Source organism: Pleurodeles waltl, chromosome 4_1 (genome assembly GCF_031143425.1).
Source record: "Pleurodeles waltl isolate 20211129_DDA chromosome 4_1, aPleWal1.hap1.20221129, whole genome shotgun sequence".
Lineage (NCBI taxonomy): Eukaryota > Metazoa > Chordata > Amphibia > Caudata > Salamandridae > Pleurodeles > Pleurodeles waltl.
The window spans coordinates 789,860,914-790,005,092 of record NC_090442.1 but is presented as its reverse complement, the minus strand read 5'-3'; the positions used below and the strand labels follow the sequence as shown (position 1 = coordinate 790,005,092).

General features: G+C 44.9%; 1 protein-coding gene across 1 annotated transcript; it reads right to left on the bottom strand.

The window, feature by feature from the left end:
- Positions 1–46,730: 46,730 nt before the first annotated feature.
- LOC138288586 (natterin-3-like) lies at positions 46,731–136,834 on the bottom strand. Its single transcript, XM_069230087.1, has 4 exons — positions 136,649–136,834; positions 75,101–75,378; positions 58,617–58,660; positions 46,731–48,498 (listed from the first exon to the last, which is right to left on the bottom strand). Exons 2-4 carry the CDS (start codon positions 75,354–75,356, stop codon positions 47,425–47,427), a joined length of 1,374 nt encoding a protein of 457 aa, XP_069086188.1. The 5' UTR covers positions 75,357–75,378; positions 136,649–136,834; the 3' UTR covers positions 46,731–47,424.
- Positions 136,835–144,179: the final 7,345 nt, after the last annotated feature.

The following is a 144,179-nucleotide window of genomic DNA, read 5'->3' as shown; positions in this document are numbered from 1 at the left end:
TGTGGTACAGGGAGACATATATGGCTAAGGTACAGATTGTGTGTGTGTGACTTACCTCTCTTCCTTAGCCACAGCCATTGTGCGATGTCTATTGGGCCCTGCGATGGCCTCCCTCTGTCAGCAATCCAGCGCCAGTGCATTGCCTGCAGGACTGTAACATATAAATATGGTCGGCAGTAACCCACCAGCCTGTCTGTTCGTAAGAGCACTCCGTTGTGGTGGTCAGCAGCTCAGCCACAATACATCTGAATGTGGCGGTCGGAAAACACTGTCTACTTGACAGCAAACTCGGGTCTTCTGCTACGGCAGATTGGCATTACTTCCATCAAGATCTAAATCAGGCACAAAGTCAGGATATAAAACCCAACACAGTGATTGTGATTGTCTGTACTGATAAGACTATTACCTTGCAAAGGAATTCTTCGTTGCAATCGTAGAATAACAAAAAATTGGAAAAAAAACAAAGGATCAAATCCCATGACTTGCGGTTTGCATGCAGCTCCTTGATGCTGGCACATCGAGCACTGTGCTATATTAGATGGCTTGCAGCTGGATGTAACAAAATGATTTTGGTGTCAAAGCAGTAGACAGACCACTTACCTATCTAAATAAAAAATCAATCTGTGATCTGCATGTAACTTGATACGCTTTGTAGTAGTTACATTACCTGTCAATGTTACTTTGAATCAAAACTGACTAGACAAAATACAGAACTCTTCTAAAAATGTGTTAACCACTACATTTATCGTACTGCTATTATAATCCCCTCATAATTGCTCGGCACACCGTGATTTCTGTAGCAGGTGTTGTGGACCTGTCGGATATTTTAAAATGCAGCCTCTTTGCAACCAATGAAATAATCTAAAACAGATTTACTTTCACATATGTCCTTGTTGCCAATTTCTATGCAGCAGATAAAAAAAAAATATATATATTGACTGTCAGACTGCTTTTCAATCCCCGCCCCTTGTGACTCCACACCCTTCCTCTGCTTCACCTTGACCCCAATTTATGGGTTCCCTGGGAAATATGTTTCCAATGGCAGCACTGTCACAAGTATGGCCAGTCCTTGGGGCCAACTAATGAGGGATGCTGCTCTAACGAACGAAACTCAGAGCACAATGGCAGGTGTCCCTGTACTTGACATTCTCCTTCACACCTAGACGTACACAAAAAGACCATCCCCTGAGCACAGACGCATGCTGGAAAAAGTCATGATAGAGCTTGGCTCCCTCTATACTTCCCAGGTGGAATACATGCTCCATAAATTGAAAGCCCCCCACTATGAACAAAGGTAGAAAATGGGAAGGCTCCTGACTACCCAGCTCAGACAACGAGAGGCCAGGTTAGCCATCCCATCCATCAGAGATGAAACGGGGAGTATGACCAACTCCCCACTGAATACTGCTGATGCCTTTGGAGACCTACTATGCGAAACCCTACAGCTTTGAGTCTGACGATAGCGATGGCAGAGTGAATTACTTGTTGATAATCTGACTCTACCACACTTTAATGCTGAAGGCTGAGCGCTCCTGGAGGGAGATATTTCTAAGGAGGAAATTGTGCAGGCCATCACACAACTCCTATACAACAAGACACCAGGCGAGGACTAAGAGAGGAAGTTTTCTGAGAGAATTTGACCAGTGGCTTAAGGAAGAGACCGTGGACTAGCTTCTTGTGTCTTTCCAGGAAGCAGATGGCATCTATAACACACATGTCTGATAAAGCTGTGATCACTGTCCTCCCGAAGCCGGGTACGGGCCCTCTGCTGTATAGTAATTGCCATTAAATCTTTCTCCTCAATTCTGACGCCATCATACTTGCCAGTATCTCAGCGGCCCCCTTCACCTGAGTTATCCCCACCCTGATTCACCATTCCCAGGTAGGGTTTGTTCTGGGACGGTCGTCCCCTGACCACCTTCGGTCTCTTGCCCAACTTTTATGATTTCCAAAGAACTCAGAAGGCCTCCCGGGCACTTTCTCTGGATGCCATAAAGATGTTTGACCACATTCAATGTAGCTATATGTTTTTCACCTTGCACGGTTTGGACTAGGAGAGGACTCCATTGAAAAAATGTGATGGCTTTAATGTGAACCTACGGCACAGCTAAACTGTTGGAGCTTCTTATCGGCTCCATCCCCTATCCACAGAGGCACTCATCAGTTTCCCCCCTCTGGCTGTTACTGTTCCTTCTAGCGATGCTGCCTCGGGTGGCGGGCATTCAAAGCTCCGCAAATTATGGGTATTTGCACCCCAGTGGGATCATCCAAACTTTTTCTATAGGAGGGCAATATCTTCCTTACACTCGCCAATTTTGTTAGCTCCCTTGTGGCCCTCATGTCACTTAATACAGACTCCTCAGACTAGGAAAACAATTGAAATAAGAGCATGGCCTTACCCATGTTGTGTGTCACGACCGGAACGGCTATACCCATTCCGATCGCTAAAATATCTGGGCATCCTCGTAGTCAGGGTCGGGAATAAGATGCCTTCTGTAACCTTTACCCACTCATAGCTGAAAACATCATGGACTGTGCAAAGTGGAACCATCTTAATATATCAAAGTGGGGACACTTGTAATCGGTGAAAATTGTAGTCTCTCCCCATTTCATCTATGTTCTAGGCATGTTACTCTTCCCAGTTTGTACCTCTGTCCTTCTCTCCTTTGAAAAAGGCATATGATCCTTTGTGTGGGACCCCCAGCAATCTCGCCAGCGACCCTCCAAACTGATCGCCAACCAGTGGTACGGGGTCTGTATATAACACTACTATATGGCCCTATGCCTTGCCCAGCTGTTCTCCATGTGGCCTAGGAGAACTGAGCTCCCCATTCTGGGTGAAATCGGAATGCAACACTGCCTACTGCGACCCCAGCCTGGACCTCCATTGCCAATAAAGTACCCTCTGAACATCGACCTCCAACTCCATCATTCAAACATAGTGAAGAACTGGAATCAAGCCCACAAACGCCTGCAGTGTTACACATGGCTCTACCCCCAAGGCCCCCTCTGGAACAACTCTGCTATCCAGGTGAATGGCAGACTGTCTTCTTGGGAACGTGGCAAACTGTTGGTATCACGATCCTGGCCAATTTTTTTCCTCTGGTGAGATGAAAACGTTTGAGCACTTCCAGGATGAATTTCAGCAACCCAGCGCCAAAGATGGAGCTACATGCAGCTATGCCATTGCTGTCATCGCGTTTGGGGCCCTGTCGTGGAATCTCCTTGCCTCCCCAATCACAAGCTCTGGGGATCCTACAAGAGGGTCATGTCTGGCTTTCACAAACGTATTTTCTGCATTTGAAGACACTCCTGAATTTACTACGTATTAAATGGCAGAGAAGACTCCAAGTGGAGTGCAAAGATCAAGGTTGGCCGACGTTGATAGAGGAAGTTGACTGGGGGACCAGCAAAACCATGATGATATTTGTTGCTTTAAAATGATCCAGGACTGACACTGGACTCTACAGAAATTGGCGGCCTCAGGCCTTCTCCACCAGACTCAGTGTTGGTGCTGTGCTAACCGTGATTGCGACTCTACACACATCCTTTTAGTTTAACTGGACATACTCCGTCTGTGGTCCCAAATCAGCTCCACACTCAGTCGTTTCCCATAATTGCCCCGCACACTCCCCTAAACACTGATCATGTTACAGAATACAGGCTGGACTCACGAGTCACACACATAGATTACTGACCACTGCATTAACTACAGCCAAGCTCTGCATTTTTCGATACTGGAGATCGACCACGGTTGGCCACTTGCGACGAGTGGCTGACTGACATGTTCAAGGTGGTGTCATATGAACAGATCATATGTCAACTGCAAGATCGCATGGTCCTTTTCACTGCCATATGTGCTTCTTTCCTGGGAGCGGATGGCACCGCTCCTTAATGATCCTTAGACCCAGTGTCATGTGCAACCAACCCTCTCCCACTCTGCCCTCCTCTCACAGTCACCAAGGGACTGCAACCACTCTCCTTCGCTGCATACCCCCCTGTTCTGGGAAGCCTTCTTCCCTCTCCACCCATCCTCCACAAACGCATACACTTTTGGTCCATCTCCCTTTTAGCCCTGGTCACCCTTCCAATATTCATTCCACCCTTTGCTATCAGCAGAATGGTTGGGTTTTGTTCTATTAGCTGTGCACACAGGTGGGACTGACGATTTATGACTCCTGACTCATAATTTTCGATTTATGATTTTGATTTATGTCTCATGTATAGTACACATTTTGCAACCGTCTTTCTTTGCGGAAAAGTTAATTATGTTCTGTGTTCTACATGTCACAGCCTCTTTGCCTTGTTCTGATCCTATCATTCATTTAGTGTTGTTTATTACCAAGTGGCTGTAGTGTTGCACGGATGTACTGCCGTTTAATAACAATAAAATCTTCACAAAGAAAGGAAAACGCTAAGCAGAGGTGATTATAAAAAGTTAGCCTTGTAGTTGAAAAAGCTTGACTTCTGGAGTTTACTTTTACATTTTATTTGCTTTGTTTTCACCTGAAGCCAAGTGGAATCTGTATAAATGGTGTTATGATTTTGATCACCAAAATATGGATAAAAAGAACGGACCACCCTGTATCAAATCATGTAATATAATCCGATGGTTACAGCCCCAGGAAGGTTACACTGCTAAATGCTAATATCACTGAGATGAAACTCACAAAAGTAAAATACCCAAAAAAGTCCTTCTTAATCAAGCCAGTTCAGTAAAAAGAAACAGACGACATCAGATTCAAGCAATATTTTCAATTGGCTCACAAAGTTGAGCAGCTATTATTGGCATAGTCTCATTAGATTATTTGGATACTATTTGGCAGAGATCATATCTAAACCCGAAACTACACATTTGCTGACAACATAATATACCAAAACAAAGAAAGGAAGCTACATAAATATATGTGGAACTTTTAAGTGTGTATTTGTGGAGAAAATACATTTCAGGAATCGGATCGGTATTTAGTCAGTCGCATGTTTTCATTCAGACCATCATTGGCACTTCCAACTTACACAAGCAGCTCGATCAGTACGTGAGTCTCACCACCTCTCAGGTTGTGTTAGTTCTTTCCACCATTTCAGAGCGTCAACACCATGGTTCAGCTCCATAAAGTGTTGGACTAGGAGCGCATTCACTTTCTTGGCCCTAATGACAGACTTGTGTTAAGCATAATGCACATCAATTAGTTTCCCAAACATATGCTAGAGCACATGAATAGGGAAAGAGATGCATCATTTTGGTGGGTAGACAGTTGGGATAAGCGGGAGACTTATGCACTACGTCTTTGTCCAGTGACTCTTTTCCTCGACTTGTCAGAACATAGATAATGCAGTTGCCTGAGTTACAGTTGTCAGTAATTGGCCAAAGCCCTAAAGAGAGGTGATTTTCAAAGGTCTGTAAAGTCTTTGATAAATATGTTCACCTCATAGAGGGAAAATAAAATTTCACTCTTGCCCTCCTTTGTCAGTTCCACACTGCCTCTCTCACCTTTAGCCGAGGCCTTTGAACTAAAACAGAATTAGACAATAGCTCTAATTTCCTGTCCTAGACGACTCCTAATTCTATCCCTCTCAATGTCAACCCTGCAATGATTGAGTCTTGGATACTGCAGTTTAACTCTGCCTGGGAGAGCAGAGTCTTTGCCTGCTTTGTTCATCCGGGAACTCTGCTCCTGTGCCACACAGGTATATTGTAGGAAAAATTGGACTACGCCTTACTGCTTTATGAGTAGTTGCTATTTCCTGGACTAGCTCACTGGTCCTTGATCACTTGGCCAAATTCTGCTGACCCTTCGAATTGTGAGGATACAACCCACAATCTGCCTTTATTAGCATTAGAAGATGCAAATACACTGAGCCCTGTCAGCCAGGAAAACTCAAGCTACCCCTTACCACATTGAGGCTATCTAAATATCATTTTACTCCTAACTTTTAGCAGTAATAGTAATTCAATTTCTTAATTATGCTTTAGGCTGGGACATTTTTATTAAAAACGTCATGCTCTGTTGTACCTAGTAAATACATATAATAATTTACTGACCAAACCAAAGAATCCTTCATGAGCAGAACCCAAGGGGTCAGGCTGCCACCTACCAAGAAATTGATAAGTGAAGTCCCATAGGGATCGTCCCTCAGCCTCACCCTTTTTAACATATACATGACATGCTGGTCAACGTCATCCCATCAGAAGACATCACCATCATCTCCTACAGTAAAGACATCTAACTCATCCTCTTCCTGACGGACAAAACAACCATCACCAGGATCAACTTCACCAACTGCATGATCGTGGTAGCAGACTGGATGCGAACCAACTGCCTGCAGCTCAACTCTGACAAAAAAGATGTGCTGGTTATCAGCAAACAAAATCTCCCCATCGGACTCCACCTGGTGGCCGTTGGAGCTAGGACCAACACCCATGGACCAAGCAAGACATCTAGGGATCCTTCTAGACAACAAGTTCAATATGATGGTTCAAGTGAACGCAGTGTATGGCTCCTGCTTCCACATACTACGCATGCTATGAAAGATCTTCAGATAGTTGCCTCAGAACAACAAATGGACTGTCACACAAGCACTCATCATCAGCAGGCTGGACTACGGCAACCCTCTCTATGCTGGAATTTCCAAACAAGTCCTATACAGACTTTAGACCATCCAGAACACCAGTGCAAGACTCATACTCAACCTCCCTTGCAGCCCCCTCAACACACTCCACCTCAAAAAACTTCATTGGCTCCCCATCCATGAGTCTGTTGTGAACCCCCAGCCCCGGGGCCCTCCCTGGGACAAATTCAGATGTTTGAGGGGGGTGCACAGCTCTCCTCGAGGAGTCAATATTGGCACTGGGTACCACCACCACCCCCCCCAGGGTCAGCTCCTGCTATATCCCGGGGTGCCCACCCCCGGGACATAGCTGTTTGCTCTGACTACTCCCCCCCAAAAATTGAATATGGCCAGGCTCCAGGGATGGGGTCCCTGTGGCTGATATCGGCCCGGCAAAGCAGGGCTGCGTGGCCCCCTTCCTCCATTTCTTGAAAGCCGGGCCCTGGGGCGTGGGGCCCCCGGGGCTGAGATCGGCCATGGGAGGAGAGCAGTGCAGCCCCCCAGTGAATTGTAGTGGGCCCCAGGAGATGCGGTCCTTGGGGCCGAAATCTGTTGGGGGAAAGGGGCTGCGCGAGCCTAACTCCCCCACACTGGCCATTCACCCAATGAGGTAGCACTTACTAACCAGTAGAAAATGCTTCCTCGTACACCCACTCTCACACCCACATAGACCCTCTCACACCTACTCTCACACCCAGAGATACAGGCACTACGGCCAGTTCCCCCCCCCAGCACAGCCAAATGCTCTTTGCAGCGTGTGTTGGGTGGCTAGGAGTGGTTGGCCACAGGGACTGGGCAGAGGCCAGGCCCTTCAGCCAACCCCAGCTGGGCACGGCCAAAGGCTGTGTACGGCACGGGGTTGGTTGGTTATAGGGAGTTAGCTGAAGGGCCTCACCGTAGGCCTTTGGCCATGAGTGGTGGTAGTTGGATTAACATATAGTAATGAAAATTATTTTACATTAAAAAAAACAAAGAAGTTCACTGAAAAACCAAAGGTAACAGGGATGTTATAGATAGGAAGGAGAATTAATAAATGCTCCTCCTTAGGGGGCCCCCAGTTCCCAAGGACCGAAGGCTAGTTTTGGCCGGCACACACAGCAGTACATTACTGCTCCCACTAGGGGAGTAACAGCAGAGCTGGTGCCATTGAGAAGGAGCAAAGAACATGGATGATGGCACCCGCATATCTGAAGGATGGTGGGGTCATAGGGTTGGTGGGGTCATAGGGTCCTTGGAGCTCCCACCATGGCCCTTCACACATATGGAGGCATCTGGGTGTTCAGATTGGGCTTGGAGCACCCCTAGAAAAAAAACACATTTGGAGCCAGGCTGTATTTCAAAAGTATATTGCAAATAATTTTGATCCTCGAGGAGAAAGTAGCCCTTACAGGCCTCAAAAATCATGAAATTGTTACTAGACCTTCAGGTCAAGTAACTTGAATAATCTACTCGACCTAACTATAATGTACTTGAACCGTAAACGAGTCTCAAATTGTGTGATGGTCGGCAAATATTTTATTTTTCAGAGTCGCCTTTTCCTTCATTCTCACATATGAGTGCACCTTCAAATATGTGAGTTCAGCATTTCTGCTATACAAAAAAACTCTTTTGTTTGGTTAAATAGACTAAGGCCCAGATTTAAAAGCGGCCTGCGCCACCGATGTGTCACTTTTTTGGACGCATTGACGGCTCAGGTTGCTGACTTATATCTACAAGGCCACGTAAAGCCACTTTGCCTGGCTTTACATGGTCTTGTAGATATGGAGTAAGGCAATGCAGCACAAGTGCTGCATTGCCTTTTGTTTTAATTTGGGAGGCGTTTTGCAACTTCCATGGATTTTGATGCATTACGTCAAAACCCTACGCCACTCCAGGGGTGGCGTAGAAGTGAAGCAACAAGGAGATACATCTTTATTTCTCCCCGTTTTTTCCTCTTTCTGTGTGCTGCATTTTGCAGCACACATAGAAAGAGGAAAACTCCTCCTGGGATTGTTTTTGTGCTAGAAGGTGCCCCCTCCTGCACAAAAACAATCATCTCCGCGCCCTTGCACCATGCACCCTGGCACCATGCCCTGGCGCACAGCAGCCATTTGTGCACCAGTGCACTTAAATCTTTCTGTCCATTACAATCCATGTCTGGCTGGGTTTAGTTGACAGCTCCCTTGTGCATTCACTCAGACACACCCCAGACGCAGGATTCACAACCTCACTTGCATACATCTGCATTTTAAATGGGTCTTCCTGGGAGGGTGGAGGGCCTGAGACTTGCATTTCAAAGGACAGTAGCCTGCCCTCACACAAAGGACTGCCACACCCCCTACAGGGACCCTGGCAAACAGTATTGAACTGAAAGGGGACCTGGTGCACTTCTAAGCCACTCTTTGAAGTCTCCCCCACTTCAAAGGCACATTTGGTTATTTAAACAGGGCCTCTGCCCCTACCAACTCAGACACTTCCTGGAGAACTAACTGGAACCAGAACCTACATCCTGCCAAGAAGAGCTGCCTGGATGTCCAAATGACTCACCTGACTGCTTTTTGTGAAGGACTGCTGCCTTGCTGTTGCCCTGCTGCCTTGCTGCTCTCTGGCTGTGGTGAAGAAGTGCTCTCCAAGGGGTTGGATAGAGCTTGCCTCCTGTTCCCTGAAGCCTCAGGACCAAAAAGACTTCATCTCTACAAGAAGGACTCCTTGTGCGGCGAAATTCGACGCACAGCCTGCCAGAAAAAATGCACAGCCTGCACCGTGGTAAAAATTTCACTGCACACTGAACCGGAACGAAGCAGCCTGACTTCACATTGAGAAGATCGATGCAGCGGCAGCATAGCGACCGGAAATTCGATGCACAGCCCACCGGATCGACGCACAGCCGAGCCGGAATGACGCAGTCCGACTTCCAGAGAGGAATCGACGCAGTGCCTGACGTGCAGTAGAAAATTTGACACAACACTGGCCGAATCGACGCAGCTCCTGTGACTTCATCCTGCCAGCACAGGAAATCCACGCATCGTCCCCGGGGCATCCGAAAACCCTGCAACTCGAAGAGGACCCTCGAGCGAGCGCCGGAAATTGATGCATAGCTGTCCCTGCGTGAAAACTAAACGACGCATCGACGTGTGCGGCTCGAGAAATCAACGCACACCCCCTTTGTTTCCACGCATCTCCTCCTCTGTGATTCTTTGCATAGATTTTGCACGCGAACCAGGTACTTTGTGCTTGAAAGAGACTTTGTTTGCTTTTCATAAAGACTTAAGACACTTTATATCACTTTCACAGTGATATATCAAAAGATGGCTTGCAGCACTGCCCTGCGCCAAAACATTGTAAATCTGGCCCTAAAAGTTTGCTCCAGGTATAATAAGAATCTAGCCGACATCTTGGATACACATGATCCATGACTTACCTTATGTGCTAATAGCATTGCCTTCAGGGCAGAAGTATTTCCCAGTTTATGTTGAAACACTCACTTTCAATAAATATTTTACTAAAGCAAGATGTGGTAGCACCCTGTCACTTACAGACAGTAAATTTCCAAGAAATGTCCACAAACCTTCCAACCAACTTGCAGCATTACTGATAAAAGTATGTGTATTAATAATCTGTGAAAACTGGGTTTCATGAAAAATATTTATCATGTGCACATCACCAGGTAAAGTGTTCCTGTAGGAAGTTGGCTCTGTATATACTATCTCAAAGTAAGAGATAGTGTGCACAGAGTCTAAGTGTTCCTCTTAAAGGTAAGATAGTGGCAACATTTTATAATTCTAAAGCTCTATGTTGTGGTAGTGTGGTCGAGCAGTAGGCTTATCAGAGGGTAGTGTTAAGCATTTGTTGTACACACACACAGGCAATAAATTAGGAGCACACAAAGACAACTCCAGGCCAATAGTTTTTATATAGAAAAATATATTTTCTTAATTTATTTTTAGAACCATAAGTTCAAGATTTGAAGTAAATGCATAAAATGCAAGGTACTCCACACAGGTAAGTTAGGAATTTTGAATTAGAGCAGTAACATACACAGTTTTAGTAAAAATGGCAATAAGCTACTTTAAAAGTGGACACAGCGCAAAAATCAACAGTTCCTGGGGGAGGTGAGTAATGGTTAGTTTGTCAAGTAAGTAAGACACTTACAAGTCTAAGTTCCTGGGCATAGGCAGCCCACCATTGGGGGTTCAAGGTAACCCCAAAGTTACCACACCAGCAGCACAGGGCCGGTCGTGTGCAGAGGTCAAAGAGGAGCCCAAAACACATAGGCACCTATAAAGAACAGGGGTGCTCCATTTCCGGTCTGCCAGCAGGTAAGTACCCGTGTCCTCAGAGGGCAGACCAGGGAGTTTTGTAGAGCACTGTGGGGACACAAGTATGCACACAAAACACACCCTCAGCGGCACAGGGGCGGCCAGGTGCAGTGTGCAAAGCAGGCAGCAGGTTTTGTATAAGAATCAATGGAGGGACCCAGAGGTCACTCTAGCGGTGCAGGCATGGCACAGGGGGGCTTCTCGGGCCAGCCACCATCTGTGCTAGGCAGAGGGTCGCCTGAGGCTCACTCCTGCACTGAGGTTAGGTTCCTTCTGGTCCTTGGGGCTGCGGGTGCAGTGCTGGGTCCAGGCGTCGGGTTCCTTGTTACAGGCAGTCGCGGTCAGGGGGAGCCTCTGTATTCTCTCTGCTTGCATCCCTGAGGGGTCCAGGGGGTCGCCTTGGCCTACTGACGAGGTCGCAGTCGCCTGGGAGTCCTCCCTGTGGTGTTGGTTCTCTGGAGCTCGAGCCAGGGGCATCGGGTGAAGTCTCACGCTTTCGGTGGGAAGAGTGAGGTCTTTAAAAGTTGCAAGACAGTTGCAAAATTGTTGCTGGATTTGAACAGAGTCGCTGTTCACAGGAGTTTCTTGGTCCTTTGGTTCAGGGCAGTCCTCTGAGGCTTCAGAGGTCGCTGGTCCCTATCGGATGCGTCGCTGTTGCAGTTTTCTTCGAGTCAGGAGGCAGGTCGGTAGGGCTGGGGCCAAAGCAGTTGTCGTCTCCGTCATCTCTGCAGGGCTTTCAGGTCAGAAGTCCTTCTTCTTGTTGTAGGTTGCAGGAATCTGATTTCCTGGGTTCTGGGGTGCCCCTAAATACTAAATTTAGGGGTGTGTTTAGGTCTGGGGGAAGTAGCCAATGACTACTGTCCTGGAGGGTGGCTACACCCTATTTGTGCGCCCTTCCTGAGGGGAGGGGGGCATATTCCTAATCCTATTGGGGGAATCCTCCAATATCAAGATGGAGGATTTCTAAAGGCAGGGGTCACCTCAGCTCAGGGCACTTAGGGGCTGTCCTGACTGGTGGGTGACTCCTCCTTGTTTTTCTCATTATCTCCTCCAGCCTTGCCGCCAAAAGTGGGGGCAGTGGCCCGAGGGGCGGGCATCTCCACTAGCTGGGATGCCCTGGGGCGTTGTAACAAAAGCGGTGAGCCTTTGAGGCTCACCGCCAGGTGTTACGGTTCCTGCAGGGGGAGGTGAGAAGCACCTCCACCAAGTACAGGCTTTGTTCCAGGCCACAGAGTGACAAAGGCACTCTCCCCATGTGGCCAGCAACTCGTCTGGTTGTGGCAGGCTGGCAGAAACAGGTCAGCCTAACACTAGGAGTCGGACTGGTATTCAGGGGGCATCTCTAAGATGCTATCTGAGTGCATTTTACAATAAATCCCACACTGGCATCAGTGTGCTTTTATTGTGCTGAGAGGTTTGATACCAAATCATCCAATAGCCTATTAAAAAGTCAAGCAGGTTCACCACCATGCAAAAGGCCAGTGACTGTCACATTGGTACTTGTTAGAGATGTAACTGCAATGGAAAAAGGGAGGTATGGGGTGGTTAAGCATGTTTGCTGTGTTTTGGAGGGCTCTGTGCAGAGAACTAGCAATTCACTTTATGCACTGTAAGGACTCAAGGACTTGTCTTCTTTACTTCCACTATTTTCTTGCCTTCTTTACTTCCACTACTTTTGATGTAGTGATTTTGGGTTGTGCAGTTGTGCAGTTTCCATGTTATGAGGAGGAGAATTTGCTGTATGCAGAATGTTTAGGATATGATTGTTTATTGGTGCAGGACAGTAGCTTGTTTATGTCATGAGAATAAGAGGCATATGTTGGGCTATTGAGTGGGCAGAAGATAATGTTACTTATTTGTATGTTTGGTTTATGGGAAATAGAAAGAAATAAAGTGTGGGAGCAATCTAGGCACTTTCCTGGCAAATGGTGAAAGGATGTACAGAGGTGCATAGTCCGTAGCCTGGGTCTGTGTGTAGAACGCAATCTGCTTAAAAAAATAGTTGTAACAAAGATTTTATTTTTATGATATAACACATAATTTGCATTGCCTTCAAATTATTTATCTTCCATTGAGAAGCTATTTAAAATCATTCTGTTGCTAGGAAGGTGTTTTAACCATCTTTTTATTAGGATCTTGAATCTGCATAATGTCACCTGTGCCACAAATAATTCTTTGGTCCCTTCTTTAAACATAATCATACTATGGACATACATGTTCCAGTTATTTGACTTATGACTACTTCATTGGGCTTACTGCAACCATATCAGATGTTTTAACAACTGCTGTTCTCACTTTCTCATGCTGTAAAGATTTTTAAACAATGTACTTGCCACTGTTGGGGGCAGACTGTTTATCTACAACTCTAACCTTATCTAGGCCTGTGTCATATATCTTGCAACACAGAAACTAGAGCAGACGTATCGTCTTCAACACATACAGAATGTTCTTACCAAGGAATGATAACTTACTGCAGCATTTTATTGGGCATACTGGCTGGAGAGTAAGTGAGTTACAAAGTGGAGCTACTGATTACCTGACTACTGCAGTCAGTATTGAAAACAATACAACATTAAAAATGTGATTATATTGTATTGCAGTGTCAAACATATCTAAGAAAAACAGTGCATTTATTAATTAAAGTGTCTCATTTTATTTAACAGAGTCAAGACCCAGTCTTGAAGGAAGTCAGACAGATTATGAAGACCAGGTTAAAAGGTTGGTACTACAGGAAAAAGTGGAAGGAGAATCCAAAGAGAACAGTTTTGAGAGTTTAACACCAAAAACCTCCTTTGAAAACTGTCAGAGGCAAGAAAGCCCTTTGGGAGTACGCCCATGTCAACCCACTAAAGTGTAAAGTGATGTTGGTAATGCAGGTAAAATCACTGAACAAAATGAAGAACATGTGGACAACAAGACAGAAATACATAATGAATGTGTTCCAAAATTGAGTGAGAACTCAAATCAAATGACCCATCCAGAAACACAGAGGGAAGAAGAATTGCTTATAAGCAGAGAATGTAGAGAGAGCTTTAACCAGTCTATTTCTCTAATTGATCATCAGCAGATACATGCAGGACAGCAGAACATACACACATACTCATTGTAGGAGCACTTTCAATTGGATAGCAAGGCTGTTAAGCCATCAATGATTACACTCTAGAGAAAAGGCATATACATGTAGAGAGTGTTGTAAAAGCTCCAGTGGGTCTTCATCATGTTTAACAAGACATATGAGAATATATACAGGAGAGAAGCCCTATAAGTGCAGTCACTGTTACAGGAGCTTTAGTGACTCCTCCACTTTAATAAAGCACCAGAGAATACATACTGGAGAAAAACCTGTTGTGACTGTGGCAAAAGCATTTGCCGATAATCAAATTTGATTACCCACCAGCGAATAAACACAGGTGGAAAAACCATATACATGTGATGTGTGTGGAAAAAGTTTTAATCTCTCCGCAAACCTAGTTGTACATAGAAAAAATTCATACTGGAGAGCGGCCATATACATGTAATGAGTGTGGAAAATGTTTCAGCGGTTCACCATACATGGTCACTCACCTACGAATGCACATGGTAAATAAATTATACAAATGTTGTGAATATGGAATGAGTTTCAACTATTTAAGCCACTTGATAGCATATCAGAAAACACATAGGGGGTCATTACAACCCTGGCGGACGTGATTAGCTCAGCGGTGTTCTGTTGGCGTGGCGGTGGAGGTGGAGCAACCTCCACTTCCCCGCCGCCCACAAGTATGGTTGTTGGCAGGTCTCCGTCGGAAAAACGACGGAGAGCAGCCAACGGTCATAATACGCCGAGCGGCAAACCGCCACTACTGCCGGTCTTCCGCACGGCGGTCCCTCGGCGGTCTTCTTAAAAGACCGCTGAGGTTGTAATGACAACCATAGTGTGGATAAGCCCTACACATGTCATGAATGTGAGAAAAGCTTTAGTGAACTAGCAAATCTGATTGCTCATCAATGAATACATGTTGTAGGAAAGTTCTATAGTTGTTGTCAGTGTGCAAGGAGTTTCAGTGACTCATCAGCTCTGGCTGCTCATCAGTTATTATACATAGAAAAGAAAGAGAAACCACATAAATGTAATGAATGTGGGATGAGTTTCAGCCGGTCATCAAATTTGATCACACTCAAAAGAAAAATACATAAAGTTGTCAAACCTTTTACCTGTTCTATTTGTGGACAAAGTTTAAGTCAGTCTGCAACTCTTATTACCCATCAATGAATACACACTGGTGAGAAGCCATATATGTGTACTGAATGCAGTCGGAGTTTTCAACAGTCTACCAACCTCACCAAGCATCAACGGACACATACTGGAGAAAAACCTTATTTGTGTTCTGAATGTGGGAAGACTTTTAGTGATTCCTCTACTCTCATCCCACACAAGTGAACACACACAGGAAAGAAGTCTTATGCTTGTAGTTCTTGTTGGAAGTGTTTTAGCCGGTCATTCAACTTTTTCTCACAATAGCGAATACATACAGGGGATAGACCATGATTGATGTGACGTGTGATGATTGTAGGAAAAACTTTGGATACTCATCAGCCCTGAGAAAACACCAGCGAATACACACAGAATGTAAAATGTAATCCTTGAGGCCTGATGATCCAAGTTGATCTCCATATTTGCTGCATATAAAGTGGGTGTAAGTTAACACACATCTGTTATGGGACAATGGCTTGTAAGTATCAAATCCTTCATGGTGTAAGGCAATGTACATAACTTTGTTTCCTTATGATAGGATTTAATTCATGTGGCTGTTTCCTGGTCTTTGGAACAGTTAAATAATTGTTATACCTTTGAAAATGTATCTTTTCACACTTTACCAAACTATGAATATCCCACTTAAATACCAACACCCGTCCATTTGTATAGTTTCAAATCAGTAGCAATAAAGAATTCAGCAATCACGTTGTAGTGTTGCAAGATTTCACTTATTGATTAACAGACATTCCTGAAAGAACATGTCTGATTTATCTTGGGTAAGTAATCTAATTGCTATCTTTATGTCCTGCCTCTAATGTTATTATCTTTTAGCCATGCTCAGTTTAAAAAGCTCTCGCGCTATCCACAGATGGATGAATGCACTAAAAGATGGAATGAAATTGTATAATAGTGAAAACATGATCTCAAATAGTTTCAGTTGTCCTGGCCAAAGTCAGTCAACAATAAGCCACACCTGTTGTGGTTGAATGATAAAGGTATAGCTAGAAATTCCTACATTCAGCTAAAAAATCTGAGATGTAACTGGAAATAATATTCATCCCTGACATGTAATAGAGAAAACTGTTTTATGAGAAGGACTAACAGAAATAAACACTATAAACAGGCCAGTTAGAGTTTAAGGTAGTCATTACGTCCTCGGTGGTCCTTTTCAAAGACTGCTGAGGAATCGCCGTACTGAAGACCGCCAGTGCAGTCGGTTTTCCGCTCGGCAAATCATGACTGCTGGCAGCCCTCTGTCCTTTTTCGGATGGAAAGCCGCCAGCAGCCATACTGGCGGTCGGCGGGGAAGTGGAGGTTGCTCCACCTCCACCGCCCCGTCATCAGAACACCACCCACCGAATCACATTCCGTGATTCGGCGTGGCGGTGTTCTGGTGATGGGGTGCTGGCGGCGGAGCAGCCCCCATGGATCCCGTCCCCTTCCGGAGGATCAACGGACAAGGTAAATTGATTGTCCATTAGGGGAGGGGGGTGACGGGGTGTTGTGTGTTGTGTGCGTGCATGGGGGTGTGAGTATGTAGAGGGTGTGTGTGAGTGCGTGTATGCATGTGGGGGGTGTTGTGTGTTTGCAAATGTGAGCGTGTCTGTCTGTTTGTATGTCTGTGAGTATGTGTGCGTGTATGTCTGTATGTATGTGTGCGTGTATGACTCTGTGTGTGTATGTTGGTATGCATGTTGGTATGTGTGCAGGTATGTGTATTGGTGGTGTCTGCATGCGTGTAGGGTGGGGGTGTGTTGCAATGTTGGGGGCAGGGGTGGGGAGGGCGGTCCTGCCACCTTTGGGGGGTGGTAGGGTGGTGGGGGGAGAACTCGGTGGTGGGGGAGACCCCTATCATTGCCAGGGAATTCCTTCCCTGGCACTGATAGTGCTTTCCGCCATGGATTTCATGGCGGTTCCCAACCCCGCGAAATCCATTGCAGTCAACAGGGTCGTGATACTGCCGGCGGTCTTGGGACGGCCGCCGGGCTGGAGACTGAAGTCTCCAACCCAGCGGTCATCTCCGCCCTGGCGGTCAGAATGGAGAAGTGCCGGATGACCATGGGAGTAACCGCCATGGTCATAATTCCATTTTTTTTCCACTAGCCTGTTGGTGGAAATACCGCCACTTCTCCACCAACTGCCAGGGTGATAATGAGGGCCTAAATGTGTGTCAAAAAATACAGATCACTGGAACTATCCAATGACCATAATTATTACATGGCACTGTTTTTTTAAGCTAGAGGTAAATTAAGAGAGAATAATAATGCAATTGGTACAGTTCAAGGCATTGACCATGGTAGAAGGAAATTGTTTCTGAATAAAGTACAGAATTACAGAAGTGTGTGGTCACAAAGAATTGTTTTTAAAGGCAAGTAAGCAAAGACATCAAGTTCCCATTACTTATGCATCAATTACTGTTACAAAACTTATTCTAAATAAACTGTTACAAAACTTATTCTTAATAAAACCATGTTTTTACAGGAGCAGAATTAAAGTAGGTTATACAGGAAAAAGAATTAAAGGAATAGCATGAGAATCCATTAGACACCATCAGAATCTGAGGGGCCGAAGAACCCACCCAGCAAGAAGTACATGGCACCCAGAAATAAAATGAGTCGAATTATTGCACTAAGAAGAAAAAAATGTGTGACAATGGTCAAATATAAAAAGCAGTATGCTAGGATGACAGGAAGCCTGAATAATAATCATCCTTTCCTTAGAAAAATACTGAATAATTTGTCATTTAAAACGGTGGAGCTCAAGTTGTGCAATTTTAGTGGAAAAATGTTCCAAGAGCTAATAATGTGATGAGTTACCTGAATACAAAGCCTACCTGGTTGCACAAGGATAGTTGTTTGACATGTTTCTGCTCAGGTTAAAAATAGCATTGGAGGTGGCTCAGTCAATTTAGCATGGAACTCACAGGTCATGCCTTAAGAAGTGGCTTTTGTTTACACTTCTGTGTCACATGAAGAAACAATGACTTTGCCAAGAAATTTTAGTCAGAATGTAGCATCATCTCTCCTTCCAGTTAAAAAATATCATCAGTTAGAATGCTAATGGTGTTTACTGAAAACAGTTTCATACGCTAAAACTGCTGAATCAGCTTTAACACTAGATCAAAGAACCATAGGAGACATGGCTGTGTGGAGCAATAATTTGATGCCAAGACAATATTTTCATTAACCACTTCAGTGTGGGCATTGGCCACGACACCCGCACTAACACCCTGGTGCGGGTCACGACCAGCGGCCGACACCATGGAGGGGGGTTAAAAAAGGATTTTTTTTATTTAGACAGAACGTGGGAGACAGGAATGATCGTCCATGTCTCCCCCTGGCCCCTCATCCGCCCCTTTGTGATGGCAGCATGCTGCAAGGCGCGCAAACGTCACTATCTGTTTCCCCACAGGAGCAGTAAACTGACGTTCAGGAAGGCCTTGTTTGAAAGGGGAGGTTCTCCCCTTTCAAACAAGGCCTGCCTTAAGCGGTTTCCTGGCCCTTGAGGGCCAAGAAACCCCACTAGACACCAGGGATTTCAGTTGGGGAGGTTGGCCCCCTCGGAAAATGGGCTGGCCCCCCCCGACGGGGCATGGGTTTAAAAAATATTTTTTTTACATCAATTTAAAAAAAAATGAAATTGATAGGGGGTTCCCCATGAGCAGGGCGACCCCCTGTGGGGGCATACATTTTTTTAATAGTCGTATGGTTTCCCTGGGGGCCACTATGGCCCCCAAGGAAACCATAAAGCTATTAAAAAAATATATAGATCTATATCTATATATATATATATATATCTGTGTGTATATATATATAGATCTCTATATATAGATACATATATAGATACATACATAGATAGATACATATATATATATATATATATATATATATATATAGAGAGAGAGAGAGATAGAGATAGATATAGATATGGAGATCACTTTTGTCAACGCGTGTGTGGTTTCCATGGAGGCTGTGATCGTCCCCCAGGAAAACCATACACCCACATATAAAAGTGATCTCTCTCTCTCTGTATAAAGGTGTGTGTGTGTATGTATATATATATATATATATATATATATATATAGATATATATTCGCCACCAGCAATGCACATACTTCAACTGACGCATTTCAACTGTAGCTTTTAGGCAGCAATAAAAAAGTCAAATAAGTCTTGTGATTATGTTTCTGCTACAAAAGGATCTGACTTTTGTCTAGTGGCAGTTTTGATGCCATACAGTAGCGTAGACGGTTTATATGCCTATTGCAAAGATCAAATCTGTACTTTACGTAAATAGCTGAGTAGATTAGTAAAGTCAGCCATTGGGGGTGTGGCTAGGCCTGCCAGCAAGATGGCCGCCACAATGTGAGGCTCTGCTGGGCACCGGGCTTAATTTGGCTATTTATCCTATTTGGAGCAGCGCCTGTAGCTGTAAATTGCGCCCTGGAGGATTGGAGGGCCCCCGGAGACGTTGATTGCTGTGCTTCTCCACGGCTGGCTGCTGCTAGATGCCCCGGGTCTTTGGGGGCATGCCTCTGTGTCGACGCGGCCTGTTGCGGCCGCTCTGCGCAGGGTCTCTTCCTGCTTGCCGGCAGGTCCGGTGGGGCGGAGCTGCTGTCATCGAGGCGAGCGGAGACGGGGGAGTGCGTTCCTTCCCCACTCAAGACCGATCGGCGGGCATATTGGACAGTGGATTCTCCCGTGGGGCTGGTGCCCGTGGGCTCCCGCTGCTTGGGCCTGCTGTGCTGTGGGACTAGAGTGCTCGTGCTTGTGGCTGGAGGACGGTGGAGCCGGCGCCCCTCTAGATCGGTGCTGACCCAGCGTGAGGGGCGTGTATTGCCAGCTGGGCGCCCGTGGGGTCCCTGGGGACTGTGGGGAGCGGTGGGTGAGTTGCCCCCCCGGCCCCGGGGGCCCAGAGAACTCCTGGCTGTGTGGTGGCCGGCCTGGCCCTGTTCACTGAGTCAGGTGCTGCCGGCTGGTACGGGCCTGGGAGGCCGCCTGCTGCGTTGAAGAGTGGCTGGGGCGGACTCCTATCTACTCACCCTGCATTGTTGGCCCCCTGGGGAGATAGTGGGCGCAGAATGCGGTGTCGGACAGGCTACTCCTGCGTCTTGGAGGCTGCCGCATTTCTGGACTTGCATGCGCTGACAGCAGCTGTGTGCTGCCGTGAGGACTGGGCGCTGCAAGTATGGGGGCCCTGCGGGATTGCAGTGGACCTGGAGACTTGGTGAGCTGAACATCCTTATCCTGAAGGCACCCAGACTTGGATTTGTTGTGCTGATCTCCTGCTTGCTGCCATCGGATCGGTGGATGGGAGTTTACGTCTCACTCCCGCTTTGCTGTGGTTTGAGCATGGGTAAGACGGAGCAGAAACAGGCTAAACTTACCTTCGAAGCTGGGAAAAAGAGGGGTGGTGCTTCTGTCCCCCTGCTCAGAGAGGAGCCTGGTGAGGATGGTACATCGGACACCTCGGTCAGGGCCATGTTTCTTGACCTTAAAAGCAGCCTTGCAGGTATCGATGCTAAGCTCGATCACCTGACTGTGCAGCTGGACCGAATTAAGGCCAGGGTGGATGATCACGACTCTCGGTTCAATCATCTGGAAACGCGCACCTCGGAGCTGGAAGTCCAGTGAAACTAAGAATGGGAGCAGTTGCTCCGTATGGAACGCGTGCTGGAGATCATACGCAATAAGAATGAAGATTTGGAGGCAAGGTCGCGCCGCAATAACATCCGCATACTAGGCCTTCCGGAGTCCACAGATATGGGCAGAATGGAAGACTTTGTTGAGGGTATGCTTGCAGAGCTCTTTCCTGCAGAACTTTGCTCGATGATGGCGGTGGAGCGGGCTCATAGGTCATTTGGGCCCAGACCCCCTCCTGGAACTCCCCCACATCCCATCATTGCCCATTTGCTAAACTACCAGGATAGAGATGCTGTTTTACAGCTGGCCAGGGAGACTGTGATCTACAAGAATGCTGAATTTAACTTTTTTCCAGACCACACTCCTAGTGTGCAGGCTGTACGCTGATTGTTTTTACCAGTTAAGCGCACCATGAGCCAGACTGAAGCCAAATTTTCACTTATTTACCCTGCAAAGATGAGGGTGAAGCACTGGGGTAAATTGCTTTTCTTCACAGATCCAAAGCTTGCCGCTAGGTTCGCCAAAACGGTGCCTAGGAAAGTGGCCGAGGTGGCTCCGGACGGCCCTGGAACTGAGAGTGCAGCTTTAAGCGACAATGACTAAATGAGTAAGGGTGCTACTGACTGCAATTTCTTCTTGCTGAGTGGTGGGTGTCCCAGTTTTACGTGGTCCCACCCCTTGCGCCGCTCCACTGCTTAGTGTCTTGTTGACCCTCGCCCTACTCCCCCTGTTCTGTTTGGGATAGCAGGACGGATGGCTTAGCCCTCGCCCCTTGGATGAGTCCTGGATGCACGGGGGGTGGGTTATCTGCTTTGACCCAGTTGGGGGGTCTGCATGAGTGGGGGGGGTGTACGTTCTTGTTTTAGGTCCATTTTCATCTTCTGTCTTTCTCCCTTTTCCTTTCCTCTTCCCATGATGCTGGATGGCAGGACAGGGTGCTGTGGATGCGCTACGGTTTCATAGGCCTGTGGGAATGGCGCCGGGAGGTGTGACCTTGATCAGTTGTCTCACTTGGAATGTACGAGGCTTGAATGATGGGCGTAAGGTGCGGCTTATGTCAGCGTATGTTAAGCATCAGGAAATAGATGTATGCATGTTGCAGGAAACTCATTTGGTGGCAGATATGCTGCATCGGCTAAAGGCTGGGTGGATCGGCGAGTGCCATTGTGCGGTGTTCTCGCGCTATGCTCGGGTGGTGGCGAATTTTCTCCGTAAGAGACTGCAGTGGCGCACTCAGAAAGTTATTGCAGATCCTAACGGCCGCTATGTCCTAATACGCTGCACACTGCTGGATAGAGCTTGTAGACTAGTGTTGGTATACGGCCTGAACACGGACGACCCTGACTTCTTTCGTGAGGTGTGGCGTTTGGTTGAGTCGTTTGGCAGCGGTGCAGTGATCTGGGTGGGGATTTCAACATGGTTTTAGATTCAGCTGCAGACGGTGAAAGCCTGGCCAGGGTGCAGCACGTTTCTGCTGCTAGGGCTCTGTCGTCAGTTATGGCCGAAGGTGCATTGGTGGATATATGGAGGGCTAGACACGCGGCTGCTAGTGAGGGTATGTGAGTTAACTACGCCCACAACAGTTGGTCCTGCATAGATCGATGGTGGGGTTCAAGAGATGTGGAGCTCTGGACGCAGTCGGTGGAACACTTCGCCCGAACCTTGTCGAATCACTCGCTGGTTAAGTTAGTACTGGCGTTGCCTGGAGGGCCTGGGCTGACGAGGCTGTGGCGCTTACCGCATGGGGCACTGAGGGACACTACATTCCGGGAGGAGGTCCGTGAGGCCATTCCTCATTATTTTGAAGAGAACCTTGGGTCCGTGAGTTCGGCGGGCACTCTGTGGGAGGCCTTTAAGGTAGTGATCTGTGGTGTGTGTCTCATGAAACAGCATGGTGTGTTAAAGGTGCTGCGGCGGGACCTGGCAGACTTGGAAGAGCAGATTTCAGCTTTGGAGCGGCGCCTGGTGGTGGACTGGTCTGGTGCCACGTTGGCGTCTCTTAGGGACGCTGTATCGTGGTATGAGGAGGCCTCGCTTCGGGAGATTTGTTTCTTGGGGAAATGTGCTAGTGCGTGGCAATACAGTGAGTGTGAGAGGGCCAGGCGCCCTTTTGGCTTACATGTTGCGCAGGCCCTGGGCTAACAATTACATTACTGAGATAGACAGTGCTGAGTGTGAGCAGGTGGTGGGGACGGAAGGCGTTATGCAGGTTTTTACTAAATTTTTTGAGGACCTCTATGCCGAGCCCATTGGTCTGGAGGTGAGAGCGGCTCAGGATTACTTTTCTGAGATCTCCTTGCTTTGGTTTGATGAAGCGCACAGGTCTTATTTTGATGCCCTGTTTTCTGTTGAGGAGGTGCATGCGTCGATTCCCGGTGTGCCCGGAGATAAGTCCCCTAGCCTGGATGGATTGACTCCAGCGTTTTATAAAGAGTACGCTGATATATTGCCTCCTCACCTTTTGGAGGTCTATGCGTAGGCTATGGAGACTGGTGTTCTCCCTTCCTATCTTCGTGAGGCTTTGATAGTTACGATTCTAAAGCCGAGCAAGGATCCGCATTGCTGTGACTCGTACTGCCCGCTCTCTATGATTAACATTGACAATAAAATCCTGGCTAAGATGATCGCCGCGCGGTTACAGCCATTGCTTCCGAAGTTAATCTTACTGGATCAGTCAGGTTATGTGCTTGGAAGGTCTACGTCTCACAATCTGCGTACGTTCCTTGCGGCCACTAGCATGATTGACACCAAGGATGATGCGGCGGTGGTGTTCTTGGACGCTACTAAGGCCTTCGATTCGCTGGCGTGGGAGTATATGTTCGCGCTGCTTGCAAGAATGGGCATGAGTGCGCGCTTCGTGCAACTGATCCAGCTGTTGTACTCTGTACCCACTGCAAGACTATGGTTGAATGGCAGTGTTTCTGGCCCATTTCAGGTGGCTCGAGGGACTCGTCAGGGGTGCCCTCTTTCCCCGCTGCTATTTGCAGTTGCGATGGGGCCCCTTGCGGCATATTTGGGACAACATCACAACATGAGGGGCCTACCGTTCCGACAGCGGCCCATCTTGGTTTCCTTGTATGCAGACGATATTGCATTTTATGTTTGTGAGCCGCGGAACAATCTAGACGTGCTCCTGGATGAGATAGTTCAGTTTGATTCCTTTTCCGGTATCTCGATTAACTGGTCTAAGTTAGTGGTGATGCCCCTCACTGGGAAGAAGGTGGTATTCTCCTCCCAGTATCCTATCGGATGGGCGGATGGCCCGGTGCGCTATCTGGGTATCTGGCTTAGTTGCGAAGTGGAAACGCTTTGGCGAGCCAACTATGGCAAGGCTATTGCGTGGTTGGAGGATAAAGTTGAGACATGGCGTTCACTGACTCTTTCAATTATTGGGCGAATTGGGGTCGCTAAAATGGTGGTGTTGCCTAAGTTTCTGTATCTGTTTATTAATCTCCCTCTAATTCTAACTGCGAGTTTCCTGCGGCGCCTTCAGTTTGCCATGATAGGACTGGTTTGGGCTGGTGGGTAGGCCAGGATTTCCTGGGAGAAGCTAACGCTGCCCTTTGAGCTGGGCAGCCTTGCTGCCCCAGGTTTGGATTTATATTATTATTCTGCTCAGTCCCATCTTGCATATTACTGGCTCCACCCTATCTGGTATTTACCGCATCTTGCTTCCGAAAGTGATGCAGTATGGCCTGACGGCTTGTCTAGAGTCCTTGGGGATCCTCCTCGGCACAGGGTGTGCGGTATGGATACAGTGCAGTGCACGATTAGGGCTTGGACCGCTTTGTTGCGCTGGTCGGGCGCGGACGTGCTCTTTGCTCCCTCAATGTCGGTGCTGGATGTTGCAGACGAAAGAATGTTTCGGGATGTGAAGCTGTGCAATTTTCTTCGTGATTCTGGCCTCTCCGAGCTGGGAGACTGGTTTGAGGACGGGCGGTTGATATCCCCGGAGGCTGCGCTAGAGAATGGGCTTGACACTGCGCTGCATAGGCTACATGTATTGCACGGTTGTGCGATGTTGCATGCGCGCTTCCCCGGCCTTCCGGCTGGTGTTTCAGGCTCTAGAGGTGCTCTGTCTGGCGCAGTCTCCGCAAAAGCTCATTACTAAATTATGTACCTGTTTGCAGGATCAGCAGAGCGGAGCTGCACTGGCTGTGAGAGCTCGCTGGGATGTTGATGTGGGTGAGCCTATATTGGAGGAGGTATGGCGGAAGTGTTGCGTGCATATGAGAGCTCTGTCGCCCAATTATAGACTACGGCTTATACACTTTAAGTTTCTGCATCGCTTGTATTATACCCTGAAAGGCTTACATGCCATAGGCTTGCACGTGGATGTGAGTTGTGAGAGGTGTTGAGCTCCGGATGCTGATTTCCTGCACCTTGCGTGGCGTTGTGGGGGTGTTCACTCTTACTGGGTGGAGGTGATACGAATGATTGAGGAGGTGACTGGCTTGAAGCTTCCCTTCTCCCCCAAACTTGCGCTGCTGGGTTGTGTCGAAGTGGTACCGCCGGCTCACAGGAGGTTGGTTGGCCTGCTGTTGTTGCTGGCGAAGCACAGGGTTGCGATCTGCTGGGGTTGGGCCGGGCTCCCCGCAGCTCGGATTGGCTGCGTGATGCTTTATTCTGTCATGAACAATTGCTGATGTTCTGGGAGCTGGTCCCTGGGGGTTCCCGGCCAAGGGATATATGGGGTCCGCTGCATTCTTTTTTGGAATCTCTGCAGTGAGACTTGGGTAGGCATTGGCTGGCTGCATCTCTGGCGTTTTTGATCACTGTCGCCCTGTTTTCGGCGTTACGGCTGCTCAGTGTGGTCTATTGCTGTCCTGCCTCCTTTCCCTTTTCCCAGTGTGATCTTTTTCCTTTTCTATCAGTTGATTATGGATGTGTTTAGTCCTACGAACGCCTGCTTGCTTGTCCCTGGACTTTGACTTTACCACATTTAACGAGCATGGGGCCAAGGTATCGCGGGGGCGTGTCGAAGTGACATGAAACAGAACCCTATTGTGCTTATCGCAGAAATTTCTGAATGTGGCCGAGGCCTTTTGGCAACTGATCTGGGACTGTATAATGTGTTAATTACGCTTTTCCTGTTCGATGGGCTGCTTTGTTATTTGCCATCTCTGTTCTGATGAATATCAATAAACTTATAAATAAATAAAAAGGTCAGCCATTACCTGCTCTACAATACCAATCAAATGTATGTGCGGGGGGCTATGGAGAGATGAAGGGCACTTTTGCTGGGTGGTAGTGGGGGAATCCGAGGATGAGTTCATGGGAGTGGGAGCACCAGTAATGATTGTTGGACTGGGCGCTAGAGGGGCTAAATACTTTGATGATTGGCATGCGGCAAGGTGAAGTAATAGTGAGACTTTTTTGACTGTCTTGAAAGAGCGTGCTGATTGAGGGAAGAAGCAAAGGTAAGGTGACCTCTACTGTTGCACGTATCACACACACACACACACACCAGCAATTTTGTGACTGTCTACGTAGACTAGTGTTTTAGAGCAACTGTTTAGCCAGTAGATGAGATAGCATCTCATTGGATGACTGCTGCTCAAGCCCTCACTCGGGTTATAGAGAACAGCTCTGTCATAGGATCAGAGACTGAGACAGCACATACTGAGACAGCATGTGAGGGATAGGAAAATGGCACAGACTCTAGGAGTGATTTTTTTGTCGAAGGAGTCCCATTCGATAACTACTCTTCCATTGATTATGAGGGGTGTGATGAGGACAGTCCTGCTGTACCTTCGTAAGCACAGTCTGTGCAGCGGGACAATAGCGGGTTAGCCCACCCCAGAGAGCAGGTGCATGCGGCGGCAAGCACAGAGAGAGTGCTCTAGTCCAGCCCCAAATTCCACCACCCAAATTGTATTGTGGATACATCAAAATTATCTATCACAAAAAAAAATGTTTTTGTAAGGCAGGCACTTGCGTTTTTGGTCCTGGGCTCGGCGGCCATATAGGGAAACTCACCAAACCCAGACATTCCTGGAAACTAGACATCCAGGGGAGTCCACAGAGGTGTGACTTGTGTTGATTCCTCAAAGCTGTCTTACCCAGAATACCCTGCAAAAGTGTAATGTTGAATAAAAACTCATTTTTCTTGCATTTCTGTAACATAAACTACAGGAATATACTGGGATCCACAAAATTCCTACCACCCAGTGTTTCCCCACCTGTCCTGATAAAAACGCTACCCCACTTGAGTAACTGTACCTAGTGTCTGCGTCAGGAATCGATCACCCCAGGGTCAACACTTGCCCTCATGTAAGGACCAAAATTGACTGTTGTGTGATCTATTACTGTCGCGGGCACTAGGCCTACCCACACAAGTGAGGTACCATTGTTATTGGGAGACTTAGGGGAATGCTGGGTGGAAGGAAATTTGAGGCTTCTCTCAGATTACAAAACTTTCTATCACCGAAATGTGAGGGAAAAGTGTTTTTTTGCCAAATATTGAGGTTTGCAAAGGATTCTGGGTAATGGAACCTGTTGACAGCACCACAATTTACCCCATCCTGGGTTCCCCTAGGTGTCTAGTTTAAAAAAATGCACAGGTTTGGTAGGTTTTCCTAGGTACTGGCTGAGCTAGAGACCAAAATTCACAGCTAGGCACTTTCCTAAAACCACATCAGTTTTCAATGTAAAAATTTTATGTGTCCATGTAGCATTTTGGGGCATTTCCAGTCGCGGGCACTAGGCCTACCCACAAAGGTAGGGTACCATTTTTATCAGGAGACTTGGGAGAATGCTGGATGGAAGGAAATTTGTGGCGCCTCTCTAATTCCAGAACTTTGTGGCACCAAAATCTGAGGGAAAAGTGTATTTTTGCCAAATTCTGATGATTGCAAAGGATTCTGGGTAACAGAACATGATGTGAGCCCCCCATTTTGAATTGCCCTAGATGTCTAGTTTCCAAAAATATATAGGTTTGCTAGGTTTGCCTAGGTGCCGGCTGAGCTAGAGACCAAAATTCACAGTTAGGAATTTTGCAAAAACACATCGGTTTTCATTGGAAAAATGTGATGTGTCCACATTGTATTTTGGGGCATTTCCTGTCACAGACACTAGGCTTACCCACACAAGTGAGGAACCATTTTTATTGGGAGACTTGGGGCAATGCTGGGTGGAAGGAAGTTTGCGGTTCCTCTCAGATTCCAGAACTTTGCATCACTGAAATCTGAGGTAAAAGTGGTTTCAAAGGATTCTGGGTAACAGAACCTGGTGAGAGCCCCACAAGTCACCCCATCCTGGATTCCCCTAGGTGTCTAGTTTTCAAACATGCACAGGTTTGGTAGGTTTCCCTAGGCACCAGCTGAGCTAGAGGCCAAAATCCACAGCTAGGCACTTTAAAAAAAACACGTCAGATTTCAATGTAAAAATGTGTTGTGTCCTTTTGTGTTTCCTGTTGCGGGCATTAGGCCTACCCAAGCAAGTGAGGTACCATTCTTATCGGGAGACTTGGGTGAACACAGAATAGCAGAACAAGTGTTAGTGCTCCTTGTCTTTCTCTATATTTATTCCTTCCAAATGTAAGGCACTGTATAAAAAAGACGTCTATTTGAGAAATGCCCTGTAATTCACATGTTAGTATGGGCACCCCGGAATTCATAGATATGCAAATAACCACTGCTTCTCAACACCTTATCTTGTGCCCGTTTTGGAAATACAAAGGTTTCCTTGATACATAGTTTTCACTCGTTATATTTCACCAAATTAATTGCTGTGTACCGGGATACAATGAGTACCCATTTCAAGGTGCAGCCCCTTTATTGGCTCTGGGTACCTAGGATTCTTGATGAACCTACAAGCCATATATATCTTTGCAACCAGAAGATTCTAGCAGATGTAACAGTATATTGCTTTCAAAAATCTGCCATAGCTGAAAAGAGTTATAGAAGAAAACGTGGACAGAAATGGCTCTTTTTTTACCTCCATTACAATATTTTTTTTATTTTAGCTGTTAATTTCTGTAGGAAATAACCCCTTGCTGAATTTGGAATTTTGTCTACTTTTCAGAAATGTTTAGCTGTTCGGGATCCATCATTGGTTTCATATCCATTTCTGTTGCTAACTGGAAGGAGGCTAAAAGCACAAAAAATAGTACAAATTGGGTATGCCCCAGTAAAATGCCAAAATTGTGTTGAAAAATGTGTTTTTCTGATTCAAGTCTGCCTTTTCCTGAAAGCTGGGAAGATGGTGATTTCAGCACCGCAAACCCTTTGTTGATGCCTTTTTCAGGGAAAAAAAACACATGCTTTCTTCTGCAGCCCTTTTTACCAATTTTTCTGAAAGAAACAACATTTTTGCTGTATTTTGGCTAATTTCTTAGTCTCTTCCAGGGGAACCCACAGACTCTGGATACTTTTAGAATCCCTAGGATGTTGGAAAAAAAGGACACAAATTTGGCATGGATAGCTTATGTGGACAAAACGTTATGGAAGCCTAAGCGCGAATGACCCCAAATAGCCAAAAAAAGGGCTCAGCACGAGGTTGGGGGGAAGGCCCAGCAGCTAAGGGGTTAAATGCATCCTATACCATATATCAGATCCTGTATCATCCTGTTGAGAATTGTGCATCACAACTGATATACCTGAAGTAATGCACTAGTCTTTTCTTTAAAAAAAAAAATCAAACCAGCAAAAGGCCTTTTATTTGTAGGCTGCAATAGTTTACCCACCTAGTCATCAGAGACAACAATATTGTTTCTGAAGTTAAGGGTTCTTTGTGATGTGGCACATGCTGTGTCTCTGGCAAGATCCATCTTTGAGACCCAAGTCTCAGAATGTGTAATTCTAGAAAGAAAGTTCTAAAAACCTGTTTTTTATCATTTTATTGCATTTATTTGTATATGAAAAACATATATAATAAATAAAGGTCTACCAAGAAGCCCTGAAGAAGCGAACAACTAAATATTGTTTGGATCCCCTTGTACAAAGTAAGCATAATGACTAATGGTTACATTAACCAGTAGTATAATTGAAATAACCCACTAACAGCATAGTAAATACTTTTACACTGAATGGTGAAAAGAAAGGAGGAAAACAAGCAGATAAGTTGCAAGTGCTATTGTGTTTTACAGTGATTTACTGAGTAGACATCCAATAGATTTAAAAAAAAGCATTTGATTGGCAGTCTTTAACTAGGAATTACCCCTGATTTCACTGAAAATTGAAAATGTGCCCTCTTTAAGATTGAATTTCTACATTTTTTCAAAGCTGACAAGCTTTATGCTGATGAGCATGTGTTGAATCCAGTCTTCGTGTTTGAAGATAAGTCGACAACATCAGTCATGCAAGGGAATTTAATTGTCATTCCCCTTGACAACAGATTGGCATCTGTGTCTATGAATGACGTAATTCTTAGGCAATCTGTTATCTAAAACCTGGGAGGGATACAAAATCTGGCCCACAATCATAGCCAAAGTCACAATGTTGTCTTGCAACATCTCAATGTAGGGCATTCTAGCAAAATGTCCAGACAGTATATTTTATGATGTGCACCTTAAACATTTAGCCGACTCCAGCAAGCCTGCATAAGTCATTGAAAAGGGTGTATAGTAGCAGTACTTTACAGGTTTTTGCTTTAAGGACCCTTACTTTAAAATTGAACTCATCATAATTACCATAGGTAACACAGTTCCTTAAGCTATTGTTTGATTTAGCTATACAAAATGCCTAGTGTGCAGGAAAGCATGACATTTGAAAGATATGTCCTTATAACTATTCCAGGATCTCTTCAGATTTATGAATTCAAATTAATTTGTTCAAGGACTAAATCTGTTCTTTTTAAGCTTCAAAATCTTTTGTAACATGAGTGAGTCCTTGATGAAACTGTTTGCACAGCTAAATCAAAGATATCAACTCTCCTCTACATTCAGTTGGAGAAAACCAGCTGGTTATTGCAGGAGTATAATAATCTTATCCAGAGGATCCCCAAATTTGTACTTGTTGCATTGCTTACTACCATTAGTTACTAGCACTCTTTTTAGTATCTCATTCCAAAAAACATATGTAGGGATTCATCAATAGCATTCACCAAATGTATATTTTTGAACCAAGGCTTCATTAGGTGTTTTTGGCTTCTTTCTGCCATATTTTTCCCAAAGTCATGTCATTCAACAAGCAACGAAGTGTTCCATAGTAGATATAAACATTTAGGAAGCACACACCTCTCTTACTGGACTTCTGAAGTGTTTGAAACAATCAAGTGTGCTTATCCTTTCCACTCAGAGAACATCTTGAAAATACTTTACCTTCTTCAATAACAGAAGTCTGAAATTTTAGGGCAATGACATAAAGCAGTCTTGGTGACATCATGATCTTCATTGCATAGTCCTTGTAATTGTATATATTCTTCCCTGAGATCATTTTTGTTTTCTGTTTCCACCTAATTGTTTCAGAATTTGTTGCCTTGAATATAAACTGATTGATGGTACAGGAAACATATTTAGGGTTCTGAAGAAATCTGCATCCCCTCACAGTTTACATACCATCTATCTACATTAAAAAATGGAACTTAGTGGTGATCAATCGTCTTCAGTACTGTTCATTGTAAACAATGAACGTATACCTCAATTGACGTCCATTACACAGATGAGAACTGAACTCCAACTACTGACTTGTATATGTGCATTCTCATTTGAGTCATTTAGCTGTACTTACAAATCCTATGTAACTTCATAATATGTGGTTCTGCCTCACGTGAAGATTGATCATCATTTGACGGTAATTGAAACACTGGGTTACTTCTGCCTAGATGGCAGCAGCAACCTGCACCTACTTTTAAAAATGCATGTCGGACTTCAGTCTTTCTAGACAGGTTTTGTCCTTTTGGATCTGGCAAATGATTCTGTTCTGTTAAAAGAACCCATGCATTCAGATAAAAAAAGGTAGGAGACATATTCTTTTTTAACAAAATCATAAGCATTCAATCAAATTGCAAGACGCATAGGAGCATTTAAGTAAATAGTTGATTGTTCAAGAATATTGTGGGATTTGTTCAGATCAAGATACCCTCTATATTATGTACTGTTCAGCAGATACATGTTCATTGGTGCTACATAATTAAGTATGTTGATTAGGATGTGGCAATGACTGCAACTTAATCGCCTAGCTATTTTGAAATCCTAAAAAAAAGGAGCAAACAACATATTTTATATTGAATATAATTATGGATATTTAAGAAGGAATTATTGAATTACATTCAGAAATCTGTTCAAAGGCCTAGCTTGATTCTCAACCAACCCTCTGTGTGCCAAGTAAAAAGACATTGATTTCTCTGGACAGATGTCAGATTCTGACAGCATTTTCCTTGTTCAGGCTCCATAGGTCAGGTGGAATTGTGTTTTTTAATAATGACCATTACTAGAAGCAATGTCAACTCTAAGCAATAAATGCTTTTGCATTTGGACATGGTCCTCATTTGAATTTAGCACCTTCTAGAATGTTTGCATTATTTTAATCTACCTTGGTTAGTTATCTATTGCTCCTCTAATGCTCCAAGTATGGCTGTTCTGTTCACTACATTTGATTGCCATTCTGCACCACTTGTGTGGTTTCCTAGATATTTCTATGTAGTATTTCTACACACGTCTGTAATTTGTTAAGGCACATTATACTGCTCTACATTTTGTCTTTCAGCCTTTTGAAGTGCATGATCTTGTCTAGTAGGAAATGCACTTCTGGAAATTCAGGAGCATACTTAGAACCTAACTAAATACTTTTGCTTTGTCATAGGAAATTCATAGAAATATTTTGTACAGAATTGGAGACAATGTTATCACTCAAATGAAAAAGGCTAATGATGAAGCGGAGAGATCTAAATTTGAAGGTAGGTATTACCTGAGTATCATCTAACCTACAAAAATGCAAACACAACTCTCTGGCCAATATATAGTTATGTGCTGGAAAATGGACACAGTATATATGAGGGTGATTTTCATATCCCTGCACGAAAAGTGCTTGGTGTTTACATTATATTTTATCAAAAAACAAGCATGCTAGTTTGTGCTGAAAAAGTGGTTGCTTTACAAATGAAATTGAACAATATTGAATAGAGGACTATTTAAAATGCTGATGTCAGAATGGTGTTGTCATTAGCTATGTAACAGAAGGCATGTTGTGGACTGAGGTTATTTCTTTCAATATTTATTTATACAATTTGTAAGTGCCCACAAAGCTGTGAAACAATATCAGTATTCTAAAGTAGGAAGGGTCCGCAGCATAGAACTGTTATGCTGCAGGACAGCATAGATAACTGAACCTGTAGACAGAGCTGAACAGATGTGTTTTCAATTCTCTTCTGAAACTCATGTTGTCTGTTCCATTCAGAGCAGAGGTTGGATACAAATTAAGGATAAAGTCTTGGGTGCAGAGGGACTGCCTGTTAAACCACATTTTGCAGTAAACACTTTCAAAGAAATAGCCAAAGTCTAGAAAGAGAGAGAGCCCTGCAGGTTGGTAGTTTATTCAAATCAATCATTGGTTGGGATCCAGCAGAGAGACATATTTTGCCTTTGTAATGTGATTTGAGTGTTTAAAACCAAAGAACAATCACACTGTAAAGAGTTAGGCCTTTTGGAGTTACGAGAACGTTTGTGTGGAAATTCAAATGTACATCCTTAAAGAATCGTCCTGATGCAGCATATCACCATCTGCACATGGGTTGACAGTTGGTGCAAGTGGACTAAAGAGAAAGTGAGCTAAAGATGCATTGCATGAATAAGGTGATTTTCATGACGACATTGAGTAGAAGTTCCAAAGACAGGTCAAAGAGCACTCCCAGAGGTCACAAAGCCTAGTGATGGCAGCCATCTCAATAAGGTGGATCTTTGGCCCTAGGCTGAGGTGCATCCAGTTGGACAGCTTCCATGTTTGGAAATACACGAAGTTGTCTCCGATTTCATGGTGATATCCAGACAATTTGAAGTGAATTTATGTATCTTCCACTTATGATAGGTGGACTAGACTATATGATTTTAGGGAAAGATGGGAGTTAGATTGCAATGTAAAATAGTTTCATTTGTTTTTGTTTTCTTTACAAAGTGCACGAGATATGTATATTGACTGATATGTCCTCTTCTGTGCTTCACTCTTGGGTCTGGGGTGTTGGGCTGTGATCTGGAATTGAATTGTTGGCTGAACTGCAATACAATTAAGAAAATTTGTATTTTTCTTTCTCTTTAGTGCTTTCATGGAGCAACCTTGTAATTAGGTTCAAAGTGACCAAACCCCAGAAAGAGTAGAGCTGTTATGCCTAAAAGAATATCCTTAGTCTTTTTAGGTCTGTCATTTTACCATTGATAGGCTAGTGGACAAGATGACTTAGAATAGTTTCATTAAATTGTTATTCACAATATCATTAGCTCTAAATTAATTGGTGTACAGGGGCTCAGTTCTGTTACGGCTTTCTTTTCAGCCTATGATTTGTCAGCACCTCATACTTATCGAGTTCAGGAACATTATTTGCTGGACTCAGACAGACCACATCTTGTAATGTGATCCAAATAGAGAGCATCTTTTATCCTACATATCCCAAATGATAGTTTCTCATTTTTCATTACCGAGAGGTTGGGACCCTGAGAATATTGGTAAGTATGTGTATGAGCTGATGGAGCATTTCAGGTATGCTCTAAATGAGGTCAACAAATCTTTTCACCCTAAGCAGGAGGTAGGAGCGTTTAATATCACAATCAGTCAACATCTAATTTACAGTACTACCAACGTTGGCCACACAATGAAAACCCAAATCGGAAGTAAAGATAAAGGGTTTTATTTCAGATTAATACTCAGGGTAATGTAAACATTTCCCAAAAACAAATTATAAAGATACAGTATCACCATAAGGTGACCAAACATTGGAAGACTCTAAGGTGGTCATTATGAACATGGCGGTCTGGACCGCCACACCGAGGGTGGCAGTCATTATCGCCAACGGCATGGCAGTCCGGACCACCATATTCTGAACACAGAGCAGCCAGTTCACTAGCACCCACCGCCAGGCCAGAATCGACTGCCGGGCTGACTGTAGGCACATTCGACCCGGCGGTGGAGACCGGACCGGTGGTGGGATTATGATTCCATTTCCACCAGAGATTTCCTGGTGGGATACCCCGCCAGGGAATCAGGTAATCCCTGGCGGAAAGCATACGGGTGACAGGAATACTTATTCCTGTCACCTGTATGTGACACGCCAGGTCACCCACCCTTGCCACTACACCCACCCAACGCCCCAATCCCCTAAATCCACCTCACCCACGAACCCTGAAAACCGACCCCCCAACCCTCCACCCCCAAAACCCCATTTAGGCACCCCAGATCGACCCTCACTATCCCCTACCCCTTCATACAGGTCCCCCCAAACCCCAACGCCCCACATCCTCATGCACCCATTCACCTACATGCACACATGCATACATACACTCAGACACACATCCCCCCACACATACACTCAGGCACACCCCCATGCACTCGCACACTCACACACACACACACCCCTCCCTCCTTCCCTCTCGGACAGCACTTACCTCTTCTGTTGCACTGCTCCGGGAGGGAACAGGCTCCCTGGATGCTGCTCCACCGCCATTGCCGCCTCTCCATACACCACCACACCTATGAATGCATCATCCTAGGTGTGGCGCTGTCTGCACTGACGTGGCGGTGAGGGTAATGCAGCATTCACCCCCGCCACCAACATTCAGCATGGCACCTGGAGGCCTCCAGGCGTCATTATTTGGCGGGATGCCAACACCGCCACTGGCGGTCTACCGTTGACTGCTAGCACGGTTGGTGGTGGGGCATCCCACCATGATCATAATGAGGGCCTACATTTGATCAACATTAGACAAACTAAACACTCACTTAATGGAATGCAAAACAATAAAAGCTAAATCTGGTGCTCTGAAAATAAACGCTTACCGACTCTATTCAAAGTTTTAGCAATTTAGAAATCATCTACATTAGCTGGCTCTGCAATGAGGAATCCTTCAAAGATTACGTTACTTATTGGCATGTGCTGGGCTACAAAATATGGGGACGAAAGGTAACAAGCATTTGCAATGCAATGGGTCTCGTATTTGCTCGAGTTAGAGCTATTAGTGTTGTAAATTCCTAACTGGACTTTTCTTGCCACATAAATTGAAAATGAAAAGTAAAACATTTGACAGAAGCAGACCGATTCAAAGTGCCACGGCCGCCATGAGCACAAGAGTTATTGGCTCCCTGCTTGAATGTCCAGAAAGGATCGCGGCTGGGATGAAAGGCAAATAGAAGCCAGGCGAGGGGCTATCACACGCCGTAACAGAAGGAAGCGTAATGTATTGTGATGGCCAACAGAAATGTTCACGTAGTTAAAATGCCTGGCGAGGGAACTCAGCACACAAAGAAGGGAGATTTCCCAAAATGCACCAATAAAAATTAAGCATTTAAGACACAAAAAGAATGAATAGCAAGAGTAGGCATTGTTAAAAGCCCACAGAGAGATTACAACAGGCTAGAGCGCTTACGCGCTCAATCCTAACAAGCATGCAGATGCTCTTAAACAAAGATGGCAGGGTCACAAAGCCATTTGCACTTGAAAAATCAACATAACACATTCAAGGAGCTTGATTTACGTGTGAAATTCACAAAAGGTGAACTGCACTCATAAATCCATCTACACATGTGTAATATTCTGACAGAATGGTTTTTAGGCATGAGTGAATCCTATTCCAGGGCCGGAGAATGGAATTCCGAGGTGGGGATACTACTGGAAAGTTTGTAAATACCCACAATGTCTGAAGTTTGAGGGCATTCAAGAACTTTTTCCCTGGAAATGTGTAAATTCACTCATGTCAAGGGCATGAGTAAGTCCTTTTCCAGAGTGCCACTCGGGACAGGACACCTTCAAAACTGATAGATGGATGGGCAGAGGCTTCTCTGCAAAGGTGGAGTAGAAGCGTAGAGGAAAACATTTACCAAGGAGAAAAAGAAAAGGAAAAATGTTTTTCTTCACAAACGCGAGGCCATTTTCCCATTCCCAATTGTGCACAATATTCCATTATTCATGCAGAAAGCTCTTCACGTGGTCCTAATTGGCATTCACAAAACGTTCAAAGAGTACTCCTTAAACGTGTGGTTGTTGCAGGTTTCTAGGAGTTTTGAATTCTTGCTATTTAAATATATGCACCCATGCAAGGTCATGATACAGAGTGCAGATTTAACATCATCTTTCAAAATCAGAGCTCTAGTCACTAAGGGCCAGATGTAGCAAAGACTTTGCGACTCGCAAACGGCGAAAATCTCCATTTGCGAGTCGCAAATGCGTCTTTGCTATGTAGAAATGCATTTTGCAAGTCGGAACCGACTCGCAAAATGCATTTCCGAGTCGCAAATAGGAAGGGATGTTCCCTTCCTATTTGCGAGTCGCAGTGGTATGCAATTCGGTCGCAAATGGACTCCCAGTTACCATCCACTTGAATTGGATGGTAACCCACTCGCAAACGATAAGGGTTCCCCATGGGACCCCTTCCCCTATGTGACTGGACCAAAAAATAATTTTTCAGAGCAGACAGTGGTCCAATGGACCACTACCTGCCCTGACAAATACAGAAACAAAAGGTTTCGGTTTATTTTTCAAAGTGCAGCTCGTTTTCCTTTAAGGAAAACGGGTTGCACTTTGAAAAAAAAAACCTGCTTTATTTAAAAGCAGTCACGGACATGGAGGTCTGCTGTTCCCAGCAGGCCTCCATCCCCGTGAGTGCCCTGAGTAGTTATGGGGTCTTTGCGACCCCATAGCGACTCGCAGAAGGTGTCTGAGACACCTTTCTGCATCCCAAATTGCGACTTGCAATTTGCGAGTCACAGGGACTCGCAAATTGCAAGTTGCAATTTGGGAGTTTCCTACATCTGGCCCTAAGTGTAAAACCCAGCGAGATCGCACTGTGTAGGAAAGAAAAACTAGTCCAGAAACCATGCAGAAAATAATGGACCTCGTATGTTTTCAGTAGTTGGCCGTTGCACTCGAGGAGGGCTAAACACTGGAAAAGGCATGATGGATGCATGCCTTTCACTAAAGAAATCAAGTGAATTTTAAAACGCAAGCCCACAAACCAATGAAAGTGATGGGCGTGGTTAAAAGCCCACAGAGAAATTACAAAAGGCTAGAGCGTTTGAGCTCTCAACCCTAAAAGGATACAAAGGACAAAAATAAATTGGAAGAATTAAATCTGGGGCAAAATTAAGCTAACTAAGGCTGGCAAAAAGTAAGTAAAAAGGGAAGATATCAGCATCTCAGAACCACAGTCAAGGGTCTTCTCATGTGTCAAAGAAAATCTAAGTCTTCTCAGCAAGCATTTGGAAAGTGCGGGGCAAGAGCAAAGAGGTTTGTACTTCTCAAAGTCCAATGGGTCTCTCCTACTACAGCTAACTGAAAACAATAAACTAGTCCAAGGTGAATGATGATTTGTCCATTGATAACGCCATATGGATCAAAAGTTTTTAATTGACTAATCAAGGCACATCATATGACAGACATCTGCAGCATCCAGGCAAGTTCCCAGCACGGTCATCTTTGCTCTTCTGTGCGACTTTGCAGCAATTATGAATAAATCCAATCTTCATGTTCTCTGTGTACTGTCCTCTGGGTTACTTTCTCAGACCCTCTGTGAATAAGACAATAGCACATTGATTTCCAAACTAGCATTTCATGTTTAAGGCAATCCAAATGTTAACCTATGGGAGAGATAGGCCTTGCAGTAGTGAAAAACGAATTCAAGAGTTTTTAACATCCTGGACGTGTAAAACTTATAAGTACATGTCCAACATGTTAAACACACTGCACCCTGCCCTTGAGGCTGTATAGGGCCTACCTTAATGGTGAGTTTTTTGTATTAAAAAGAAAGGTTTGGGCCTGGCAAGAGGTTTAACTTGCCAGGTTGACATGACAGTTTAAAACCACATCCACAGACTCTGCAATGGCAGGCCTGAGTCATGTTTAAAGGCTACTGAAGTGGGTTGGACAATCAGTGCTGCAGCCCCACCAGTAGAATTTAATTTGCAAGCCTGGGGCACAGGTAGTGCACTTTACTAGGGACTTACAGATATATCAAATATGCCAATTGTGATTAAGCCAGTGGTACCATGTTTTAAGCAGTGAGCACCTGTACCTTGGCAGTGGTAAAGGGCCCAGAGTGCTAAAGCCAGGAATAATAAAGTCAGGAAACAGGAGGTCAGAAGGCAAAAAGTCAGGGGAGACCATTCCAAGGATGCCAGGTCTAGCAAATTGTAATGAAGAACCCTCTTTAATGGTAAAGTCAGATTTTAAATTACAATTTTGAAAATACCACTTTTAGAAAGTTGGCGTTTTCCTGCCTTAGCCATTTAGTGCCTGCACCCTGTCTCTGGGTCACAAGAATAGGTATAGGTGGCAGTTTATCTTTGCATATTCCTTCTAGACAGCTACACACAACAGAGAGCGTAGGTGGGTCTGGATGGGCCTCGGCACAGCCCCACTTGCAACTGAATAGGCTGTGTCCTGTCTCACACAAATGCTGCATACCCCCAGTAGTTAGTCTGGAGCCTGGACAGGGGAGGCAGGAAACATGTGCACTTCAAAGGAAGTCCTCTTGAAGCTTCTCCCACAACAAAGAAGGCACCAGGTATAAATATTGGATCTCAGACACCAACTGTTCAGGTCGCTTCTGGACATGTGGACTCTTCCAGGAAGAAGGGCTGTTCAGCTGTGAGGTCTGTCCTGCTTTGCTGCCCAAGGACTGCTGTTGCTGCACCAGGACTCTTCTGATGTTCGCTGCCGTGCTGAAACTGACCTGCCTGTGTACCCCAGGACTCCAGGATCTCCAAGGGTAAGTCAGAAGCGCTCCTGTTCTCAAGCCACAGGAACACAACAAGCTTCTCTGCACCACTCATCTTTGGCACAGGACCCCTTGTCCTCTTCACAGCTCTGCAAGCCTGATCAGGCATGACGCATGTCAATGCCTATAACCAGCCCAGCTTGGTGCAGTGCAAAGCATCTCGATGCAAGTTCTTGTAAACCTCATCAGCTTCACCAGCATCGACCCGTGCAACGCACCCCAACCTCAGTGCCCATGCATTGCTACACAAGTCTTCACAAGCCCTAGTAGCTTCCTCCACAATGACGCAGGACCTTGCGTCTCCAGCTCCTGTTGATGGTCACTGACTTCACTGCATGATGCATCTTGGCGCAGGACCTCACATTGGAAGCCCCACGTCAACAGTTTGTTGACTAGGGCCAGCGCAACTCAATGCAAGGACTTTGCAGCTCCCTGCAACCAGAATTTGAGTTATTTTTGTTCAGTGCGCCTAACTGGGTCCCAAGAGCTGGCACTGCTCCATCGTGGTTTGCTTGAACTTGTGACTTTGCCCCGGTCTGGCACAACCAGATAACCACAGTTGCCACTTTGCGCTTTTAAAACCGCATATCTTTGGGTCTACTAATTGGAGTAATGTTGTTTTGGTCTTGTTTCATTTATTAAAATGTATTGAATGAATTAATAGTCTTTATTCTATCAAATAAATAGATCATAAAAGAGTCACATACAATACAAAGTATAAAAATATTATCCGTAAAAAACGACCAAAGCCCCCCCAAAAAACAAATCATCACATCTTGTTATCATAAAAAATTTAAACTGCATCTTCTTGCGCCAGGCCACTGCTCATTTCAGGAAATGGCCCACTGAGCAGAATACATCATAATCATTTAACTGGCAAAGGAAGAGCAAGGCAGCCCTACAGTTGGTTAAGTTTTGTTTTCGTAACAGCGGTATCAAGTACAATTTTTTAAAGGGCTCATAATACTTACAAAAAACACAAAGTGCAACAGCGTTTGTGGTGAGTGCTCATCCCAGGGACAGGTGCAAATAACACTAGAGGAGAACTGTCTTTGGGGCAAGGACAGCATCCAATGAAGAGACCCCATTCTAAAACGGGTTAAGAGCATTCGCTCATACGCATTATGGACAAACAATAAATAGGGCGCTGGGTCGGGGGCATTTGAGTCATACAATAAACCTTAACAGTTGCCTTACCTCTCTCGGGCTACCCGTCTAAGCCCAAGAAAGCGATCACAAACCCACGATTTATCTTTTTTGGCAATAAGATGCGTATTCTCAAACAGATGCGGGTAGCCCACATCAGTCAGAGAGCCCTTAATGTATTTGAACCACGCGATTGAGCAGGCAAGATCACTCGCGAGACAGTCCTTAATAAACAGCTGATTGAAGACTGCTTCCTTAATAAGCCAGATCGTGCACCATAGCTCCAGCAGAGCAAAACTAATTCTATCTTGTAAGTATTCAAGACCCAATTCCTGGTTAACAGAAACGTATTGTGTTTTTCTAATTTGGTATGGGATTCTTCTTATGCTGTGTTTTCACTTAGTTAGTGTTTGAAGTACCTCTAAGTTAGGCTTGTCCGCTCTGTGCCAGGCTAAAAGAGGGTTGAGGCAGGTTAATTTGGGGTTTGCTTGTGACCACACCTTGACAAGGATTGTGGTAGCCACTTGAGTGGGGTTTCAACCCCCTCAAACAACAACTACATTTTTACGCTCACATTAAACAAACTATGGCCCTCGGGTGTAATGTGCAGGTATACAGTGGTTTCTACTAGTAGTTAGCACAATCTGAATAGTTTGACACCACGGTCACAGTACAGAGACTCTTCCTCCGGTGCCACCAGCTGGCAGTAGAGTGGCTAGGAGATGAGGAACCTATGTTTTTTAGATTACCTCAAGTAGTGCTTCAGCCCTGATCGAAATCTAGACATAGAAAAATATTTCATCCACTATATTGACTACTATTATATCTTTAAGGTAAGTAGGTGGGGCCCTTAAAATACTAAATATACCTACCTAGATTTTTGAAGGAAGCTAGGGCCAGATTTAGAAAGCCTTTTGCATGTCGCAAACTGCGAAAAATGCAGTTTGCGACATGCAAAAGGCCTAACGCGATGCACATCCTTAAATTGCGAGTCGGTACCGACTCGCAATTTGAGGATGCGACTCACAAATAGGAAGGGGTGTTCCCTTCCTATTTGCGACCGCATCGCCATGCTGAGTTGCTTTGTGACCGTGAATGCGGTCGCAAACCAACTCGCAGTTATCACCCACTTGAAGTGGGTGCTAACTCATTCGCAAAAGGGAAGGGGTCCCCATGGTACCCCTTCCCCTTTGTGAATGACGAAAAAACCCGAAACCAAATGGTTTCGGAAGTTTTTCTTTTTGCAACTCGTTTTCCTTTAAGGAAAATGGACTGCAAAAAGAAAAAAAAAAAACTGCTTTATTAAAAAAGCAGTCACAGACATGGAGGTCTGCTGTCTCCAGCAGGTCACCATCCCTGTGAGTGCATGGACTCGCTATGGGGTCGCAAAATGCGACCCACCTCATTAATATTCATGAGATAGGTCTTTGCGACCCCGTAGCGAGTCGCAGAAGGTGTCTGAGACACCTTTCTGCATGCACTTTTGTGAGCTGCAATTTGCGAGTCAGTATGACTCGCAAATTGCAAGTCGCAAATTTTTACTTACCTACATCTGCCCATTATTCTCTTTTCGTTATATTGTGACATTAGGTCCCAGGAGGTTGCCACTCTTCTTTTTTTGGCCTGCCAGTGTGATGCAAGTTGGATAGCTCTGTCATAGATATAAGTGAAACTTGTAGGTCAGTTCAGGGTTCAACTAAAGAGGGACTGTTCAGAGTTATGAACATATATAAATAACAAACTCCAAGGTTCTGCATTTTTCTCCTATCCAACTCAACCTCTCTCCCTGCTTCTGAAAGCAGAAAAGCTGCAGAGCAGAGGTCTGTTGATATTTTCCTTGCTCTTCTTCTACCCATGACAGCGAATGGGCTATGACTTTACCTGTGAGCCACCATGTATCGCACCTCATGTTAGAGATTACAATAAAATGTCATTTTTAATGTATTCTGTAAACACTGAAAAAACACAGTCATCAGCAAAATTCAGTGGTACCGAATGTATAAAAACTTATAACCACTGATCTTCTGAAGATGAACCAACCCATTGTCTTAAAAAAATAAACAGTGAAAACAGTAAACTATAACTATAATAATGAAAACAAGGCTGTGGGTTCTTGGCATACAAACACTGAAAAATACAAACTAGAAACCACAGTGATAAGAATTACAGGGGATAAAACGTCTGAGACTTTTGGATGAGGGCAAAGATGGCTAGAACAACCAATTCTGTATGGTAAATGCTACTGCTCCATTAAATAGTCCAGGTCTGAATGACTTTCCCCATACTTAATACTCTTTGGAATCCTAGTTTACCCCTCACTCTCACGTTTCTTTGTCAGATAAACACGATCCCTCTGTACCTATTTTAGATTAAGATGTGAAATACACTGACTGTGGAAAAAATCATTTCCCCAAAACCAATAAGTCTGGTTTTTGATGTGGTAACACGTGGCTGAACTAACGACTTTGCCAATCGAAGCTGGTGCAAGTATGGATGGCCTTCTTTAAATGGTTTTGGCATTCTTTATCATCGATTTACAGTTCCAGGATGGCCGATGTGTTTAGTACAAACATCTCTGCCATTTTGATTCAGTAAAATATGGCTAAACCACTCAAAAATGGCACCCTGTCTTTCAATAGTTTTGGCATACATTATCATCAGTTTTCCGTTCCAAGATAGGCAATATCTTTAGAAGGAAAGTGGTTATGTTGTGGGTCCATTTTAGTTTGCCTGAGTACAGGAGTTTAGCTTAGCTTTGGCTTGCAGGCCTGTGCCCTTTTACATAGAAAACATGCTCTGTTTTTATTATTCGTTCTTATTCATTTTAGCACTGCTTGCATTTTAGAAGAAATTTATTTATTTTATAATCAGTTGCCATTTCTTAAAGAGTAACAGTAATGTATGTATTAGATTGTCATCATGTTCTTTTGCTTTATGTTGACAAAGAACAGAATGTGAACATGTCAGGCATTTTGTTATGATATTCACAATTCAGGTTTGAACACACAATCTAACGTTTAGGTAGATACACACGTCGGGATGTCTGCACGAACAATAACATGTGCCTTATAAAAACACCTTGTAAGACTAAGGCCATTAGAGGGAGTTCCACCCAGGATATTCCATCTACACTGCACGTCGCTTTGCAGCAGACCTCAGCTTTTGCTTCTCTACGAAGCCTGTTTAGGAGACTGGAGGCCAACTTTGTCCTAAGGTAATAGGGGTTGGGGCGCTTCTCATGGACATGGCATAGGCAGATTAGGTTTGTCACTCCTTGCTCTCTTTAGCGTAAAAAATATTCTTTAGGTAAGAAATTGCACATTCATGTTTTTTGCAGTATGTTGGGGTTGTTCATATTAACATTGTTTATTTTCACAAATCTGATTTTGTTATCCTAATCTTTCCAGGTCATGCATTTTATCGGAGATTTCAGTCTTCTCAATAAAAGTAATAAAAACTATCCTGCATCTTCTTTCTTGCCTGTGGGTGTAAGAGACTTTTTGCTAACAAGAGAAAAGGGTAAGACTTGTTGCACCACGATTTCCCTAAGAGGCTTTGAGAGTCCATGCGCTGGAATGCCAGAAATCACCTTTACTATTTGGGTTTTGGTGAGGTGCTGCTAGAGAGCCAGAAGGACTGGGCCAGCAGCTGCCACCTGGGGTAGGAGTGACTCAGTCGTCTACAAGCAGAGGTGCCGCCGCCCCAATCCAGCAGTCTCATAGAGATACGAGAGTCTTTACGATAGTTACCACTTTGGAACAGTAAACCAGTGATGAATAATGTCTCAATCATTCAATGATGGGTGCTCACTTTGTGAATGCTTTTGGCCTAATTGTTCTTTGGTGTACTATCCCAAGATGGCCCCATCTTTAAAAGCAACATGTTAACAAATATCAAATAGTAAACTAATAACCATGTACAACTACATTATTCAAAGATCGCTGCCTGGTAGTAGTGAGCAGCTGCTGTGCCCTCACCTTACTTTGCATTACTTTGTAGACGTATGTGCACTTGTATAGAGGCAAAATACCATCACTCACAGCAAGGAGAACCAATGGGTGAAATGGCCTAGCCATTGCTCTTTGCTGTAATAGGCAGAAGCACGGTGTGAATGGCAAGTTAACAAACAAACAAATGAAGACCACTGATTCAGTGCTTCTTTTCAAGTATTGTGTTTTTTAAATATTAGTTTAGAGAGAGCTAGATCTAATATGTTTGGGGTCTGGTCTCCTTCTTTAAAGTTGTTAACAGATGCCAAATCAACACAGGCTCAAGAGGTTTTGCAGCTTTCACATATCATAGACAGGTTCTCGAGTCCTTACTTCTGCATGTTCTGGTGGTTATATCGCGAGTCAAGGATTTGTTACAGTAAGTCCCTGCATGTTGCTGTTCTGCATTTTCTTTTCTGCTCCCGTATGTACGATGATTTTATTTTCTGAATTTTCGAGTCCCGTTTCATTTGTTTATGTGATGCATCGGGCAACATCATTTCGTTAGCTCAGTTGCTCATTCGTTGTTTTAATGCTTTATTTGTGGGAACATGTATTGTAACCACCGACACTTTATAAAAATGTGTGAAAAATATGTAGTACATGAAAGGATATGGCTGGACTTGAGGGCTTTGCATCAAGCACACGATGTATCGTACTACTCCATTTATCTAATTACCCTCATCTAGATCAACCTCATATGCTGTTCTAATTGTTACTGATCTTGTTTCCTGCTAGCCAAAGTAATCGCAAAGTGTCGCTAAAGCACTTTATTAAACTTCACAAGTAAATAACCAAATTAAAATGTAGCTGGTGTGTTCGTTAGTGTTGTGTTTTATTTTTATTTTTGTGCAACATTAATAAAAATGTTGCATGAAGCTCAAGTCTGCATTACAATCATGTAAAGCGGTTCCTGTAGCACAATATGATACTGTTAAACAGCTGGATATGGTTGTGACACACAGGGCTCTTGGACACATGAAGTCTTTATTGATTGTTACAATTCGTAAAAACAACCTATACAACATGATTTATGCATATAAGTATTTAGGAAATCAATGAAGGGGTAATCCGAAAACTAAGGTTTCTAATATTTGTGACCCAATGGGATACGATATTTCTTTTTATCCTCTGAGAATATTTTATCTTGTCAAAAAGTATCACTGGGTCGGAAGGAAACGTTATTTAAAGTAAATCACAGTCCCGTAAGATTTACTGCTCCATATTGAAGCAATTTTCAATCAGGTATTTAACTATGGAGATTTGATAATATCTTTTTTCATGGTTATGTCACACTCATGTCTGCAAATGGAAACCACAGTTTCAAAAACTCATTCAGCCCACATTCCAAATGGAGGTGAAACCCCGATATAGAGCCTGATTTAGATATTGTCGGATGGGTTACTACGTCACAACAGTGACGGAAATCCTGTCCCCTGAAATCTAAATCCCACAGATTTAAGCAGACCGGATATCCATCACTGTTGTGACGGAGTAACCCAACTGTCCGTTTCTAAATCAGGCTCATAATCAGTAACAGTGCTGGATTTGTATTGAGATGTGCTGTATCACTGCATCCAGTTTTTGGATGAGTCATTTCAGCACGTCAAACATGGTTGAATTTGTCACTGGAAAAGGGCCCAGATTACTGGATTTTTTTGCAGTAAAATTGATTTCCGATTTCTATATTGCGTAGGGATGTTATAATATTATGGTGGTTTACATAGTTTTTGTACAGATCCCTACGGCGTTGGTAATGCAGGGCGTAAAAAAAGCAGATTCGTATTCCCAATAAATTTAGAATGAGGGATTTTGAGGTAATGATGGACATTGGCAGCAATTTGGTTATTACATATCTCTAAGATTCCTGCAGACCAGAGCAGCAACACCGCAATGAAAACAGAAACGTTACAATCTACAAGCATCCAAAGGGGTGGTTATAGCAGGGTATAAAAAACGCAGTAACGCATATGTGTACAAATATTATTTTTATTTTGGAGCTGTGACATTACATCCTTCTGCAGTGCTCGCAGTACCCTCACTGCCTCATCTAGGAATTACCTCATTACCATGACTATGAAGCACAAGTCTAAGAACATCATAAACATTGTATGCTACTCTGTTTGGTGATCCTCAGTGCAGGTGCTGTGATGTGACATGTTCTAAATAAAAAATGCTTTGTATTGTTATTGTTATTCTATCCCATATGCATATGAGTGAAAGGGTTGTCACGCAAGCCTGGAATAATTGTCAACTTGGGAGAGGGCACAAAATGGGTATACTGGAACCTGGCTACAACTGTATATTATTGAGAAAGGAAGCATTTGGAGGTCATGTGTCAGATAGTGATTTTGCAGTCTTTCGATTTCTCCTCAAATTCTTATGAATCTGTTATGCCTCGAGTTAATCATGCACGGGGTCTGCCAATAACAAGACAGCCTTTGGCTCTGGCCTTTCACAAGCACCCTTTTAGCACAGAAGGGAGGTGTTAAGACTCCTGCATTGAATGACTGATGCTTTCTTGGCTTAGCAGTTTTAATTAGAAATTGTATCGTGTCTAGAGAGCGAGTGGACCAATCAAAGGTCATTTCAAACACCTAGCTACTCTGAATACGCAGTCTTGACTGCTCATGACGGGACTATGTTGTCATTCAGAAATGAGGTGGCAAGCTTTAACCAGAATCTCAACTCCATCATACCCAGTGGCAGTGTACACCCCTTGGATAGTGGTGCTGCGTATTTCCCCATCAAGGTAGGTGCGACACAGCGTTGCATGATAGGGAATGCTTGCAGTAATTTTCCTTGCCTGTAAGACCAACTCACACACATGATTGGGTGGGACGGATACCTCTATTTTTTCATCAAACATTTTTGCTTGTGTTGTCTTCAGGCTCAACCTCTCTAACCCTTGAAACGACTCATCAAATATGATGTCTCTCTTTTCACTGGCTGTTTTGAGTGGAAATTGTGCCCTGAGATGTAAGGACACCCCAGCTTTAACACCACGGTCGGTATCCCAGTGGTGATGGTAGGTGATCTCCTTTTGGAACGTGGCTGTTCTCTTCACTTCCTGGCCACTCCTGTTTTCCATAATGGATTCATCCAAGATTGTAAATGGCTGATATTCAACTGTACCCTTCTTCATCTCGTATTGCACATTTGATATGCTTTCAGTGTTGTAATCCCTACAGACAGTGAGAACCTCATACAATTTATAACAGTATTCTTTTCCATCACAGGGTAGGAAAAATGCCTTAAATTTTGAGACAACTTTTCCTAAACCATACTCATTCCTCCCGACAAAAGTATCGACTGCAGGATTGCATCTGATAGCATTATTAGGAACAGAACCCCAAGAGTCTGCTTTCCATTCTAACCGCTCAAAATTACTCTCATTTACCAATATTTTAAAGACGGGGGTCTGGTGTTCCTTATCAGACATGGAATAGAAACAATAAGGGCCTTTACTTGGAGTGTAGTAGCCTATAGTGACACCTAAACTAACATAGTCTTTACGAGCGAACGTCTCATTTTGAATTGACACAGCCCCATCAGGAATCTTCCCGTTCCAGTCCACCCACTTCAGGTTTCTGCAATCATTAAACAGGATTTGCCCGTCAGTGGATTCTGCAGTTATCGCAAGCTGACTGGAGCTATGTTCTCCTGAGGCAACATCCGGAGAAGTGGTGAGCGCGTCACGTAACTGAGCAGCCAGAAGCGTCTGGATTTTCGAAGGATCATATGCGGAAAAGAAATAGGAAAATGTTAGCAGAATGAAGAAAACAATTGTTGAATGTACAAAATAAAAACACATTTGTTACAATTATTAAGATTAATGCAGGTTAGCCACAGTGGAATTAGTAGAAAACTGAATAGCAATATTTCTTCACAGTTTTCATGCATGTGTTTGTATTATCAAATGGTTAGTTTTCTAGGTATAGAAAAGAACCAACATGGTAAGGTTTGTCCCAAAATGCTGATGCTGGTCAGATTCTGATTCCGCTCGGTGCGTGTTAATATAGTGAGAAGCAGATGCAACAGGTCCTGTAGTACACAAATGAGCACACATCTCCTAAACCTAATTAGTACTATGATCTGTGAAGTAGCTGATACTTACTTGGTGCCAAATCATAAGCAGACATCCTGGCCATCGAGGAGTGGGGGGGTTAGACTTTCTTTAACTGATTCACAAAGGTCCTCTGCACTTGTGGCGGAGGTACCACAATCACGCAGGAGCTTCCGCCCTCGGGATGACATTTCCACAATGAGAATGAAATTCCACCAGAGTGCAGAGACTCCCCCATGACTGCAGGGCCTCTGCCACGAGTGCAGAGGTCCTTTGTGAATCAGGCCCGATAACTTCTTCAGTTTTCAATATGCAATATATCAGAGATTCTTAATACAGAGGCACAGTGGTGGGCGACACAATTTAAAAGTAGTGGGGCAGTTGGAGGAGATACGGGGAGAGCACGCGTTGGAGAGCCACAGGGTTTTTAATAATAAATAAATAAAAATTACTTAACTGGTGCTGCCGGCTGCCTCACGCTCCTCTGCTTTCTGATCCCAGCAGTCCACGGGACAGGTTCAGAGACTCCCTGTGCAATCCCTTCACTACTCTCATGCTATTACCAAGCATGAGAGCAGTGTGGGGATTGGCCTGAGCAGGCTGGTTTACCGCTTGCTGACGACAGGGAGTCTGTGCTTTTTCTCCAACCAGGCTGTCAAATACAGCTGGGGTGGAGAAACCTAAGTGCGCAAGTCAGTTTGGCCGGCCGTCTGCTCACTTAAGTGCACTTCACTCCACTCCTCCTCCTCCCTCCCATGGCCCAGTTCCACTCCTTCCTGCACACACTGGCTAATTAAATATTGCTTCATTTTTCAGCTGCTGGTTCTTAGCCAGTGGGATGACGCTTCTCTGCTATTGCAGAGGAGCCGCGGCTGCAGAGGCAACAGAAAATTGAAGCTCATAGTGCTCTGTTAAAACAACCCAACAATACTTTGCAACTATGCAATAAAGGAGTTTACAGCAGCTTTTTTTACTAGATTATTTGATCAGCCTCATTTAGCATCTTAACTCCTCAACTGTGGGTTGAGGGGCTGGGATGCTGAATGAGAACCAGTGTATACTCACACTCCGGGGGGGATTAATTCCTCTATTAGGGAAGAATCTAACCTCCTAATTAATAAACACAAATACTTTTGAAAACGGAACCTTTAAAGATGGCTTAACGTAAGCCTGTGGTTCCCAACCTGTAGTCCAGGGACCCCTGGGGCTCAGCAAAGTCTCCTAAAGGGGGTCCACGACTGCTTAGAAACTTAAACAATATTAACCAATTCGATCCCCTGCTTTCAGTAATGACTGAGTGGGGGTGGTCCTGAGATTCGAATAATGATTCATTGGGGGTCCCCACCTTCCAGTAATGGTAAAGTAGCGGTCCACAGAAGTCAAAAGGTCGGGAACCACTGATCTAAGCTCATTCATTAAAGTTAGCAAGTTAAGAATACCAAATATGTATCGTACTCCTCCATTTATCTAATTACCCTCATCTAGATCAACCTCATATGCTGTTCTAATTGTTACTGATCTTGTTTCCTACACTCCAAAGTAATCGCAAAGTGTCCTAAAGCACTTTATTAAACTTCACAAGTAAATAACTAAATTAAAATGTAGCTTGTGTGTTCGTTAGTGTTGTGTTTTATTTTTATTTTTGGGCAACATTAATAAAAAAGCTCAAGTCTGCATTACAATAATGTAAAGCGTTTCCTGTAGCACAATATGATACTGTTAAATAGCTGGATATGGTTGTGACACACAGGGCTCTTGGACACTGTAAAAAAAAAATTCTCCACCATGAAGTCTTTATTGATTTTTACAATTCCTAAAAACAACTTATACAACATGACTTATGCATATAAGTATTTAAGAAATCAATGAAGGGGTATAGGAAAGTACCATCTTGCCTGGCATGTTGCCCCCATTTTCACTGTATGTATGTTTGTTTTTGCCCTTGTGTCACTGGGATCGTGCCAGGCAGGACCCCAGTGCTCATAATGTATGCCCTGTATGTGTTCCCTGTGTGGTGCCTAACTGTATCACTGAGGCTCTGCTAATCAGAATCCCTGTGTTTATGATCTCTCTGCTTTTCACAATTGTCACTACAGGCTAGTGACTATCTTTAAACCAATTCTCATTGGCACACTGGAACACCCTTATAAAGCCCTTGTATATGGTACCTAGGTACCCAGGGTATTGGGGTTCCAGGAGATCCCTGTGGGCTGCGGCATTTCTTTTGCCACCCATAGGGAGCTCAGACAATTCTTACACAGGACTGCCACTGCAGCCTGAGTGAAATAACGTCCACGTAATTTCACAGCCATTTTTCACTGCACATAAGTAACTTATAAGTCACCTATATGTCTAACCCTCACTTGGTGAAGGTTAGGTGCCAAGTTACTTAGTGTGTGGGCACCCTGGCACTAGCCAAGGTGCCCCCACATTGTTCAGGGCAAATTCCCCGGACTTTGTGAGTGCAGGAACACCATTACACGCGTGCACTACATATAGGTCACTACCTATATGTAGCGTCACAATGGTAACTCCGAACATGGCCATGTAACATGTCTAGGATCATGGAATTCCATGCATCCCCGGGTCTCTAGCACAGAACCCGGGTACTGCCAAACTGCCTTTCCGGGGTCTCCACTGCAGCTGCTGCTGCTGCCAACCCCTCAGACAGGTTTCTGCCCCCCTGGGGTCTGGGCAGCCCAGTCCCAGGAAGGCAGAAAAAAGGAATTCCTCTGTGAGAGGGTGTTACACCCTCTCCCTTTGGAAATATGTGTGAAGGGCTGGGGAGGAGCAGCCTACCCCAGCCTCCGGAAATGCTTTGATGGGCACAGATGGTGCCCATCTCTGCATAAGCGAGTCTACACCGGTGCATGGATCCCCCAGCCCTGCTTTGGCGCACAACTGGACAAAGGAAAGGGGAGTGACCACTCCCCTGACCTGCACCTCCCAGGGGAGGTGCCCAGAGCTCCTCCAGTGTGTTCCAGACCTTTGCCATCTTGGATTCAGAGGTGTTGGGGCACAATGGACAGCTCTGAGTGGCCAGTGCGAGCAGGTGACGTCAGAGACCCCTCCTGATAGGTGCTTACCTCTTTCAGTGGCCAAGCCTCCTTTCTCAGTAGCCAAATCTCCTTTTCTGGCTATTTAGGGTCTCTCCTCTGGGCTATTCCTCAGAAAACGAATGCAAGAGCTCACCAGAGTTCCTCTGCACTTCCCTCTTCGACTTCTGCCAAGGATCGACCTGACTGCTCCAGGACACCTGCAAAACTGCAACAAAGTAGAAAGATGACTACCAGCAACATTGTAGCGCCTCATCCTACATGCTTTCATGATTGTTTCCTGGTGGTGCATGCTCTGAGGGCTGTCTGCCTTCACCCTGCACTGGAAGCCAAGAAGAAATCTCCTGTGGGTCGACGGAATCTTCCCCCTGCCAACGCAGGCACCAAACTTCTGCATCACCTGTCCTCTGGGTCTCCTCTCATCCTGACGAGCGTGGTCCCTGGAACACAGGAGCTGGGTCCAAGTGTCTCCCACAGTCCAGTGGCCCTTCTGTCCAAATTGGTGAAGGTAAGTCCTTCCCTCCCCACGCCAGACAGCAAACCTGTGTACTGTGTGATTTGCAGCTACTCCGGCTTGTGTGCACTTTTCCAGGACTTCCTTTGTGCACAGCCTAGCCTGAGTCCCCAGCACTCTGTCCTGCATTGCTCAACTCTCTGAGTTGGTCTCCGACATCGTGGGACCCTCCTTTATGACTCTGAGTCAACCACTGTCCTCAGGTCTTCTAAGTGCCTGTTCCGGTACTTCTGCGGGTGTTGCCTGCTTCTGTGGGGGCTCTCTGAGTTGCTGAGTGCCCCCTCTGTCTCCTCCTTCAAGCGGCAACATCCTGGTCTTTCCTGGGCCCTAGCAGCACCCAAAATCCTCAACTACGACTCTTGCAGCTAGCAAGGCTTGTTTGCGGTATTTCCGCGTGGAAACACTTCTGCAACCTCCAGCAGGCCGTGAACATCTTCTCACCAAAGGGGAAGTTCCTGGCACCATCCGTTGTTGCAGATTCTTCGGCTTCTTCCACCGGAGGCAGCCCTTTGGCACCTTCATCCGGGGTTTAGTGGGCTCCTGCCCCCCCTGGACACTTGCGTGACTCTTGGACTTGGCCTCCTTCCTTTACAGGTCCTCAGGTCCAGGAATCCGTCTTCAGTGCTTTGGTAGCATTTGTGGTTCTTGCAGAATCCCCTATCACAACTATACTGTCTTTCTGGGGTAGTACGGTAACTTTACTCCTACTTTCAGGGTCTTGGGGTGGGGTATTTTGGACACCCTTATTGTTTTCTCACAGTCCCAACAACCCTCTACAACCTCCCATAGGCCTGGGGTCCATTTGTGATTCGTATTCCACTTTTGGAGTACATGGTTTGTGTTGCCCTTAGGCCTATGTCTACCTATTGCATCCTATTGTGATTCTACATTGTTTGCACTACTTTTCTTACTGTTACTTACCTGTTTTGGGTTTGTGTACATATAATTTGTGTATATTACTTACCTCCTAAGTGAGGGTATCCTCTGAGATACTTTTGGCATAATGTCACTAAAATAAAGTACCTTTATTTTTAGTAACTCTAAGTATTGTGTTTTCTTATGATATTGTGCTATATGATATAAGTGGTATGGTAGGAGCTTTGCATGTCTCCTAGTTCAGCCTAAACTGCTTTGCCATAGCTACCTCTAACAGCCTAAGCTGCTAGAAACACCTCTATTCCACTAATAAGGGATAACTGGACCTGGCACAAGGTGTAAGTACCACAAGGTACCCACTATAAGCCAGGCCAGCCTCCTACAAGGGGTAGTCTGAAAAGTAAGGTTTCTAATATGTGTGACCCAATGGGATAAGATATTTCTTTTTATCCTCTGAGAATATTTAATCTTGTCAAATAGTATCACTGAGTCGGCAGGAAACGTTATTCCATGAAGACTGTAGGTCCTATATATCTAAAAAAGCAAAGGGAATCAAATTGTTTAAAGTATATTACAGTCCCTTAAGATTTACTGCACCATATTGAAGCACTTTTTAATCAGGTATTTAACTATGGAGGTTTGATATCTTTTTTCATGGTTGTGTCACACTCATGTCTGCAAAAGGAAACCACAGTTTCAAAAACTCATTCAGCTCACATCCCAAATGGAGGTGAAACCCCGATATAGGGCCTGATTTAGATATTTCAAAACAAAATTCTCCCGATCCCTCCCTTTGTTGATACTGATTTAGATATTGTCAGATGGGTTACTATGTCACCACGGTGACGGAAATCCCGTCCGCTGAAATCTAAATCCCATAGATTTAAGAAGACGGGATATCCATCACTGTTGTGACGGAGTAACCCATCTGCCCGTATCTAAATCAGGCCCATAAGCACTGGATTTGAATTGAGATGTGCTGTATCACTGCATCCGGTTTTTCGATGAGTCATTTCAGCACGTCAAACATGGTTGAATTTGTCACTGAAAAAGGGCCAGGATTACTGGATTTCTTTGCAGTAAAGTTGATTTCCGATTTCCATATTGCGTAGGGATGTTATAATATTATGGTGGTTTACATAGTTTTGTAGAGATCCCCAAGGTGTTGGTAATGCAGGGTGTAAAAATACCAGATTTGAATTCCCAATAAATTTAGAATGAGGGATTTTGAAGTAATGATGGAAATGATGCAGCCGCGGCTGCAGAGGCAACGGAAAATTGAAATGTTCGAGAACTTTTTGATCATCTCATCTACTAAGATTCCATTTCATAGCTTTTAGCCTCTGTTGGCTTTTACAGAAGGGCACTGTTGCAATGTGTGTGCCCATTTTGGGTCCTGGCAACGCTCCTCCTAGAGTCTTAACCCGTATCCCACTGATGATGCCAAATCCATCTTGTGATGCTTGTGTTCCAATGGAGAGTAAGTACAGCCTGGCAGATTGGCTGAAGTTCACATGGTTGTTCCCATCTGTGATACCACAGAGAGGCTAAAATGGTGGATTTGCTCAAGCATGGCCTTCTATAATTTGTTTGGTGCCTTGTGAGAATCCAACACAATTGTTATGCTTGTGGAAATAATTGCATCGAAACTTTAACATAGCAACTTCTGGAGACAGATTGTCCTGGAATACATTTCAGTAGTTTCACTACGCTAATGTGGCACATGAAATATAAATATAAATATGTCAATGGCTAACCTAAAGTTTTCTTACTTAGTAAAGGTGGTAAATGGATTAAACAGAGAGCTGAGCAGCGGCATCATACAGGGGCATATCTAGCGATGAAATTGTCAATCCCTATAATACTGTTTGCCTTACAAATATTGTGAATTGCTTCTTAATGAGTGTATGTATGTCCGTGCATGCATGATCGCTTTAGCTGTGTCTAAATTGAATATCTGGTGATTTATTTCCCTTTATCGGTGAAAACATACTTATCTTTAATGTCTAAGTAAACAATCAAGCCTTCAATAGAGGGTCATTGGAGGTCAACATTTGTACATACCACTTTAAATGATGTAGCCAGGGTTAAGAGGTTATGTGATGTCACTTCTACACAACTGGAGAGGGCACAGAAACTATACCTGAATATAGAATTCATTGTATCTGCTACAAAAGATCTGATGTATAAATGCTGCCGTGTTGCAGTGTTATGGGATTTTTTCTAGCTATTTACTTTTTCTGCCTATTTCTTATTTGTAATGATGCTTTCTTATTAAAGCCACTAAAGCACTATCTTCATATATACATTACTTGACACCCCAATTACTGTGTTTTCGGCAATAACAATTTTATTATTCTTAACAATCTTGTACTGCATTGTGCCTTTCCTGTTTACTTACAATAGTGAATAGCATTTAGACTTATCTATTACATACTTTCTCTGAGAACAATGATACTTGCTTCATCTCTTTTGAGTATTTGTGGTCAATGTTCTTTGTAATGGGGCTGAGAGCTGATTGCTTTATTGGATGAGGCTGATGCACCTGGTGGGGGTTCCTCGAGTGAAGGTCTTAACAGGTATATTTTTTAAAGTATTTCTCTTTAAGAGTGGTGTGAAACACAACCCTCTGTGGTCCTGAGCATGCCCCACACCACTACTGAGTGTTGTTCGTCATTAAGGCATCTGTAGACGTCCTCCTTTTATAAAGGATGCATGGTATTTCTCTGAAACAGAGTGTCTCAGAGCAGATAGGGGACGTTCCTAGATGCACATTACGCATACGTGCAACATCAAGCGTGGCTGACAGGTGATGGTTGTATGATGGAACCATCCATACCGGAACAACACATGCCTTAACAACGAGGTCGGAACCATGACCGCGTTGTTTCCACACATGCCTTTACCACGCTACCTATACAATCAATTTCATTGTAAAAGCTTAGTAAAGGCATGTGCGGAAACGGCATGCGAAACAGCATGTGTGGTTCTTTAATGCAACCCACCACCTGCCCTGAGGCCCAAAACTAGCTCCACTCCTAATACATAAACTACCCCGACCCCCCCACCCACTATGAGCTCTAAAAAATCTATCCCAACCCCCCACCCCGCCCCTAAAACCTAAGGTACCCTGACCCCCCCACTCACCCAGAACCCTAAAGAAAAACTACACAGACCCCCTACCCTGCCCCATAAAACTAAACTACCCAGACACTCCCACCCGCCCTGAGCCCTAAAAAAAACCTACCCAGACCTCCCTACCCCTGCAAACTAAACTACCCAACACCCCCACCCACCCTAAGCCATAAATCCACCCAACCGCTAAAACCTACCCACTGACCCTTCCCCAACCCCACTTACCACACAGCGTCCTGTCCCGATCCTTCCTCCTCTTCTCTCCTACTGCCCCTCCGTAAACCTTCCGCCAACCCTTTAAAAATAAACTACCCCACAGCAAGCCCTAAATAAAAAAAATACCCAACCTCCCTCACTTCCGCCCCTAAAAAAGAAAAGCCCAATCCCCCAACCCTAAGCCAAAAACAAAAATACCCAAAGCCCCCCACCCCTCTCCTTAAAAAAATAGCCCACCCCAATCCAAATCCCATCCCTTAAGCCACCCCTCACCACTGCCCTAGCCCCACTTACCTCATTGTGTCCTCCATGTCCTCTCCTGAACAACGAATGGCTTTTTCTGTGCCTTAACCACGCATAGGTGTAGTTTAGCACATGTGTGGTTAAGGCACGGAAAAAGCCATGCTTTGTTCCTGGCAAGCGTGGTTATACTTGCGTTGGAAATGTCCGCGTTGTTTACAACGGGTGGTTAAGGACGTTTCCCACAGGTGATCATTTGGTGATATCTGTAAGGTAGGCACTCTATATTGCCCTCATAGACTTAGATAGAACCGGTGCTCTGCACTTTTCCTTTCTGAGTTACAAGGACGAGTACGCTAAAACTGTGACCATATCATACACTTTCCTGTATTGCATGTCAAAATACTGTCCAGTTTCTCTGGTAAGGGTGCTCCAAAACTGAGTGTCATGCAGCAGGCGAACACGCGTGGTTTCCTTCATTTTCAGTTTTGCTACCACTGTCACAGACAGCAGTGCATACAATGGCATGTAGAGGTGGCTTTTGGTCAGCCCTTTGCTCATAATTAAATGACTGTTTTGTGTATCTCAGTTCCCTGTTCATTGTCGGATGGCTCTCCGTCCTATTCCTGTGATTGTTCTGCCACTGGAGCATTCGTCTGTACGCTCGCTTTTGACTGGCTGAGCTGTCCTCTTCTTTTGGTGCATCTTTTCTCTTGTAGCACTCCATGAAAGGGAATGCCCCGCTCTTCCATTGGCTCTTTCCCAACATTTCCTCCCCAGTATCACACCTGTCATGCACCCTCCCTCTGAGTGACCAACACCAATCACTGCAGCAGCTTGAAGTCACGCTCATGTGTCTCCATTACAGTCCCCTACTTGGAATCTCTCTCCGATCCTCCCAACTTTCTTCCTTCTCCTGGTGCACCTCCTGCACTGTCCCTTTCCTGTTGCCTATCTCCCACTCCATACTAGCTGTCGCTTTTGGCTGTGCCTACGCAAATGTTTAAAGTGTGCCATACTTTTTAATATTTTCCAGATGGCTGCTGTGTTCCATCACACCATGTTGCATCATGCAGCTTAGCATCTATCATGAAAGTATAAATAAATAGACTTTTAAGGTTGCTTGGTTCACGCTTTTGGCTTTGCAAATGCCAGCGCGGCGACCAAAAGACATTGGCATTGTATGAGTGATTGACTTTGCCAATGCTTCTTCCATTTTTTGGCCAACATTAAATAAAATATATGAGGATTTGCAGAAAAGGAAATTAAGGAAGGGCTGTCATGACCGGCACTCATTAATTTAAAAATATCTTCATAGAATGTTTGCGAGCAGATCATTCTAACAAAGTTATGGCCCTTTTTCCTTTAATAGTATATATTGCGTTAATCTATTCGTGATTTTGCACTTTATTCACTTATTAAATAGCGTTGTTAAATATGAGGATCATTGTTTGTATTGAATACATCTTTTGAAATGTGTTCTTTTAGAGTCATGTTTTACAATAATTATGGTAAGCCTTAATGAACTGTTCTCTGTTTCTGAGTGGAACCATTGTTGTTTTTGCTGTATTGAAAAATGGGGGTTGTGGGTAATACTGATGCAGAAAACATATTTTATTTTTTACTAACTTGGTTATGGTTTGACTTCTGTGCATGTGTATTAGGGACTGGTATCGTTAAATTATTACCAGTTTCATGTAATCCATAAAAACATAAATAATAGGCACAGTATTTACCAGATCACACCAAATATCCGTTTTCTCTGGATCTCTTGACATCACTATTCAAGAAAAAAGAGATAAATAAATTATGATGAGATGGATGAGGTGTACAGCGGAACAAAACAACCATCTAATAAATGATTTCTGCATAAGGAAATAGATAATGGTAAACATTCAAAACGCTCTCTTGTATTCCATTTGCACATACCACTCCAGTAAGGTGAAAGTCCTAAACAACGCGTCGTCAACAACCCGGACGTTTCCCACACAAGCGAAACAATGCTTGCCTGAACAGTGACTGCCTTTTTCTCTGCCTTGACGACGCATGTGCCAAACTCCACTCATGCATGGTTAAGGCAGAGGAAAAGGCTGAGAGCAGTCTAGTGGATCCGGAGAGGACGCTGTGAGATAAGTGGGGCTGGGGCAGGGTTGGGGGGATGTTTTTAGGGATGGGGTGGATTAAGGGCTGAGGGTGGGTGAGGGTATTGCATAGTTTGGTTTTTAGGGATGAGGTGGGGTTGGTTGGGGATTTTTTTTGTTAGGCTTCGGGGGTCAAAGTAGTTTACTTATGAGGGGTGGGGGAAGGTTTTAAGGCTCAGAACGGGTGGGGGTGTTGAGGTAGTTTATTTTTTAGGGACGGGGTGGGGATGGTTGGGGTAGTATTTTTAAGTGCTTTCTGGGTATTTTAGTTATTGGGGTGGGGAAGATTTTAGAGCTCAGGGTGGGTGAGGGGTGTCGGGGTAGTTTTGTTTTTAGGGGCAAGGGTGCGGGGGTTGGGGTAGTTTTTCTGTGCCTAGGGTGGTTAGGGGTCGAGGTAGTTTAGTTATTAGGGGTGGATGAAGGTTTTAGGGCTCAGGGTGGGTGGGGGTGTCTGGGTAGTTTACTTATTAGGGCTGGGGGTAATCTTAGGCCTCAGTGTGTGTGTGGGAAGGATGGGGTTCTTTTTGTTCTTTTTTAGGTTAAGAGGGGGGTTGTATGACACGACCATGCATGCCGTTTCGACATATGCCTTTACTAAACATGCCTTTACTACAGCATGTGTGGTAAAGGCATGCTTGGAAAAGCTGCGGTTGTAGTTCTGACTGCATAGTTAAGGCATGCGTGGTTCCAGCATGCATGGTTGTGTCATACAACCCTCCAGTAGAGTGCTGGTTGCAATGGGATCTGCTCAGTTGATGGGGACATGTGGTACACTATACAAAGAGAGATCTTCGTGACCCTTTCTCTTGCTGCAGTATCATTCACAAAGGCACTGGAAGTAGGGGAGCAGGGATGTTTCATGATCCTTAGAATTGTTGCGTGGTCTTTCATTATCCTAATGAGACTGTTGGATGTGGGAGGCAGCATCATCTGAATTGTGGGAAACTGAGTCCAATACCACACCACGTGACAGCTGTCAGCCTAATTTGTTTCCGGCCATCTAGCAGCACCTCATCTCTGACCAAGAGCAGGGATGATCTGTGGCAAGCAGGTACATGACAAGATGACTTCTCAGGGAAATCGTGATAAATCAGATCTCATCCTTTTCTCTCAGTTACATTAGTCTTACACACGTAAAAACAAACAGAGGGAGAAAATGGTTCAGTAATATTTATTGAATCAGCTGCATCTTAGATAAAATGGCATGAAATCATTCAAATGATGAAACATAATATAAGCAAAATGATGACAAGAAAAGTTACAGCACAGTATGATAAGTCCTAATCCGCCCTTCAGGATTCCCCCCAGAGAAGACATCATCCCCCATACCTGAGCAAGGAAGCCTGTTGTCTATAGAGACACCATTCCCATGTTCCCTCTAGCGTGCATGGGACAGAGAAGTGTTTTTATAATAAAACAGCTGATGTTCTGAGAAAATGTCCCCACGTAAGGACGTGTATGTTTCTGTGAACATTGGAGATGCAATGTACCACTTGTGTTGGCAACCCTATTGCACTAAAGCCTTGAGGAAAGCACAAAGTGAAAAGAATGCCTTGCTAAGAAGCACAATGCTTTCCTACGTGAAAGAACAGCTAGATAAAGAAAATAAAACGAGACCACGCTCTTCACCAAAAATTTCTCAAATTACTATAACCATGACCATTCTTGAGAGAAAGGTTGGGAAGTCGTTGTTTCAGTACTAACATTGAGAGAGAAATTGGTTTTAAACCATTAACTTATGAGAGGTTAGGGAGGAGCCAAGATGGCGGCCGGGATGGATGGCTAGAGCGAGCGCTCCATCCTGGACCCACCACAAATATCCTGCAGGAAGCCCCCGGGGCGTAGGGGACGAGGAAGCGTCCTCAGATAGATCGGCCAGATAAAGGGGAGCCTAGCACTGCCGAGATGGGGGCCCCCGTCCAGTAACTTCCCCCCGGACGGAGGATCGGAGGACTGAGCGCCCGCCATTTTGAGCCTGAGGACGCTGAAGGCGCTGCCCGGGGCTCCTGAGCGCCGAAACTGCAAGATTGAACTGTGAGCCCGGGGGCCGCAGCGGGACCCCCGAGATCGCTAGGCTTTGTACGGCACGACGGGACGAGGCCGGGAGGTGCTCCAGGCCAGGTGCGCTCGCTGGGGTGGGGGCTGCCATCCTGAGCCCACCTCACGGACTGAGGACGCGAGCGCGGAGCACCCAGCTAATTGGAACAAGGTGGCTGCGGGCGGCGCCTGAAGGAATGGGGTGCGCAGGGCAGGTCCGCGAACGGAGAGATCACCGCAGGGCTCCTTAAGCCCGTACAACATTGCATACTTGGACCTCACAGCCAGGGGCCCCTGGGCAAATCTGCTGGAGGGAACACGTCCGGCGCTGGGGCCTAGGAGACCCGGGCGCGCCAAGGCTGAATAGATGCAAATCACCTCTTGGCCCCCAAAGTACAGGAGAGGCGCTGCTCCTGAATGAGCAGCTCAGATTGGTTGGAACGGGGGCAACTGCACAGGATCTCGCCTTCCTACATGCCGCCAGAGCACAACGCGTGACAGAGCGCGGAGGAATAGCTGCTGTGGACCATTGACTACGGCGGGGGCGATGAGGCTGCTCCTGCGCTTCCCATCTGCCCCCCCTCCCCCGATTCAGCGCTTGCCCAGAGGAGCGCACCCCCTGGAACTGGCCTCAACAGGTTCAGGGGCTAGTGCGGAGGGTCCAAGGGAAAGAACCTAGAGACAGGAGGAATAAAGACCGGCACAGATGGTCCCCAACCAGTCTGGTACAGACAAATATCCCCAGCATCAGTGGCCGTTGGATTCCGCTGCCCCCTCAATACCCTGCAGGCAAATATGAACATAACCAAGGATGCCAGGCCTGCGCACCAGGTCCAACTAAAACCTGACACGTGACCGGACTGAAGGGGATTACAACCTGAGTCGGTGAAGAGGGACTAAGGAGCAGATAAAGTGGTGGTAAAGGGAAGGAGGAAAAGTGGGGGAACCTGCCAAAATATCATACTGAGACTATCCACGGAATGAACACAATGGCGGGCAAGCTGAAATCAGCCAAAAATCAAGACAGAACCACGCAAGGCTCAGCATCCACCGACCAACCAGCAAACCCGACCCTACAATCACTGGAGAGTACACTTGCATCACAATCGGCGCAACTAGAGAGGGTACTTCAAGCAATAATGGACACTAAAACTTCCCTGGAGAACAGAATTGACACAGTATTGCAAGATTTGAATTTACTCCGTGTGGATCAACGCAAGCTAGCGGAAAGAGTCAAAACGGTGTAAGAGGGGGTAACAGAGGTATCTCCCACGGTTCTGGACAACCAAAAACAGATTCAACGCATGGACGCGGAATTGAAGACACTATGGAGGCGGGCGGAAGAGGCCGAGAGCAGATCGCGCCGGAATAATATCCGCTTCTTGGGGTGTTCCGAAAACATGCAACAACAAAGCATGGAAATAATGCTAGAACAATGGCTAATCAAAGAGGTGCTAGGCGGGGCCCCATCCAAGCTATTTACTGTGGAATGGGCACACAGAATTCCGAGTAGGCCCCCGCTCCCTGGACAACCACCCAGACCAGTGATCGCCAGATTTCTAAATTTCCGGGATAGAGATGCAATCCTACAACAGTTCCGCAATAAAGGCCCTTTTAACTTTAAGGAATCACCCATTAACGCATACCCAGACTTCACACAAGAGGTGCAAAGAAAACGCAACTCATATGTTAGGGTTAAGCAACGCCTGCGCAAACTCAACATTAAATACGCATTACTTTTCCCCGCCAAGCTGAGAGTGACATCAGATGATCGTATCCACATATTTAACTCTCCGGAAGACGTTTGGAATGGCTTCACGGCAAAGGCCTTGCGAGCATGACAGATGAAGCGGATAGAGAAGAGTGGTCGACCTCGACATCAAGGAAACACTCAAAAAGGCACACTAGAGCCCAACCGTCCACCCAACAGGTAGCAGAAGAGAGAGCAAAAGTTCTGAAAGAAACCCCTCTGCTAACACAAAACACATTCAAAATAATTCGGGAGCTACCGGAGATTAACTCGGACACGATCAGCTCTGTCTCCACTATAACGGACGATGCAAAAGGTCCAAGGGTCACCCCTAGAGCAGCGGATGACCTCTGAACATGACCAAGAACGCTGCTCATGCTCTGCTGCTAGGGGGAGAGTGGGCTGGACGTCCCGGAGTCCCCCTGAAGCTTCGGGGTTACCTGGAGCACGAGTATGCTTCAAAAATGTGCATCTCAAGTATTCCTTTTCCTTTTTCTCTGTTTTTGTTTTCATGCGGGGGGAGGGTGCACACGCCCCGGGGGCGCCCGCTGACAACGGCGGACGTAGTCTATGGTCTGATGTGAGCCCCACAAATGAGCCACATTAGGCAGTTATGATGACACCACCACGGATATCCACAAGGATACAGGTTTTTTTACATATAAACAAATTAAGTAGTTTTATATCAGTAGATAAGAGTGAGTGGGGATTAGTTGGGGGGAGGGTAGGTGCAAATTAATAAAAACACACAACACAGATCCATTACAAACATGCAATCACTGCTGGTACAAACAAATATATTTAACAGCTCTATCAGAGAGGCAGCAAATCAGAAGTCCAATGATCGAGATTGCGGAAAACGCACAGACTCACCCCACACTTTTCCATGGCAACACAAACTAAACGCAACAGCAATCAATTCGGCATAATGACATGGAATGTGAGGGGTATGGGTACATTAAATAAGAGATCTCGTATTCACGCACGCCTCAAGCGACTGGGAATACATATTGCTATCCTCCAAGAGACACACTTATTGGAACCAGATTTGCAGGAAATACGCGCAAAGTGGGGCGGACAACTGATAGGCACAACATACTCTGCGTTTGCACGGGGGGTACTGATATGGATTGCAAGAGGAGTCCCATTTCACCAAACAGCACACAGAATAGACCCAGGGGGCAGATTCGTGGTGACGGAAGGCCAGCTAGACGGCAGACAACTTTCTATAGTCGGTATATATGCCCCAAATGGGGGCACAGCAGGATTTTTGGGTACCCTCACTCCGGCATTGCTAGCAAACCCATCAGCTTCGGCTGTTTGGGCAGGGGATTTCAACAGTATACCAGACCCCATATTGGATAGATCCGGCGCCCAAACGAGCGCAATAGCGAGGAATAATATCTTAACCCCTCTGCAACATTGGGCGGGCGACTTGAGGCTTTATAATATATGGCGTACAAAACACCCCCTTCAGAGGGAATACTCGTTTTACTCAGCTCCACACAGAACACATACTAGAATAGACACAATCTGGGGCACCCTGGACATAGCCGCGCTGGTAGTTGGAACGGAATATCTAGCGAGGACACTCTCGGACCACTTGCCGTTGAGAGTGTCACTAAGCTGGCGTAGGAGCCGTCAGGTGATCCCAACTTGGCTTTTACAAGTAGACGCGCTCCAAGACCAGGCACTTGTGGACACGTTAAATACCACAATACAAGAGTTCTGGGAAATAAATGACCTAACGGCAAACACACGTGCGGTGGAATGGGACGCCCAGAAGGCAGTGGTCAGAGGGCAGTGCATTACTACAAGCTGGGGAGTAAGGAGCACACTACATACCGAAATTGTTAAATTGGAAAAGGATCTAAGATCAGCGGAAATAGCAACCGCAGGGGGGGAATCCCCCTACACGACATTACAAGCAGCCCGCAGAAAGTATAATGAAGCAGACAACAGACTCCGTTACCACGACTATAACTACCACTTAACGCGCTTGCAAACAGAGGGCGACAGGTCGGGTAAAATGCTGGCCTGGTTACTGCGAGAACACAAACAACATTCTCCCATAGGCGCCATCCGGGTCGATGCTCACACCACGGTTACCACACAGGCGGAGATAAATGAAAAGTTCAGAGACTACTACAAGAATGTATACACTAAGCGCACCTCGTGCACGGTTACACAATTTGAGTCATTCCTGGGGGGCTCCCCCTTGCCCCAATTATCTCAAGCAGACAGGGACACACTAGAAGCCCCTCTAACAAGAGGGGAAATAGACTTAGGGGGTCATTCTGACACCGGCGGGTGGCGGTTGCCGCCCGCCTGGAGGGAACCGCCATATGGCCGCCCCGCGGTCAAAAGACCGCTGGGGCCATTCTAACTTTCCCGCTGGGCCGGCGGGCGCTACCTAAGGTAGCGCCCGCCGGCCCAGCGGGAAAGGGGCCTGCAACACAGAAGCCGGCTCCGAATGGAGCTGGCGGTGTTTTGCTGGTGTGCGACGGGTGCCGTTGCACCCGTCGCGCTTTTCACTGTCTGCTAGCCAGACAGTGAAAAGCAGGCTGGGGCCCTGTTAGGGAGCACCTGCACTGCCCATGCCAGTGGCATGGGCAGTGCAGGGGCCCCCAGGGGCCCCTGGACACCCATTCCTGCCAGCCTCTTCCTGGCGGTGTGGAGGATTCGCCCAGCCGGGGGAAATCCGGCGGGAAACCGCCGGACCCGGTTTTCCGACCGCAGCTGGAATGGGCTTTGAAGCACCGCCAGCCTGTTGGCGGTGCTTCAGTCATTCGTGGCCCTGGCGGTCTTGGACCGCCAGGGTCAGAATGGCCCCCTAAGTCTTAACACAGATGCCCAGAAACAAATCGGCAGGAATAGATGGCCTCCCAATAGAGTATTACTCCGCGTTTTTGCCCCACCTGAAACCCCAACTATTGAAGGTGTTCGAGGAAGCGTGGGCCACCGAACGGTTGCCTCCGTCTCAGACAGAGGCCATGATAGTAGTACTCACCAAACCGGGCCGCGAACCCACGGACGTAAAATCCTACAGACCACTTTCACTCCTGAATTCCGACTGTGAGATACTGGGTAAAATATTGGCCAATAGACTCGCTCCCAGCATTCACACTCTCATACACGAAGACCAAAACGGCTTCATCCCCAACAGAAACACCTTTTTAAATATCCGCAGACTCCTGAGTGTAATGGGGGACACCCCCTCAGATGCATATAACTAAATGGTGCTGTCACTAGACATCATAAAGGCGTTTGATACCCTGGAATGGGATTTCCTCTGGACATCAATGAGGTAGATGGGAATAGGTCCCAACTATGTAAGATGGGTCTGCACACTATACTCAAAACCAGAAGCCAGAGTGAAGACGGGTGCGGTGATTTCTGACAGTTTCCCTATAACAAGGGGTACGAGACAGGGTTGTCCCCTCTCCCCACTATTGTTTGCGATTGCAATGGAGCCACTAGCAACTAAAGTGCGCTCCATGGCAGACGAATGGGGATTAATTAGGAATGCAACACATCACGCAATCTAGCTATATGCAGACGACGCTCGTATATACACTCGGAAAGGCGCGGAGTCGATACCCTCCATAATGACACTCCTAGCGGAGTTCGGTAGGATCTCTGGGCTCGCAGTAAATTGGGACAAATCGTGTGTGTTCCCACTGACTAGATGGCTACCAGGAAGACAGGAAGGGGCACCACGCGGGCGCCTGAAATGGTGCTTTGAAACATTTAAATACTTAGGGGTCCATATTTACCACAGCACAGAAGATCTCAGAGATGGTAACCTGGGGAGAGCACTAACCTCCATGAAGGGCTCTTTACGCTTCTGGAATAAACTTCCGCTCTCTCCACCGGGCAGGGTAGCAATCGCAAACATGTTGGTCTTGCCCAGACTACTGTATTACTTCACGGCTCTGCCAATTGTTCTCCCACGTAGCTTTTTTGGCAATCTGAACACAATGCTGATACAGCTCATATGGGGGGGAGGGAGAGCGTGGGTGGCACTATCCACACTGCAGTGACCGGTGGATTTGGGCGGACTGGGGGCTCCCAACTTCGAGCTTTATTACGCAGCGGCACAACTTCAATGGCTGCAGCATTGGCTCCACAGGCCGCTGTCAGCTGAAGCTGTATGGATGCAGACCCAGTTAAAAGGAGACCGCCTGTTAACATGGCTATCACACAAATACCCTAAAAATGAACCTATCAATGCACTACTAGCTGTGGCACACGCTTGCTGGGGAGGTATATCCAGAAGGGACATGGAACAGTCCCATACAATCCGCACGTACCGCTGGAGTGTCTTCTAGAGCAGCAGAGGATCGCGCCGCACATGTCTTTAGTGTGGTCGGAGGCGGGTATACGACTGATGGGTGACTGTTTTGAAGATGGTAAACTAATGTCATTTGAGGCTATCCAGGCTCTCACAGACGTGAACCCTGGTCAATTCTTATCGTATTATACGATATGCCACGCAATAAAGAAAACATGGGGAATGGGTACTCTAGAGCCAGAGACTTCCCTCACAACACATCACATACTGCAGGACGGCGCCCAAACTAAAGCAATCTCTAACCTATACAAAATACTTAGCAAGTCTTCAGAACCCCACTTAGAAAGAGCTAGGGAGAGGTGGAACACTGTCCTCCCCACCCCGATCCTCCAGGAGGACTGGCCGAAAGCATTGTCACATGTCCGGGGGTATCAAGGAACCCCAGATTCCGCTACACCCAGTTCAACTTTTTACATCAGACGTATCTGTCCCCGGCCAGGCTGAAACGTATGTTTCCTGAAACGGCGCCGATATGCCCTAGATGCATGGAACCAGCCGCCCACTTTTACCATATGGTTTGGGAATGCCCCCAGGTGCAAACAGAATGGAATAGGGTGGTGAAGGAGCTATCAGACTGGACGGGACTAGAATTGGAAGCGGACCCTAGATCTTGCCTATTGGGTGTGAGGACAAGACCAAAAAAGCACAGACATTTACATAAATTTGTAGATCTATCCTACGCGATGTATAAAAGGTTGATAGCAATGCACTGGAAAGCCCCCAATGCTCCGGACCAGAAATCTTGGCATACCCTCACATTACGGTGGGCCCGTACAGAACACCAGGTGCTTATAAAATTGACAAAAGAAGGTCAGACACAAACGGGATGCAACACCTGGGATACAATGGTATCCAAACTCGAAGCAAAAAATGACAACAAACCTCCATGAAGGGGATTAGATAACACTTAAACTGCACCCAACAGTAGCCTACCCAGTCACAACAACATAGACCACGATCAAGACAAGAAAACGGCTGAAGGGGTGCACACTCTCTCACCCATCCAGGAGGAGCCATTCTGTAAGAACACATTGTTAAAGGAGCATAAGAGAGGATGCCGAGGAAATCAGGCACCCCACTACCTACCTTCAATTAAGGCTAGGAAGTGCACCTATGGCCTCCAGGGGGGCGCGGACATAAATAGCAAGTGCCACACCACAACCACAAAGAGAGCCTCTCTGATATCTAGCATTAGCGCAGCACCACGAACTAAGCAGCAGAAAATTAATACTGTATGTAATAAATGGCTAGTTAAGTGTGTTAACGGGGGGGGTTGAGTGGTTTAAATGTAAAGTTAATCAGATAAAAGTGATCCTGTAAGTATCTCTGATTACTGCATGTATTGTACATCTGCTTTATAAAAATTAATAAAAAATATTTTAAAAAAAAACAAAAAACTTATGAGAGGTTAATTGCAGATGGATCCATGCCCTAAACATCCCTTGGTTAAGATATGTGAAAGATACCTTTATGAAATTGGGTAGGATGGGTATCTTTCTTAACCCAGGGGGCATTGTAAAAGGGGACTTGCAGTAGATCAAAGACTCCTTCAGAGGGCTGTTATCCTTATACAGGGAGGAGGTGGAGCTGGCCAAGCCCTCCGTTTGTCATCACATTACGATAACTACAACTTGGGAGATTGAACCTTATTTCATGATGGTGAAAAACAATAGGGATAGAGGATTGTTGACTTGCTTTAGGTTAATTTTATGACATCCGACCTTAGCTTTACCTCGTAGATGTTATGATTGTAAACTGTTGGGTCCCTGTACATGTGATAATAAGTCACCCCAGGGTACTTTGCACATTATGGTGTCCTGTAAATTTTATCATGCCCCCAATATTCTTTTTATAGACCCATTGCTTAAACATCTAGTTAGACCAGCACTTTTATACTTGCAAATGTCGTTAGGTTATTGGGCAATTGTTAATGTGTGAACATTTTTAAAAGCTGCTTTGATTATGTGGAGAACTTTGGAATAAGCTTTTTACTACTAATTGTCTTTAGTTATGTATTTTTAATTTTTATATTTATTGTATTTGTTTCTGTTGTTGTCTTTTGTGGTTTCAAAATGCAACCAAATAAAGAAAGAAATTATTATGAATATTGACATTGAGGTCTCTGTTTTGCAAAGAAGTGTTTTCACTGAGCTAATGTGATTTTAAAAGTGATTGTTTCAAAAGAAGTAAAACATTGAAAAGGTTTTTAGAAAACAAACAAGGGAGAAACAGAAATACAAGCATTGGAATGTTGGAGCAAAATGTTATACCAGCCTTTTTAGACCAGAGCCACTTCACTGTCTTCAATGGAGCTCCCAACATTCTAATGTTATAGTGTTACTTGATCGATCATAGTCAGGAAGAGTGGCCTTAATTTTCAATCAGTTCCTTGTTTGAACACCTGTAACTCTCAAAGGGATGCACAGAATAAACAGTGAGGCACAAAGGTATTTACTTTCTAAGTTTATCTGCAAATGTCTTCATTAAACAGACAGTAGCACAGATGAAAAGGTATGTGTATTTATAGTGTGATTTACTTTTAGGTGATAGAAACTGTTTACAAGAGTGGTTGTTTTTTGGGAAAATTTATTGGATGTCACAGCAAGTATAGCCAAAGAACAAGACTTATTTGTAGTAAAAGGACAGATTATCCGATGTTTAAGTTTGATTAAAGGTATAAAATGTGGTAGTGCTTGAAAACATAGATGTCAAGCATATATTTTGCAAAAACCTAGACTCCTATATATAGATTACAAAAATCTCAAAATACAAAAATGTTGACTTCTACCTAATCCCACTACTGAGTTCTTGTTCCCAAATATGTTAGAACGTAGACTAGTAAATTAACCCAACCCTGCTATACAGTATAGTTATATATATAGTTGTGTGTGAAATTGACTCTTGGGCTACACAAAGTGAGTTCATATGTTACATATTATTATATTGTATACATTATTATGTACTAAATATAGGTGTGCATATATATAAATTCACTACAAAACCAAAGGTTACAGGGACGTTATACTTAGGTTTTGAATTTACATACACAAAACCATAGAAAATCAGCTCTCCCTGTTCTGCTGTGCTGCACTGCCATCCCGTTTGCCCTGTGTGGTGTATTTTGCTGCTAAAACCCCTGATGTTTGCCCTGTAAGGTCAGTGTGGTGTCCTTACCCATGTCCCTTCTGCCCTCAGTTATCCGAGTCCATGTTTCTACTCCATTCCTCCTGCACTCCGTGATCCAATGTACCACACTTGCCAACATTTTGAACTTGGTAAGAGGGGGATTTTGAAGACACCACCCTGGAAATTAATTTTCCCCATTCACTGACATTGAAAAAGAGGAGATTTGAGGGAGGAGGTAGATAAAATAAAGCCCTTTTGAGCTTAAAAACATCAAGGAGTCTCCTGCCTGAATCGGGTCTGTTGCCATGTATGGTTGTACTGCTGCTGTCTCTTATTTCTGCTCTCAATGGTCTGTTATATTGCACCGCATCTCTTGCCTGTCCTGCAGAGTTGGTTTATTGCCCCTACCCTCCATGGTCTGTTGTTGTTCCACCCTGCCCAACATGATCAACTCGTTGACTCTACACTTTTCTCCCTGCCCTCAATTATCCGAGTCCGTGCCCCTGACCTCTGCCTCCCTGCAATATTCTAATGAACAACTAACATTCTATATTTTTTATGAAAGTGTGGCACACCTGACATCATCTTGATGTAATCAAAACTGTAATACCTAAGCATTTCCTTAAGAAATTATAAATATGAGAGGGTCTTATTCTCATATAAATTATAGTTAGTGCTCTAACAAACTAAAATGAGGACATATTTTCTGAGTTCTCAAATAGCGACAAAGCAAAAACTATTTGCTATCTTAATGTTTTTTTTTTTTATCCAGGTGATCACTTGATCATGTGTTATGTAGGGAAGAGGACGTGATGTTACGGCCAGAGCTGCAGACTTTGCAACTGGAGAGGCAGGTTTGAGTTTTGGTGTCAGCTCAACATCTTTCCTGATTGGTCAGCCTCTGACAGCCTGAGCCAGGCTGCCTTAATGAAGTGTCAAGTGACTTGGGCTGACACAAAGGAAGCATCTGGGGGGGGGGGGAACAACTGCTACAGCAGATGGCACGGCAGGATGGGGGAAGAGTAGCCAAACTGGTCTTCAAAGGAGAGAAAGTCACTTGGGATAGAAACTGGCCCTACCCGATTTCCTGCACCCACAGACAGCTAGGAGCCCCACTGATTAGATTAGGAGAGGGGCTGGAGGAGGTGTGATAGGGAAACCTGAGCACAGCAGTGGGTAGGCTCAGCCAGATGTAACCTCCAAGGAGAGATTTCCTCCATTTTGGATTTTTAAAGAATATTGCTTTGTGGGATTAATTTTTGCAACACTTCACAGGAAGTGGTCACCCCAGAGGGTGTTGGCTTGCACCCCATTGGACAGGAGCATCTCCTGCTTTCCACCCCCAGGAGCAAGGAGAAATATGGCAGAGCTGCCCCACAATTCAGATCCTTGCCAGAAGAAGATACTGGAGAAGAAGGACTACCCTGGTGGACCCCTGGACTGCACTAGGATACTGCACTCACAAGGACTGTACCAGCTGCATCTTTGGGCTTCATCAAGAAAAGGACTTTGCCTTGCTTCTGCAACTCCAGGAGTCGATTCCCTATAAGCTGCATGTTCAAAGGAGCTGTCCAAAGTCCCCTGAATTAAGTCCTGCAAGAGGAGCCCAGCTGACATGCGTCCAGTGGCCATTTGGGGATTCTGACCAGGAGCATTCTGGGAATTGTAGTCCCAGCTCCCAAAGAGCAACCCAGAGCTTCTGGAACCTTGGATCTAGTTTGTGGACACTTCAAGAATCCAAAAAGACTCCTGTAAGAAGATTCAGAAGTTTGGAGAAGATTGGAACAACTGTTGTAAAAGGCTCCATAAGTTAAAGAGGTGCATTGTGGGAGTTGTAGTCTCAGCACTCAAGAGGAAAACCAGAGCCTCTGAACCCTTGGCTGGTGTTGTGGACCACTTTCCTGAATCAAAAAAGACTTCTGAAAGTAATTGTAACAGTGTTACATCGTGTGTGGCCTGAACTCTGGACTTTGTCCCTGTCCAGTGCAACCTTTTTTAACCCTTTGAGCGCTATTGGTGTTGGAATTTTAGTGTGTGTTGTGTTTTACTTATTTACTGTTTTGTTGATATTAAGGTGGTCATTCTGACTCTGGCGGGCGGTGGTTGCCGGCCAGCAGGCGGGAACCGCCATTTGGCCGCTACGCGGTCAGAAGACCGCTGCCGGCATTCTGACCTTCCCGAGGGCTGCAACACAGAACCCGGCTCCGAATGGAGCCGGCGGTGTTGCGGCCGTGCGACGGGTGCAGTTGCACCCGTTGCGCTTTTCGCTTTCTGCTAGGCAGACAGTGAAAAGCTTCATGGGGCCCTGTTAGGGGGCCCCTGCACTGCCCATGCCAGTGGCATGGGCAGTGCAGGGGCCCCCAGGGGCCCCAAGACACCCGTTCCCACCAGCCTCTTCCTGGCGGTGACAACCGCCAGAAACAGGCTGGCAGGAAGGGGGTCAGAATCCCCATGGCAGCGCTGCTTGCAGCGCTGCCATGGCGGATTAGCCCAGACGGGGCAAAATCGGCGGGAAACCGCTGGCCCCGGTTTTCTGACCGCGGCTTTACCGCCGCAGTCAGAATGGGCTAGGAAGCACCGCCAGCCTGTTGGCGGTGCTTCCGTCATTCGTGGCCCTGGCGGTCCTCCTGGGGCCTTTCTTTTTTTAATATGGGGAGAGGGAGAGTGGTCCCCCTCCCCAGTCCAATAGTGGCCCCAGGGACTCCATTCTATAGGGCCATAGGTGGGTGCCATGATGCCCCTCCGGGCACCAAAGAAAATATATTTTAGTGCTGTAAGTGGAGCATCAAGAGCCCCCGCAGCCCGGCCTCTCCCTGCATGCAACCAGCCTGGGTATATCTGGCACCAGCTTTGCTCCTGCCAGGCACCAGGTAGGAGCAGCTGTTTTTTAAATGTTCCCGCAAAGCAGGAGCAATCTGAATTTCCCTGCCCGTAAGAGCGTGGGTAGGGAAACACATGTCTACTCCCACCCATCTGAAGCATTTTTAAATCAACCACCAGGTCGGAGCAGACATCTCTTCTTTGCCTGTGCTCCAGTGGGTAGGGAAATCGTGTCCTGGGAGAGTGGGGGAGCTCCCTGGAAAACCATACTGGAGCCAGCCTTGGGGATGGGGTCCCAGCGTTTCGAGGCTCTCAGATGGGTGCCATGTGCCCCCTTCCCTATAATTAAATGTCAGCCCCAGAGGAAGGGATCCCAATGCCTTCACTCAGTGTCCCTGCCTTTTAATTGTTGGTCAGCCCCAGGGGATGAGGTCCCTGGGGTCACGGGGTGGGCTAAAGTGGGAGGGTCTGCTACCCTACCTCTTTAAATTGAACTGAGTCCTAGGGCATAGGATCCCTGGGGCCCAATAGTGAGTTTGGGAGGGGGTCCTACTTACGCCCTATCTCCAAAAATGTTATTATAGTGAACACCAGGCCCTGGTCCTGCCAAAATTATTAAATTTAAAAATGCCAACTGGCACTTTTTTATGAAGCTGGATCACAGTAGAAACAAACACATTTGTGACCCCCTTCCCCCAAAGGGCTAGAGGGGCTTCTTATAACTTTTTTCGTTCTCAAGCTCAGGACAGGGAACTAAGACCCCCTGTCCTGTAATACCTACATTGAACATTTTTCTTATATTGTGGCCAACCAATCAGAGACTTCACAGGGGTGGTTCTAGTGCTGCATTTGATGTGGCCTGTAGATGTATAAAAAACATGCAAGGTACTTTTGTGGTTGTTCTTATGATCGTATTTTTTGGGCTGGAAATGTTTAAAACAAAGATTCAGAAACATCTTTGTTTTTTTTTGTTTTTTTAAAACAAAACAACGTGTCTTTGCCGTTTTACTTTTTTCACCCACAAAATGTAATAATTAAATGTACCTAAAAAGAGACACAGGCATGTTTTTAATATAACTGTAATAAACATTGTTTAGTAATCATTAGTAATAAATATTGCATTGTGTGAATTATTGAAATATGCATTTGATTAAAAGTATTGGAGATTTTTGAGGCAAGGCGATAGATCTGCTTTTTATATATTGATATGTTCACCCTCGATAAAGCCAATGGACTCAGTTTTTATATTTTGGTGCCGCAGAAAGCCATGCTGCGCCCTGGAGGTTGGGTGCCTGTGGGGGTTGGCTGACTGCAGGGGGGTGACTGCCCACAGGGGGTTGAATTCAGGGCCTGGCCAGGCCATGCAGCCAACCCTCCGCAAGTCTGTGTGACATATGGTAACAAAATATCATCTTACATTCAAAAACACTAAAATATGACTGAAAAAAAAAAGGTTAATGTGATGTTATGATATGATAGGTATTCGAAAATGGCAGTTAAAACATGCCATTTTAAACTTACAAAGCCAATGAAATTCACCAGTTATAGTTATCTCTGGTAAGAATAACTCGTGCCCTAAGGTAACTATAAATTGCGACCCCACCACGCACAGTTTTCTTATCAATAATTTCATTGCAAATGTTGTGGTGATATAATCAATGATGTCATAGTAGATGTCATGAGTGATGTAATATATGGAGTAATTAGCAGTGCATGGCAAGGACGGGAGTTAGGGCTCAAGCTATAGTTACTGGTGAATAATGTAAATAATATCCCCCTGGACAGTGCGATGGAGATTAAAAATGTATATCAGTTACAAGTTGTCTGGCAAATGCAGTAGAGCAGTAGCACTACAGAATCACAACTCAGAGATAATGTGAGTTCTCCTAATGTATGGAGGGGGCAGTCCATACTGGATGATCTAGCATGGCCTCTCCCCATCACATTGTGATTCCATGTAGGATAACCATGAGAGGAAATGGAGAGACTTACCAGTCTGAGATTCATTTCTAAGTTCTTCAGCTAGCTGCATTTGATTCATTTTCTTCAAGACATCAATGGCAACTTCCAGTGCTTTGCTTGGAGTGTAATGATGGATCATTTTGTCTGCAAGTTTGAAATAGTCAAGGTATTCTGTTATCCCTCTTGGAAGCTTGTGGGGATCATCACTTAGGAGCATCTTAAACTTTTCAAAATCTTTTTTTTCCAGGTTCGCAAGTTTTTTTTCAATAAGATCTCGGACCTCCATCTACAGGTTCTTGGTATAGCCACTAATGTGTAGAAGAGAAATAGAGAGAGACAGAAGGTGGATTACATCTTTGCAAGTAAACTTCATTTTCAGTCAACAGAAAATTGAAACCATCATTTTCAAGCTTCCTTTTTGCCACTCGCTATCCATGTGGTTGAATGAGAGAATAGTATTTCTATCGGTTCTTTCTATGAGGAAGAGAACAAGTATCTCCTTCATCTCTATACTGATACACTTGCATTCGTATTTTAAACTAGTGTCTACCATGACATCGGTGATTGTACACATATGGCACAAAATGAATGCATCAATTGTGCCCTTGGAATCACATCTAGTCATTTGTCAATCTCTGTCATTCTTGGTCGCAGAGCTTGTGGCAAATATTAACAATGCTCACCTACACGCGGAGGGGACTTTTCATGCAGACCACTCTTGTGTTAAGAGCTATTTTCTCCTCTCTACTCAGCTAGAGAGCATAGTGTAGCATAGTCCTTTGCAGAAAAACCAAAATATAAGCAATGTATTTTAATTCCCCTGGGATTGATTTGTAGGGGAATCCACAAACCATGGACTGGATTGTGGCTAAGGAGGGGGTAAAGGAGGCCTCATGATGGATAGAAGTGGATAACTGCAATGTGGCTTGCTCTATTATTATACAGGTCTGTGTATGGTTGGTCGCTGTAAACAACCTTAAGGGAAAACGGTAGTGATGTAATTTCTGACTTTCCGAGAAAGGATTTGACCTGTCACGATCTTGTACAGGTTTAAATGCACCTTCAGCTGAATGGTGAGAAGAGTCAGTGAAAAATGCACAGAGGTTACTTACAGGTTACTTTCACAGCTGATAAATGTTATAAGACATCTGAGTTCGGGGAAGTCTGTATTAAGGTGATGACCTAGTTTACAAGTTGACTGCCCCAGCTTCTCTAAGGCTTCTTTGAAGCTCAGTTGCAAACATTCATACACTCCATTTGACAATTTGTCGATTTTTAATGCAGTGAATGGAAAACACAACATGTGAAACTACTAGAAGAGTCTATTAAATGGTGATCATCGCCTCCAACAAAAGCAATCAAATTGTTCCCGAACCAGTGCTCTTTACACCAATTCTAAGAGCAAAACTATTAGCATTGCTAGCTTTGAAACAAGAGTCTCCTTCCTGCGTTACTGTTCTGACAGCTTTTGCATCTCGTGACTCTGCATAGAACAATGCATTTCTCCCCCTCTTCTGGTTGTTAAAGATCTCAGTAGCCACCCCGCTACTGAGGAATGTAACAACTAGATCAGCACACTATGGCGCTATTTTGAATTGACATTTCATTCAAATCTTTGGTTAAACATTTTAAATGTCCATTTTTTGGAGTACATCGGTCTCACCGACCTACATCTTTGTCTCTTTACAAAGACTTGGAGTCATGTTTAATCATAAAAGACTACTGTACATCATCACTCTGAATCGGTTCCCCTTAGCACGTTTTAGCCATTAGGGAAAACTAAAATGTGTTATTTATTTATTTATAGAGTTATATGCTACATTGTCACTAAAGGTATAGAAGTGCTTTGCTGCTAACAATAAAATCAACATGAGGTCTTGAATAAAATAAAAAAGGAGAGTGCAGAAGTACCATCAATAGATCATAGAAAGTGTAATGTGAAGTGAAGATAGAACAAAGGGATGGAGAAAATGAAAAGAGCCAAAAGAGGGTAGAGGAATGCAAGAAAGACAGAGGAGTAGGGGAAGGCATAATGAACAAGAGGAGAGAAGAAGAGCAGGAGCAGAAATGAAGAGAGGGTGGTGGGGGAGAATAAAGGAAGACATTGAAGTCAAGGTATGACCACATTTTTTAAGAGATTACAGATTACAAGAGAGCAATTGTGTGATGCAAAGGGAGTTACATACTGCTGTGAATACACTGCTATAGTAATTTTGTAGTGTTAAATCAGGCCTTTTGATAAACCCATTAATAATAGGAAGTGATTGTAAACCAGCCCACCCGCCTTGACATGGGATTATGACATTGGAAACATGTTTTGTTCACTGTGTGAACTCAATATTGATTGTCATCAAAACAGAAATGTGATTCCAACGTGTTTGGTGCATAGTCACTTCCAGGGCATCTTTGAATGTTATTGGGACCAGAATATATATAGCATCCACCTTATTATTGCCTAGTTATATCACTTGCTCAGCTGTGTGTAGCTGCACTCGGATTTAAATGATTTTGATACAGAGGAAGCATATCCCAACCATAGAGGACATATTTTTTTTAATTTTCTAGTAATTTTGGGCATCCATAACCAACTATATTTGTCTGGCGGAAACATTTAAAGGAATCATGTTCAGATAATTTTTTTTAGATTTTCTAGAACACAGTTTTCTAGATGGCTTGGCACTAAGGACTTTTCCAGTGTGCCAACCCGAGGTAGAAAAACCTGTTGGACTGCAGCCATCCTGCAAACTACTGAACAGTTCTTGTGTAAGATACATTTCAGACTATCAATCAGTTGTTTAGACTATCATAGAGATAATTAGCCAAGCCCAAACTCTCTTTCACATTTTAAAGCCACACCAAGAACACTAAAATCAAAGTCCTTTTCGAGTGCACACAACATGAATTATAATGGTAGAAAAAATAAACAGAATAGTAGGTCCAATGTTTACTAACTTGTCAATAGCAGAAATGTATTCAACTTATTTCTTGCTTGATTTTGTATCAATCCTACTGTATCTTAGGTATAATAAGCTAAACTCAACACCAGAAGAAGGGCTAATTTTAGTTTCAAAGAAGGCTGACACTTTTATACCTTCTCTGAATGAAGTTATTATTCAGTATTTGTACTATTCTCATCTCCTGTGAAGGAAGGCTGATAAGTTCCCAGTGAGTGAAGGCAGAAAGCTTCTCTGGTTTGCCCTCAATAAAAGAGGGTGAAGCAATGCTGCATGGCCGTTCTTATCTCAGGCCTAATACAAAGTTCCTCTCTCGCTGCCAACACCCTGATTCTAACACGCATAATGTAATGCAACTATTGTTAATTCATTTAGAATGAACAATTAGCAAAACGGTGCCTGATGTCCTTTCAATTACTTTCATTCTGTGAACCTGTGACATTTGAACGATAATAATAAGAGAAATGACGCTTATCAGATTTCATGAAACCTTGTCCACAGCTCACCAGTAATTATTTCAGAATGCAACGCTGCTTAAATTCTATGAATATATTTTAGCATACTTGATTACCACACTGCAAAGAAAAGTGGCATTCTATATTTGTCACTTGTATCTAAATGATTAAGAATAACATAAGTAGTCTACAAAGGGAAATAGTTAAAAACAGAAAGACATGATAATTATAACCGTTCCACTAGGCCTTTCTTGTGGACTCCACTTCCCTTCGAGTCTGACCCATTTCCTTTTCTCCTTTCTTCTGTTTTCTCACCCTGAACCCAAAGGAGCTTGCACAGGGATCAGAATTGACACGGTGTGTGATAATTCTCAGGCCCTCACATTTTCCCTGATCAATTATGGCAGATCAAACCTGCTGAAATTTATAAGAGAAAAAGGCCTTGAATAAAGGAAAAGCATAGAGAGGTCAGTGTATTAAATACCGATTCTGCAAGGTATGCCTCATTTCCAAGTTGAAAACTCAGAATAGGATGTTATTACTTCGATACCCAGCAAATACCCTGGGCCTAAATAGAGGAAGACCAGTGTACCTAGAATTATGGGATTACTACCTGTTGGTTCACTGATAATCATCAGTGTGTTTCCATTGATCTTTATCATATAGTAGCCCGCCGTGCTACCCGCTCATGACCTACCCAAGCTATGGATATATATGGAGTATGGTTGTTTTCTTTTTAAGGTTTATCACTAACCGCATGTGAACCTTGTCCTAAACCCAACATCACAATATTACAATGTTCCTCTTTCTTTTATAACTTGAATGGTCACACAATATTAACTCCGGGGGGAGAAATGCGATTTTTCTAACTGGGAAGTGGAGGAAAGTCATAATTTTGTTAAAGATACAGAGGCAAATATGCCTGTTTTCTTGCCGCTTGGTTCACAGTAGCCATAGAATTCAAAGCAATCTACAATTCTGCTCATGCACCTATCATCGCAGGAAAAGGAAATAATAATTTAGACCCTACTTAATCCATAGGTAGAGGCTCTTCTCATCATCCAGCCTCTTTTATTGACACAGAGAAGTTTATAGTCCGTTGAATGAAATGAAAAATCTAATAAGTGCAATCACTAAAAGAGCAGGACAGCCTTGAGTCTCACCTAGTTCCTTGATCCTTCAGGATCCATAGAGTGATCCTTGTATCCCAATACCACACCGGCTTGAACCATTGACTGCACTAGAGGCTTTTGATGTGGATGACACAATGACCAATAAAAAGAATAAGAGATATGAGATTACCACACATGGGTGAGATTCTAAGTAAGTGATGGGATAATGTTCACATCTGTGTCATTAATAAAATAAGATTTTTCCTTCATTACCTACTTAGGAATATCTGCATTTTCTTACAAGACCAGAGATGAGTATTATGCATGTAAGGACCCTAATTCACTCAGTAGTCCTGAGAATGTTCACCAAGTAACTCCAGCCCTAAAGGCTTTGGAAGGCATTGCATCCTTAGAAGAATGAGCCCCGAATGAACGTAAATCGACACTTCCTTATTTCTTATTCTTTCAACTAACCTGCTTAAAATGGAAGAGGAAACTGAGGCACATTGATCTGCAGAAAGATATTAACATTTCAGTAGAGTATGTTCTCAAGCCTACTGTTTTCTCAACTGTTTAATACAATGCACTAAATACAATTTAGGACGTAAAGGGGAGGAAGGGTATTGCACTGCAGTAGAAGCATTCTTAGAAAGTCTTGAGATTGTGAAATGTACACATTAGGGAGAAAAATGCATCATAGTAGCATGAAGAGATCAGATCTCAGATGTCAGATACTCTTTTGAGTAATGCTGGACATAAAAGCATTGTCAGCTTAGTAGATGACATTTTTAAAGAGGGAACATTATTGCCAGGCCATGACTAAAATTGCTGAAGAACTAAATCCACATCTGACAAAAGATGAGTAGCATGTTTTTGGAGGGCTATAGTATTGAATCCCCTAAGTGATATGCATACTAATGAATATTTCCCTACAAGCTTATTACTTACCTTCTCATGACCCTTAAAGATGGCAGACTAATAACCTATGTTCTCTCTAAGGTGTGCTATCAGCTGACCATCTAGCCTCTCTCCCAACGCGGCACCGACAGAAGCTGGGAAAGCATACATACACAAAGGAATTGCATGTGCATATAACTTTCAGACTTGATTGGAAACAAACCAGGTTTCTATGATGCCTTGGGCTCACTGTGATGCACTGAGCAAGCCCCATACTGTAAAAACGATCTGTGCCAAGTGGCTATGAGGGAAAACATTTATTTAAATCGAAGGGGGAGAAGGTGTGTGAGCACCAGCACTGATGTTTAATGATTTCTGATGCTAATAAGGATAAGTGTGGCAGAGAAGGAAGATGCCATAAACTAGCGGGGAGCACAGTTATACTCTTTTTGTGCAACATGTTGATATTCCAAAGGTAATGGTTAGTTTGCCCCTTCATCACTGTAAAAGGTATGTTTAAAATGTTTAGGGAGCAACAGCAGCCTATCATATAGCTTGCTTTTACAACCCTTCATACTATACTTCTGCCTTTTGTAAGCATTGTAAACAATAAGTGTTACTGTTATGGTAAAAACATAATCAGCCTCAGCAGTAAGGAAGGCTGAGACGTAATTGCTGAGATTTAAACTCATGGCCTGCAGCTCATTGCATGTCTCAATAGCTAGCTCTTAATGCATGTAGCTATCCTCCTCATGCTACTTCCTGAATGAACTTGAAACACAAAGCCCTCTGCTGCACACAAGTGTCCTGTCATACCATCACATTTGAGAAACAACAGTTAAACACTTAAAGGTGTGCTGGAGCATATTACACAAACAAATGTTGTAAACGAGGTCAACAACCTTTTCGCAAATCTGGAAGTAAGAGATAGTTAGCATTCACAGGACTTCAAAACACCTCTCAATTTACAGTATGACCAGTGAGATCACACAAGGGAAACTAGGGCCCTCATTATGACTTCAGCGGTCCCCTGTGAAGACCGCTGAAGTCCCGCCAGACCGAAGACCGGCAGTGGTGGTGGTCTTCTGATGACCATATTATGACTGCTGGCGACTCTCCGACATAATTTGAGTGGTGCGCTGCCAGCAGCCATACTGGAGGTTGCTCCACCGTCACCGCCATGTCATCACAACACTGCCCACCGAATTACGTGACAGTGTTGTGATGATGGGGCGCTGGCGGCGGAGCAGGCCCCATGGAACCCGTTCCCTCCTGGATGATCACTGAGACAGGTAAGGTGATCTTCTGACAGGGGAGGGGGCAGGTGAGTGTTGTGTGGTGTGTGCTTGAATGGGGGTGTGACTGTGTATGTATAGAGGGGGTGTGTGAGTGTGTGTATAAATGAGGGGGTGTATTGTGTATGTGTGTGTACATGTGTGCATGTGTGTGTGCGTGTATATGTGGTGTGTGCATGCGTGAGTGGCGGGGTGGGGGACAATTCTCAAAAACACCCTATAAAGATACAAGACCACCATAGGGTGACCTAAACGTTGAAAGAAACACAGCTTTATCAACATTAAGCATACTAAACACTTGATGCAGGCAACACAGAATGAAAGCCATACAACTTGGTGATTGCTGAATACATGTAAATCAACTCTATTCAACATGGAAACAGATTATATGCATTGGGTTAGTTATTCATTACGAAATCCCTACCGAAATGTCACTAGCTGACATGTGCTGGGCAATCAAATGTGAGGATAAAAAGTAAAAAGCTAAAATAGGACAAACATAATTTGGAAGAGTGACTTCTGGGCCAACTGACTAGAACTGGTAAAAAGGAAGTAAAATATGGAAAGTGTCAACATTTGCAGGTCTGTTTAGAGTCTTCTCAAGGGGTCCGAAAAATCCTAAATCTAATCTGTCAGCATAGAGGATGGTTCAAGGAAAAACTAATAGTAGTCAAGTATATGCCTAAGAAAAATAATCCATGTAGAAAAATCACTAGCAATAGTGACAAAGGGCAGAAGATTCAGCAGAGTTTTTGGTCATCAGCATAAGGGAAAAATGACAAAGGTGGTAATTTTGACCTTGGCAGTCCTAAAACCACCAGGGCCGCTGTGGCGGTCTCACCACCGATGGGCCGGCAGTGAAGAGCGCCACATTCCGAGTGTGGCCGTTTGGCCTCTGCCAAACCGCCACATCCCTGCTGGTACCGCCAGAGAGGTAGGGCAGCTGGGCTGGAGGACAGCACCTCTGGGCCGGCTGTCCACTGAAGACTGCCAGCGGTATTAGGAGTCACCTGCCTGGCAGGGTTTCCGCGGCAGTAGCCCCTCCACGAAAACCCTGCCGGAAATGCTGCCGGCAACCGGAAATTCCTTTCCAGTCACCGGCAGATGACTCCCCCCAAACCCCCTTTCAACACAGCACCCCCATCCCCACATACACGTACCCCCACACGCACCCCACATATGTACATTCCCCAACATGCATACATATATGCATTCACCAACAGACATGCATTCAAACATACCAACATGCACTCACTACAACAATCACACACGCATACACACACGCATATAAACATGCATACACACATACATTCACACATGCCTACACACTTAAATTCACACATGCATGCACAACACCCTCCCATCCCGCTCCCCTGTCAGATGATCGACTTACCTTGTCAGGCGAGGAGGTCGTCCTCAAGGGAACGGGAACAGGCACTTTCACCGCCAGCAGCACCCTGCCATCAGGACACTGCCACGCCGTATTACTGCTCATAATACGGTGGGTGGAGTCCTTGTGGCATGGTGGTGATGGGTTTGGAACTGCTTCAGTACCCTTAATATGGCGTTCAGAAGTCCATCACCACTGGCGGTTTTCTGGCACCCACAGCTTTGGCAGTCTGTGTAAAAGACCACTGAAGTCAGAATGACCATCTAAGTGTCCATGGGGTAGGGGCAATGCTTGAAGGACTCAAACAGGGTAAAAAGAAAGGCTTGCTCCAAAGCAGGGTACGGAAAAGACTGCTGAAAGTTCATATGGGAACAGTAAGTTAAAATCCATAAATTGTTCTGTATCAATGACAAGGTCTCAATTTTGGATCGTACAAATCCATTATCCAATCAGGGGACATCACATGTTGGACATCTGCAACAGCCACAGATTTTCATAGCACTTCGCAACAATTGTAAATAGCATGTCCTAAGTTTCTCCATTCTCCTTAGCCAAGAACAACTTCTCATGCTCACTAGACATAAAACAGTAGGGCACTACTATGTGATGGGAACAAAATTTCTGAAACATAAACTAACACTTCATGTGAATGGAACCTGAAAGAAACATGTTAGCAAGTGAAAGGGTATCTTCTCACGAATTCTGCAAAGTGATAGTCCTGAGAAATTACAATGGCTAAACTAAGCACTAGAAATAAATAGCATATTTTATTAACCAATTTAAATCATTTACCATCAAATTCATTAACTTATCATTAATAAACCATATTTGAGATTCATGTTACAATGCATTTAGAAAGGAAATTTACTCTAAAATCACAGTCGTCAGTATTCTGTAGGACTGCATTGAGCCACAATACATAGGAGGCACTTTAGGGTTAACAATAACATCTTAATATCGTTTCAATGCAAACTGGTAATTAACATGATAAGGAAACAGAAAATCTCAAAAAAAAAATGTATACTGATACTTTAAGAGCTTTACCACCAGGCTTTTATTCGCTAACCTACAGTGCATGCACATCAAAATAGGTTTTCAGTGCAGCACTTTACACATAAACTGTTAAGCATTATTAGTGCACTTAAATGAATATATGGTCACGTTTAAATCTATAGTGTGACAAAAGACAGCAGCCATATATCTGCTGCACCAGGTGCATTTGAGTTCTCAGCTAAGCAACTGGAAATTGCGTTGAGCTGAGATTACAAATCCTGTATGAGATGGTGTCACAGAAGAGTCTCCCTCTTCTATTGGGAAGAACAGAGCTGCTCCCTATGTAGGTCATCCCCATCTGTCACGGGCCTTATACAGATAACCTAACATAGAAACCTTTTTTTACTTTGATACTAATTAAGCATTTGATTGAGAGCCTACTCAGTGCTGCAAAATTCATGAAATGTTAATATGGGAACCCACAAATTGCAGGAAAGGCATAAAGACAGAAAGGGTGAAGTCATGAAGGGTGGAGTCAGAGTGGGTTAACTCAGAGCTAGCTCACTTATGGGCCGCTAGTACATATTAAAACTCTGCTCCTTCCGCAAAACAATACTTGTTTTATTTTAAATAGCTCCTAATTCCCCGTTCCTGTTGCCAGCAAACACCCCCCCACACGTCCACACACATGCACCCATACATGACCACACTCTTACAAACATGCACCGCACTCACCCACGCACTCTCTGAATACATCCCCATTCACTCGGAGACACTCACTCAAACACACACACTGAAACACGCATTCACGCACTTACACACACTCAGGCACACACATGCACACGAACACCCCCATTCACGCGCACACACGCACATAAACATTCACATTCAATTGCATACATGCATGCATTCACAACCTCCTCCACATACACGTACACATTTACCACCCCCTCCCGCTCCGCATACTCACACTCATACTACACCCCACTCTGCATACTCGCACTCATACTACACCCCCTCTGCTTACTCATCCTCATACTACACCCCCTTCGCATACTCACACTCATACTACACCCCCTCTCCTCCACATACTCGCACTCATAACACACCCCTCTCCCCCTCTGCATACTCGCACTCATACTACACCACCCTACCCCTCCGCATACTCGCACCCATAAAACACCCCCTCTGCATACTCTCACTCATACTAGACCCCTCTCCACATACTCGCACTCATACTACACCCCCCTCTGCATACTTGCACTCATACTACACCCCTCTCTGCATACTCACACTCATGCACTCACATACGCAGACGCCTCCGCATTCAAACTACCACATATGGACTCACACACGCAAACACACACAGACTCCCCCGTCGGACGATCACTTAACTTCTCTGTCAAAGAGGTCATCCGGGAAGGGATGGGTCCTGGTGATTTTGTACCGCCAGCACCACTACGCCAGTAAGACTCTGCCAAGCCGTATTACAGCTTGTAATATGGCAGGCGGAGTCTTGCTGGCGTGGAGGTGCTGGTGATGCAACCACCTCTTCAACTCAGTTGACCAGGCCGATGGAGTCAAACTTCCGCCCATAAATGGGCGGAAGTCCACGCACAACTCCAAATATGGCAGTCAGCATAACCCCAGGACTGGCGGTATGTTGGCTGCAGTGGCTTCAGCAGTACTTGAAAAAGACCACTGAAGTCATAATGCGCGCCTGAATCTGTTTCTAGGCTACAGAGCAGCAAGAAGAGACCAGATCATGAGCTAAGCATCTACTTGTGGATTAAGGAGAGTCTAATTTGGTGTTTCATTTTCCTGCTGGGATAGGCGGTATGATGGGAGTTGTAGTTTGCTATGAATTCTATGGTTACTGTGAAATAGACAACACGAAAAATACTACATCATAAAGCCTCTAGGTGTGGCTATAAATGGTACAATGCAATCCATGTCTTGGACATGATGAGTTATGTATAACATGCATGAGCATCTGAGTTTGGGCTCAGTGAACTGTTTAAAATTATAGTTACTCCATGAGATGAGATACTGGCCTGGAATTTGTTTATAATATTTTGTTTATGATAATATGAGTGGGTCTTAAGTTTCAATATGTTGGCGACAATATAATAGCTCCACTTGGGCCCGATTTCTTATTTAAAGCACAGAAATTATTATGTGAGTGTATATAACTAATTCTTTGTACATGGGACAATAATATATAGTAATAGATAAGCTGAGACAGTGGTTGCTTACGCAAGTAAATGCCTATAGGAGCTATGATTTATGATGTAAACCTAAGTCATTGCCATGCCACGTAGTGGTCAAATCTTTACATATGCCATTGTATTTCTCCCTTGTGGTGCCTGAACTCACAATTTTATTTTTATTTTTTATTTTTGATTTAATATTAATCCACTCATGCACATTCAGGTAGTGGTATGGTAGATATAATCAACAAACTAAAATAAAGCGTAGCTACAAATAACTTTGGAGTTTCAGCATGATTTTTCCAAACAGAAGGAGGAGAGGTCTATGTGTATATGTTATATCCATGTGCGCCTGTGAATGGAACAATACATGAAGGATGGTGTGCTGCACAATGCATATATGTTATGTGCATGTGCTGGGTGTAGTTGTAATTGTGAAGGGTACAATACATAAAGGATGTAGTGTTGTACAGTCCATTTATGTTGTATGCATGTGCTGGGTGTATGTGTGCCTGTGAATGAGAAAATACATGGCAGACATTGGGTTCCATTTTAGAGATGCTAGGTTGCATGGTGAAACATGAGGAGAGGTGGTAGAGGAATCCACCCAGTCAAATCTGTATATTGCTGCATTTATGTAATCTGGGTGGGATGCAATGGAGAAGGGAGAGCCAGGTTCCCCAGTACACTTCAACTGGTGTTTTTTGATTCTGAGAGAGGTCACAAGAAAGGGGCCTGGGCATATCTCAGTAAGTAGTTGGGGCTTCTAGGACATTCAAGAAGAGTAGGTTTGAGACCCTAAGCCGTATCTTTTGATACACATATCACTGTGGCTGACATCCAGGTGTGAACTTATGGTCGCTCACATGGCTTATGTTGTGGGGCTATCAGACTTGGATTTGTTCCTGATGTAGCAGACTGCTTTCAGGAGGAAAAGAGAGCCGAGGAGTGCCCCCCAACATAAACCTCAAAGACTTAGGGCCTGATTTAGAGTTTGGCTTTTGGGTCCATCACTCCATCACAAACATGACGGATATCATGTCTGCTCTATTATGAATCTAATAGGATATAGTGGGATCGTAATATGGAAGATACAATGTCTGTCATGTTTGTGATGGAGTAACCCCATCTGCCAAACTCTAAATCAGGCCCTCAAACTCTAAATCACATTTGGTGTGTGGAAATAGATTATAAGAAGGGGAGCATGAGACCCCAAAAATTCTCAACAATGAAGCAGTCAGGCTGTGCGAGGAGAAGCTCTACACGAGCGTTGCCTGTGACCAGCTTTGGGGGGCCTGCTAGTCTCTCTGCTGAGTGAGTGGAAATCATCAAGGGAATCCAACACCATGTGCCCTGGTGACTGGAGACTGGAGTACCAGCACCTACCTGCTTGCCAAAACCAGTGTGCCTTGTAAGGAACAGGAGAGCTTTGGAGGGAGCGAGGTCTACTGGGGAATCCTGGAGAATGGATCCTCTTAGGGAGGTGTGAGTAGATGGCTGTTGCATCGATAGGGTCATTGCACGATTGCGGAGAAAGTCCGTAACTTTTGTATGCCAGAGGATGGCCAGCCTGAAGTTAGCCGTGGTCGTTGCTGCACCAATCTGGTCATCATATGTGTACAATTATAGGCCAGTACCCCTGTCTGCCAGGAGACTCTGCCATCAAGCAACTGGTGTGCTGAGTGGGCTTAGCCCGTGTGCAGTGGTAAGTTGGCAACCCCGTATGTCATTGTAGACACTTTTAAGAAATGTGATGTGCCGTTTGGGTCGAAGCCCTGTGCAGTGGAGGGACAGTGTCCCTGAACACCAAAGAGGGCCACTGGGGCCAAGCAAGAAGTGTGACCTGGTTGGGATCATAATCAGAGGAGAGAGGCCACCGTGGTGACCCTAGTGGGTTGGCACCATGACGGAGGATTATTGAATCCCCCACTTATTGCAGGTTGAGCCAAGCAACTTGCTCAACTTGGAGGAGCAACAAGGCACATCTGATTGCTACAGCTGCAGACCATGTATGAGGAACCCATGGACCACCGAGCACAGCCCACCTGGTCCACGTGCAAAGAACTAAATGGAGGCAGCTGCTGCAGCCCCAGTGCCTACAGAGTGGGCACACTCAGGGGCTCTGGTCGCTCCTAGCCTGCTGCTGTGGGTAAGACTGATTTGGGCTAGTTGACCTTCGGGGAACTTGCTTGCCAGATAGTACTTCGTCGCTGGAATACTTTTGACTTTAACATATAGTCGAAGTGCAGCTCCTGAGACTCAGACTATTAATGGAGCATGACACTGATGTCCCCTATAGTGAATGGTGAATAACTGCAACAGCTAGCACCGGCAGGGAGTGGGACTCTGGGAAATGCCTAAGATGCACTAGAGCCCTGATCTCAGGGAATTGTATGGATTGTTTGTGCATGTCGTATTCTACTTTGTGTTCATATATAAATAGTCCTTTTTTCATAAAAGCTGGAATTTGACTTCCCCTGTATCTCCCCCCCCCATCCTCACCCCCCTGAGAAGGCTTGGAATACTCAACTACTACTGACAGTCAGGTGCCGAAGGAATAATTGGCCCAGTTGCTCAGGACTCATAGCAAGCCGGGCAATATGACCTCAACCCCTACTCTTGGTCCCAGTAGCACCTGCTTGCCCATTGGCTCTCATAACAGGGTTCTGATAAAATGCTTCCAAATATGAGCTACACCCCATGGATTGGGGAATTACTGTGTAAGGACAATTTTTCAAGTTGTAAAACCACACAGAACTCCTAATTCTTTGGGGTTTAATACATATATTTAACCCGTGCTCTGATCAAGTGGTGAGCGTATGGGGGTGCCACTGGGTCTGGTGGAAAGGGAAGTAGGGGAGTGTAGAAAGTAGAGGAAAGTTTAGCTTTGGCAGGTGGAGCATTATATCCTCCTTCTACCAGATGGAGAAAGCGCCCTAGGTGATGGTGCAGTCAAAGCTTCATGCAATCTGTCCGAAAAAAAAGGGGTCTGGCCTTCAAGCAATCAGAAAAAACAACTGCTAGAACACCAACTCAATCAGAATCAGACAGAGTGGAATTACTTACAGTAATTCCTCTCCACCTGACATCATAATCAGTGCCATGTTAATGAAATGTATTTAATGATTTTTTATTTATGTGATCTATCAGTCAATGCTAATGGAACCCCACTTTGTAACAATAAAAGGCTTTTCCTTAAGACTTGATTTTTTAATACCACTCAATGCCCATGGAGATTGTTGGCTTGCCCAATAAACATAATGAGTTGTGGTGCCTGAGTACTTGATCCATCCTGCTTCTCTCATAAAGTGGGGGCAAAATTATTTGACAAGAAGCTCACTGACCAAAAATGTGGGTGATTCAGATCAGCTCAAATGCTCTAAATTGTATAGAAATTCTACAGTGGTCAGTGGGAGAGTAATATTGTGTGTTTTTCAGTATTGAAGGCCTGCAAGGGAGGGTATTCCTATTTAAGACAGTGGACATGTATTCCCAGATCATCCGGAGGGGGTAGGCCGCTGTTGGCCAATAAATCTTTTCAGGCCTGGCTCACCAGCAAACCTGTCTGCAAGACATGCTGTAATCAGATTTTTTTAAAATATACACACCAAGAGTGTTGGCTCCAACCAGAGGAGTGTTCTGTTGACTGTTTAGTGCATCATTGCACAGGCTATAGTGGTCTTGCATTGCCATGCACGAGGCAGTATTTTTCATCTCAAATTTACACTGAATCAATCTCAAAATGCATACCAGACGAATCAGCTTTGCCAATGCTTGTTTATGCACTGTATTGAAAGGCAGTGTGGTCATCTGTAATATTATTTATATTACCTTTTAATAACTTCGAGCTCCATCTGCTACAATGTGGCATCTAAGTTATCTAGACATAGTAAAATGATTGAGGTTTTCTACTATATCTGTATGGTCCTATATAAAAAGAGTTCAGGGCCTTCAGGTGACGTGACCTCCCTTGCAGGGCATGGAAGAGAAAATGTTCCTTTGCCACATCCTATAAATCTGAAATATTTATGGAACATTTGGAGCGCAAAATGACAAGCACATATTTGAGTGGCAGCTTTTGAGAAGTTTGCAGAGGCTTCTTTCCCACTTGCGTGCCATTTAAATATCTCTGACTCTTAAGCAGTGAAAAACATTGTCTCACTGCTTTCACACACACTTTCCTCAAACAAACTAAATTCAGGTGATTTTATTAAAAAATAAACCAGTTTTACATGCATGACATTGTATTGCAGGGTACCATATGGTTTGGAACAATCTCTTCATTACTGGATCATAAGACATTTGAGACACTTGTCATGTTGTAGAAGTTGGGAGCTCATCTAGAGTTCGGGAGTTGCCTGCCATGTTTAACTGTCTCGTTGGTGGAGATCTCTGTGACAAAACGTACATCTTCCACTACGGCCCAAGAACTTTCACTGAACGACAAGCAGGTCTCCATGATCTATATTCTGAGGGAAGTGCAAGTTCTTGAAACGCATAAACATGACTATAAATACAGGTCTGACTAGCGACATTTCTTGTAAACATCTGACATCAACAGACCCAAATATTTCTCCATTTTCATCCACCAACAGTTCTTCCAAGCTTGAGATATTTCAGTTCAGTAAGTTCAATATTTTCATATATATATCAGTTAGCTTTAGTTGCCGGGCGAGAGCTAATGTCATCACGTAACCCACGTCACACAACACACACGCATAAAGGGTTGTAGTCATGGGGGTTGCATTTGAGGGTTTGGCTAACCAATATTAATGTTTGCCCTCACTCTCCCCCAAAAAAAGAAAAATGACCCAGGCAGCTGGCAGAGTTTCTTAATAAAATATGTTTATTTAAACCAGGGGTCTCCTTCCTTTTCTGTAATATGAGCTACGTATGTTCAATAAATATCATCCTGAGCTACAGTTATAACTATTGTAATAGTGAGCATAGCAAACATGATTACATCAAGAAAGATTGCTAACAGTGGTCATCTCAGTGCCTGGGACAGGGTTTCCACCAGTAATGCTAAAATAGGCTTTTTCAATTTGGAATGCCTCTGCATGTTTAATACATAACAGCCATAGCTGTAATAGCCCTGGTACCAAGGTAATAATATGAGTCATATGTCTCCATGATGCTTCAAGTATCCTATTCAAATATATTTTACAAACGATAATTTTCCTAAAACATAAGCCTATGAGTTTTGAAAATGCGCATATTTTTTATCTCAAATACATGCTTTTGACTTTTGGTGTATATTTATTAATTCAGCTTAGCAAACACTTCTGATTTAGTAGGCTGGGTGGCACACAGAAGAGCTCCTTACAGGAAACTGGAGAGCTACCAGTAACTCATGAGCTACTTGTTGGAGAAGTCTGATTTAAACAAACAACATTCACATTTAATGGTGAAATGTACAGCAAAAATACAACACCTGCTCTTCACTAGTGGTTTTGTATTTGTTATCTAACCACTAAGCAGTAACTAAAATAATGCAAATGGTATGTTTTTTATAATAAAAACTTTGACCCAGAAGATATTTTTCTGCGTGGAGGAGTTCCTTTGCCTATGCCAGACCCATTTTGTTGTTGTTCCAGGCCAATTCCCACCTTCAAAATTAATTTCCAACTGTCCTTTATAGAAGTACATCTCCATTTCCAAAACGTAGTTTTAAAAAAGGGTTGCAAATATTCACAAACTTGAGTTCATATTATTCCAGGGCATCGCATCTATAACATGCCTTTTCCCTGACCCATTGTAGGATTTTCACATGCACAATATTACCACCCTGCATTAATATTCCACATCAGTAAATGGATTTACCAGTTCAAGAACATGTTTTGTAAAGATCTTTTGTAAAGACCTTGCACATGTAAATCAAACCATTTGAACATGTATTTTGAAATTAAATGCACCACTAACTTTGTGACGTGAGCCCATGGAATGTTTTAAAACTAGCATAAAATGCTCCATTGATACCTGAAAATGTGTATTATTTTTAAGGATCAGAGAAGTCAAAGATGATCCTCCGCTTTAGGTTCCTGAATAGGTATTATCACACTAATGGCCAGAGGGGGCAGCTAAATGCAGTACTGTTATGTTTTAAGGCAAAATTACTAGTATTTCCTAGTTGGGCTGGTTTAATCAAAGATGTAGTAGTACCAGTTCTTCTAACCCTGACGGATACAGTTTTAATGAAAAAGAATGAGATGTCTATACTATTTCTACACAAGGTTGCAATACTTCTTTACCAATTAGCAGGATGATTTTAATTATACTGTACCAGCACTAGTTAGCAGTCACATATGAGAGGCCAAGAATTAAATGGACATATTTTAGCTCCCCTCTCATGTACATTATGACAAAAAAAGGTTTGCAGTGATAAAAAGATTACACAGCTGTGCACGTTGAGTAATGTTGTACAGAAGCCAGCAACTTTCTTCACCTTTCTCATTCTGTTAAATGCTGGCACCAAACAAATGCTACTAGCATTTCAGAAGCCAAGTCCAATCAGGAAATCTCCAGATTCCCATATGGCTTAGTCCTTTGATTAGCCTTTTGAGATCTGTCAGGATACTTCACAAGTCATGAATTACCTCCATTTGACTCACACTGTTCCAGGCTACAGTCTGTTGTAGTGTTGTGAAATAGGTGTCAATCTTGGTATGAAGGTTTGTTTGGTTACTGTACCTGCAGCAGAGGATTGCACATACCCCAAATATCACATTAATATTATCATTGACTTATCCAGTCTCTGCAAACCACGGATCTAACTTTTAGTGATTTTTATATACTGTAATCTTTTTGAATATTAATTGTTGACTCCTTTAAAAGTTATACTTAGATTTGCTATCTGTAACTGGTGAATTTCTGTGTGTTTTTTAGTTCAAAACTTTATGTTGCCACTGACATATTCACCTAACTATAATGTCACTTCACCTTTTGTTTTTTTCAGTGAATTTCTAAGGTTTTTCTTTAAATAAAATGAGATCTTTGTATCACACCTAACTATAAGGTCAATTTAACCTGTATTTTTTTCAATGAATTTCTAGAGTTTTTTAAATATAAATAAATATTTTATTACCAAATGTAAAGGCAACCCCCACTGTGCAGACCTTGGCAGTGTGCGGTGCATGGGCTGGTTGCACAACATGGCCTGCTGGCAAACTCTGCAGCCAACCTCTCGCAGTCAAGCAATTGCACGCTGAAGACCATGCACGGCCATGCCAGGCCCTGCTACCAATCTTCTGCAAGCAGCCAACACCTGGCCAGAGGAGGGGGTCGCACAGCCCCCTCCTCAAGCCACTATTGGACTGAGAACCCCATTCCCCAGGCTCAATGAATCTATTATTAGGAGAGTGAGATGCGTGTCCTCCCCTACCCAAGCATTAATAGGCCCTGGGACCCTATCTCCTTGAAATAAATACCTTTACATTAGGGGAGGGGAGCTCATTAGGGAAGTGGTGCATGTGGATCCCCTTCCTAAGCCCAAATGGGTCTGAGGACCCTATCCCTGAGGATTTTTTTAATTATAGGGAAGGAGGGTATGGGGCCTCCCCTCTGTGAGCCTTAAGACATCCCGGGGAGCACTTCCCCTGGAGCCATATTGTAATTATAGAGGCAGGAGCATGTTGTCCCCCTCGTGGAGCCTTATGAGGCCCTGGGACCCCATCCCCGTGACCAAAGATTTTCACAGTAGGGGAGAGGATAGGGGAGAGGATAAATGGCCACAGGGATACCATCCCCTGAGCCATATATTAATTAAAGTGGAGGAGAGAGCATTGCCCCCGACCCCAAGCCTTAAGAGGCCGTGGGGATCCCATCCTCCAGGACCACAGTTTAATTGTAGAAGAGGGGGGGCCTTGCCCTAAGAGGTCATGGGGACCCCATTCCTGGCGGCAAATACCTTACTATTTGGGGAGGGGGCAAGTGTCCCCCCTCCTCAAAGCCACATAGTCCCCGGGTACACCATTTGCAAGGGACATATTTTAATAACAAGGGACAGGTCATGTGCCCCCCTCCGAAGCCTTAAAACACCTGGGGTCCCCATCCACATGGGTTGATTACAATAATTAAGGGGATTGGGCTGCACAGCAGCCCTTCCCAAGCCTATTATGGCCTTGGAGACCCCATCCCCAAGCCTTAATAAGTCACGGAGACCCCATCTCCCCTGGATGAATTCTAAGGAAAGGGGACATGCGGTCCCCCCTTCCAAAGTCTTATGAGGCCCCAGGAGCCCCATCCTCTAGGGCAAAAAGCAATAAAATAGGGGAAGGGTCTGTGCAGCCCCCTTGAGCCTTAATAGGCCGTGGGGACCCCATCCCTCAGGGTCACAAGTGGGTGCCCCGGTGTCCAGTGAAGGCACCCACAAACTTCAAGTTGGGGGCCATGGATTGAGCCACAGGGAGCCTGTGATATCAGCTGGTTCCCTCCATATATGGGAGCGAGCATTGCTCTTGCCCGGAGGAAGCAGCTGTCTTTGCTTGGTCCTTTGAGGTGAAAGCATTGTCTATCTTCCTGCTCACACTCCTGCGGGCAGGGAAACACAAGTCTGCTCCCACCTGGCGGGAGCATGTTTACATCTCTTTGTAGAGGAGCAGACATGCCTACCCTACCAGCAGTCCTGCAGGTATGGAAGGCATGTTTGCTCCTGTTTGACAGAAGATTTAAAAACGCTCCCACCAGTCAGGAGCAAACATATGTTTCCCTGCCTGCATCAATGCAGGCAGAGAAACTACTCTGACCCAGGTATGGGCTCCCTGGGACAGAGTACTTCAGCCGGCCCTAGGGTTGGGATGCCTGGTGCCGTTTAAGGCTCAGAGAGTGGGGGCTGGATGGCCTCCCTCTCTTTTTTTGTTGTTTGCGGCCCCAGGACTGGAGTCCCTAGGGCCTATTGAGGCTCAATAGATGGGCCCCATGGCTCACCTCTTTTTCATAAGAAATGGGCCTCAGGGGATGGGATCCTTGAAGCCTACAACGAGTCAGGGAGGGGGATGTTTGCCCCCCTCCCCTTTTTCCACATTTCAGCCACTGGAAATGGAGTCCTTGGGGCCGCCTTCAGCCCAGGCAGGTCCTAGGTTGCTTGTGTTCCGGTTCAGGGAGCACCTGGCCTGGCAGCCTGGCTGGGCTGTTCTCATGAGAAGCAGGATGAAGACTGATTTTCATATGGCTGGGTCCAAACTGAGGTGGCATAGTGGGCAAAAAAATGATGGATTTGGATGCAGCCCGAGTGATTGCCAGTAGCTGAGATTAATTCAAGTACTTCATCCATCATCTTGCTCTTTTTACATCAGCTGCTCTAAGCGTACGCCCAGACGTGGGCCCCAGGCTCACTGTACCGCTGGAACCAAACTATACCTGGTTGAAGAGCCCTAAATAGGGTGAAACCTGTCCTAGGTTGCTTGTGTTCCAGTTCAGGGGGGACCTGGCTTGGCAGTTCAGGATGGACCATTCTCATGAGCAGCGGGGTCAAGACTGATTTGCATATGGCTGGGTCCAGACTGAGGTGGCACGGTCGGCTAAAAAACAATGGATTGGGATGCGGCCCCAAGCGATTGCCAGTGGTTGAGAGTAATTCAAGCATTCCATCCATCACCTTATTGTTTTCTCATCACAGAGCATGATTCATAGCTGCCAGGTTTCCCAAGTCCTTGTGTAATGTGCTGCTCCACCCAGATTTTTCCCTTTAAATGTTGGGACTTGTAGCTCTGTTTTTTAATGGAATAAACAAGACTACCAGCCCCACAGTTCAAAGCCAAAACCTGGACTGGAGCACCACATCAGGCATTGACCTGGAAAACTTGGCAGGGCTGATGATCCAATATGCAAATTGTTAATTCATAACTCACTAGCAAACCCTATGGACAGGGCTGCTGCCTGGCCAACTATGGCTCCTGCGACTGGAGCTGGAACTAGTGTTCTCAGCAATTGGCCCCATCCAAGCCTCCCTCATAAATCTAACTTCTACCATGGATACCTACCTTGCTGGTGACTATCTGAAGGAAGTCCCCTTTTGTACAGCATCTTAACTTCCTTATAACTATGATGGTTTCATGCTAATGCTGTGCCTTTGTTTTTACTGGTGCTTTTGATCTAATGTAACTGAACCATCCTACTGTTGCAATACCCCAACTTCAAATCCATCTAGTAAATGGGATTTAAAGTTGAGGTGTGAAAGCATGATTGGTGAGCTTTAACACATGCCTCTTTTTGTAAATCAAAACCAATTATTCCTTCAAATGAGTAGCACTAATGAATGCTAAATCATCTTGCATACTGCACCAGTTTCCCTACAATTTCAGTGAGAGAATGGACCCTAAGTTCCCTTCTTTAATGTTGTTCATTATTGGGTCATGCCCCCACCTAAAAATATACTTCTAGCTACAGGCTTGTTGTGTAAAAGTGCTACCTTTTGTGTGCACTTAAAATCTATCCCCAGAATTGGTTCAATTAATATAGACAATTTGTGCAGAATCAAGAAAGCACATTTGCCTTTTGAGTGGACTTTTCATTCTGAAGGCTGTTGTGTGAGTGTTGTGTGGTTGTGAGGGACCTCTCTCTGTCCAGTATGGGCCCCAGTGCCAGTATCCATCTCTATGGAACTGTCCATATTTCCTGATCTGTATCCAAAAGTTTGTTTCTGAGTTCTATTGTCTGTGTCCCTGTTCTAGTGTTCATAAATTAGGGTCAATGTTTCTGAGACTATGCACACATAATGGTTTATCAGTATCTGTGTCCTAGTGTATCTGACCCAGTGACTGCATACATGTGACCATGCACCTATGTCTATTTCCTAGTGTTAATGTCCTTTCCAATGTCCTTGCCATAGTATCCTGCCCCAAATGTCCATATCAAAGTGTCAAAGCCACAAAGTTAGTATTCCAGTGTTATTGTTTCAGTGTTAGTGCCAGGTGTCTAAGTTTCATGTCTAAGGGATTGTGTCACAGTGTCAGAGCAGGGCCAACTTTAGCACTGGCGGCACATGTTGCGAAAATCTTTTTTGCTCCCCTGACACTTCCTTGGATTACTTCACTACCACGTGGCATAAGTGCCCCTTATCTCTCCATAGCCCCTGTTAGAAATGGGGTCTTTGGTTGGCAGTCAGGTTACCTCCTGTCCAAGCAAGGATCCTCACTCTAGTCAGGGTAAGTCACACACAAACCAAATTATCCTGTGCCCACCCCCTGGTAGCTTGGCACTGAGCAGTCAGGCTTAACTTAGAAGCTGATGTGTAAAGTATTTGTGCAATAAATCATGCAATAACACAGTATAGCACCACATAAATACACCACACAGTGTTTAGAAAAATATATAATATGTATCTGATAAGATGCAGGTCAAAACTATTAAAATACAATAAGTAAATGTTGAGCTATCACTCTAAAAGTGATATTTTTTTGTTTTTGTTTTCTGTATATGTTTATTGAGAAGTACATGTCAATATACAAACTGTGTTAAATAGAGAAACAATACATCAAATTATGGCCATATATGAAACATATTATAAAATATTAACTTCTCGGATTTCTAAACACAAAAAAAACAAAAAAACATTATACATATATCAATAAATGCAATATATGAGATTATTTATAAGGCATCCAAGTGTGCATTAACTCTTAGAAGTAGACCTAGAAAAGAAAATCTGGAAAGAAAGAATTATGCAATATGTATTAAACCATATATTATAGGTTGTTAGAAGACAGTTGAGATAGTAATATCATACAAATCCACATATATAACATTTCAAATGGAGATATTCCTGCCAATTCATGAACAGTAAGTCCTACTTAAAATAACAGTGTTAAAGGGTGAGATGTCAATTGTCTTAATAACAGCATGACTCAAAACAATAATAAAAATGTCTTAATAAAGATAGGAGACAAAGAAGGAGAAAACATTTAAGTGTGAATATTAATAGAATATGTATTAGCTAGAAAGGGTTTCCAAATTTGGATGAAAATCCTAACATTGTCTTGCAATCTGTAAATCAGCTTTTCATATGATGCCATGTTATACATTTCAATAAGCCATTCATCATGTGTAGGGTGTTGTGGTGTTCTCCAATGTTGTAATATACAAATTTTTGCTGCAGTGAGTGCAATAGCAATCAGTCGTCTTGTATGGTTTGTTAGATTTGGGAGATCAGTAACATCATGTAATATAACTAATTTTTCTGTTAAAGGAATGGGCACATGTATAGCTCTGTGTAGAGAGGAAGCTATAGAAGACCAGTATTCCGTCAAAACTGGACATCGAAATAAAATGTGTAGGATATCACAGTCCTCATGAGGACACCTCCAACAGGTAGAATGGTGTAGTAAACCTGCTGCCTTGAGTTTTTGTGGTGACCAGTACCAATTATGAAGAATTTTGAAAAGAGTAAATTTCATTCTTGCCTCTCTGATTCCTTTATCCATGTTCATAACAACATCCATCCAGTCCTCATTGGAATACGCTACATTATGTAATCTTTGCCATTTGAAGTGGAGTTGTGCTAGTCATGGTGATGAATGTAGTTTATGCACCATGAGATTATAAAATCCAGAGACCGCTCCTTTCAATTTCCCCCAAGTTTTTAAGTATTGTACGAATGGAGAATCCTCAGGTATCCACGGAAATGGTCCTAGTCTACTAAGTAGAGCTTGTTTCAATTGTAAGTATTTCCCCTTTTGAGAGCTATGGAGTTGAAATTCTATCTGAAGCATCGTAAAGGTTTTAAGCTCGCCTTCTAAAGTGAATAAATGATCCAGCATTAGAATACCTGCTCTCTCCCATGTATCCCAGGAAATTGTCTGTTTCCCTATTCTAATATCAGCGTTATGCCATATGGGAGCCTTATTATGTAGCCTCGGATTACTCTTAAAGAGTTTGTGGGAGTGTATTCAAATCTTAAGCATACACTGAATAATAGGGTTAGAACTTTGTAAAGCAGGCGATTTATGAAGATAAAACATTTTGAAACCTGAAGATACCTGTAAAGATTGCTTTTCAGTAAGAACCCATAGTGGGGGGTCATCCTGTATTGGCCAAAGATAAACCAATTGAGATAAATGGAGGGCTGTATAGTAATGTTCAATGCATGGTAAACTAAGGCCACCAGATCGCCTGTGAGCAATCAGTTTGGAGATTTTGAGTCTAGGTCTCAGAGATCCCCAAATAAAGGTTTTAATACCTTTGTCAATGTCTTGCAGTATTGATATTTTAACTGTCAAAGGTAATATACCTAAAACATATCTGAAACGAGGCACTATAATCATTTTCACTGCCTGGACTCTACCCCAAAAGGACAGATTAAGATGGGACCATTTTTCATATTCTGACTTCGTTTTAGCAATGAGTGGATCTAAGTTATCTTGAATCATACGTTCTAAACCAGTGTTGATATAAATACCTAGATACTTCAGGCGATTCGCTTTTCATTGAAAATTGTAGCCTAAGATAGCTGCTTTTGTTGTACCCCGGGACAATGGGAGAGCTTCACTCCTATTCCAATTGACTTTTGTATCCAGAAATGTTTGAGAAGTGAGAAATAGTAGACACGAGTGCCGAGAGTGAAGTAGGTAGATCTGTAAGTGTGAGTAATATGTCATCCGCGTATAGAAGTAGTTTTGAGATGCCTGCTGGTGTAGGAATTTCCTGCTATTTGTGAACACTGTCTTATTGCTGCAGCCAGTGGTTCAAGTACAAGAAGAAATAAGAGGGGCGATAAAGGGCAACCCTGGCGGGTACCTCCTTGCACTAACATGGTTTTTGAAAGGAAACCCCCACAATTCACCTGTGCAGATGGTGTCTTTTATAACCATTTAACCTTAGAGATAAAATCATCACCTAATCCCAATCTATGCAATGTACGGAACATATAGCTCCATTCAATGCGGTCAAAGGCCTTCTCGGCATCTAAGGATAATGCTACTCTGTCTTCTCCAGCATCCTTGGAAAACCAAAGTATGTGAGCCCAAGTGCGGAGATGGCTACAAGAGTTTCTGCCTGGCATGAATCCAACTTGAGAATTATGTATGAGTTTAGAGATAACTTGTTTGAGTCTTTTGGCAAGAATGGCGGCTAATAGCTTTGAATCTGTATTCAGAAGAGAAATCGGACGATAGTTACTGCAGTATAATGGATCTTTCTCAGGTTTGGGAAGGACAGTTATGATAGCTTTATTTGAGAGTGAGGAGAGACTACCAGTTTCCTCTGCTTCTTTATAAACCTCATAAAGGGCATCTATTGCTTCTGGTTTTACCCAACTGTAAAATTCCCCAGGAAAACCATCTTCTCCCGGTGCTTTATTGTATGGGAGACTGGAGATTGCTTGCGCAATTTCATCCTTTGTTATTTCGCCAGTCAGTATGAGCCGGTCCTGTTCATTGAGACAGGGGAGTGTTATTTTATCAAAGAATTCCTGTTCTTTGAGGTGGTCATCATCAACTTCTGAACTATATAACTTGGTATAATAATCTGCAAACGTATTAGCTATTGCTTGAGTCTCAGTTATTAGTATACCCTCAGGGTTATGTATAGCTGGAATAGCTGTCATAGCTTCTCGCTGTTTTAATCGTGCCGCTAGTAAACGGCCTGCTTTTTCTCCTTGTTCTAATTGCGAGCCTTAAGTCTATATAGCATATATTCTGCTTTGGAAGTACATAGTGTATTAAGTTCCATCTTAGCTGTTTCCAATCTGCATCTGGAAGCATCAGTTGGATTACTAAAATGAGTATGTGACAGTGTTTTGATATCATTTTCCAAATTGGCCTGTTGTTCTATTCTGCGTTTATTTGTTATAGCAGAATCCCTCATAATTTGCCCCCTAATAGTGGCTTTTGCGGCTGCCCATAAGATTTGTGGAGAAGAAACTGATCCTTTGTTATCTTTCATATAAGTAGTCAAATGTGATTGTAATTGTGAATTTTCTGCCGGTAGTTTGTAGCGCGATATGTTTAATCGCCATGGTTTCCTACAAGGGCGTTTCAGACCCCAATCAAGCTGGATATTGATAGGAGTATGATCTGGCAGTGCAATTTCTAAAATATCACAATCTAGTACTTGTGGTGTAATAGAATGTGAAATAAGGAAGTCATCTATTCTAGAATGGGAATCATGTACTGTTAAGTGATATGTAAACCCCTTATCTGATGGATATAGTAAACGCCAGATATCGATCAAACCATGATCTTCTCTGATGTCTCCCAGTATGGCTCTATCTCTACCATGAGTTGTGTCCAGGGGACCTGTTCTGTCTAAGATCACATCTGGCGCAAGATTCCAATCGCCTCCCAAAACTATTCTGGAAATTCCCATTTCTGTTAGAATTCTATTTAGATGAAGGAAAAAGGGGGCTTTAGTCCCAACAGGGGCATAAATGGAACCCACTCCTAATATATTGTTACCAACTTTAAGCTTGTGCTCAGAGTCCTAAAGCCAACAAATCTACCATCCTCATCTGACCATGACTGAAGTATTTGGCATTGCAGTGTTTTCCGTATTAGAATGGCTACACCACTTTTTCTAGTAGTAGTGTGTGATGTAGCATCTCCTGATATGTGAGAAGGGGATTTGCAGCTGTAAAGAATCTGGCCTACCCAATCTCGTTTTAATTTTTCTGATTCTATATCAGATAGATGAGTCTCCTGGATGAGAGCAATGTCAGTATGTTTGGAGGCTAAATAGGAAATAATTTTCTTCCTTTTAATGTAATTAGTACAGCCATTGACATTGAGAGAGACAATTTGCATAGGACTTGTTGTCCTGATGCTGACTAAAAATGTTAGAGTATATTTGTACTGTGTGAAACTGAGTCAAAATGCTAAAAAAGGGAAAAGGAAGTAGATAAATTATATGGTAATGTGTAAATGAGAACTTACTGGAGGGAAAAAAAAACTATCTGGAGTATAGTAAACCTGAAACCAATATGTGGAACTATAATCATAAAATATTGTTAACACTAAACTCTAAATGGTGTAAGTACACCGTTCTAAGTGCTAGAGTGTAAAAGAATACTGCAGATCAAATAATATGTATCTTTCGTCGGTGGGTCTATACCTCAATTCGAAACCCAGACTCTGGAGGGGAGGAAAGTAAAATCACTCATGGTAAATAGATTATAAGAAAAACCACTCCATGGAGTTATAAAATCTATCCAAGAGAAAATCTGCAAATACAAATACAGTAGGAAATGTACATGGTTATTGAACAGCAATATATGAGGATAGGAAATAAATCATATCCATCAGAATGAATAACTGCAGTAAAACAGTAATAAGATTATTATATTAATACATAGCATGTATAAATATACTCATCTAGCTGGAAGAAGTGATAGTGGAAGGTTGAGCATCAGTTACTTTATTAAAAGACGTGGGTGACTTTAGAGGTGATCTCGATTTGTCTCTGGGATTTTCCTGTGTGAGTGACTTTACACAGTGGACTGCTTTATCTCTGTCAAACTGTTTCTTAAAGGTACGGACGTGTAATCTACTGGTGCGTTGGCTTTGTGGATCTTTCTGTAATTGAAGCGGACTATTCATAGATGTTTTGTTCAGTGGTGTTGAGTCCATATGTTGGTCATCCAAACTGTCCAGGAAGCGTACCAGATCCTCAGGCTCTGTGTAATCCCTTGAGTTCCCATCCATTGTGATCCACATTGTGGCAGGTTCTAAAAGACCATATTTGATATCCCCTTTGCGAAGTTTTGGCCTAACTTGCAGTAACGCTTTTCGTTTGCCATTGGTTTCAGTGGAGAAGTCTGCAGCAATAAATACTTTATGGCCTTCCAAGTCATACGGACCATGTTTACGAGCAGCTGTTAATATTTGGCGGACCTGTTCATGACGTAAGAGGCATGCTATAATCGATCTAGGTCTAGATTCAAGAGTTGAAGTTGAAGTTCTTGATCGAATTCTGTAAGCTCTCTGCAACTCAAGGGGATGCTCAAAAGATATGTTCAGTAGCCGCGGTATTAATGTTAGTAGCAAGTTCTTCACATCATTATTGTCTTCCATTTTTTCTGGAATTCCATAAAAACAAATGTTATTTCTTCGGGCCCTGTCTTCCAAATCTATAACTTTTTGTTTTAGGTGCCAGATATCCAGACCCCAGTACTCTGGATTATCTAATTTCTCTTCCAAAAAAGTGGTTCTTTAATCTAAAATTTCCACTTTGGTATGAAAAGAGTTTAGATCCATCCGTATTGTCTTCATTTCTGTTGCGAGATCTGACATTTTTACATCCATAGATCCCAATCTTTGCCCCACGACAGAGATCTCTTTTAAAATAAGGTCCATAGAAGCAATGTCTTGTGGGACAATAGTAGACGTGCCTGGAGGTACAGTGTTCCCTACTATTTGTGTAAACAAAGGCTTTCTATTAGATTTGCCACTGGCCATACTGTTATATTTTAATGTTAGAAAAGACAATAAATAAGTACAGCTTAGTAATCAAATATGATATCCAATTGACTCACAAAGTAGGTAGACATTTTCAAGCGGATGTCGCTGAGAAACAGTGCATCAGAAATGCTGTACTGTTTTCGCCTGCCTACCCAAATTCACTTTACCCCCTCTGCTGATAGGAATTCCGGCGTTTATTTAATTTCGTAGTAGAGTCTGAATTTGTCAAATTTAGAGAAATATCTCAGAAGTGAAAGTTTATATGCTTCTCCTACAGCAGCCTTTCGACATTCAAGGAAAGGAATTTCACATATCTCTTCAGCCTGATAGAATGAGTAATTTTCACAAACTCTCTCAGCTGTTGGAATGGTGTACAACACTCACCTGCCAAACTGTATTTACGCCACACACCTGTAGACAAGAAATTCCTGCGCTTACATGATCACGGAATGGATCCTGAACAGTTAAGTGAAGAGAAATACCTCAGAGTCTAGAGTTGTCAGAGGCTTCTCTTACAGCAGCCTTTTCACTTATCTCACCAGCAGCTGGCTGTTTCCTGACAGAATTAGTCTTTGCCACAGACTTCTATCATTTAAAAAAATAAATGATTGAATGCTTTCAGACAGGTTTCCCTGAGAATCAGTGCATCAGAAATAGCTCACATGTTTTGCCTGCCTATCCAAATTTGCTTTACACCCTCTGCTGATAGGAATTCCAGCATTTACTTAATTGCGTAGCAGACTCTAAACTGTCAAATGAAGAGAAATACCTCAGAAGTGAAAGTCCATATGTTACCCCTACAGCAGCCTTTCAAGGAAGGGAATTCCACTTATCTGTTCAGAAACTGGTTGTATTTCCTGAGAGAATGAGTAACTTTCACAGACTCTCTCAGCTGCAGAAATGGTGTACAACACTCACTTTCCGAACTGCATTTGCTCCACACACTCGGCTGACAAGAAAATCCTGTGCTCACACATTCAGGTAATGGAGTCTGAACAGTTAAATGAAGAGAAAAAACCTCAGAGTTGAGACTTGTCAGAGGCTTCCCTGTGCTGTGTGTAGAGTTCAACCAAAGGCGAACAGTAATTTAATTCCCCTGGTGCAGCCTCCCAGTTTAAACACAAAGAAGGGCTCTTCAGCAGCTGACTCTGTGTCCTGACAGAAAGTGTTGTTCTTTGCTCAGCTGAGGGGCCCTGTGTTCAGGTGATTTGTAGCCAGGCTTCAGGGCTTCAATTAAGAACTCAGTTTTAACTGGCATCTCTTACTTCGAAAATAACTTCAGAGTTATGTTGCTGTTATCACATGCATATTTCCTTTCATTCTGACTCAAAGGAGGCTTTTTGACAGCTGTTTGGGTAATCCTTATCCCCTCGAGTCTCGGAGCTCTACGTTGAGGCGGCCATTTCAGACGGCAGGCAGACTCCGCCCCCGATATAAGTGTCTTAAGTCTTTGAAAAACAAATAAATGTCTCTTAAAAACAATAAATGTCTCTTGCAAGCACAAAGTACCTGGTTTGCGTTCACAATCTCCGCAAGGGTCCGCAGTGGAGGCAATGCGTGGAAAACGGGGAGGTGTGCATCGGTTTTGCCCCTTCGCACACCGACTTGCGTTGTTATTTTCAACTCAGCGGAAGACTTTGCATCATTTTCCGGCATGCGGACTTGGTTCCTCTACGGGTTGTGGGGTTTTCTGGTGTCCCAGGGACAGTGTGTGGAATCCTGGGCTTGCGGAGCGAAGTCATAAGCGATTCGTCGATCCAGTGGGCGTTGCGTGGAAATTTCCCCTGCAAGGCAGGCGCTGCGTCAATTCCTCTCTGGAAGCCAGGCTGCGTTGTTCCTGGTCGGCTGCGTGTCAATCCAGTGGGTCGTGCATCGAAGTTCCAGATGCTACGCTACGCTGGTGCTGCGTTAATCTTCTTGTTCCGAAGTCGGGCTGCGTCGTTCCAGTTCGGTGTGCAGTGAATTTCTCACCGCAATGCAGGCTGTGTGTCGTTTTTAGCATGCTGTGCGTTGAATTTTTGCCGCACAAAAAGTCCAGTTGCACGAGTGAAGCCTTTTTGGTCCTGAGACTTCAGGGAACAGGAGGCAAGCTCTATCCAAGTCCTTGAAGAGCACTTCTCAGCACAGCCAAAGAGCAGCAAGGCAGCAGGGCAACAGAAAGCAGCCCAGGTGAGTCCTTTGGGCAGCCAGGCAGTTCCTCTTGGCAGGTCTGGTTCAGGGATTCTTCACCAGCAGGTGTATCTGTGAGGTAGAGTGTCTACCCCAAGAAGTGTCTAAAGTCTCTGGTTTTGTGTGCTCTTCTTATACCCATTTCGGCCTTTGTAGTAGGCTTACCTCAAAGGAAAGTCTCACTTGTTTGTGAAATCCTGACTTGCCGAGGGAAGGCCTCAGACACACACCAGGGGGTTGGAGACTGCATTGTGTGAAGGCAGGCACAGCCCTTTTAGGTGCGAGTGACCACTCCTCCCCTCCCTCCTTGCACAGATGGCTCATCAGAATAGGCAGGCTACACCCCAGCCCCATTTGTGTCACTGTCTGGAGAGAGGTGGAAACAGCCCAACTGTCAAACTAACCCAGACAGGTAATCCACAAACAGACAGAGTCACAAACTGGTTTAAGCAAGAAAATGTCCACTTTTTAAAAGTGGCATTTTCAAACACACAATCTTAAAATCAAGTTTACTAAAAGATGTATTTTTAATTTGTGAGTTCACAGATCCCAAACTCCACATTTCTTTCTGCTCCCAAAGGGAATCTACGCTTTAATCATGTTTAAAGGCAGCCCCCAGGTTAACATATGAGAGGGATAGGCCTTGCAACAGTGAAAACTTAATTTGGCAGTATTTCACTGTAAGGACACATAAAACACATTAGTATATGTCCAACCTTAATCATACACTGCACCCTGCCCATAGGCTACCTAGGGCCTACCTTAGCGGTGTCTTCCTTGTAGGAAAAGGGAAGGGTTAGGCCTGGCAAGACTGTACACTTGCTAAGTCGAATTTACAGTTTAACACTGCACACACAGACACTGAAGTGGCAGGTCTGAGACATGATTACAGGGCTACTTATGTGGGTGGCACTACCAGTGCTGTAGGCCCACTAGTAGCATTTGATTTACAGGCCCTGGGCACCTCTAGTGCACTTTACTAGGGATTTACTAGTAAATCAAATAGGCCAATCATGGATAAACCATGGATAAACCAATCAGTAATACAATTTACACAGAGAGCATATGCACTTTAGCACTGGTTAGCAGTGGTAAAGTGCTCAGAGTCCTAAAGCCAACAAATACGGAGGCAAAAGGGTTGGGGATGACCCTGCCAAAAGGGCCAGGTCCAACATGACCCCCAACCAGGTTAAAGCCAGGGGAGAACAATCAATACCCTGATGTACTTCTCTGATTGAGGCAAAAGAACAAGGACCCAGGCCCACAATAGCAGGGGCATGTTCTAGTTCTACGCCTTCCTGACTCCAGTTGGATCCCTCTGTCCACACTCTCAGGGCCCACTAAGCTAAACCATGCGGAACCTTTCTCCTCTCCTACGGATACCATCTGTGCAGCACCTAACCTTACTTTGCTCACGGATGTATCCAGGGGCCCGGATAGTACCACCAGGACCAACACAGTGGTCTTGCCCACTCCACCCCTGGGGTGTGACGCTTGTCTCCCCCCAGGGGCAACTCTGTCCACCAGGACAGCAAGCTACAGTGGCCACTGTCAGGGATGAGAGCCAGGCCCCAGGCCTCTAAAAGCTCTCTTACCACTGTGACTGTGGAGAGAGGTAGGCGGTAGCCCCAGGTGCCTGGCACCCTTTGACCACTCTCCCTTCCGCAGGTCAGGGATGACAGCCTGACCCTGGTCCTCCCCTCTGGGGCTCTGTACCCTCCCTCCTGGAGCGGCACCCTGAGTCCAAAATTGTCAGGGTGCTTATAGAAGCATTCTTGCACAATTCTACCACCAGTGCAGGGGTGTTAACCTGCAACTGGTCTTCCAACCTGGAGTCTGTACCTTCAGGCTGGACTAGGGCCAGGGGTGAGGCTTCCCTCACCCTGCCCTCCCTTCTGGGGTCCTGCACCCCCCCAACTAGGAATGCCCCCCCCAAAAGGCAACATGGTAGGGGCACTGTTAGCAGTAGCCCCTTCCTCCAGGTCAGGGGGGACACCCTGAACCTGGCCTTCCACCCCAGGGTTCTGCACCCCCCCTCAGGGAGAGTACCCTTAGAAATCACACAAGGGGGGGAGATTGGGCAAACCACCCTCCCCCCCTTTCAGGTCAGGGTTTGCCCCCTGCACCTGATCCACCAGTCCAGGGTTTGTACCCTCAGACTGGACCACTGCCTGGCAACCCAGGACTTCCTGGGGGGCACACCTACCCCCCACCAGGTCAGAGTTTACCCTCTGAACCTGGTCCTTCATCCCAGAGTTACCACCCTGTAGTTGAACCATTGCCTGGCACACCAGGACTTCCCGGAGGGCACACCTACCCCTACCAGGTCAGAGTTCAACCCCTGAACCTGGTCATCCAACCCAGAGTCACCACCCTGAGGGTGAACCATTGCCTGGCACGCCAGGACTTCCTGGGGGGCACACTCACCCCCCACAAGGGGCACACTGTCCCCAAGGGCCACACAAGAGTGTGGCTGGTGCAGGTCTCCCGACCCCTACCCATCTGGCAGAGTCTGGATCTCCCCCAACCCAGAAATGGTCTCACCAAGGTCATTCCTGGGGGGCTCAGCTCCCAGAGCTGACCCCTGACCCTACAGGTCCTCCACTGGGGTCCGCAGCCCACTCTCAACCCTCTGTCTGGACTTCTGCACCCCTTCACTAGGAGTGATACTGCCAGACACCAGAACTGGTAGGGTGCTGGCTACACCCACCCCCCAAGTTCTCCTGACACTGTGCGGTCAACAGATGTTCTTAAGGTACAGCCTAGGCTCCCCTCCTGGTGTTCCCTCATGGAACCCTCCAGGACTTGGGACTGGATCTTGGGCATCGTGGGCCTCAGCCCATCCCCATTCCCTCTCCGCTGAGACTGGACATGGGTCCCTCACCCATCCCACTACAATGGGACCAACCTGGGACACTGCAATCCTTTCCCACCTCACCTGGGTGGGAAACACCTAGACCACTACCTTCAGGAGCACCCCCAAATGCCTCTTCAGACTCTCTGGTACTCAAGCAGAGGTCTGCCTCCAGTGTAAGCTCCCTGGGGTCAGAGAACTCACACTCCAACTGGTGGTGGCGTAGCTCTGGAAAATAAGGACTAGACATTTGCTCTCCAGCAATTACACCACTCAGCCCTTCACATAAATTAACCAAACTACCCTTCACCTAACCATCCAGTGACTCAGCCTTGAAAAAGTACCCCAAACCACCCTCCTGAGACTGGTGAGACAGTACCTGACTGTCCCTGACACTCAACCCACACTCTTCTGGGATGTTTCCACACTCCATAACCAGGACTTCTACCTGGGGGGAACCCTTCTATCTGTCACTCTCACCTAGAGTCAGTAAAGTGTCCCTCCCCTCAGTAGGAATGTGACTCCCTGTGCCAGTTCCCCAATACACCTCAGGGACCCTGTGCATTACGGGAGCTACCTCATACTCCTGAACATCCTGGTGTGTGTCAACTCCCTCCTTCAAGTAGGGCACCACGACTCTGGGCATGTGCATTTCTTCAGCAGTACTGGATACAAGATTTTTGCTGCCACTATCTGAAATGGACTCAGCCCTCATGGCTTCCAGCTTCAGCTCTGCACAGCTCAGCTCCTGAGCTGCAATCCTTTATTTTTCCTGGGCTAAGGTTCTCTCCGCCTCCGCCCTCTCAATCTCTGCATCTAGCTTTTCCATCCACTGCTCCTGAGCTAGGAGTCATTCATCTTTCTCTGGTTCCCTTTCCTCATTCGAGTAGTCCTCCTCCTTAGAATCTGGTAGTGTTGCCTGCCAGCGTTTCAACTCATACTGAAACAGGGCTGACTCAAGATCCTCCCTTCTGAAGTTCTTCTTTACAGCCAGTCCCCTTTCCTTGCAGAATACATTAACTCCTTTTCTTTATAGATGAATAGGTGCCAAAAGTTGACTTCCATTCTGCCAAGGCCTCACGGGTGTAACCCAAAACCAGAGTCCAAAAATGTCGAAAATATATTCAGGGGGACCAAAAGCAAAAAATATGAAAAATCAAGTTGACCTTCAACTGTGGGAAGGTAGTGAATACTTAGCTACTGTATGTCACTACACAAATACAAGTCCTATCCTCACTGCTGATCACCAATGTTAGAAATGGGGTCTTTGGTTGGCAGTCAGGTTACTCCCTGTCCAAGCAAGGACCCTGAAGTAAATGAGGCAGATACCGATAGATGCTGCAGCAAAGTCTTCTTTTATTTCTTCAATAAAGGGGGAACATGAAATTTCAGCCACTCCTGCTTCCAGCTACCTCCACAACCGCCTAGAATCCTCTCGACATTCCAGCTTGTGCAATTGCTGGAGCATGGGTAGCTGGAAGATACCACAACACATAAGATAGATGGGAGGGGAGGGGAAGGAAATAAGGGTACAACAACAAAAAGAATAAAAGTAAATACTATTTACAATACCACACCATCTTCCCCTTTTAAACAACACATATATATTCTATTTAATCTTAACAATCCCATTGAGATTCCAGATTCATCCATCATCCAGTTTAAAAGCTCCTTTAAACATTTTAATAACTTTAAAGAAAATACTGAAATGAGACTGTCCGCCACATGTTTTCCCTGGCAGCTTGACCTTGACAGAATCACCCAGTTCAACTTGTGTCTCTTTCACAGATTTCCTCACATCATACACCTGCTTTCTTTTCCTCTGAGAACTCAAATGTTTGTTCACAGCAGAATCTCTCCATTCCGCATAGTTGAATGGTTCTTTAGTATAACCTTTGACCCATGGAGGATCCACCACTGTGTGAGGAATACATTTTTTGAACGTGACAAATGGAGATTGACCAGTACTAGAGTGAGGTGTAAACCTATATTCTTCAACCTTACTTTTGATCATGGCCTCCCAATCACACCACAACTGATTTACCAACTGTATGATTTCTTTTAACGTCCTGTTGAAGTGTTCCACCATGCCATTGGTTTCTGGATGATATAAAGCACATTTTTTGTGTGCAATGCATCTTTTTCTCAAAAACTCACACATAAGCTTGGACGTGAATTGAACGCCATTATCAGTCAAAATGCATCTGGGATTACCCTCTCTGCTAAACACATCCGTCAGAAATTCCAACACTCTCAAAAAGGACACTTCAGAGGAAATCATAATTTCTGGCCATCTAGATAATTCATCCATGAGAACCACCACATATTTTGGATGAGATCTATGATTTATCAGCCCCAAAATGTCAATAAAGACAGATTCCCACACTTCACTAGGTATTTCCTTTAACACCATAGGTTGCATTCTAATTTTTAACGAATTGTCAGCTACATTGCATTCCAAGCAATCTCACACTTTCCTTTCAATTGCCAAATTCATGCCCGGCCACCAATACACCCCTCTCAGCCTTTCTTTGGTTTTGCAAATGCCAGGATGTCCACTGTGAGCAAGGTCCATAATGCGCTCATGCAATTTGCTTGGAGGAATCAATCAACACCCCCTTAAAACCATACCATCCTGAATAGACAACTCGTGCAAAATCTTCTTATAATGTTCTCCTAAATACTCTGCATGATCCGAGGACCTTCCATCAGAAAGTAAGTCCCTGATACGTGACAAATCAACATCATTATCCACTTCCTGTTTCCACTCCTCCTCAGTAATACATCCGCTCGTGACCACACAAACTTTTACTTCCTCATCCCCCCACCAAGAATCAATAATATCACATTCATTCAACTCCTCTTTCCTAAATCTGGATAAGCAGTCTGCAGCTTTATTCTCACATCCGGGTACATATTTCACAATAAAATGGTAGTCCTATCAGCCAACTATCCACTTACAAATGCGACTTGAGACATTATCTAACCCCTTTTTTTCAAATATTTCACGAAGAGTTTTATGATCTGTGCAAACTTCAAACTTAGTTCCCCAAAGAAATTGTTTACATTTTCTTATGGCCCAGAAAATGGCCAATGCCTTCTTCTCTATTGTAGAATACTTACACTCTGCACCACGCAAACTTCATGAAGCAAAAGCAATATTAGTCTTGTTATTATTGAATTGTTTCAAGACACAACCTAATCCTTTCTCTGAGGCATCAGTGGTAATAGAGCAGGGAAGACCTGGTTGGAAGCTATTTCGGGATTGCGCAGAAGATATACATAATTTCAAATCATCAAATTCCCTTTGACATTCGGAAACCCAAGCAAAATTGATACCATTCTTAAGTAAGTTCCTAATAGCACAGCTCCTTTTGGCAAAATTTTGAATAAATCTAGCGTAAAATTCTACCATCCTTAAGAAAGTCTGAACTTCACTCTTATTTTCAGGAGCTGATAAATTAATAATGGACTTTACTAGCTCTTCCTTGGGCTTAACCCCATCTCCAGTTATCATGTGGCCTAAATATGAAATCTCTGTTTTGAAGAACTTACATTTATCCCCCTTCAACGTAATTCCTCTGGTTCCTCTGGAACATCAAGTACTTTTCTGACCATTGTTCTGTGTTGTTCTAGGGTATTAGTAAAAATAAGCACATCATCTTGAAAGAACTTCACACTCATCAAGTTAACAAGTATCTCATTCATCAGCCTCTGAAAAACTGAAGCAGACTAACACAGTCCGAATGGCATTCTATTGAACTTAAATACACCAAAAGGAGTGATAAAGGACGTTAGAACCTTGGACTCTTCGCATAATTGTATCTAATGATAGGCTGAACTGAGATCTAAGGTAGTGAAGAACTTGGCATCTCCCAAAGAGCTTATCATCCCAGTTATATTAGGTAAGGGAAACCTGTCCTCAATGACTTCTTTGTTCAAATTGCATAAATCCACACATGGGGGGTCATTACAACTCTGGCGGTTGGTGTTAAGGCGGTGGTAAAACCGCCAACAGGCCAGCAGTAAAAAAAATGGAATCACGACCGTGGCGGATACCGTCAACATAGACAGCCACTTTAACACTCCAACCGCCACGGTGGTACAAACAAACATCGCAGTGGTAACCGCCAACAGACAGGCGGAAGACAGGGTTCCGCCCACTGTATTACAACAGTCCAATCCGCCACCTTTTCTGGGGCGGATTCACTGCAAACAAAAACACAGCGGAAACAGGACTTGGAAGGGAAAACGCTCACCTCTATACACCCCACGAGGAACGAGGACGCCATAGAACCCGAGCTCCAGATACTCCCAGCCTTTATCTTCCTACTCCTCTACCATGAACAACAAAGATGGCGGCGAAGACCACAGTGGGTACTGCACCTACGACACAGGGGAGGGGGAGGGAAAAAAGAGTGACACACACACGCAACACGCAACACTCCTACCCCCAACCTCACCCACTACAACACACACAAGTACATGTTGATACATTACAGTTACAACCCCCAACCCCCCCTGGAAGAATGCAAGTACAAAAAGATAATGAGTCGAACGTCTGTAATCTATTGAAACACTGTAGTCAAAAATATATATATATATATATATTTACACTATAGACAAATATATACACCAAGAATTCAAGTCCAAGGTATTCCACCATCATAGTCCGTGGACCACTGGGCCCAAGATGCATGGGCGAGACCCACACTCAATACCCGATCAAAACGGAGAGAACACTGCTGGGGCATCAGATAGAAATACAACAGGCACCTCAGAGGAAGGGGAAGGGGGGCACCTCAGTCGGATGAGTGCACGATGCCAGATCCACGAGGGGGCTCCATGCCCACTGCTGAATCCTGGGGAGTGCAAAGCCACAGTCTCACAAGTCTTTCCAGTGGGTGGGTTGCCCACTGGTCTATCCTAGGGAGTGCAAAGCCACAGTCTCAGAAGTCTTTACAGTGGGTGGTTTGCCCACTGCTCCATCCTGGGGAGTGCAAAGCCACAGTCTCACAAGTCTTTCCAGTGGGTAGTTTGCCCACTGCTCTATCCTGGGGAGTGCAAAGCCACAGTCTCACAAGTCTTTACAGTGGGTGGGTTGCCCACTGCTCTATCCTGGGGAGTGCAAAGCCACAGTCTCACAAGTCTTTCCAGTGGGTGGGTTGCCCACTGCTCTATCCTGGGGAGTGCAAAGCCACAGTCTCACAAGTCTTTCCAGTGGGTGGGTTGCCCACTGCTTTATCCTGGGGAGTGCCTAGCCACAGTCTCTCAAGTGGATGCCTTACTCCACTGGTTCTGGAGGGGGTCTTGTGCCCAGAGTGCTTCATCCTGCCAAGGATTCGGTGAGTGGATGTAAATCTCCACTGGTTCTGGAGGGGGCCTAGTGCCCAGAGTGCTTCATCCTGCCAAGGACTGAGGTAGTGGATGTCTTTCTCCACTGGTTCTGGAGGGTGCTTTGTGACCAGAGTGCTTCATCCTGCCAAGGACAGAGGTAGTGGATGTAAATCTCCACTGGTTCTGGAGGGGGGCCTTGTGCCCAGAGTGATTCATCCTGCTCGTGGGGGCTTCAGGAGCATCGGAGGCTTTGGCGCTCATTGGCCTGTGGTGCTGGCGGTGTCCTGTTCAGCGGTGCTGGTGGCGGCGGTGTCCTGCTCAGCTGTCCTGTTCAGCAGTGCTGGTGGCGGCGGTGTCCTGTTCAGCGGTGCTGGTTGCGGTGGTGTCCTTGGTAGCGGTGCTTGTGGCAGCGGTGTCCTGTTCAACGATGCTGGTGGCGGCGTTGTCCTGTTCAGCGGTGCTGGTGGCGGCGGTGTCCTGTTCAGCGGTGCTGGTGGCGGCGGTGTCCTTGGCAGCGGTGCTGGTGGCGGCAGTGTCCTGTTCAGCGGTGCTGGTGGCGGTGGTGTCCTTGGCAGCGGTGCTGGTGACAGTCTTGTCCACCGTGCAGGTTTTCGCCAACTTGCCTGTTTTTCTGTGCCCCTTCCCCACCTTGGATGGTGGCGCAGCTGTCTTCCGACTCCCAACTGTACCCCTGGGGAGGCTTAGGTGGTAGATGTTTTGCCTCTCTCCCACCAGGCACTGGCAAACTCTTTGTGCTTTTGAGGTGGTTGACTGTCCGTGGTCTGGCTCCTTGGCACACTGGCTGCCCTGCTGTTTGGTGCACTCCAGAAGCCAGTTACTACTGACACCACTGTACCCGCAGATGTTGTGGCTGAGGTGCTGGGTTGGGACCTGGAAACTCGGGCCCTAGGTGACTGAAGGGGTGGGGGAGGTGAGGGGAAGAGGTCAAGGTTGGACAGGAAAAGTTTTTGGGACACACTAGGACGGGTAGATGGAAGGGGTTTGGGAGTGGAGGAAGAGGTAGTGGTTGTAGGAGGTGTAAGTATGCTGACTTTGGGTGAAGGTGCATGGGCTGGAGGGTGTCGTGAGGTGGATGGCTGTTGGGTGGGTGTATGGCTGCGTTTGTGTACCTTGGGAGGTGGGCTCACAGACACACTGGGAGAGGACACAGGGGATGTGTGAATGGTAGTGGGGGTGGTGACTGCACGTGAGCGGGGTGTGGTGGTGGGTGTGCTGGTGATGAAGGTAGTGGCTGAAGATGTAGTGCATGCAGGTGTGAGTGGAGATGAGACTGGGAGGGAGGAGGGAGATGAGGAGGAGGGGGACACAGTGGAGGCAGTGTTTGTTGGTATGTCTGCATGCGTATGATGCTTGCGTGACTGCCTGTGGGATGTGTGGTGCTTATGTTTGCCTGAGCTTCTCTTGTGTGTTGACGTGTCTGCATGCTGGTCTGATGGTGTGCTTGGGATAGGCAGAGGTACAGGTGTTTGGGTCTGGGTAGAGGAAGTTGGAGGGGGGAGGCTAGAGACAGGGACAATGGCTGCCATCAGTGCTGAGGCCAGAGTCTGAAAAACTCGCTGTTGGGCTGCCTGACCAGAGTGAATGCCCTCCAGGTATGCATTGGTCTGTTGCAACTGCCTCTCTACACCCTGGATGGCATTCAAAATGGTAGACTGCCCAACAGTGAGGGACCTGAGGATGTCAATGGCCTCCTCACTGAGGGCAGCCGGGCTGACTGGGGCAGGGGCTGAGGTGCCTGGGGCGAAGGAGTTGCCCACCCTCCTGGGTGAGCGGCCACGGGGCACACGCTGAGGGGCTGCTGGGAGGGCGGTGCTGGTAGGGGGGGTGGCGGCTGTACCTGTAGATGCAGGTGGCACAGAGGGGCCCGCCACTGCAGGGGAGCTGCCATCAGAGGAGGAGTCCTTGTCGCTGGTCTCAGCTCCTGTCCCCACCGTGGAGCTCCCCTTGCCCTCCATCCCACTGGTGAATTTTGACTCCATTGTGTCGCCCTCTAGGGCCATGTGGCATGCAGCTCCCTCCTGCTCCGGTGGCACTGCTCCTCCGCCTGATGATGCTAATGCACACAAGAACAGGGAGACCACAAAAAGGGGGGGGGGAAACAGAAGAAAGACATGTTGAGTGCATGCAATACCGCTACCGTTGGCGGACACTACAGACACAGAAGCCCCCTGCACTACGCCGTGCACTTAGAGTTCCCTAATTAATAACAGGGACATGGGTTACAAGGCCTATGCCCCATTGCTGCACACATGGAAGTCACAGGAGCCTGACTAGGTGTAGTTGGCTCTTAACACTGGTGGGGTGCCACAGAGCCTGCCCTACGAAGGGACCTTCCAACTAAACTCGCCCTTGCCTAGGGGATCCAACAGCCCACCTCCCCCACCCAGACACCTACAATGCGCGCTGAATCAGAAGAATGAGAGTGTACTCGCCCCCTTGTGGCTGCTGTGATGCCCTCAAGCGCCCATCCAACTCCTGATAGGCCACCGCCAGGATCCGGAACATCAGGGGGGTCATGGTGCGACCGGTGCCCCTCCCACGTTGGGAGGCCATCCCCAGCTGGGCCTCCGCCGTCTTCTTGCTCCAGTGGCGAATGTCCTCCCATCTTTTACGGCAGTGGGTGCTCCGTCTGTGGTTGACCCCCAGGGTCCGGACTTCTTGGCAATGGCACGCCAAATATCCTTCTTCTGGTGGGCGCTGACCTACAGGAATAGTACAGGGGAAAAGGAGAAAATATAACCGTCCGCACCATCACAGTCATTGGCCCGCATCCCTACCCTTGCCATGGCGCACATGCACTCACCGTCGTATCATGCACGCCTCATTCTCCCCCCCTATCTTTCATCAACACCACTCCACACAGGCATTGCTCATTCGGCATGTTCACAGTGTACTCACCTGTTTGTCTGGAGGACTGTAGAGTAGCATGTACTGGGGGAGGACCCCATCCACTAGTTTCTCCAACTCCTCCGTGCTGAGGGCAGGGGCCCTTTCCCCAGACACATGAGCCATTGTCTCTTACAGACTGAGGTCACAGCAGCACTTGCAGTGTAGGTCCTCTCCTGTCGAAGATCAGGTATCAATTGAGTGAACAGACAGAAAATGGCAGTCACATCCGTGGCGGTGCGTACCGTCACTAGCGGCATACATCGTCATTGGCTCCTGGGACCCATAGGGTCCAATGTTAACCAATGCAGTATTGCGCCGCGGTCTTTGACCGCCTACCGAGACGGTGTACAATGCCAGCGCAGTTACCTCATATCCCATTGTCCCACATTACAGGTTAGGCAGCTGCCATTTCAGGGGGCCACATGGCATTAATTTTGACTGCGTCACACAAATCTAGGCCTTGCTTAACCACTAATACAGACATATATCGATTTTCAAACATTTTGCTATAAAGTTGTGTTTACGCACCTCAGTGTTGGTTGACTCTCTGCTCGCTGTTCTCCTCCATAGAGCACGTCCGCTGGGGCAGGTGATGAGATGGCGGCATCCTCCGGTGTACAGACCGCTGGTGGACCTGTCAATAATGGAGGAGCGACATGTAATTGTCACATACAGACTTGATCGTGCCACAATCCTGGAACTGTGTACCCAGTTGGAGCCAGACCTGATGTCAGCTATCCGCCATCCCACAGGAATCCCCCCCTCTAGTGCAGGTGCTGTCAGTACTCCATTTCCTGGGAAGTGGGTCTTTTCAAACAACAGTGGCCATAGCATCAGCGGTGTCCCAGCCTATGTTCTCCAACGTGTTGTCCAGAGTGTTGTCTGCCCTGCTGAAACACATGCGCCGCTACATCGTTTTCCCTCAGGTGGAGGATTTGCCCACAGTAAAAGGTGACTTCTATGCCCTGGGACATATCCCCAACATCATAGGTGCCATTGATGGGACACATGTGTCCTTGGTCCCCCCCGCCGGAGTGAACAGGTGTACAGAAACCGGAAGAGTTACCATTCTATGAATGTGCAGATGATGTGTTTGGCCGACCAGTACATCTCCCATGTAAATGCCAAGTTTCCAGGCTCAGTGCATGACGCTTACATTCTGTGGAATAGCAGCATCCCTTATGTGATGGGACAACTCCAGAGGCACCGTGTGTGGCTATTAGGTGAGGATCTGGACCCAATACAGTGTGACTAGGTGTCTGGGTCTGGGAATGTCCCTAAGAGTTAGTGTGTGTCTAACAGTTGTCCCTCGATGTTGTCAGGTGACTCTGGTTACCCCAACCTGTCATGGCTACTGACCCCAGTGAGGAATCCCAGGACAAGGGCAGAGGAACGCTACAATGAGGCCCATGGGTGAACTAGGAGGATTATAGAGAGGACCTTCGGCCGCCTGAAGGCAAGGTTCTGGTGCCTCCATATGACAGGTGGTTCCCTATTCTACTCACCAAAGAAGGTGTGTCAGATCATCGTGGCCTGCTGTATGCTTCACAACTTGGCTTTGCGAAGACAGGTGCCTTTTCTGCAGGAGGATGGTCCAGATGGAGGTGTTGTGGCAGCTGTGGAGCCTGTGGACAGTGAAGACGAGGAAGCAGAAGAAGAGGACATAGACAACAGGAATACGGTGATCCTGCAAAACTTCCAGTGAGACACAGGTAAGAAGACAACACTGCCTGCTACTTCTGATATAATTCTTCTACCTCTCATCTGTCTGTCATTTTCACCCAGTGTATGGACACTGAGTTGTCACTTTCCCTTTCCATTTCACAGATGTGGGTAACCCTGTGTGACCTCTGCTTTGTTTCCGCATGGACTAGAGCTGTGTGAAATAGGTATGTTGACAATACATTGGATATAGCATTTTTCCACAGTTATTGCAAATACACATTTTCGAAAGCATAGACTGACTCCAGATTGTTTTGTGATTTAAGGGTGTTTATTTAAGTGCTATATAGTGGAGGGGGTTGTAAAATGGTCAGGGGTGATGGTGGAGAAATGTCCATGGCAGAGTCCAGTCTATTATTCTCACAGGTGCATTGTCCAAAGGGGCATAGGAAGTGGAGCTAGGGCAGTTTAAGTATGGACAGGGTGACAAAGTGGGACAGAAGGATAACAATCAGGGTGGTCTCATTTCTTGGCCGGAGTCTTTGTCCGGGATCTGAGGGACCGCTTGCGTGGTGGTTCTCCATCTGCAGGGGGTGGGATGCTGGTGTTGTGGTCCTGTGGCGGTGCCTCCTGTCCACTAGCGCCAGCGGAGGTAGTGGGCAGTTCATCATCTAGGATAGTGTCAGGGGCCTCTTGTTGCGCCACAGTGTCCCTCCTGGTGTTGACGAGTTCCTTCAGCACCCCTACAATGGTGCCCAAGGTGGAATTGATGGATTTGAGTTCCTCCCTGAACCCCGAATACTGTTACTCCTGCAGCCGCTGGGTCTCTTGAAACTTGGCCAGTACCGTTGCCATTGTCTCCTGGGAATGATGGTAGGCTCCCATGATGTTGGAGAGGGCCTCGTGGAGAGTGGGTTCCCTGGGCCTGTCCTCCCCTGTCACACAGCAGCCCTCCAAGTTCCCCTGTGTTCCTGGGTCTCTGTCCCCTGAACTGTGTGCCCACTACCACTGCCCCCAGGTCCCTGGTGTTGTTGGGGTGGTGGGTTAGCCTGGGTTCCCTGTAGTGGTGGACACACTGCTGCTTGATGTGTCCTGGGGACAGAGAGATGGGCCCGCTTGGTGTGTGCTGTGCTGGTGTTTCCAGAGGGGGGAAGCTCTGTAGTGGCCTGTGCCAGTGTGAGGGGAACCGACTGTCCCGAGGTCCCAGGTGAGCCAGGCTGGTCATCTTGATCCAGTTGGACAGAGCTGCTGTCATCACTGTGGGCCTCTTCTGTGGGTGGAGTTGGGTAGGGGTCCTGCAGGGGTGTAAAGGCATGATTATAGCATCTGTATGTGCCATGGTGTGCAATTGGTGGGTGACCCTGTACCCCAGTGCTTCCATTCTTGTGTGGGACCTTGTGTGATCATGGTTTAGGGGGGGTGTATGGGTATGTGCAATGGACATGCTTTGGTGATGGGTGTCCATGCTTTGGTGTTGCATGCAGGGCTTGGGTTTGGGATGTAAGGTTTGTGATAGTGGGACATGTGTGAGGAGTTGGAGTGATGCGGGTAAGGGCGAGGGTGGGGGTATGTGATAGCATGCAGGTAGGGTGGGGTATCGGTAGTTAAAGATTTCACTTACCAGAGTCCATTCCTCCAGCTACTCCTGCGAGGCCCTCAGGGTGCAGTATAGCCAAGACCTGCTCCTCCCATGTTAGTTCTGAGAGAGGAGGTGGGGGTCCGCCGCCAGTCCTCTGAACCGCAATCTGGTGTCTTGAGACCACGTAACGCACCTTCCCCCGTAGGTCTTTTCACCTCTTCCTGATGTCATCCTGTGTTCTTGGGTGCTGTCCCACTGCGTTGACCATGTCCACGATTCTGCGCCATAGCTCCATCTTCCTAGCTATGGTGGTGTGCTGCATCTGTGATCCGAAAAGCTGTGTCTCTACCCGGATGATTTCCTCCATCATGACCCTGAGCTCCTCCTCAGAAAACCTGGGGTGTCTTTGCGGTGTCTTTGGGGTGCCATAGGGTGGTGTGGGTGATGTGTGGGGTGGTGTGGGGTTGTGTGTGTTGTGATGTGTGGGGTGATATTTAGGGGTGTATTGTGTGAGGTGCGTGGATGTTGTGTGAGTGATGGTGTTGAGTGCCTGTGGATGCTAGTGTTGTCTCTGGTGGTATCTCTCTCTGTCCTTCTGTCGTAGGGGTTTGTGGGTGATGTGGGTGTGTGTTTTATATTATATTGAGCGTGCAGGAGTGGTGTGTCTATGTGTATCAGGTGTGTGTATTTCGATTTGTCCAATGTGGTAGTGTTTTGTAAGAGTGTGTGTATTTTGAGCGCGGCGATGTGTACCGCCAATGGAATACCACGGTTGAAAGACCGCCGCGTGGATTCATGGGTCGTGATAGTGTGGGCGTATTCCTGTTGGCGTGACGGTGGAGGTTTTGTTATCGCCAGATTATCACTGGCCTTTGGTGTGGCGGACTTGTGTGGTTGTCTAGATTTTGGCGGATTCCGAGCTGTGGGTCATAATAGCTGTGGCGGAATTCCGCAGCTGCGCGAGGTGTGTTGGCGGTCTTCTGCACAGCGGTAAGCGGCTTTTACCGCCAATGTTGTAATGACCCTCATAGTCTTATGTCCCCATTAGTTTTAGTAGCAACCACAATTGGTGCAATCCATTCCGCAGCCTCAACTTTTTCAATGATGCCTTCTGACACCAACCTCTGAAGTTCATCTTTCACTTTGTCTCTCATACTGAAAGGAATGTTCCTAACTTTGCATGCAATGAGTAATGCACCTTTCTTCAACACAATGCGGTGCTTATAACCTTTTACACAACCTATCTTGTTAAAAAAAAACTCTGGAAATTTTCCTTTTGAGTTCCTCACACCAACCATAGACCTTCTGAACCTGCACTTTGGGAACCGCATTAGGGTTTAATACAATATTCAGCAGTTTCTGATGAGGCCACCCTAATATGGTATCTTCCACCATTGGAATATAAACCTTCCCTTCAATCATGTTCCGTTTGAATGCTATTTTAGCCTCAAAATAGCCTTTTAACTCAATAGGTTTCCCACCATAACTGAAAGGAATAACATCTGGTGGATAAAGAGACACTTTGTTTTTAAAATATTTAAAATAGTCGGATTCCGAGACCAGAGTCAACTTTGCTCCAGAATCCATCATCATAGAAACTTTAACTCCATCCACCTCTACAATGTCAATAGGGTACTCACAACAAATATTTGGTATGCAGTTTACATCATTCACAACTTGCAGCACAAAAGATTTCCCATCATCCTCATCTTTTTACGTCATACTCAATCTCATTCACCTTCACAGTTTTCTTTTCCACAGACTTGTAACATCTAGCAAAGTGACCTTTCTTGTCACATTTCTTACACAACATATTAACAGCAGGACAGTCTCTGCTATTAGCTAAATGTGAAGAAGAGTTACATCTATAACATAACAGTTTAGATTTTGTTCCAGAGTGTCCATATTTTGTCGGAGTTTTCATCCCTACAGATTGGATTGTTTTTTAAATGTCTTTGGAATTCCTCAGTATCCTCTATGTAGAGTTCAGAATGTTCAATCTGTTTCGCTACAGTTAAAACCTCTTCTAACGTAGGATCTCCTTTGGACCACAAAGCTTCTCTTATTTAATCGCTTTTGCATTCCAACATAAATTGATCTCTGACACGTTCTTCCAAAGTATCACCAAACTTGTATTGAGAAACCAATTTTCACAGATTTGTCACAAAATCTTCAACCGTTTCTGTCTCATTCTGCTTGCATTTCCCAAAGTAATATCTTTGGAGGATGATTGACACCTTCGGCAAATAATGTCTGTGTAATCTGAGAAGTGTCAATTAAAATCCATTCAAATTGGTGTCACTTTCAGCACCATCCGGAGAATTGATTGCAGGTAAATTCTCCAAGATTTCTTGTGCTTCTGCACCCAGACAGTGTTGAAGTATAGAAGTTTTCCTGTCTGCAGATAAATTGATGCCACAAACACGAATGTACGTAAGGAATACTTTTTTCCATTTACTCCACTGAATGGGAGGTTCTCCAGGTAAGGATAAAAAAAATGGAGGTGGTGAAATGTTTTGCATGTTTCCAAAGATATAACATTTTCCAAGGATATAAGCACTATAAAATTCTCCCTGAAGGTCTAAGTGCAATGACTTAGATCCTTTAGATGAAACAATTGAAGTAAAAATATTAGATATTTGTGTGTTCTTCAATAAGGCATATATGCATAAGAAATACGAAGATCCAAGAAGAAAATAATATAAAGTTGCATACACACTTCCAATGTAAAAGAAACTGAAAGGAAGCGATTAAATAAAAAGGAAGCGCCTTGGCACAATTGTTTCCAGCTGATCCTTCATGTCGCAGCGGTAACTGTACTAGCTACAAAGTTACCCGCTAACTTACTTAAGGATTATAGCAGACTTGCAGTCAAATAAAACAAAAGCGCACAAGGAAAACACTCATTTGAGCAAGTACAGCGGTAGCTGGAAACTCGCTCTGCGATCGCTATATGATGTCCTGTCGTATAGAGCAGAGCAATCACTGAAGCCGTTGTTTGGCAACAATCACCAAGTATGCGTGGAACATGTGAAATGAAAGACGCGTTGGCATGGGAGCCAGACGCTACACGTTCACGCACCGTACCAGCCAGATAAATCCCTAAAACAGGGAAATACAAAAAGAATTCAGGTGCCGGGTCCAAAGAAAAGAAATATCATTAAAGTTTACTTGTACTGAAAATGATGCTTGAAATGAAGACTCTGTTCATTATGAATTCAAACCTTTTGAGTGCTGGAGTTTCACAGGGTGTTCATTTTCCCACATCCGATTCCGCAGCATGGATTGTGGGACCCTTGTTGCCAAAAATGAAGTAAATGAGGCAGATACCGATAGATGCTGCAGCAAAGTCTTCTTTTATATCTTCAAGAAAGGGGAAACATGAAACTCCAGCCACTCCTGCTTCCAGCTACCTCCACAACCGCCTAGAATCCTCTCGACATTCCAGCTAGTACAATTGCTGGAGCAGGGGTAGATGGAAGATACCACAACACATAAGATAGATGGGAGGGGAGGGGAAGGAAATAAGGGTAAAACAACAAAAAGAATAAAAGTAAATACTATTTACAATACCACAGACCCTCACTCAAGTCAGGGTAAGTCACACACAATCCAAATTATCTTGTGCCCACCCTCTGGTAGCTTGGCACTGAGCAGTCAGGCTTAACTAAGAAGGCAATGTATAAAGTATTTGTGCAATAAATAATGCAGTAACACAGTATAGCACCACAAAAATACACCACACAGTGTTTAGAAAAAAATATAATATTTATCTGATAAGATGCAGGTCAAAATGATTAAACTGCAATAAGTAAATGTTGATCTATCACTGTAAAAGTGATACAAAGTGTCTTTAGTCTTTGAAAAACAAATAAATGTATCTTAAAAACAATAAATGTCTCTTGCAAGCACAAAGTACCTGGGTAAGACTTTGCGTTGATTTCCGGTGCGCTGACTTGGTTCCTCTATGGGTTGTGGGGTTTTCTTACACCCTGGGGATGGTGCGTGAATTCCAGGGCTTGCGGAGCGAAGTCACAAGTGCTGCATTGATCCAGTGGGCGTTGCGTGGAAATCTCTCCCACACGGCAGACGCTGTGTCGATTCCTCTCTGGAAATCGGGCTGTGTAGTTCTGGTTCAGCTGTGCGTCAATCCAGTGGGCCATGCGTCGCAGTTCCACATGCTATGCTGGCGCTGTGTCGATCTTCTTGTTGCGAATTTGGGCTGCGTCATTCCGGTTCGGCATGCAGTGAATTTCTCACTACGATACAGGCTGTGCGTTGGTTTTAGCAGCCTGTGTGTCTAATTTTCACGGCACAAGGAGTCCAATTGCAGGAGTGAAGTCTTTTTTGTCCTGAGACTTCAAGGAACAGGAGGCAAGCTCTATCCAAGCCCTTGGAGAGCACTTCTCAGTACAACCAGAGAGCAGCAAGGCAGCAGGGAAACAGCAAGGCAGCAGTCCTTCTCAGAAAAGCAGTCCACTTGAGTCCTTTGGGCAGCCAGGCAGTTCCTCTTGACAGGTCTGGTTCAGGGATTCTTCACCAGCAGGTTTTGTGTTCAGACGTGTCTGTGAGATACAGTGCCTACCCCAAGAAGTGTCTAAAGTCTGTGGTTTTGGGTGCTCTTCTTATACCCATTTTGGCCTTTGAAGTAGGCTTACTTCAAAAGAAAGTCTTACTTGTTTGTGAAATCCTGCCTTCCCCAGGCAAGGCCTCAGACACACACCAGGGGGTTGAAGACTGCATTGTGTGAGGGCAGGCACAGCCCTTTCAGGTGCGAGTGACCACTCCTCCTCTCCCTCCTAGCACAGATGGAAGGCTACACTCCAGCCCCCTTTGTGTCACTGTCTGGAGAGAGGTGCAAACAGCCCAACTGTCAAACTAACCCAGACAGGGAATCCACAAACAGGCAGATGTCTATCTGCTCCCAAAGGGAATCTACGCTTTAATCATGTTTAAAGGCAGCCCCCAGGTTAACCTATGAGCGAGATAGGCCTTGCAACAGTCAAAACAGAATTTGGCAGTATTTCACTGTCAGGACATATAAAACGCATTAGTATATTTCATACCTTAACCATACACTGCACCGTGCCCATGGGGCTACCTATGGCCTACCATAGGGGTGTCTTAAATGTAGGAAAAGGGAAAGGTTATGCCTGGCAAGAGGGTAGACTTGCCAAGTCGAATTTACAGTTTAAAACTGCACACACAGACACTGCAGTGGCAGGTCTGAGACATGATTACAAGGCTACATATGTGGGTTGCACAACCAGTGCTGCAGGCCCACTAGTAGCATTTGATTTACAGGCCCTGGCACTTCTAGTTCACTTTAGTAGGGACTTACTAGTAAATCAAATATTCCAATCATGGATAAACCAATCAACAGTACAATTTACACAGAGAGTATATGCACTTTAGCACTGGTTAGCAGTGGTAAGGTGCTCAGAGACCTAAAGCCAACAAAAACAGGTCAGGAAAAATAGGAGGAAGGAGGCAACACGTTTGGGGATGACCCTGCAAAAAGGGCCAGGTCCAAGAGCCCCTCTCTTAAATACATTTCATTTGTTTAAAGCACTGGTAAAGTCTGGCTTTACTAATCCACTCAGCTTTCACATAAAATACAGATCTGTTCTTTACAACAGGCATATTAACCCTCTTTTCTACTTTGTGGCGAGTCAAAACTGCCACTAGACTAAAGATCTCTCTCTCTAACAGGAACATTAATCACAAGAGTTATCTTGACAACTTTTAATTGCTTCCTGAAAGCTGGATGCAAGAAGAACTATGAAGCAGATGCTTTTAAATCTTAAGTTATTGCAAACACAGCACTCCACCTCCCAGGTCACTGACCCCACCCCCCACAAAGGTCAGCGCCCAGTGCATCTGCAATGGTCGCAACACGTTAAAACTGGCCATGTGGCTGAGTGTCTTCTTTTCAGTGCCAGAACTTCAAGTGTTAGAGCTTTAATGCTGTGCTCATGGGCTTGTGTCTGTTCCCATAGGTATTTTTCTCAGATTTCACATTTCAATGTTCATGTCTGGGTGTTATTTGGATAAATTCTACAGAGAAGGAGTCAATACAGTCAGAAGTACAGACAGTAAAAACATCCTTGGCATTTGTCAGGCTCGGTCTCTGGGAACACAGATGTAAGGGTCACTGAGCTCTCCATGAAGAATACTGAGGGTCCTTGCCAGCCAGTGCACCAAACACCAAGGGTGACTAGTGTAATGGGTAAAAGGGGCGTTGACCAGTTACCCTCGAGGGAAGAGGCAAGAACAGGGAAATAAACACAGAGCAGCTGAAAATTAATCACTGCTCCAAGACAGTGCGGTGAATCTCTTGGGTGAACTCTAGTGAAGTTTGCAGATGCCCTACTGCGCAAGTGGCAGCTGGGTGAGGTTTTCTTCAACCTGCAAGCAGTAGCTACAGCTGTGACATCATCGGAGAGGGAGTGCTCAATTATAAAGCAATTGATTCTGTTGCTTTTGGGGCACTAAAACAGTGGCCCTAGGAGGAGTTACAAAATCCACTTCAATGGCTGTGGGTGGAGTAGGCCAATGAGACAAGGAGAGAGTGGGTGGCAACAATATGTTGGTCATCACAGAGGGGTAGGATGTAGGAAGGGTGCAATGGGCTGCTCTCCTGGCAGCAATACATGGTTAGAAATGAATTTAGTTTCACCTAAAAAAATGTTATAGAGCTGAGCAGGTCAGAGATAGAGTGCTCCTTATCTTGACCGTATAGGCCCAAGGGAGAGAAGTAACCAGCTGCACTAGTGGGCTAAGAGGTAAATGTGCAGTTAAGCTTCTGCCTGCATCTGGGGCATCGTTGACAACCCCCGCCCTCGCTTTCGCTGCTAAAGTGTTGTGGGGTTCTAGAAGGAGTGTATGAGTGAAACGGATGGATGGATAGGATGATGGGAGAAAGGATGGATGGATGGTAGAATGAGTGAAAAGATGGATGGGTGAGTGAGTGGAAGGGTAAATGGATGGCTGAATAGAGTGAAAGTATGGATGAGTGAAAGGATGCATGTAAAGATGGATGAGTAAAAAGTGGGTGGATGACTGAAAGGCAGGGTCAATGGATGTCTGGATGAAATGATGGAATGGATGGGTGACTGACAGAGTGAATTGATGGATGAATGAATAGATAGATAGAGGGATGAGTGAGTGAAAAGATGGATGATTAAGTGAAAAGGTAACTGGATGGATGGATGGATGGATGGGTATAAGGATGGATGACTGAGTGAAAGGGTGGATAGATAGATCAGCCAAAGGGAGGATGATGGATGGATGGAGTGAAAGGAAGGATAGAGGGAGTGAGAGGGTGGATGGATGAGTGAAAGGACGGATGGCTGATTGAATTGATGGATGAATGGATGGATGAAAGGGGGTGGATAAGTGAAAGGATGGATGATTGAGTGGATGGCTTGGTTTGATGGATAGGTGTCCCTGGACCAATGGAGTTTCTCCTTTATGGGCTCCACAGCTACACTAGACCCTCTGTGTTTTGTGGTCCATTCACTCTTTATATAATAAAAATACAATTCAGACATGCTTCGGGTCCAACAACAAACTGAGGTAGCTAGGGACATTGTTTGATTGCTGACACAGGTACATGAAGGTGCCTGTGCCAGCCTTCAGAGATACTGTTTAGGGCTGGTGAAATCCCAGCACTGTGAGCATGTCTGTGTGACAATGTGTGTGGGTTGAAGTGAGGGAGAGTCAGTGAAGGAATGAGTCGGAGTGAGTGATAATGAGTGACAGTAAGGATGAGTGTGTATGTGTGAGAATCAATGTAAGCGTGTGAGGGAGAATGACAGTGAGCGTAACTGAGTGTTGCTATGTGTGAAACTGAGCCACAGTAAGACAGTAATTCAGAATGAATGACAATGAGTGGCACTGAGTGAGACAGTGTGGGACAGAGAAGAATGAGTGAGACTGCATGAATTCATGAGACCAAGTCAGACTGAATCAGAGTGATACAATAAAAGTAGTGCAAGAAAATGTGACAGAACCCTTCAAGGAAAAGCTTTTTGGAATTTGAGCAATGGATTGCGCCCCCACAATATTTAAATGCCACCAGCCGCCAGTGCCAAACACCAGATATGCATCGGAATGTTGACCTCACTGAGACTTCTTGGATCTCTCTCTATATGTGGACGAGCAGTCAAGACCTAGGGCCAGGTGTAGCAAACTTTTGCGAGTGGCAAATGGCCCGAATCACTATTTGCAACCCCGCAAAATCGGAAATGGGATGCAAAAACCCCATTTCCGAATCGCAAATAGCGACGCAAGCCATTACCGACTCGCAAAAGTTGCGACCCCATAGTGCGACCCGCAAATAGGAAGTCGCAATTTGCGAGTCGCAAACCATATGAAAAAGCCACTTGCAAATTGCGACTAGTCGCAAAAAGCCCATTTTGCACACCCAATTTACCACTAAGTCAGAGAAGGTGGTAACCAGAACCAAAGTATAAAAGGAGACCCAGAAGGCACCTGGGTTACTCATGATGGCGGAGATATATGTGATAGTAAGGAGGAGGAGAGTCCACGCCGCACAGCAGAGGAGGAGGAGGAGCCAGAGACAGGAGAGGATATGCAGAACCAGGCAGACACTTTTCCAACAAACAGAGGAGGAGATATATGATAAATACAGACTCAGCAGTGCAGCAATATTAGAATCAATAGATCTACTCAATCCGCAGCTGCAACGCCAGACTGTGCGCGGCAGCGCCATCCCCACACATGTGCAAGTGCTATGCTCACTGCACCTCTTGGCCTCGGGTAGCTATCAGGGGGTCATTGCTGTGGCAAGTGGGGTATCCCAAAGTGCACTCTCACGGTTTTTCAGATGTTTCTTAGATGCCATACTCACACACATGTCCAGATACATATACCTACCCAGGAATGAGGCAGAAATCAACAGCACCAAGTTGGGATTCTACAGGATTGCCAACTTCCCTCATGTAATAGGGTGTGTAGACGGGACACATATACAAATCTGCCCTCCTGCAAATCTGAAATATCTGTTCCGCAACCGTAAGTGTACCCACTCACTGAACATCCAGGTGGTATGTGACGCCCATTATGTCATCACTGACATGGTAGCCAAATTTCCAGGGAGTACACATGACTCCTACATTTTCAGACACAGTGGGATACACCAACGCCTAGAACGTGGGGAGTTTGGAGACGGAAATCTCTTAGGTATTGCTGAATACACCCTGAAGACATACACACAGGTCACTGTAGAAACCATCCATGCCCTGCTAACATTGTCCATTTTTGCCAAACAGGTGACAGTGCATATGCGCTACGACCATGGATACTTACCCCGTACTTAACACCCAGCAATGAGACTGAGAGGCGATACAACAGTGAACATAGGAGGACCCGAAATGTCATAGAGAGGACCTTTGGACTGTTGAAGGCAAGATTCCGATGCCTCCACAGAAGTGGAGGTGCACTCCAGTATGCCCCAATAACAGCATTCAAGATCGTTGGCGCATGCGCTATACTGCACAACATTGCCACCAGACGTGGGCTACATCTCACCCCAGAAGACCCAGATTCGGAGGATGACGAGCAAGAGCTACCACATCGCCATCATGGGATAGAAGCATTGCAAATCAAGGCAGACAGAGACAGGACCACATTGCAAACCAATACTTTGGAAGGTATGTGCTAACTGTCACCACACACACTAATGTCACACACAAAGAGCCCAGTTGTGAAGTGGAATAAACAAGAACTTTTATTAAGTGAACCTAAGTAATTATGAACTGAACTTTTGGGAAGGGGCTGTAAATGTCCACCTGCAATGAGGACACATTCACCTCAGGTGCCTCAATTGTCCGCAAGGCTCAACTCCTCCGCCTGGGACGCCCAGCATGGCTAGTGCTTGGAGTGTCAGCAGATCCCTGACGTGCACTGGCACTCCTCAATACCCTTGTGTCCGTGGCAGATGCACTACTGACGGTGGAGCCCTCCTCACTATCTTGAGGTGTGTCTGCCGTGCCCCTAGCCACCTGTCTTGCCTCCATCATGTCCACAGAATGGCTAATCCGACCCAATCCCCGAGCCACATCACCTGCAAAGTGACCCAAGTCTACCTGCGAACTGACTGTATGGCGTGACAGCCCTGTGGTGTTGACTGCCAGGCGGACCATTGAGGCAGCCATGCGGACAACCGGTGTATGAGTTGCCGCTCACGGTGCCTTGCACTCTCTATCTCTGACACTAGTTCAGTTACAAGTTGACGGATGGAGAGTGCAAGGTCACCGACATGATTGTTCAGGCTTTGGAAGTCTGTGTGCACTTGTGCCAGCCCTGTGGTGAAATTCCGCTCCATACGCTGCATGGCCCCTGATATAACTCTCATCTGCCTTGTTTGCAGGCGCTGACCACTGATGAGGGCTGCCTCGGTGGCGGACATGGAAGAGTCCCCTACATCCTCCTGGGACACTGCAGGAACATGGACTCGGCGTCTGCGATGCGGTGGAGCATCAGGGTCCTGTTGTATGGCACTGTGGCTGGGACCGGGTGCTGGGTCGATCTCCCCAATGTCCATTGGTGCAGCTGGAGGGGACTGTGGTTGGGTGGTGCTGGGCCCTTTAGTGGCTGCTCCTGACTCCTGTGCTGCCTGTTGGCTGCCCTCTGCACCCTGGACGGACTGGCTGGTGGGGATGTCTTGTGGGAGACCTGTGGGACATAGGGAACACACTGTCAGTATCTAACATCTGTTGTATGCTTCCTAATAAACTGTTGCCTATCAGCTGACTACTGAACTACATTGCCCATAATGGACCATTCTGGTGGTTGCTAGTCTGGAATGAAGCTAATTTGGTTGTGCATGCTGCTGTGTACTGGGTGGGTGGGGGTATGGCAGATATGGGTGTACATGCATGTTTCATGGTACTCACTTGTTGATGTTCCTGGCGTTGACGTGTCCAGCTCTCCCATTCCAGCCACTGCCTCTGGCTCAAGGGTCTGTTCCACACATTACTCCATGGGTGTGGGTAGTGGGACGGTGGATGGGCCTCCTCCTGTGCCCCTCATCTCCCGGAGGCGCTCTGCCACCCTCTCCTTGGTCATGGAGCGCAGGTGATACCATCTCTTTTTGAGCTCATCAATACTCCTGTGGCTCACCCCTATGGAGTTGACCTTCTCCTGGATGTCATTCCAAATCCTCTGTTTGTCAGTCTCTGGCACACTCAGGGCAGCCCTTCCAAATAGCTGGTCATGGTGCTGGCAGCATTCATCTGTCAGCACCTCCAGTTCCTTTTCCGAATACTTCAGTTTTCTCTTCCTGCCAGAGTCCCCCATTCTTGCTGCTGTTCCTCAAGGTGGTTGCTCAGCAGTTGGAAAAGGGTATGGTCCTCCCTCCTCCCAGGTGTATTTGTAAACTTCCTGGCTGTGATGTCATCAGCAAGAGCCAGGAAGTGTTTTCCAGACTGTTCTGCTGCACCTGCATGCAATTTGCGGCACAGTCGCAATTTGCGACACCCAGTCGCAATTTGCGACACCCACTCGCAATTTGCATGTTCGTTTTTAGCGAGGTCGCAAAAAGCGACCTCGCAAACAGTGGACTCGCAATACGCGGTGCTACTTCATTTGCGAGTCGCAAAATGAAGTCGCTTTTTCTTGTTGGATACCAGTTTGCGATTCGGAAATATTTCCAAATCGCTATTTTTTAGCTACCTACATCCGGCCCCTAGCTCAGGGATGGTGATGTAGGAGGAATATAGGCACAGTAACTAAATAAAGTTTCCTCAGTTGCCGACGGCTAACTAGAGTTGTGTGATAACACAACCCTTTAAAAATATTTTAATCTACACTAATATAGTGTATAAATGCTAGGATCCAAAATGTTAACTTGCAAGAAGTCTATGTAACACAATATTCAATGATAAAGCAATGCAGTAATGAAAACCAGGGCCCGGCTAAAAAATCTAGACGAGGTTAGAGAAATACTGATGTTGCCAAAGCTTGGAACAGAGTTCTAATGTTTGTGAAGATCAAAACACACCTGAAGCAGACCACTCCTGAAAAATGAAAACATAAAGACAATGCAAAGTAGTATAGAAATGGCAATATGGTGAGGCAGGCTCTGCAAATACAGTTTGTAAACTGTGATTGGCAACAACTGCCTGTAACAAAGGACTACTGCAATCTCCCTTCAAAATGGGTACCTTGTAGCAAGTCCCCCATTATGTTCATGATCGTATAAATACCACAAAGAACATAAAGAAGCAATAGCAATTCAAGTGACGAATACTTGCTACCTGCGAGGTTGGAGGACAGTGTCTCGGAGATCATGGATGTGTTATAGACATTAGTGAAGTACGGAGACCTGGGAATAGGGAAGAACAAAATGGTGCAAGGCCAAGTACACACAGCAGTCACAACAGACCACATCAGTGACCCAGTCTGGCTAGCTATCTGCATGCTAGACCACTGTACATGGATCAAAGTAGAACCAAAAGAAGAAAATCATATGCAGTGAGGATGAGGAGTGTTCTTACTAGACAGAATCTCGCTTAATCTTTGTAGTAGTCAATCTTTCAGCATTGCACCTCAGTCTTTGTAATGGGCTTGAGAGGATTCAGCAGATGTTTGCAAAACTCTACAGTCGTTAAGAACATTACTTCTGCAGCACATTTCCAGTTTTGTGCTAAGGTAGCACAGGCTTAGAGGTTCTGGACAGCATCTGGGATCTCATTAGGCTGGCTAGGGGCCGATCTGTGTAAGCCAGGAGAGAAGTAAGGCCCTTAGGATAAGCCTTTCTGTGTGCTGCTCCACTGTGGACTATGTGTAGTCACATCCAGACAGTCCCTAAAAAAAGACTTGCACTGCATTTATTAAAAAATATATATAAATAAATCTCCATCAAGTCTCTGAACTTCAAGTTACGTGAAGAGTCTGGTAAACAGCTCCCACAAGAGCCCCTTTGCTTCCCTAAAACCACAACCATCTCCCACCAACCACATATTCTACAAAGGCGGTCAATAGAGGTTATCAACCTTTCCATTTTTGGGGCTTATTAATAGTGTTCCTGAGAAGCACTAAGTATGCAATTTGTGGGGTCCCAAGGGCTTATGTGCCCCACAAACACTGCCAAAAATGTTAAGTCTAAGCAAGCAAGTATGGACGTAGGAAAATGGCATGGTTGGCAAGGCCAATAGCTGAAGTGCTGGTCTTCGACCTTTGTCTCCCCAGTGCTTATGTGCTACTAGTGGTTGCCTGCTAAGATGATGCAGTGATGATGGTAGACCTTGAAGTAAACAAACACAGAACTCAAGGTATACACTGAAAGAACAGTAAAATTATCTTAATGGAGCCTAAAGACCTTCAAGGAACTCTAACCCTTTCTTTATTCTCAAAGGTTCTGAATGATGACCAGTGTCAGAAATCCAGTCACAGAGTTAATACTAGGAGAAGCCCAAGTCTCTCACCAGTCTCCAGGTAAAGACATATATCCCAATAATGTCAATACAAAAGTAAACCAGTCACACACCCCATACACCAGAGCCGTCATGGAGAGGCCCATCTTGGTCATTACCAACAGGCACTTCAACACTGGCATTGGCAGTAATTAGAAACACGAGCACAGACACTGTCAAAGTCCAAGGCTGGCTTGGTTGAGGTAGGAGAAGGAAGGCTTAAGACTCTGCATTTCAGCCGTAAAGAAACCTATGCTTCGCTGTTGGTGCAGTGAGTCACACCCAATACAAAATTAGTAGAATGGAGATCCCGGCAGACACTAGGAAACAATTGACCACTCATATAGATGTCCCCCGGGCCTGGTTAGGATGTAGGTTAAGATTGGTCCGCGTAGGAGAAATGGCAATAAAAAACAGACTATTGAGCTCAAAGAGTTGAAAACTCACTCACCCTTCCGTGCAGAAACTTCAACTCCCCAGTTATTGAAAACATGCTACTTTCTTTCCTAGTTTTTTTTCTTCTGGGACGGACCGGTTTTCCTCCAACCCCTTAAAGGTGGTTATATGCTTTAATCACTTTGTAAGAAGTTGATATGATTTATATTACTCCTTTACCGACCTGTCCAATGATAACACATTTGTTGATGGTGTATGTTGAAGGTAACTCATCTGTGCGGGGAAAGTACCTTCAACCACTAATGTACTAATAAAACCGAGTCACTTAAATGTCTTGTGGCCACATACACAAAGCATTTTACTAGTCACAAACGGCCGATTCATAGAATCGGCCAGTTTGCGACTCAAAAAATTTTTGGGGGATGTATAAAGCCCAAGTTGCGATTCAGTAATTGTTACCAGGTTTTAGGTAATAAGAAGGGGCATGTTCAGGGTGTCCCTTCCAAATACAGAATTTGAATGTTATGTATGACTGTTTTGCAACCGTGAATGCGGTCGCAAAACAATCACAGTTAACACCAATTACAAATTGGTGTTAACCCATTCGCAAACGGGAAGGGGTCCCTAAGGTACCCCTTTCCCTTTGTGAATAGTAGTGAATATATTTTTCCAGAGCACCACTGCCTGCTTTGAAAAAATGAAATACATTTTTTTTTTCTTTTTTTTTTAAGTACATCCTGTTTTCCTTTAAGGAAAAAGAACTGCATTTTAAGAAAACTGCTTTATTTGAAAAGCAGTCACAAACATAGTGGTCTGCTGTCCCCAGCAGGCCACCATCCCTGTGAGTGTGGCCATTCCCAATGGGATCGCAACTTTTGACCTACCACATGAATATTTAAGAGGTATGTCATTTACAATCCTATTGGGATTCGCAAACAGTGTACTTACCTCTGTTGTACATTTGGTTTTTGCGACTCGCAACTTGCGATAAACAGACTGATCACAAATTGCGAGTCGGAACACAAAAGGTCATACATCTGGGACACATGTACAAACATCAGGTTATACGACTCGCAAATTTTGAGACTTAGCAACTCGCAAAACCTGATGTACAACAGTGTCGATGACACTGTTTGCAATTTGCAATGCGGTCGCAAATGACCTACCTCATGAATATTCATGAGGTAGGTCGCAATTTGCGACCCCACTGGTAATGGCGGAATTCACAGGGGTGGTGGCTTGCTGGGGTCAGCAGTGGTAGGTCATTTGCAACCCCATTGCGAATCGCAAACAGTGTCATTAACACTGTTGTACATCAGGTTTTGCGACTCGCAAATTGGGAGTTGCTAAGTCTCGCAACTTGCGAGTCGCAAAACCTGATCTTCGTACATGTGCCCCAGATATACGACCTTTTGTTTTGTGACAACGAAAAAGCATTTTGGTATGTACAGACCCATTTTTGATATTCGGTAATCTATTTACCAAATCACAAAAAGGGTTTGCGATTCGTAATTAGGAAGGGGCCCATCTATCCCCCTTTGCGAGTCGCAAAGCCTGGTGTACAACAGTGTCAATGACACTGTTTGCGATTCGCAATGGGGTCGCAAATGACCTACCTCATGAATATTCTTGAGGTAGGTCGCAATGTGCGACCCCATTGGGAATGGCGGCACTCACATTGATGGTGGCCACCATCTCTGTGCCTGCTTTTAAATAAAGCAGTATTATTTTATTTTTTTAATGCAGCCCATATTCCTTGAAGGAAAACGGAATGAATTTCAAAAACAAAAATGAAAAATTTTCTTTTAATTTTTTCAGAGCAAGCAGTGGTCCGTGTGACCACTGCCTGCTCTAAAAAACTGTACTTGCATGCATTCACAAAGGTGACCTTCCCTTTTGCGAATGGGTTAGCACCAATTTGAGACTGGTGCTAACCGTGATTGTTTTGTGACCGCATTCACGGTCATAAAACAATCATACATCAGACTGCGACTCGCAATTAGGAAGGGAACGCCCCTTCCTAATTGCAACTCGCAAACCCTTTTTGCGATTCGGTAAATAGATTGCCAAATTGCAATAATGGGTCTGTACATACCAAAATGCTTTTTTCTCGTCGCAAACAGTACGTACATGTGGCCCTTGGTAGCTTACTCCTGCGCCCTATCCTGTCCACACAGCCATTAGGAAAGGTGGATTTCAGAACTGAAAACAATATGATAATGCAGACGCAGTACCGAAAACATTCATTCGGGGTCAGCTCACCTGCTGTTTCTTGCTTTTATCAACTCTCTTGTTTCATAATTAAGGCGCTTTACAGATAACTCATCCGAGCTACACTGCAATAACAAACTACCAAATGGAGCAAGCATTGGCTATAAACAGAAGGTAATAGTTAGAGTTACCGAATACATTTATATACCAAGCGCTGCAAAATATGAACTTCTTAGGAGCTGTTTAAATGAAGGACGAAAATGTAAGAATTTAGTTCAACAAGAGGTAAAAGAGGTCGGTTCACTCGGAGCTTAAACAACCTTACCTCTCACTATCAATTGAACGCCCTCCACCCGTCAGAAGCGGAAATCTCTCCTGTTACCTCCACGTGCGACGTTTCCTTGTGTCTGCAGGTAAGAAGATTCAACAGCAGGGCCTTGCAGAGCTGCAGTTTCGTCATCCAGATGACTGTAGCTCTGCTGTTACCGCAGTGTAGGCGACCCTTCCTTCCTGCGCATAAAACAAAATACTAGTTTTCCTCTCAACGGTAGTCTGAAAGTGAAACTGACAACTGTGGCAGGTTGAACTTTGCGTCCATCTATATCCCTGCAGCTTACCGCGCCTTGCACGATACAGATAACATTATTTAATTCACAGCAAATGCAAAGAACAGCGAAGCATCGGATGCTTATGCGTTAATACTAGTGTGCTAATTAATTAGCAAAGAGTATGGATGCATTGTGGCGTTTGTGGAATTTTTTATGGTCTGGCTTGACAGTGTTGGAGTGTACGTTTTTAAAGAAATAATACAAAAGCTTCAATATATTGTGTGATAAAGCTGCATAGAAAATGTGTTAACATAGAAAATAATGCACACGTTTGAAATGTGCCCACGGGGAGTGGCTACCAATATATACGAAGACTAATGAAAAGGCTAATTAATTCTGAATTATTATGCAATATGTTTTGAATTTGTATTAATACATCATAATTAAGGTTATATGTTAAGAGTTTGCTTCATTAACAAGAGGCTTTAACTGACCAAGGGCTTGGGTCTAGCTGCCTTGCCTCTTATTTGAATTGTATTTTCTAACCTGTAGTGTGCTGCTTTTCGTGAAGGCCAGGAAGCTGTACTTTTCCAGAAGTTATGTGTGTGTAGCCATAGTAAATTCTTTCTCATGAGAACCGGCTTGCTCAAGGGATGTTCTTGCTAAATGCAACAATGTAATTCGTAACAGGTGCAAGGTTAACTGGAGCGCAAAGTGTAACATTTTCTATCTGACATTCCAACCGTTGAAGGCGTCAATAAAACGGACCAATCCGTGACATGGGAACTGTGAACTGTGGAAAATTCTAGGAAGGTATTTGCAAGATTATTGGACAGAGACACGGATGCACCAAAGTTTATCCAATGAGGAATTAGGGAATAGTTTGACAGTTTTGATTTAATCGCGTGACCGAGAAGAAATCAGCATTCATTCCATTCTTCCAGCCATTGCCATTTCTGCCATTCTTCCGGACACTCCAAGCCTATACTTTAGTCTTCTAGCCGTCCTATCACCCAAACCACCCTCTGCCCACTTTTGCTTGATATTATCTTCTCCTCTATCGTAGGGAAGTAATCCATTCCTTAGCTATGCTATCTTGAGACTTTGCCCCGTCCTAACTTTGCCTGATGCTGATGAACTGATGTCCTGAGGTCGAAGACTGACACTGTTTGCTTATCTGTTGGATTGGTAACTATCTGATGCAAATTGTAATTGTCTTGTTTGCCTTTTCTTTCTAGGTACCAACTGCTATTTTGATAGAGGCCTTAGTATAGATGTTTTCTAAATTCTTGTTCACTAAAATGTTTTGCATGAAGCCCAACATGCTAATGCTAATGCGAGGTTAGTTAAGGTGTTCACTAATATCTGATGCAAAATAGACAAATGACTGAGTTCTTGCTTTGTTGATTCATGTACTAATGAGACTCTGCTAAGTTGATTCATATTAATGATGTGCTTACATTCTGAATGACTGAATTCCATGCATTGATTAAGTTGTGCTCTGATTGTTAAGAGATAGTGTTTTCTGATGCGTTTATTGCTATTGAGATTAACAGACATGCTATTACATTGTTACAAATAGGGAAATAAATATCCTAACACTTAATTAAACTGGTGTGGTTATTCATGACTGAAAGGTCATGGTGTGTTCAATTATTGATTCTTGTTGATTGTTTATTGATTAGTGATTGTCATTATTGATTGTTTATTGATCTATTGATTGATGATGCTAAAAATATATTTCGTACAGGGAAGTCTCCAAACGTGGTCCAAAGGTCTGTCCACCTAAACGCGTCTCGTTGTAAGTTTACTTATTAAGGCTCTGACGTGCTAACAGTTTTTGGTAGCAGTGTGGATGGTTTGGCCCTTTGGGGCCCCAGTACGAAAGATCAACAGTTTTGGTAGATACTGATGAGTTTGGCCCTTTGAGGTCTTGGCACAAATGGTACAAGGTGAAGCGGTTCGGTGGTAGGCAAGGTGTACCGAATAAATTGGGTTTTGTAGGTTTTCTTTTTCAATTATGCAAATTGGAGAGATGATGTGTTCCTAAGTCCCAAATGACTTTCCCGGAATCTCAGAGCATACTGAAGGGAGTTTGAGTATGTTCTCGGAAATCTAGTGATAGTGTGAATGAAGTAGGTTTTGTGCTTGCACAGCTTATGCAAATCGCAGGTGAATTGTGAGGTTTGTGAGGATTTTAGGCCAAATGATGATGTTTTAGGAGGAGTATGAGAGTAGGGAAGTTGGCGAACTTAATGTGAGTGTGGCGCTTTGTGCTAAAGAAATTGTCCACATGGTTGTTGATGATGTACGGACCCTGTGTGGTCTAAGACTCCGGAGTATATTGATAAGTGTAGGAGACACTTGGTTTATTTTGTAAATTGTGCGGTTTAATAGGTTGATAGTGAAGTCGACGAGTCGAGTTTGAGTCAAAAGTGAGTGAATTAAAACTTCAATGGAGATTTGGTGAGTTCTAAAGTGCACTAGAACAATAATTAATTGACAAGTCGAGAGTAGAATTTGCAGGTTAAATTTTGCTTGCAAGTGTGGGATCTGAGAAGGAGAAAGTAGCGGCAGAGGCTAAGCGAAATCTCTGTAAAGTTCTGAAGCGATTGTGTTACCCTTCGTGTAGTAAACCAGCAAATTAGAGTTTTTATATTGGGTGGTGCCCGCAATATATTGCAAATGTTTTGTGTGAATTGAGAGTGGGAAGACAAGCCGCAAGACTTTGTCAGCCGCAGTACGTGTGACGTCATTGGAGCCGTGCTGGGATAGGTTGGTTAGTGAGAAGGGTCACGCACAGATTGGCAGCCGTCCGTGAAAGGCAATTGGTTGAGACAGTAGGCAAAGAGAATTCTGGGAATAAAAGTCACTTCCTAATTTGATTTCGAACAAAATAAAAGATGTAAAGATGACATTTTTCAAGGCTTTAAAGAGCGCTTTGAGGGGAGATGTATACATTACCGCGAGTGTAGGGGAGGTTACACCGGCTTATATTGTGATGGAGGAAAAGGGTGTTGCGCCATGCCTTTGGCTAAAGCAACGGTGCAAAGCAACAGAGAAAAGTGGGAGCTTGGCGTTTCCTGTAAATGAAACGTTCAATTTGAGGATCTTGGAGCATTTGCGGATGGTGCTATATGATCTGAAGCCACCTCCGAGGCCAGCACAGTTTTAGGTGTTAACAATTTGGGAGCTAATGGCAAGACATCAACAGCAACAGAAATTTGAGAGAAGAATGAGTAGAGCAGAAAAGACACTAGCAGAGGCTTGATGAGATTGTGTACATGAAGTTTAGAGAAGAGTGACATAAGACGGGGTTAAGCTGTTTCCAACGATAGCCCAAGAGGGTGAAGGCAAAGGGAGGAAAGCTACCCGTAAGACTGACAAAAGTCCTTCCAGAGACAAAGAAGCTAGAAAGTCCTCAATAGGGATGGATGACTCAGATGATGATGAATTCCTTACTCAGTTACTGAATGATCGTCCACCACCATATGTGGCAGACGAAAATTGGCCGAGTACCAGTACATGTCCTACAGGTTCGATACAAGAAAAGGCGACAATGAACCCGACACAGGTTAGTCCTGTCCCGACACAAGTTCCGATGCAGAGTAGTTTTTGTGTGCCCACCGCACAGGTGATGCAGCCTCAGTTGCAACCGCCACAGGTTCAGAGGATTTACCCTGACGTACCCATTCTAGAGACCGCCACCAATCTGATGGTGCCGACAGAGCCGGTATATTCAATACCAAAGTTGCTTCAGACTGAACCGACTCCACGTTTGCTGCCCCAGGTGCAGCCGCAAATGATCCCAAGGTATACTTCGGTCACAGGACCGCAGTCAGACATGTCACCAGTGATGAGCCAGAATATGGGAGTTAGTCTTCCACAGGTTTTGGGAAACAGACAGGCACCAGATGCCATATCTTTTCCTATTACAGTTGGTCTACCAGTACCATTGTATGCGCAGGCAAAGCCTAGTGTATGCAATCAAGGGGTATTGACACAAAATACAACAAGAGGAGGGTTAGCAGAAAGCTCCCGAGGGATGATTTCAGTGGAACCGACATTTGAAGGATCCAGATCCTTGTTAGATTTCAGTCCGATTGGGGCTCCTCCAGATGCCAGGAGACAGTCAGGTTTAAGGCTGCTGACACCGCAGATCTCGAATGCTAATGTACCACAGACACCTCTAGTACAGACTGGAAATATCTTGTTGCAAGGTTTGACTGCACAGCAGCTGACCGATTGGTTAGACAAGCTTAATACTTCACAGACTGCTCCTGTAGCAGCCGGGAGATCGGAAGGAGAAGAGTAATTGAACCATGTGAGGTTGGGTATGGAAGCAAGTGAACTCGTTGAAGGGAGCATGGGTGTGAACAGGCTAGAGTCATAAATGGAAGCAGAATTGAGGTACTTGTGCCCAAAGATAACTAGAGAAGTTAGTAAGGTTCACCAGAGGTTGGAAAACCTGGCAGACACATACGGCATAGACTTAGAGAATACCAAACATTTGAAGAGAAGTTACAGATTAGATTTTGAGCCAAAAGATTTTGAACACATGAGGTCTACTGGAATGAAACCGCACCTTAAAGAAATACTGCAAAGGGCACAAGTTTGGGGAGCATTAGAGAAGTGGGAAGGCAGATGGGCAAAGCAAAGAGACAAGAGGAAAAGTGACCACATAGAGCAGACAGCTAAAACACTACCAGATACAAGCACTGTAAAGATGTTACCAATGGGAGAAACTGCCGGAGGAGTTCTTGTCCATGTACCTTGGACTAGAGGTGATATTCTGTCATTCACAAATGATTTCCCCAGGTTGAGAGAGAAACCAATAGAGTGGTATCAGCAGACAGACAGGTTTATGAAGCTTGTGAAGTGTCTTTGGGAAGACCTGAACACTCTCTTTGCGCTAATAGTTCCAGCTGACTTGTGGATTGAGTGCAAAAGAAGTGTAGATTGGCCGACTGAGGAACCAGCAAGGGACCGAAACACAGGTGCGCCGTCCCCATATGTGATGAAGTATTATTATAAAGTGATTGAGTTTCTGAAAACGAGAGTTTCGCCTAAGAACATTGATTGGTAGAGGATTGATCGAACGGCTCAGGAAGTCAAGGAGTCGATACATGCCTATTATGAGAGGTTGTTGAAAGCGTTCAAGCATTACAGTGGCACAGAGGTTATTGAGGCGAAGGACATGAATCACCTTGGGTTCAGATTCGTGGAAGGGTTGAGACCTGAGATTTGACAGATGATTAAGAATCATTTGATTTGCTGACAAGCGAATCCGATTGATGAGGTGTTGCAGTATGCAAAATTGTCATGACCACACAAACTTGCCAAATCAAATCAAAGAAATGCTTGAGAAAAGCATAGAGATATCCTCAGTGGAAACAGCAAAGCCCAAACTGGAAGGTTTGCAGAGTAATCTTGCGCTTCTTTCAAAGGAAGAATCAAGAAGAGAAGATTCAAGATGGCCGTTGTGAGTCCTGAAGGTTAGTTACAGTTCTAGTCTTGCAATCAGTTGGTTGCTAGGTTACGAGCTCACCAGCTGGAAGCTTGGCACTTCAACTGAGGTCTGACAGGAATCAGCTGTGTGGAGAGAGAGCGCACTTCAGAGCAGAAACTCCTGTGAGGTAAAATTACACTTGAAGAATATTTTACAGAAAACGTGATAAATATTGTCAAGGTTTATTTGAGGAGTTTGATAGAAGACCATCCCAGTGGAGGTTTGGCAAGGCTACAGAGTTTAATGTATGAATAAACCTTATGTTTACAAGGTTCCTGTTTAAGATACCAAAGTCAAAAGAAAAACGAACTTTAACAAGCAAGTATTTACAAATACCAAGGTTATAAACGAAGGCCGAGTTTAACAGAGAAATTAATGTTAACAAGTAAGCATTTACAAATGCAACGTTAATAAACCAAAGTAGAGTTTAAAAGAGAAACGAACTTTAATAAACAAGCATTTACAAATACAAGTTATCGACAGATGTCAAAGTAAGAAAGGAGAAACTAACTTTAATAAACAAGCATTTACAAATACAAGTTATCAACACATGTCGAAGTAAGAAAGAAGAAGCGAACTTTAATAAACAAGCATTTACAAATACAAGTATTGACAGAAGTCAAAATAAAACAGGAGAAGCAAACTTTCACAAGCAAGAATTACCAATGTAATAAACGTAATTGAACTCTCTAATGCAAAGTAGAAACCAACTAACATCAGCTGATTTGGAGAACGCATTATCACCAACTATATATATATATATATATAGCAACATATAACCAATCTCTAACAAAGGTTGAGAAGTTCTTCCAGAATCAGTAATAAGCATTTTTAAGAAGAGCTTATCATTCATAGAGAGAAGCAAGGCTACAGAGAACTCAGGGTGAGTGAAGAAATAATAGAATTAAAGAGAAATAAGTGTTAAGAGTAGAAAGTGTAAAACTGATGTTGTATGTCACTAGTAATTGCGACTGTGACTCTTGCAGGTGCTGCATCCAATCTTAGACGTGAAGAGGCAGACTGAGTACTGACGTTCATCATCTCTGTGGTAGTCTCTCTACAATCCCATTCCCCTTTCCCCCTCCGGGGTACTCAGCACGAAGGATTAAAATTTGTTGTGAGTAGCTCGGGTTGGGACTGAGGAGTTATCTTCTGCTTCTGAGGAAATTGAATTGAAGTATCCTGACAGAAATACTGTAGTGATGAGATTGAGTTGAAGCAGAGAAAGTTGAAGGAGAAAGCGATGGTGATGCAAATTAAGGCAGCACAGACAGGGATGCAGGGAGGTTTTCTACAGCCGATGGTACGGCAGCTGCAGGGAAACGGGATGTTTCAGGTGGGAGGTAGAGGTCGAGGAGGTATTGTGAACCGCGGTCCGGACTTGAACACTGTAGTGGTTCAAAGCGATGCACAGGGAATGAAGAAACTGTTACCTTGCCATGCTTGCGGGGTCATTGGTCACTGAAAGCGGGAGTGCCCAATGATGGTGCAGGAAGGTGTTGTTCAACGAAGCAATGATGTCAGTTCATTTCAAAATGTGAGAGGACCGAGATTGAGAGGTCCAAATCCAAATTTTCTGAATAATGTGAACCAGATGCAAGGTTTTTAATCCACGCAGCAGGTGCAGATGACACGTATGCAGACAATGCAGTTACAACCAATGCAACAGCAGGTCCCCATGGCACCTAGACAGCAAATGCAAGTGCCTTTAGCCCCAATGGAACAGCAACAGGTGATGCTTTCTCAACAGGTCACTGTAGGAGGCTGGCCTGGCTTGTAGTGGGTACCAGAGGTACTTA

What these genes read in the sequence shown, in the direction of transcription:
- LOC138288586 (XM_069230087.1), bottom strand. Translation starts at nt 75,356, where the DNA reads ATGGAGGTCCGAGATCTTATTGAAAAAAAACTTGCGAACCTGGAAAAA. An exon ending in TAGAAATGAATCTCAGACTG is followed by an intron (nt 58,661 to 75,100) that starts GTAAGTCTCTCC and finishes TTTCTTGAATAG; the next exon opens with TGATGTCAAGAGATCCAGAG. An exon ending in CGGATATTTGGTGTGATCTG is followed by an intron (nt 48,499 to 58,616) that starts GTAAATACTGTG and finishes TCGAAAATCCAG; the next exon opens with ACGCTTCTGGCTGCTCAGTT.